This window comes from Ambystoma mexicanum, chromosome 1p (genome assembly GCF_040938575.1).
Source record: "Ambystoma mexicanum isolate Mex_15411 chromosome 1p, UKY_AmexF1_1, whole genome shotgun sequence".
Classification (NCBI taxonomy): Eukaryota; Metazoa; Chordata; class Amphibia; order Caudata; family Ambystomatidae; genus Ambystoma; species Ambystoma mexicanum.
Window position 1 is genome coordinate 1318853868 of NC_090921.1, and position 144179 is coordinate 1318998046.

General features: G+C 45.3%; 1 protein-coding gene across 1 annotated transcript; it reads left to right on the forward strand.

The window, feature by feature from the left end:
• Positions 1 to 21209: 21209 nt before the first annotated feature.
• On the forward strand, positions 21210 to 120085 carry LOC138453557 (toll-like receptor 11). The gene is made up of 3 exons (XM_069606535.1): positions 21210 to 21311; positions 34177 to 34434; positions 116163 to 120085. Exons 2-3 carry the CDS (start codon positions 34396 to 34398, stop codon positions 119028 to 119030), a joined length of 2907 nt encoding a protein of 968 aa, XP_069462636.1. The 5' UTR covers positions 21210 to 21311; positions 34177 to 34395; the 3' UTR covers positions 119031 to 120085.
• Positions 120086 to 144179: the final 24094 nt, after the last annotated feature.

Below are 144179 nucleotides of genomic sequence, written 5' to 3' on the forward strand. Positions count from 1 at the left end.
CCAGAGCAATGCCAGTGGTTCAGATTCATTCAAAACCTTCCACCCATCACTTTTGTGGTCACAGTTTGTCTCACTATGTGAGAGAGGGTATGCCCAGACGTGGGTCCCTTGCTCGCTGCACCATAGGCAACCAGGCTGCACTTCACTGAGGAGGCCCAACAAGGCCGAAACATGTATGGGGTTTCCCGTGTTTCCATGCAGAGGTGACCTGGCCTAGCAGTTTGGGCTGGGTTGCTACCATTGGTGGCAGTACCTGACTGATTTGCATATGGCTGAACCCCTTTTGCAATGGCGCAGACGGGAAAAAAAACGGTGGTGTGGAAGGTTTCCCAGAGCAATGCCAGTGGTTCAGATTCATTCAAACCCTTCCACGGATCACTTTTGTGGTCACGGTCTGGGATAGGTAGGCCATGGTTAGTGGTCAGGATGTCGTTTTCCAACTTTTATCTTCCAGACTTTGTGAGAGTATAGCAGTTAGAAAAGATAGCGGAGATGGTGAGCACCATATGGGCAGCAGAGGATAGGAGGAAGAAATAGGAGGGGCTGCACAGGAGAGTACGAGCACAAACTCACCAGGCGGCATAGTAGCCAAGGGAAACAAGACAACAGATGGACTGGGAATGCATTAGTACCACAGACGGTGGCAGAAATGTTCGAAAATACACCAAGATAGACCTTTTCGCTCATCCATGTCCATTGGCCATGAATGGATATCTCTGACATTGTCCACTGAATGGTGTTATGCTATGTGAGTCAAAATGTGTGTTGACAATGCACTACCTACAAGCATGACACTTTGAGTGTGTTCAATGACATGTGTCTTGCAGGACATTGTCATATATCGGTGTATCGGCGTAGCTAAAGAAATCTGTATCAAGTAATATGTGCTGTAAGATCAGTTGTCAACCGCAAACAGAGTTCAAGCATCCACCTTCTAGGATGTACTACATGTAATGGAAGTGACTATTGATACATTACTGTAGTACTCATGGATGGGTGAGAAGGAGCCCGACCAACTGTGCCACATTTGATAGCATATCATGTGTAGATGAACGCATGCTTAACATTCACACATGGCACTCACCTGATGTGGCTGCATAGTTGTCCATGCTTCCCATGCTGTAATTCCACTGGACGAAATGGTGTTAACAGTAACTGAATTTGGTGGCAGTTCAGTGAGTTTACTGCTGAACTACGCCAAACTCGTAATGAGGGTCTATGTGAGATCCCATTTCTCTCATTTGCTGATGATATCTTTGCACGTCAATATCACTCCAGAATAGGGGTACTAACTGCTATGCCTGACAATCACCTAGCACTGCCACTTTGAGCCCAACCTACTAGCACTCACACCTAAAATGATTTATTGCTCAGTGAGAAAACAATCTTGGCCTGAAATAAATCTTTTTGATTTTAATACTCTTTAACTGTGTGCGATGCATGACTGCTTGTACAGCATCTGGCATGCAAGACTGTGAGATGTATCCATTGGCATTGGAAAGCTGAACATTATCCACATTAGTACCCATCCAGGGTCAATGAGTTTGTAAAATGCAAGCTCATTGGCCCTCCCCCGGGCCTTACCTGCCCAAGAAGGCTCCGAGCCTTTGCGGTGTCCGGAGTGCTTTCCGTGACTGGTTGCCATTTACATGGCAGCCATTTTTTCTTTGTTTACTTTTCTTTGCTTTAGTTTTAATGGCCGCTATGGAATGGGAGAAGGAACTCTGTGTAGATCCTTCTCCCCGATCCACAGGGCAATTCCTTTGACAGGAGCAGAGGGACGTCTTTGCTGCAGATGTGAAAGGGGAGAGAAGGTGCCTGAGGAAATACTGTGAAGCTGCCCAGCACTTCTAGAATTCCTAAACAGTTCCCCCTGCTGCCTTGCTTCCTAAACGAAGGGGAAAGCACAAGTCAGAGAATAATGTTCACTTATTAGGCGGGCTCATAGTACAAGAGCACAAGACTCCCTAACCCACACTACCATGACATAATGCCACAACAACACACCTTCGCTTTTAGCTCTGATTAAAAGCAGTGGCCAGGAGGCATTTGCCTTTACACAGTAACAACCAGACATGTGTTTACCAATGTTATAACTCTAATCCCCTTCTTGTATCCCCTCCTCACCTGGATCCGATGAGGGGCCTTCTGAGGTATCCTCTCGGGTCTTCTTCTTTCCTTTCCCAGCAGTTTTCTTCTTCTTCCCTTTCCGGTCATGAAGGTGTAGACGGGCTCCCCCGGAGGCCACTTTGCCCTAGTGAATACAACACTGAAGACAAAGGGGAAACTCCGGGGAGCCAACCCTCTTGTAGTCAGGGAAAAAAGCCTTGTGGGCAAAAAAACACTGTACCCGCTTCGGAGCTTTGTGTGCTGCTGTAAGTCCTTGGGATGAGGAGGACGTAGTACCGAAAGTTGAGCGCTTGCAGAATGAGGCAATTCACCGGCAGAGATGCAAAGAGGAGGGAAAGGTCCGAAGCGGTAGCGATGATGGCGAAAAGCAGATAGCCGAGGAGGCAGCAGCAGAACAATACAAAGAGGGAGGGGGAGCGGGGAACCAAGCAAGAGCAAGAGGGTGAACGAGAGGAGGAATACCTGAAAGGTAAGAGGAGGAATTCACACTAGAGATAGTTCTGGCAGGGTGCACGGTTGCAACGCTCCGATCCTTCTGCAGAAGATGTTTTCATTTGGCAGCGGCCATCTTGGAAATCAACTAGACCGTAACTATCAACGTTACAGCACTTTCAATGGCGGTGCCACCTAGTCCATAGGCCCCACGGACGAATCCTGACACCCAACAGGATAGCTGTTTGGGTCCGCGAGACAAAAGAAATTATGATGGATGATGAGGAGATATTAAAATGTCTCCTCACATAAGAAAAGATAACAAGAGCAATCATCAGAATTTATCAACCATAAAGAAGCAGTATGTTTTCTTAGCACATACAGCCTGCTGCTCTAAATCATCAGCGGCCGAGAAGAGAAAGATGTTGCTGCTAAGGAAATGTCACAAAGACTGCATCTTGGTCGGGCAGAAATTATGTGACTGGGCCTGGGTTGCTAAGGAGTGAGGCCTAAAATGAAATGGCAGGCATAGCAAAGGCTGGTAAAAGCTGGCCTCTTTCATCTTCTGCTTAGCAGTGTCACGACAGATAGAGCACAAATCAAGCACTTTCGCCAAAGCATTGCTTTTTTAAAATAAATATTATTATGTTGCTACTCACCACAAAACAGCCCGAGGATGGTGGCACTCAGCAGCGCAGAACAGCCTTCAAGCTCTGCTGCCAGCTGCAGTTGCCAAAAGCTGGCCAATGCTCAGTGTCCCGGTGTGGGTGCCCTGCTTACAGAATATGGAGGAAACATAGCGGAGACGAGGTCGGACTCAACAAAGTTCATGGTTGCCAGGCAAGCATGACCTCGTGTGCCAGCCTCCAGACCTAGAGGAAACGCGCCCGTCCCCAGGCAGGCATCATGGAGCCTGCCCTGCAAGACGCTGCGTGCGCGATTCAGCCCGCCAGTGACTTGCCTCATAATTCTTTTTAAAATAATCAGAGGTCGAAGGCACTGGCAGGATGACTAGCATGCACGGTAATCCGCAAGTCAAGCACCTTGACCTCTGCAATCTTTTCTCGACCTCTGATTATTTAAAAAAGAATTATGCAGCAAGGCCTTAATAAGAGGTCGTAAAAAGATCATAGAGGTCGCAAGGGAATCGCCAGAGGTCGCAGTTGCGAGCTCTGGCGACCCACAAATGACGTCCCTGCCCTGAGTTTCAGCTGTGGATCCAAACTTATAACTGAATATGTATTACATGCTATATTGTTGTACTTACCTGTAGCCCTGTAGCTCTGTGATTATGTAACCTTGTAACTATGTATGTAAGCTTAAAGTATTCTCGTAAAGTGACTATTTAACCTTGTAACTATGTAAGTAAGCTTGTTTTTGCGTCCCGATACCTTCGGATCAGGTGCGCGCTACAAATAAATAAACAAACAAACAAACAAACTTTCCAGGAACTTATTAACTTCCTCCAGAATTTCAGTTCCATTTGGCACTTGAAAGACGAGGTCATCATATGGGTGAAGTATTAAGGTACATTACTTTAATTATCTGTTTATTTATATATTTATTAATGTGCTCATCTGTTTACATGTTTATTTAGTAAAGAGCTTACTAGATCAGGCGTTTAGCATTGTGCAATAGTGTTGTCACCAACAAAACGTTTTAAAAATACTTAGGCCCGCAAAGTTGGTACAAAGGTGTTGTGTGTTGGCAGACTTTCAGGGCTGGATCAAAAATAATTAACATCTTGACAATTTATAAATCTAGATATGCTAACGGAGTGAAAAATCGGATTTCAAACAATGCTTTGGCATTTGGAAGTACATCTAAGACAATCAAGTTGCTCCAAACCCGCGATGTATCTATTGATGCAAGCCCGGGTTCGGTGTAATCGGAGTGCTCTCTGCACCCACTCTCCACCTGGCGCTGCTGCTTCCCCCCACCCCTGCCTCCCACCCCTAAATCCAGCCCCTCAATACCCCCGCCCCCATCTACTTACCTCAAAGGGGCTCCTCTTCCCGGGTTGAAAAGTCCACTTCGATTCCTGTTCAAAGCCATGGAAATGGAAGAGGGTCCCAGAGTGGAGCCCCGCCTTCATTTCCATGGCAACCCTACCAGACTCTCCCCGACCGCTTCTGTGAATAAGCAGCGCAGCCAGGTTTTTTTGTTGTTGTTGCTATTAGCACCTAAAGAGTTTGCCTTTGGGTGTTATAGCATTAATCCCGCTTTCTGTGGGCTACAATGGCCCGGTAATGGCACTGGGGCCCAGCATTAGAGACCTCACTTTGCTGAGGCCTGTACCTTGGGCCCCAGGCTGTTACCAGCGGGAGTATCCTGCAGGACTACCTTTTGACCCCAATTATTCCAACCCCTCTGAAAAAAACAGAAGCACCTCGTGTAGCGGGAGCCCCCGTGACCCCGCGTTGTGGGGAAATCCACCACACCAGGTCTGGGGGGGTCCCCATCGCATGCCACGTTCAGTTCCAACCCCTTCTCCCATAGCTTCCTTGCAGCTCACATACAGGAACCAGGGAACTCTTGCAGCTTCCTGGTTCTTGTTTGTGAGCAGCACAGAGGAGCCAAGAGTGGCCTGGAAGGATGGAACGAAAGCAGCAAGAAAAAGGTAAGAATGTTTTCTTTTTAAATATGGTCTGTATTTTGTAATGCATGTGTGACGTACATGTCAGATGTATGTATGTGAATGGTGGGTAAATGAGAAGTAATGTGATGTGATGTGTGTTTTTGAATGTTCTGGGTGGGTGGGTGTGTGCCAGTGTAGAGAATGCAATCAGTGGATGTAAGAGAAGGTGTGAGTGACTGGTGGGTGAATGAGGATGAATGTGATAGTGTGTTTTTAAATGTTCTGGGTAGGTGTGTGCCTGTGTATAGAAAGCAATGAGTGGATGTAAGAGAAGGTGTGAGTGACTGCTGGGTGAATGAGAATGAATGGGATTTTGTGTTTTTGATTGTTCTGGGTGGGTGGATGTGTGCATGTGTAGAGATTGCAATGACTGGATGCAAGAGAAGGAGTGACACTGGTGCAGCTCCCTATAGCAAGAGGTGAGCCATCCAAGTATATTCTCTACACCCATTTTGTACTTATATGTATTGGTTCCAGCTCCCTGGAACAAGAGGCGAGCTTACACTAGTATATTCGCTGACATAACATGTACTGGATATTTATGACCTAACATGTACTGGATATAGCTCCCCATAACAAGAGGCATGCCTTCCCTAGTATACCTATATTTGCATTCTGTATGACCTCATATATACCTGTTGTAGTTATTTGTACAATACGCTAAGCCTTTTCCATGCATGAATTCTCATGCACTACCAGGCCCAATGTACGCCTGTCATATAATTACTGTGCTGCACTTTTTGTAAACATATGCCTTAGTTAAGCACCTAGATGCCCGAGGGCTTTGAGCGCTATACAAAATAAAAACCAAACCAAACTGGTGGGTGAATGAGTAGGATTGAGATGTTGTTTTATTTAATGTTCTGTCTGTGTGTGTGTCTGTGTGTGTGTGTGCCTGTGTAAAGAATGCAATGGGTGGAGGTAAGAAAAGGGGAATGAGTGACTAACTGGTGGGTGAATGAGTAAGAATGTGATGGTGTGTTTTTGAATGTTCTGGGTCGGTGGGTGTGTTCCTGTCGAGAGAACGCAATGAGTGGATGTAAGAAAAGGTGTGAGTGAGTGGTGGGTGAATCAGTATGAATGTGGTAGTGTGTGTTTGAATGCTGTAGAAGGGTGGGTGTGTGCCCATGTGGTTAATGCCGTGTGAATGAATGTGAGAGGGGATGTATGGGTGAGTGATGAGTGGGTGAATGGGATGCATGTGTGTGTAAGGCTCTGGGAGACTGGGGATCACTACAGCATTTTTTACACATCCTTTATTGACTTTGAATGTTTTAATGGTATTTCTGGGCAAAGGTGAGTTCAAATGTGTCATTACCTGGCTAGACTGGCATGTTGGTGCAGTTAGTCTTGCCATTGCTTACTGTGGGATGATGTGTATTACTTGGCATCTTTAAAAAAAACAAGCATGATACCTGGCTAGACTGATGTTTTGGTGTAGCAGCCTGTATATTTTGTACTTTAGCATGACTTTTTATTAACTGAGCAGATATAATGAATCAAGCAGGACAAGTGTTCTTATGGGTCTAGACTGGTTTATATTGGAACCAGTTTGGGCAGGTTTTCATACTGTGACATATCACTTTCAATGGCCAAACCAACATGAATACTGGCATATATTGGCAGTGCCAGTTTTGTTCCCAGTGCCAGTAATCATACTATAAAAAAAATCTTAAAGCGAACATGATTTTGGGATTATATTGGAATACTAGCATATGTTGGTTGAGCCAGCATAGAAATGTATGGACACAGCCAGCAAGACAATATATTTTATACTGGCATATATTGCAGGGAGTGATATGATAATGCATTTGTACATGACCTGTGCACTTTTGGGGACTTGCATCTATTGTACTTTTTTCATGATTTACCCTACTCTCTACAAAACAGATTTTTGGTCTTTACCCAAATTGCTGACCTTTAACCCAAATGTTCACAGAAAGTGTTTTGTGTAATGCACAATGTTAAGCCATTATTCAAAACATTTTTGAAACATATGCTTGGTCGGAATCTCATACTCTCATACCGTTGCTGATGGCTGCTATATATGTGGACCAGGCACTGCCTCCTTCTTTCTACACTATGTGAAACATTTAAGCTGTGTTATGTTATGTTACTTTGCATTTATATAGCGCCTTATGTACCATTGATATGTTCTCAAGACGCTGGTAGGTTGAACGCCCTCTGGAACCGAGGTTCAAGTCAGTAGAGAGAGAGTCTTAAGGTGCGTGTGAGCACCGGATATGTGTGCAGCAGGGTTGGCATTTGTGTGATGGCTGCTTCTAGCGCTAGGCGTGGTGGTTGGGAGATCAGGAATATGTGTTTGTTCTGGCAGGGTGATACCCGACTGATTCTGGCTGAGTTAGGCCTGAGGAGAACGCCTAGGCTGACGGGTGTGCAGACAGCTGTGTTTAGTTAAGATGATGGGGAGTATGAGGCAGGTGTTGGTATGAGAACAGCTATACTGAATGTGTCATAGTATTGCTGTGTTTTAGTTGAGTGGTGGTGTATAGAAGAGAGTAAGCATGGTGGTGTAATATGGTTGTTCTCAGTAGGTGTTTGAGATCGAGCGCCTTCATGCTCCATGCATTGCATGCACTCCAACCATTCCATGCACTGTAACCATTCCATGTGCTCCAACCGTTCCATGCGCTCCAGCCACTCCATGCGCTCCAGCCGCTCCATGCACTCCAGCCGCTCCATGCACTCTAACCACTCCATGCACTCCAACCGCTCCATGCACTCCGACCGCTCCATGCACTCCAGCCGCTCCATGCACTCCAGCCGTTCCATGCACTCCAGCCATTGCATGCACTCCTATCCATCCTTGCACAATGTCCATTCCATGCCTTCTATCTGTTCCATGCATTCCATCCGTCGCATGTACTCACTCAGTTCAATGCACTCCATCTGTTCAATCAGTTCGATGCATTTGTTCTGATCCATGCGCTTCGTCCAATCCATACATTCCATCCGTTCCACTTACTTCATCTGTTACACCTTCTTCGTTCACTCCACACACTTCATCCATTCCGCACACGTCGTCTGCTCCGCACTCTTCATCCGCCCTGCACTCTTTGCCCGCTCCTCACTCTTCGCCCGCTCCACCCACTTCATCCGTTCCACCCACTTCATCTGTTCCACCCACTACATCCGTCGCGCGCACTCCATCTGTCGCACGCACTCCATCCGTCCATGTACTCCATCCGTCCCAGGCACTTCATCTGTCCCAGGCACTCCATCGGTCCCAAGCACTCCATCTGACCCATGCACTCCATCTGTCCCATGCACTCCATCCGTCCCATGCACTCCATCCGTCCCATACACTCCATCCGTCCCATGCAGTCCATCCGTTCCATGCACTCCATCTGTTCCATGCTTTAAAACATATTTTTCCATGCTTTAATTCCATGGTTTAAAAACATATTTACTTCTTTCACTGCGGCATAATCATCATGGACAATGTGCACACATGGTTGTCCGGGCCGGCCCATGGGGTGGCATGCCATGTGCTTTGTTAAGAAGCTGGGGGGGGCACAGCATGGCTCACAGGGCAGCCCCCAAATTTTGTGCTATGCCATTGTCTGCCAAAGAGGTAGTGTGCAGTGCGTGCCTTGAAGTCTGCCAGTGAGTCCCCGGATGACAAGCAACTTGTGAGTGTTTTCAATTTAAAATAACTGTGTGGGGCCACAGATGTATGTGTGCAGCAGTGATATAACATTATATTAAATGATGGGGGATTTTTAAGTCCTCTGGCACCCAGTATTATGCTTAGATAATATAAACTATGGGAGTTCTTGGGTATATTGAAAAAACCTTTGCAAGGTATTATTCGCCAGCAAACATAACATTATCAGGTACACTCCGCTGTGTGCACGCAGACCGGTGGTCGAAGTGTACCAAAAGAAGTAGTGTAACTGTGATCCCGGTGGGGGACAGAGTAGGCAGAAAGGGAGCAACATGCTAAATAGTTTTCATTGGTTGCAAACTTGCTGGTTGAATTGAAATAGATTTTAGTTTAGCTGTAATGGCTATTGGGCGGTAAAGTAGAGAAGTGGCATTACACTTCACAAAGAAATGTTTCCGCAATGGTGAAAATTGTTACAAAAGTAATGGAACTGTTAACAGTAAAAATATAAAAGTAGGGGAATGCCGCACCCAACTATTCCCGCTCACTTTGACCGCTGATGCAAACCAGTCTAATACGTTTTTTTATGGTAGCGGTAGCTAACCCATAGATACATTTATAACCAGGGAATTTTGTTGATACTAAATCCTGGCAAATGATTTAATTTTCAGGCAATGCTCATGTTTAACACAGCAACGCCACGGATAACGAGTACTTCTGTCTCCATTAATCTATAGATGTTTCATACACTTAGCCTGCGTTAGAGATTTTGGTTACTGTGTTACAAGTACTGCATTATGTATGTATTACATATACACCCCATGTTGAATCTGGCAAAGGACATTCCCAAAATGTGTGATCATGGACAAAACAAGCCTCTCTCTATGCCTCGGTTCTTATAACTGGCTGAAATGAGAGCGCCTGAAAACACGGGTGCTAGACGCATCTGAAAAATCTGAAGGTCATTTGCCATCACTTACCATGATGTCACTTGGGGGTGGAGGGTCAAACGACATAACTTCCTGTGATGTCATCAGGGGTCATGTGATATCACTTCCACTACATCAGGCATTTGGGTGAAATGGCATCCCTGTTTAAATGGGGGTCATGTGGATTTGTGAAAAAAGATTTCATTCAGTTTCAGATAGCTTTCAAAGAGGCAGTAATGCTTGGGATATTTAGCAAAGTGTAGGGAAATTTAGAAAAGTTTTAGGAAGAGGGATAGAGACACCGTCAGTTAGTGACATTTTAAGCAGCACTGCATGACACTTTCACTGAACTGTAGTTGGTGAAACACTTACGAACCATCTCCAGAGATTTGGGGAGATCTGTAACACACTAGTTAGTGTCTTTCTCCTCCCGATAGTGGGCAAGACACATGACATCAGAAGACACCTGGATGGAGGAATGTGAACATCTTGGAAGACCTGGGATCGGCTTGTAGGAGAGTCACCGGATTTACCTGACAGGGAGAACCAGAGATATAGGGAGGAAGGTGACGCACCAGAAAATATCCCTCTTGACGCAAGTGAGCAAGACATTTACCAATGAGGGACGAGGAGTGGGAGAAGCTAGGTATTCCTGAGGGAAGCTTGTGGAAGAGACACATTGGCCGTAATGTTCTGGGAGGATGCAGCAGAGATTCAGAGATGCTAGTGACAAACCATTCAGTATCCATTTCTTCTCTCAAGTGAGCGAGACACGTGGCATCGGGTGACACCCAGTAGGAAGAGTGGGTAAAGCTAAGAATCTCTGAGGTAACTTGTGGGAGACTCATTCTCACCTGATATTCGTTGGGGGGAGGAGCAGAGATACACTGAAGCATCTGACACACAGTTGAACACATTTAGAAGCAAGAGGTGGGGGGGGAGAGGTGCTGCTCATGGTCTTTTCACTCCCAAATTGCTGTGTGCACAGGAGAGGCCAGAATTGCATGTGGTCAAAGGGGCAATTATCCATTTCACTATCCCCTCATCTGTGACAAGTCACACATGTGCCACATATGTGCCACTGAAAGGACATACACAGGTACTGCACCATGACAATGAACACCCTGGGAGACCGACTGAGAAAGGTGCATTTTCAGTTTCTTTCAACAACGCTGGGGAAGTCAGGGGAGGTGTACAGATCTTATCTAATGAAGGTCAGAGAAGAATGGCAGATAGAGTAATTGAATAGTAGCAAGAGGTTGAAATTCCAGTCTCTTTCTTCCCTGCCCCCATGCACTGGGTCAGACAATCAAGATGATGAGATTGATGTTTATAATCTAGACACAATATATGCTCCATCAGAGCCCGGGTGGACCAAGCAGTGCTGTTGCAAAGCAGTGATAATGAGGTCACAGCAGAGAATGACACCGCCACAGATGCAGAGGCTGTAGCATTCTTTGAAGTGCATCCCCTATTGGTAAACAGCCTCTTTGCAAGCAATCCTCCCATTCTAGACCAGAAAGCATTTCACATCATTAAGTGGAATACATAACTCCACCACAATCACCACCTCCAGCACCACATATGAATCTAGCCTGTGTGCTGCTAGTCCACTATTCAAGTCATACCTTTACCAGTTCACACCATTACTCTTGAAAATTCTTCAGCTGCACCGGTGCTTGGAACTGGGAGAAGCACGCTAAGCCATACCCCCTGCATCCGAGTAGAGCATAGCAGTGATCCCCCTCATGTCAAGGCTGTGCAATGCAAGCGTTTAGGTGTGGTCATAAATATCACAAGTGTCATGACAGACAGCCCCTGCTCAAGGGTAACCTGGCTATAATGCTGAAAACAGATCTCTTGCCATCACATTTGTGGAAAACACTGCATTCGGGTGAATTATGGGAAAAATAGATCACCGCTGGTATATTCCCAAACAATGTTTTTGTTTCACAAAGCAGCACCAGAACGGTATGATGAAGTTATGGCTACATTAGAGCAGACACTACAGCATCCCATGGGGCAAAACATCCACATCATCATAGATATGTGGACAAGTGTTCAGAGCATTGACTACAAGGTCATCATTGAACAATGGGTTCTTCCTTCCTCCAATAGTGAAGAGCAGAACCAGAATAGTTCAAGGAGGAGCAGGTGTGTACAATTCAGCAGCAGGCAACCTTGAGCATGCAAGAGCTTTCGGGCAGAAGCCACACATGTGTTAACATTTGAAAGAAGGTTGAAGCGCAGTCTCTACATCCTCGGAGTTTGCATTTGGGCTTTGTGTCGGCAGACAAAAAATCAAATGTCCTTGCTACCTTTTCGAATGGGCAACACAACGCAGGTCCACATCTTTGCATACAATATGATATGATAATTCATTTATAAAGGGCCTGTACACAAGTGTTTCTAGGTGTGACACGACAAGGATGGAGGGATAGGGGGAGGACAAAACAACAATCTTACTAGGCCTTGTTTTTGTCATTCTTATCGCGCAAGTGCGGAGAGGAGGGGAGGGGGATTCCAGGGGGGAATGGAAAAGAGCAGGTAACTCAGTAAGTACTGCCAGAAGTTGGCTCATAAGTGCAGAGAGAGACAGGGGACTGTAGGGTTGCAGGTACAGACCCTTAGGTGCTGGGGGAACCCAGATTCAGTGCAAGGGCAACTGGACACGCAGGAGCATGGGCCCAAGTTTCAGTGGGAGGCCAGGTGACCTGTGTAAGAGCAGTCAGGGACATCAGCAAGGGAGTGGAAGAGAGAAAGCAGAGGCGAAAAGGAAAGTTTTGAGTTGCTTCCAGAAACCGGTGGTGGTTCTGCTCAAGTTTGAGAGAGGCAGGGAGGCTTTTCCAGAGGGAGGCCTCAGCACAGGAAAGAGATCTAACCCCCACTCTCTTCTTAGAGAAGCATCTGAGAGTTTTGGAGGTGGATGACTGCAGGGCTCGAGAAAGAAGATGTTTAGCAAGAGAAAGTTGGAGGTAGCACGGTCCCAGGCCCCCGAAAGCCTTGTGGATGATGCAAAGGGTCTTGAACTTGATCCTTACAGCCACAGAGAGCCAGTGGAGAGATTTCAGAGCTGGAGAGATATGATCCCTGTACTTGAGGCCAAGGATAAGACTTGCAGTCCTGTTCTGGATAAGTTGTAACAGTCAAAGAGTAGAGACAGGCAGATTTAGAAAGAGGCTGTTGCAGTAGTGCAGCCTAGAGGGGACCAAGGCGCTGGAGAGAGTGAGCTTCTGGGGGAAAGTCAGAATACCTCTGAGGAGGTGCAGCTGGTACTGCAACTTCTTAGAGACATCAGAGATGTGACGAGAGAAGGAGAGGGTGGAGTCAGAGATGACACCAAGATTCTTAGGCTCACAGGAAGAAGCAGGAAGAGGGCCCAGGGTAGGCGGCCAGAGAGAGGAAAGGAGGGAGACGGTGCCCCAATGAGAAGAATTTTAGTCTTACTGGCATTACGGCAGAGTTAATTGGCGGCACACCATTCCTGAATAGTGGCCAGACAGTCTGCTATGAGAGAAGGAGCAGTAGTGGCTGAGGGGAGCCAGAAGGAGAACTGGGTGTCATCCTCATAACACTGAAAGTTAGAGCAGAATGTACCGATGCGCTGGACAAAAGGTGGCAGGTAGTGGTTGAAAAACCAGGAGAAAAGGTTAGACCCCTGTGGAACACCACATATGAGAGAGAGAGAGAAGAAAGAGAGGAAAGACCCAAGTTGGACTTGGGAGGGTCGGTCAATGAGAAAGGAGGTCAACCAGGCCAGAGCCTGACCGGAGATACCCAGGTTGTCACAGAAGCAGGATGGCGTGGTTGACCGTGTTGAAAGCAGAGAATAGATTAAGGAGAATGAGAACAGAGGGAAGGTTAGAGTCATGATGGGAGAACAAGTCTTCAGGGGTGTTCAGGAGAGCAGTTTCCATGCTTCAGGCTGCTCTGAAGCCAGACTGGTGGTCATGGAGACAACCAACAGATTCTGTATGCAGAAAAATCTGGGAGATATACAGCTTTTCCAGGATTTTGCCCAGCAAAGGAGTGATGGAGATCGGGTGATAGTTTGCCAGAGGGGAAGGATCAGCAGAGTGCTTCTTTAGAAGGGGGTGTAAGAGCAAGTGTTTAAGAGGAGAAGGGAAGGTTGCAGTGGCAAAGAGTGATTGCAGAAATCGGCCAAGGCTGGAGCAAGGGTGTTGATCTAGTCCTTGATGGTTCTGGATGAGCAGGGGAGAACCTGCTTTGACAAGACATTCATAGATCAGACTTGTCCAGAAACATCGACGGGGTGAACAGGGGAAAGGAGGAGAAAGGAGGAGGAGAGACAGCCGAATAGGGGACAGAGGTGATAGAGGAGAAGGAAGAGGAGGTAGAGGATGGTAAAGTGTACAGGATGTCTGTAGTTTTTGTGGTGTAAGAATAAGCCAGAGCTATGAACAGGGCCTGGGAGGGAACAGGAGAGATAGAGACTGCAACAGGGTTGGCCAGCTCCTTGTATATTTTAAAAGGTTTGGGCGAGTTGTTAGAGGACCCAGAGACATGGGATTAGATGTATGCTCTCTTCTTAGAGTGGACAGAGAGTCTGTACTGCCTTTGGAGAAGGTGGCAGGCCAGTCTGTTAGAGGGTATGCTTGATGCCCTCCAGTTCCTCTCAGGCACCCTACACTTGTGTTTAAGGGTGGTGAGGTCAGAATCATACCAAGAGTTGCACTTGGATGTGGGCTTCAAACAGATCATCTTGACAAGGGCAAGGATGTCAAGAGTATTAGAGCTAGAGAGATGAAGGTTAGAGAGGGCTGTGTCAGAGTGAGTCAGCCAAAGGTGCAGGAGGAGGAGAGAAAGTAGCAGTGAAAGTCTCAACTCACACTGGCTTCATGAGCCGGATGACCAAGAAGGTGGGCGGCAGTGCTGGGGTCGGCTTAGCCTGAGGGGTAGAGAGAGAAAGGTGGGAGGAAAGAAGAACGTGTTCCCTCCAAGAGAGAGGAGTGGTGAGAGGGTTGGAGAGGGGGAGGTCTGAAGAGATCAGAACATCCAGTGTGTATCCTGCAGAATGAGTCGAGCCAGAGGGAAGAATAGAGAGAGAGAGAGAGAGTCGCAGAGGTTGCGAAAGAGCCCCGAAGAGAGGCTAGTAACATCCAGGTAGATGTTCATGTCTCCCAGGAGGAGAAGTTGAGAGGTAGAGGCAAGAAGGGAGGAGGAGAGGTCAGCCCACTCAGAGAGGAAGAGGGAAACCTGGCCAGGCGGCCTGCATATAGTGGCCATAGTGAGATAGAGACCCTGCAGACCAGGCATTCAAATGAGCAGTAATCCTGTGTTGGAATGACAGAAGCAGGATCTGCTCCGAGAAAATCAGGCCTACACCCAGGCCGGGATGGTTGGCTCTGGGTTCGGAGAGGATCTTGTGGCCATGAGGGCAGAGTGTGTCAAAACTTGTTACAGAACTGGCCGTGAACCAAGTCTTGGTGAGACCAAGTACATCCAAATCAAGCTCTTTTAGGAGACGACAGATGTGTGAGGAGCATTTGATACCGGAGCCAGAGTTCAGAGTGGTGATGTGGAACAGGTTGCCACCTTGCCAGGACTTCTGTGGTGGGGTACAGGCCAGAGGTACGCTCTGTGAAAGTGTTGGAGCTGCCCGAGAATGGGCAGAGGAGGAAGAAAGCGATGGCATGGTAGGTTGATAGGGGGAAGACGGTGTCGGAGAGGTGGCTGAGGGAGGATACAACAATTTAAGTAGGCACTAATGAGTAGTTGAAGGGAGCCAGGAGGGCCTCTCACTGGGTGACACTATTAATTGGAGATGAGAAAAAAGGAGAGCGAACAGAGACCATATGGGGGTCCATAGACCTGGAGAGGGAACGACAAAGAGGATGTGGGTAAGGGTCTGTCTAGAGGAAGCGCTGGTGTAGGTATCTTCGATAGGGAGGCCTGGGTGAGCTTCTTCCTGCCGCAGTTAGTGAGGGGGATATGATAGTCGATAGAGTAGCAGTTAGAGAAGGTAGGTGAGATAGAGAGCACCAAAGAGGGCGCAGGGCGGAATGAGGGGGGTTCCAAGCAGGATAGGGGAGGGATTCTGAGGGCAGACAGGAGGGAGACACAAAGGGGGACACAACAGAGAGTAGAGCACAACACAAAACAAGAAACACCTTGTTGGAGCTACAATATCATGGTGCAATACAGAAACCAACAGCAAAGCTCAATGCACAACCAAGGAACCTAGAGGTAAAGAATGCAGGCAATAAATATCACTGCTGTTCTGCTGAATGATTTATGGTAAACCGGAATGTCATAATCGGCCTCTATTTACTTTGCTGAAAAAGAGCAGGGAGCTGCAGGTAAGAAGAGTAATGTTAGGAAATGGATCTGTTTTAAATAAATAACATGTATATCTAGCCAAGTACAAAGAGGATCACTATGACAGCACTAGTTAATATTGACGGACAGCGTTGGCAGTCAGATTGGAAATATGAATGCTGATGCAAGGTGACTAAAAGGAGTAGAGGATTATCCCAGGACCCATATGGAACACATAAATAAGATGGAGTGGAATTTGAAAATCAAGTGAATGGATGGTGAGTACTAAATGACTCTAATAAGAGGAAACATAGCACCTAAGTAAAGAGGCCATGAGAAGGGGAAAGGAAAGTGAAAGCAGAAATATTTAAGGAAATGTAACAAAAAAGTTCAACTTGTTTTGTTAAAGGTAAAGGTTACACAAGGTAAACACTGGATGGATGAATGCAGTTTTCGAAGTAAGGCATGTCTAATACAGGAAGTACAGGGGTAACACTATACTTGGGTGGAATGAGTAAATAAGAGTAGAGGAATGGAATGTCGCGCCATGAAACACTTCTGTATAGGCACGTAATGAATGCCATATCATATCAAAGGTAACAGATGTGTTCCCAGCTGATTTATGAATGCCAATGCAGACATTAAATAATAATGAGTGTGTGGCATATGAATAAGGCAATGCAACTAATGAGTCAATGTTATTATCTTCTCCCCATCCTAACCAACCCTCCCCATTTCCAACCCTTATTTTCTGTCTAGCACTAAAATACAATGTACATTGTACAATATTATTTGTATGTTAATATTATCATTTGTTCTTTATGCATTATTTCATTGGAACAGCCCGGTTTTGAGGAAGGCCTGAGAGCCGAAACACGAGTCAACCTAGAAAGGCTGAAATAAAATGAACAAAATAAAATAAGGAAAATAATAAATCTCTAGATTGTCTGGCGTATCCTTAGGAGTACATGAAATTAATTTTTGAGCAACCGAGTGGGTTTATCCGTTTAACTCTGAGAAAGCGACAGACCTTCCAGGATTTTGCGGCATGAAATGGCAAATTTTGCGGCATGAAATGGCAAATTTTGCATCACAAACCTTTATTTATTGCGGCATTTTTGCGGGACATTTTGTATTAACTGGAGGGTGTAAGATTGCCACATTGCAGGAAATAGGCAGAGTGCAAGGCTACAAGAGAGCCAGGGTATCATTATTATGTATCTTTTGTATTAATTGAATAGGAAGAGTCCCAGATGTCTCTGGCTTGGCAGAACAGTGTTTGATTTGGCTACATTTCTGGTTTAATGTTCAAGCCTATTTAATAGCATTTCAAAAAAGGTAGCAGGCACTCCTCTCCAGAAAGAACATGGCATGATTACCTGTTCTGAGATGAGAGTTTGCAGCACATGCTTTTTGCTCACTGTACCTTTCACAGATGGGAAATGTCCATTTGCATATCAGTCTTTGTCCCGCCCACATGGACAGTCCAGCACCGAAACGCTATGGCAATTCCTCTCGGAACAGGAGTACCAAAAGCAACCCCATACACGTGTTTTCATGCCATGTTCTTTCTGGAGAGGAGCGCCTGCTACCTTCTTTGAACTATTTAATAATATTAACTAAATTGATCATTATAAATTGTAATGCTGAAAATATTCCCCTTCTATGTTCTCCAATCCCCCAAACACCCACACACCTCTCTCACCAACACACATCTCACCAACTCTCCATCCCAACTTACATTCCTTAACCTCTCACTCTGTCATACAAATACTCACGTGCTATGTCACACTGTCAAATCACAATTTGCACTGCCCAGCCCCTGCCACACTCCAAATCATACTCCCAACTCACACCTTACACTCTACAATTCCTCCCGCAATATACAGTTTCATTCTTTTGTGCTGCTTCTGCATCTTGCATCCTTTCTCCCATTCTATCACACTTTTCCCTCAAACTTTTTCCCAATCTGCAGCTCACTGCCTCTTTCTGGCCAACCGCTTCCTCTCTGCTTTCTGGCTCACTGACCTCACGCTCCCTCTACTTTCTGTACCTCTGCTCGCTCTTAGATTTCTGGCCCACCGCATCACTGCTTCCTCTGCTCTCTTGTGCTGCGCTTCCTCCTCTGACCCACTGCTCTCCCTTTGCTTTCTTGCCTATCCCTTCACATCTCACCCATCACTCTCCCTCTTTCATAGTGTAACCATTTTTTTTTTTTAAAATGTAGATTTTGACCCAGTTCCTCAAATAGTGGGGCATTTAAAAAAAGAACTGAGGATATGCTATTTTTAGACAACCCATTTTTGGAAATGAGCAGGTCACCTTATTCTCAAAGGTGACCGGCGCATTTCCACAGGCTTGAGCTGTAGCGCAAATTGTGCGCTGGCCAGCTGCCTTGAATGGTGTTCTGGGTTGTTTGACCGAAGTGTAATTATTTGCGGCAGAATTGACCGTAGTCAATTTCGCTGCGAATTGATTTGCACTTTAGTCAAACAACCCAAAATGTACCTTTCACCATCATCCCATCCCCTCCCCTACTTAATTGCTTGGTTGCTGCCACTTCCCCTGCAACCCTGCGGTGCCAGATCCGTCCCTCTAACGTGGGTCGGATCCGACTCCGCAGGGTCCCTTTTTTGTTATTTTTTGTTATTTTCTTTTTTTTTTTGTCCCCGGCTCCAATTTTGAGGAAAAAGGGGAAAACACTTATGCAACCACCCTAGACCAAAAATGCGGAACATGGGGAGCGGGTGACACCCACGCAACACATGTTCAGTATTTATAAAAATTGATCGAATAGTACTGGACGAAATAGGTCAAATTGTAACATTCGATAGATTTTTGTCATCAAAATGGGCAGTACTTTGAATAGAATCGCTCTCCCGACAGTGTTCTGCAAGCTCCTAGCGCCTTTCACAGGGACAGGCCCTCCAGGTGCCTGCCGCTGTAAAATGCGACCCAAAAAATGCATTTTTAGCCTGTTTGAGAAACAGAAATGCAAGCGGCACAGCAGCGGTTCATACCTTAAAAGAAATGCATGACAGGGTCAGGAAAGACCCTGCCATGCAGTGGCAGCCCCACATCCCGTGCGCGTAGGGTTGCCTACAATTTCTGCACATTTAAAAGTGCATCTTGCTTGGAAATGAGAGATGCGCTTTTAAATTGACAAAACGCCACTTTATTTGATCAAGGAGGTGAAAAAGGCCATCTGAATGGGCGCGCATATAGAATGTGCCCATTCATGTGTCCCTTGTGAATTGGGCTGCACTTTTTTGGTGAGCAAGTGATGAGATGTGTTAGCGCATTTCATTACTTGTGTAAAAAAAAGTTGAGAACCTGTCACCCTGAGTATTATTTTTTTAAAACAGTAATTTTTGCAGATTACTTAAAAAAAAAGTAAACATTTTTTTTTTTTTAAGATGCAATTTTTGCACAAAACGGCCGTTTTTGCGGCATTTTGCACAAAACGGCCGTTTTCGCGGCATTTTGCACAAAACGGCCGTTTTCGCAGCATTTTGCGGGATCGCAAAATCGCTATAAACTGGAGGGTCTGTAGCAAATGATATTTCAAGGCACAATGATGCTATTAGACCTGTCTGCCGCTTTTGGCCTAGTTGATCACACCATCTTGGTTGACAGATTATTACACTCTGCCAACTTTTCACCCTCATTGGCCAAATGGGTGAAATCCTTCTTGACCGATCGTTCAGCTAGGGTGTTTAATGGGACGGAAGCATCGAATGCTGTCAATGTGCCTTGTGGGGTGCCTCTGGGGTCGTGTTTATCACCAACTTTATAAAACATCTTCACTAAGCCGTTGTTTGAATAGTTAGATTATGAGGGCATTATTTACAACAATTATGCAGACTACACTCAATGCGTGGGATCATAAGAAGTATTCTGAAGTAATCAATAAATGTTACTCCCTTATCGAGCACTGGAGGGCTCAGAACATACTGGCTCCAAATGACTCTAAGAAATGGCTAATGTTAGCTGGCACAGCCAGTAGAATCAGGAAACTGGGCTCTGAGCACAACAACTTTATTAAAGCAGGTTGTACCATTGCTATTGCAAAGAAAGTAAAAACCCTAGGTATTTTCATAGACCTGGAAATGTCCATGAAAGCTCATGTAATTATATCGTATCTACGTCAGCATGCTATCTTAAATTATTGAGTATAATCAGATCCTTTCTTTCGAAGGAGAACTGTGTTATCTTAGCATAAGCAATCATTGGAGAAAAACGGGACTACTGTGGTAGTCTGTTGGATGGAGTAAGGGCAGCCTGGATAAACTACATGCTATATTGAATAGTGTTGTGCTAGTGGTCTAAGGTCTAGGCAGAAGAGATCATGCCTCCCAGGCCAGGCACCCAGTTTATTGGTTGGCAGTGGAAGCGCAGATACCTTTACGACTTCTAACCATCACATATAAATGCTTATATGGCAACAGCCCCAGCTACTAATCAGAAAGGATTTCATGGATACCTGTACGTAGAACATTATTAAGACCGAACCATATCAATTTATTGACCGTGTCGAGAAGAAATCTGGCATCAGGTGGACAATGTGCTTTTGACTTGTGGTTCCTAAGCTCTAGAATACACTACCACCTGGTTTGCAGGGTTGTCATCTAAATTCCTTTAAGCAAGCTCTAAAAACCTACCTTTTAGCCTGATTAGCTTCGGTTAACTAATTTCACCCATTAAACCATCCTCAATATGTTTGGTTGGTAATGTCCCTCTTCTTCGCTGTCTATGTGGTGTATACTTGTTTATGTTTGTGAGTTCCCTGGTTCCTCTGGGCTTGTTTTGGGTGCTATACAAATAATAAATAAATAAAGCACTGTAATAAACCCTGAAGTAGAACCTTCTCATGCCCAAACTAATATGTTCAAACTCGTTTGGCCCAACCTCCCCTTAATTTGTCCTTAGGAGTTTCATGTTGAGTTTTTATATAGGTGAAACAATGTTAACATTTACAGAAGAGTCCAGCCCACAGCCATTTTCATCTAATAGTATCAGAATTTGAAAACGCTGCTCAAACATCTTCATCATTGCTAACCACAGCATGTTGCAATACCCTTCACGCCAAAAAGGAAATGATACGAAGCTGGTGTCTAAAGTCATTATTTCCCAACATACAAAATCTCAACTTCCTAGTTCTTATTTGAGGCTTCAGCATGCAACATGAGCTTCTCCCCTCTAGGCTTTAAAATATGAAAACAATCTTCACGCAGAATCATGGATGATATTGCAAAGTTTATGGGATGATTTAAAGGTAATTGCTTCCATTTGTATTGTTTTTCTCTTTAATTGTCTTTCTATAATTCTTTAAGAATGTCTGTATATTTGGAAACGGGTCTGGCGCAAAATGTCATCATTATTCTGAAACCCAGACCCTCCTCTTCTGCAATTTTGCAGAAATGAGAAAGAGGACTGCCAGGCCTCAAACTAGTGACAGATGTCACAGCAACTTTATCCTCTCATCCAAATCCTGAGGCTTTCCAGATTATAATATATGGTTCATGGTTGCAAACACTTTATTAGTTGGTCGGGTATTGTGAGAAATGAAAAGAACACTAAGAGCAGAGTGCATTAAACACTTATTGATTCAAGCACACAACTATTTTTAACAGACATATTAGTCACATAGTTTTTAAAAAATAATTATAATTGGTTATTTATAATGTGCTTAATACCTGAGAGGTTTCTAAGCACGGATCCTGGATTCAAATCTGTGTTGCTCTGCATCGTCTTGCTTTGGTGATGAGCGCGTTGCCACTGAGCTATACTAACCGTGTCGTATAAAGCTTTGTGGTGACTCTTATCTACCTAAAATGCTGTTTGGTGTTATGCAAATCAGCCGGGAACCCTCATTCAGTGATATCTATTCCCACCCCCTTTCAAAAAGTAATATCTTGAAATAGTATGGTGGACGTGTACCAAAACGTCCATACTAGAATGTTAATCATCTATCAAAAATAATGTATATGGTTATTCAAATATTTGATCATGTGCTTTGTTCAGCAAGACACATATATGTTGCTGGAGCTGGCTGGAGAGATAGAGATGTTGATTATGCAGACTGCTGCAGAAAGACCCAGCACATCTAGAGCTGCTGCCCCATCTGCATATGCCTTCATCTTGAGGTCTGCACAGCTGGAATAGGGATAGATGTAATCACTCTGCACTGCCTGAAACAGGCTTGGGCTTTTCCCAACAGGTCAGATTCCTCAGCATCGTGAAGTAGTTATGAAGTCGTTGTTGGTTACATGTTGTGTCACCTAGTTTGGCAGTGATGTGGTAGCTGGCAATCGCTCTGTAGTCAAGGGGTTGCTTTTTGAAGAGAGTTTTCCTGTTAGAGTTCTTTGAAATGCAGCTGCGGTGTGTGTGAGAAATGTCCTGAATATGGCTTGAGGAGCATATCCATTACGAAAGGTCATTTTCCTTCTTGCAGTAAAGAGAGCCTGGGAGTCCTAAGGAATAAGTAGTTTCAGATAAGTTAGTCGTTTAGGTGTAACTGGGTAGGTGGGGCAAGGGATCTGTAGACAAAAAGGGGGAGAAGAAGCGCATTGCACTGTGATGCTAAACCATGGCAGACTAAGGGCCTCATTACACGGTAGGCGGAGGACCAAGGTGCTGTTAGCACCTTGGTCGATGCCGGTAAAATACCGGCACCGCCTTGGTGGAAAGGGGAATTACCACCCTATTCCAAGGTTGGCGGGGCAGTAATTCCCCTTTCCCCCATTGCCCTTCCCCATTCCCATTTTTGCCCCATAGGGCTCTATGGGAATGGGGAAGGCGCTAATTGCGGTGCCGCAAATTGCGGTACCGTAATTAGTACCCTAGTCCCTTTGCGGGTTGGTTTTTAACGCCTGCAAAAAGCAGGTGGTAAAGTCTCTAACCCACAAAGGGACCTCGTAGTAAAGCGGTAAGGGTTAACGTTCACCGGTACCATTAACGGTGACCGTTAACCCTTACCGCCGTCCGTGTAATGAGGCCCCAAGGCTTTTTTGTGGCAATGTTACGTTAGAGTGAAAGTGAGAATGGAACACAGGAGTTCCTTGCAAGGGAGTTGTAAAACACGAAGATGAGGTTGAAGTCCTTTATAATTGGACAATGACTGAAGCCATTCCTGTCACGTTATTCGTGTTTCCAATATTTACTGTGTAGTGTCTGAGCTGTGAATAATTTCTCAGTTTGTTGGTGGTGAGGGTTTGAGAGAAACGGCAAAGAGGGCTTCTGGTATGCCATTTCCACTGAAGGGTGTGACTTAAGTTTTTGCTGGTGGAAGTAGTGGGTGAACCGTCTATCCTGCTGATCGTGAGGGAGGTTCAGACAGCTTTAATTATATTTTTTCTTTTGCAACATGCTTAATATCATCTAAGCATGGGATTGGGATTGGAACCTGTGTTGCGCTGCAGTTTCTTGCTTCCAAGACAAACGTGTTGCCCCTGTGCTATCTTTCCTCCGCGAGGTTGGGAGAGAGAATATATGGCGTGGTGTGGACATGCCAAACCCAGAAGATGAAGATTCACTACCTACAGGTGCAGTGCTGCCACACAGTGAGCAGGAGAAGGGTAGGGAGAGTCATCTGGTTCGGCAAGAACTAATAGACAATGTTTTCTGATGACATTGATAATCACATGCTACGCACCTCTGTATGTAGCCACGTAATTAATTAAACACTCACACACAAATAGGAATTACCTATCATTGCTTCAGGTGAATTAGAAATGAATATTATTGTATTCAAAAAAGCATCCCCAACACACCCTCTCCACCCATATCCCCCCTCCCCAACACACCATTCGCAACACACACTCCCTCCCAACCTTCCTTGTGACTATGTACAAAAAGTTCCATGTAATGTTAGTTTGTCGCCTCTCGCTCTTGCCAGACTGCTCCAGCACAATTGGCGTCAGGTGGCACAAGGAGCAGCACCTTGGGCTGCTGTGCACAGATCCCTCCATGGGGTGACAAATTTGGAGGGCTCAGACTCTTTGCCACAATGTGCTGCAGTATAAACTGCATAGAGGAGTTGAGGGACTCGGAAAAGGCCGACATGCCCTCAGTGTGTTCATTCATCCTATGCCCTACTGTGGTGGAGGCAGCAGTGGACTGGAGAGGGACCGGAAAATCCTCCTGCAAGATCCCTGGAGGCAGTCTCTCATTGCCTGCAGATGCTGCACCTGCTGGCCTGCCAGTTGTTCCATGGACACCTGCTGCTGCTCCATGGCATCGGGCCTCCCCCATATTGCAGCCATAGTGTGCTGTGGCCCTGGTGGTAGGCTCCAGTGACAGATGGGACTGAAGCAGGGCAAGCAGAAGCCTGTGTCTTCCTTTTCTGCCTCCTCATGTAGAGAGCCAGCACTGCCTGTGTCTGCCCCAGACTGGAACATGGGATGCACATCCCTCACAGGTGACGAGGGGGGGTGTCAGGGGCCAGGTGGGTGGGGGCTGGCGTGTGGAATCTCCAAAGGGATGGGTTGTGGTGTGGCTGTGGCTATGCCTGCATCAGCATGTGCCATGACATCTGCATGGCTGGCGGAGGGGCTACTGGGTGCTGATGTGGGGGTGGTGGGTGTCTAAATGCCTGGCACAGCTGACACAGTGGTGGTCTCCTGTGCCTCTTCAGCGTCAGTCGACTGTGTACCTGTTGGGTGGATAATGACACACTGTCAGTCCTCTTCCATTCATGTGCGTGGGCTAGCAAGACACTCATGCAACATGAGGTTTCTTCTGCCTACACACATTTTGTATGATGGGCATGGGTGGTTTCACGCCAATGAGTACTGCTACTGCTAGGTGGGAGTAGTGCTTTTGAGAATGTACATGGTGCTTGCATGTGCACGTTGCCTGTTGAGCTACCAATATTGCTTTTTGTGGCAGTGCAGGGGGTTCACTTGGCAACATGGACTGTCACAGCACACATGGGTGCATCTCATGGTAGCATGGTTCCACATACAGTTCATGTGCATTATTACATTGCCCCACTTTCCCTTCTACATGCGTGTAGCCACTGTGCCTTTGTACTGATTGCCATGTGTTTGCCCATTCCCCTGTCCATTGTGTTCATCTATGCTGCGGGATACATGCTTTTGGCCAGTGCATTCACATGGGTCTGGGGACTAAGAGACTTACCATCAGGGGGATATTCCGTTCCCGCCAATAGTGTGTGCAAGCTCCAGCCAAATTGTGATATGGCAGTGATTCCGCTGGACACCACGTGGTAACAGTAATTTCATATTGCCGAATTAATTGCTAAACTCATGATGAGGCTATGTGTTGTACTGAGGTAGGAGACCCGAGAGGGAGCTTGATTCCAAAGGTTATACTTCTAGTGAATCACTGAGGGTGCAAAAGATCAAGACGATTTTACCAGGGATGTGAGAAAGTATGAGGATTTTTCAATTAGTATAACGTGGCCAATGTTAATTCAATTCTCATTCTCCAGTAGTTTTAATGTGAATTCAGGCACCTTAATTCACAGGTCTATGGAGCGCTCGCATGCCTTCAAGAAACTCACAGATTCCTTTGGTATTACCCATTACACGAGATGTTACACTTAAGTAGGGATTCTTAAATATGTCTATACTATTTTACTTAGTAAGTATTATTTACATGAAACTCCATGATTAATGGAAATAGAATATTAATTAACATTGATCATATTTAATTATTTGAAAAATCCTCACACAAAGAGAGATATTTTAAAAAATAAGTCAAGAATGAAATGATCACTAATTTGAAATGCCAATATGCCTCATGTTGTTATATATTATATCTGACAGAAGAGCAGAACATACTGTTGTTTTATATTATTCTATCCTGACAAATCACATTAAATTAAATGGAACTACTTAGGTCCTCAGGAAGCTCACTTCTAAATCGAACATTTAGCTGCCAGATCTCGTCCGATTGCTCATTAAAAAGAACTTTATATATTGTTTCAAATTTTTGTATCATACATTTTTTTTCACACAGGCTATGGACTGACTTTATTTCTTTTAAGAATTAGGGCCAGGTTACAAGTTTGGAGGTATTACACCCGGTAATACCTCCAAACTTGTTTACTGTTTCAACATTCAATAATTAACGGGTGGCCCGGTGGTCAGCGTGATTGCAAGTCATGTGGTCCATACCATTATTCCCCATTTGGTAGTCCGACAGGGCTCCATGTGGATCCATAGGGATTGCACAAAAAGATTGTTTCTAAAATGCTGAATTAATGTTTAGAGCGCATTCGGCATAGTAGATAAGATCTAAGCCCCCACACTCCAGTTCAGTGTTTTGGGCTGTAGGAGTAGCATGTGTTTCCCCCGCATACATTATGGGCAGTGCAGGGGACAAATGGCCGGAATCCCAAAAGACTGAATTACAAAATGCTGGCTAGTGGTCTCTGTGATTTTCTAATCCAGTCTTTCGGGATAAGATATTATAACATACATCTGGATCCATTAATTCATTAATTTATTTATTTATTTCTACCGCGCCAGAGCCTGCAGGCATCAGGGCACCACATGTACATGCAGAGTCACATTATACAAACGAGTCATGGGACAACATGAATCTTATTTGTGGTGGAAGGTTGTTCCATAAGGTCGCAGCTTTTGACATATGCAGTAATACAGCAGCAGGTAATTACTTCATGCAGCTTGTGTGGCAGTAACATCTGTCACTCAAAACGAGCTGAAAAAATGAGCTTTGGTAACGAAAACCACAATTAGGCAGAGTGGTCCAACACCTGGTCATGGTAATTACTGTGTGTGTTTTTGCACTACCGCGAAACTTTTAATCATGTCAATCATTATTGATTGAAGATTTTCCAAATATATGGATGAAGTGTGGCAGAAGAGAATATGGGCATATTCAGAAATTAATTGGCTTCGTAATGCTAGCATATTATTAGAACCAACAAATGTCAACCCTACTCAGAGTCCAACAGCAGAAGACCTAGATGCTAATCGTTCTACACAACTTGCAGAAATCAGCTCCAGAGACAGATCTAAAGTGTGTCATTAATTCCCTCCTCTTACTATCAATTGCTCACCATGATGTGTACACATTGAAATTACAACTTTATGTCTATTCAGTTTTATCTTCACAATATGCGTTTTTTTTATGTTGTTAAACACCTTTGTTGAGTTCTATGATGTTTATCATATATAAAATAAAACTTTTTAAACAGAAACAAAAAAGAAAAAAGGGATTATGACAATTTAGTCGAGAATCCATTGCAATGAATCAATCTTCCTCCTCTGAATATTGGCTGCTGATCATATCCTTAGTATACTGTGCCACAGAATATTACTCCAAGATAAGATTCAGTAAAGTATAGTACTCATTGGCCCTCATTACAACACCGGCGGTAACCAATGGCGCTATTAGCACCATGATTGCTGCTGGTATTGTAACGAGTCCGCCAATGGTAAATGGGGAAATACCGCCCCATTCCAAGGTTGGCAGGGCGGTAATTCCCCATTTACCATTGGCCCTTCCCCATTCCCATTTTTGCCCCATAGGGCTCAATGGGACTGGGGAAGGCGGTAATTATGGTACCGCAAATTGCAGTACTGTAATTACCTTGGAAGTCCCTTTGCGGGTCCCTACTTTAACAGCTGGTCCAGACCAGCCGTTAAGGTCGGGAGCCGGAAACTTACCTCGTAATCAGGCGTTAGGGGTTTAACGGCGCCGTTAAACCCTTAACGCCAGGGTCGTAATGACCCCCATTGTATGTTCTGCTAATAACTACAAGCTTAAAAAGAGAATAAAATAACAATGGATAAACCTTTTATTTTTTTTTTTCATTTTGATAATTTTTTTTTTATTAAGGTATGTAGTATACAATCATAAAGTCATAACTTCATAAACATAATGCAGTGAAACCTTTACAATAGTATAGGTTAAACAATGGTAAAAGAAAGTGTTCCGAGAAAGCAGTTAATTGAGTACTCTGTGTATAATTAGGAGTTAAGCATTTGAAGAACAAATTTTCAATACAATTGTAAACATACGCGAAACAACCATAGCACCGTGTTGTGCTAAACTTAGTTTAGAACGATTTCTGCATTATGATGTCTTAAGTGGGGGAAGACAAACACAAGACTGACATTTGACAAACACGAGATGTGAGGGAGGGGGGAAAAAGAGGGGGGGTAGATATTAATGAAGAAAGGCACATTGGCATATATTACAGTAAATATTCAGTTGAGTGATGGGATCAATATTCACATGTAAAGATCTTGGGAGCATCAAAGGAGTATGAGATATTTGAGGATGTCACATTCCGTGCGTAGTTACATTAAAGTGATTCAGATAGCGAATGAAAAATGACCATTTAGCATTAAACTTGGGTATAGAATTAAGATTGTTTGCCATGCACATTTCCATCTTTTGCGTGAGACATATATTGTTCCACCAGCTTCTTATACACAGGGAACGAGAATCTTTCCAATTGGCAGTTATACTCTTCATAGCCAAACAAATAAAGAGATCATAGAGCCTGGAAGCATCATATGGCAAGTGGGTGGTAACTGCCAGGCTACCTAAAACAATATTCATAAATGAAAGTGGTATATCGGTGAAGAAAATAGAGTTAAGGTATTTCCATACTTGTTGCCAAAACTTAAGGGTATAGGGGCATGAGAAGAACATGTGCTCATACGATGCAGGGGTAGCTCCACAAGTCCAACAATTGTCATTGTCATTAATATTGGATAGAAATAATTTGGCTGGTGTAATGAAAGCTCTATGTATAAAGAAGAAAAAATGTTGGGAGTTATTTGCTGATGTTGAAATATATTTGATTCTAGAGAAGAGCTTGGACCATGTGTAATCGTCTAAAACATAGCCAAAGTCATCTTCCCATTTGTGGCGTATCGAGCACAACTTCAGAGATGATATTAGGATGTTGTAGAATTTTGAAGCCTTTGTGTCAGTGGGCATAGTAAGATGTAGCAATCTTGAGGCATCAGGAGTCAGAATATCATTGGAGGAGCTGTGGAGAGCGTCAAAGCAAGAATTAACTAATTCATTATAGAAGTTGTAATCTGTGTTGGGGATTGAGAATTGATTTTTAAGCTGCTGAAAGGAAAGGATAGATGATTTATTTATGATTTGTTGTATAAATCTAATACCCTTTTTCTTCCAGGATTTTCTATTTAGGGTTTTATTCTTAATCAGTATCTTATTGTTATGCCATAGGTAAGGAGAAAGGCATTTTTTTGGGGAGTCTGTCTGTGTGAATAAAAAGAGTTGGAGGGCTGATATTGTGGCTCTAATGGGTTCTGATATAGCCAGCGAGGAGTGCTTAAATATATAAATGAGATTGGTGATTTCTACAGGATACATTAACTGCTTCTCTATGGTACACCATGTGGCAATGTCTGACGTTATGGGGCAGGCAAACCAATATCTAGCTTGCTTCAAAAGAAAGGCAGTGTGGTATGCTTTGAAATCAGGAAACCTGACACCTCCTTTGTCATATGGTGCCTTCAATTTGATTAAGGCTATTCTTTTGCTTTTGCCCTCCCCCCATAGGAAATTTAGTAGGATAGAGTAAATTGATTTATAAAAGGAAGGAGATATCGGAACACATAAGAGTTGTAGATAATATAAAATTATTGGTGATAACATCATCTTGATCGTATCTAGTCGGCCCCACCAAGATAGATATAGGGGGGACCATCTGGATGTTAATTCCTTAAGTCTATCTAGTAATGATTGTGTGTTCTGTTTAATGGTGTCTTGGATGGTAGGAGCAAATCTAAGGCCTAGGTATTTAATAGAGGAACTGCACCATTTAAAACCAAAGGGGTCTATGTCATATTTAAAGCAGTAGGGATTGAGGGGCATAATTTCTGACTTATCTTTGTTAAGTTTGTACCCTGAAACTGAGCTAAATTGGGATAGTACTTCAAGTAAATATGGGAGGTGTGTTTTGGGGTTTTTGATGAGAATAAGGATGTCATCAGCGTAAGCAGCTATTTTAATATGGGATGTGCCACTTGCTATACCTGGAATATTGTTATTGGATCTGATTAGTTCTATTAATGGTTCTAAGGAGAGGATATATAGAATAGGTGAGAGGGGGCAACCTTGTCTAGTACCTCTGCTGAGGGAAAAAAATGGGGAGGTAAGACCATTAATACATATTGAAGATTTTGGGGATGAGTAAAGTAAACTGACTAGAGAAATGAACTTGTCACTGCAACCGTGCCAGCGGAGGGATTGGAACATGAAGTCCCAGCTGACTCGGTCAAAGGCTTTTTCAGCATCTAGTGCTATAACCGCTGCGCCCTGTTTATCTTTTTTATTTTTATTAGATAGATGGATAGCATTTAGAAGGAGTCTGGCATTGGAAGAGATGTTGCGCCCTTTAACATAGCCGACTTGTTCAGGTTTGACAAGAGAAGGAAGGGAGGATTCGATCCTGTTGGCTAAGATTTTTGCAAAGATTTTACTTTCTACGTTTATTAGAGAGATGGGCCGATAATTACCTGGTAATGACGGGTCCTTATCGGGTTTGGGGAATAGAATAAGCAAGGCTTCTGAGAAGGAACCTGAGGATGCTTCTTGGGATATAAAGTAGGAAAATAGATTTTGAAGCTTGGGTATGAGAGTTTGAGCTAACCTGTCATAGAATTCTGTGGAAAGGCCATCTGGACCTGGAGCCTTGCTTTTACCCAATCCTTTGATTGCTTTGGAAATCTCTGGAAGAGTAATTACAGAGTCTAAAGAGGATAAATCAGCTTGGGGGTAGGAGGATCTATTAATATTATCAAAAAAGGACGTGATGTTATTATGGGGAATGGAGTTCTCGGGAGTATATAGTTTGGTGTAGAAGTCTCTAAAACAATTTAGTATATCTTTGGGATGGTGATGCACATTGCCTGAAGAGTCTTTGATGTGGGATATGAAAAATTGTTCCTTTTTGGTTTTTAAGTAAGAGGCCAGTGTTTTTCCAGCTTTGTTGGATGTTTGATATATTTTCGTTTTGTATTTAAGAATTGTCCCTGCAGCAAGATTTGTGATCTCTTTATTAATTGAGAAGCGTAAAGTCAATACTTTGTGGAGATTGGTAGGGTTGGAAACACTATAGTAGTGTTGTTCGGCTGTAGTTAGCTGAGAATAAAGGTCATCTAAGTGTTTTTTGCGTAGAGCTTTCATTTTTCCAGAGTAAGCCATGATGTGACCTCTCAAGGCAGCTTTAAAGGCATCCCAATTATTCACTACTGAAGTGTCTCTGTCTTGATTATCTGCATAGAATTGTTGAACAAAAGACTCTACGGATAGGATGAATTGAGGGTCTTGTAAAAGAAAATTGTTAAGCTTCCACCGAGATGACGGTTTCCGAACATCAGAAAGACTGAAAGAGGTACAAACAGGGGCATGATCAGAAATAATTATATTTTCTATTTTGGAATCTATAATGGTACCTGTAAGGTTTTTAGTGGAAAAAATATAGTCAAGACGAGAGAGAGTATTATGTGGGGAAGAGTGGAAAGTATAGTCAAGTTGAGTAGGGTGAGATATTCTCCATGTATCAATAAGACCAGTTTCGGCTAAGCATCCTGAGAAGGATTTGTGTGTTTTATTATTTTTGAACAAGCAGCTAGATTTTCTATCCAGAAAAGGATCAAGGACTTGATTCATATCCCCACACATAATTAAATTGGTAAAGTTTTTTTGAAGTATCATATGTTTGATGGTGGTCCAAAACTTGGGATCTGGGTTGGTGGGGCCATAAATATTCAGAATGGTAACATCAGTAGAATCTATATTTAGTTTAGCCCAAACCCATCTGCCATCTGTGTCCGCACCTTGGTCGAGAACTTTATATGATAGTTTCTTGCTGATTAAAATAGCTACCCCATTTTTTTTAGCAACAGCAGGACTAGAAATGATTTCTTTGATCCAACGGGACTTCAGTTTCTGTGTTTCTCTAACAGATAAATGCGTTTCTTGTATACAAGCTATGGAGGGGTTTAGTTTGTTGAGATGCGAGATAACCTTACACCTTTTGATGGGATTATTGCAGCCTTTAATGTTCCATGTGACACATTTAAAAATCATAATAACAGTTTAGATGTTATGATAGCATAGCGATAATATAAGACCATATACATGCAAATGTTAGGTGCTCTAGAACAGTGTCTGAAATAGCATTTGTGAACCATATAGATGCAAACAATGAGTGCCCAAGAACAATATTTTGAATACCAATTAATGAGAAAAGGACACATTAGGAAGACACATGAGGTAATAGGATGAGGGTTGGGGTGTCTGATCATAAACGGTTGCCTAATGGCTTGGAGATATGGAATAGAACACTGATCAGACTGGAAAAAAAAAAGGATGCTAGGGGAGATTCAATTTGTAGGGAAGGGTGACACCCGCTGAGTCGTCAAAAGGGAAGTAGAGCGACTCAGGATGGAAGATGGACGTCACGAGGCCACCCGTCCCACGTCATATATATAGGAGATAATCATGGCATTAAATTTGTAATAGTAAGGAGAGAAAGGGAGTAAAACGTTCATGTAACGAAAGAGGTGGAGGTACTTGCAGGCGAGGTAGTGTCCATGTTATCGGTTTTGATGGATCGTATAAATGCTTTTAGGTCTGCTGGTTCTTCAAACATTCTGGTACGGCCTTCATGTGTGATTTTGAAAGAACAAGGGTGGTATAGCCCATAACGTATGTTGAGCTGTTTCAAGGCTGGGCGAAAGGATAAGAATACTTTCCTGCGCTGGGCCGTGCTTTTAGCGACATCCTGTGAGATGAAAATCTTAGAGCCATTCCATATAAGGGATTTACGTTCCTTTGCTGCAGATATAATGAGCTGAAGTTGGGAGTATTCCAGAAGATAAAAGATCATTGTTCTGGACGAAAGTCGAGGAGAGGTGGAAGTAGATAGTTGGCCGACTCTATGAGCACGTTGAATATTAAGTGTTAGATTAGGGGGTAAGTGAAGCAGCTTTGCTAAAAATGTTTGCAAAAAGACAATGGTATTAGTTCCCTCTGATCCCTCTGGCAGCCCTGAGATGCGGAGGTTATTACGTCTGCTGCGATTTTCCAAATCTTCATTGTGTTTTTGAAGTTCTTTTATTGCCTTTTCCAGTTGTGTTACTTTAGATGTAGTTTCTTCCACTAGACCCACTCTCTTCTCCACCTCTTCCATTCTATTCTCAAAACCTCTCCATCTGTCGTCCAACTGTTGTAATTTTAAATTTGTAGTCTCTATGAAGGGTTTGAGTGATCTAATCTCTGCCAAAATGGTCTCCAAAGCAGGGTCCGAAATGCCCAACGGAGGAGGTGAGTCACTTTTGGGTCTCTTGAGGTTGGCGGTTAGAGTATTAGGTTCTTTGGTGGTTGAGGTATTATTTTTTTTGTTGGCCGCCATGATATTGGCTGCAAAATATGGATATATGAGCAATTGAAAAGAGCTTGGTTAGCAATATTAATGATGCAAGATTAAGAGTTGCAGAAAGTTGTAGCATGTACAGCAATAGTAGGTTCCGTTGCAAATAGAAACTATTTTGAGAAGAGCTTGTGATGGTAAGCACATATGTATAGAGTCCTTAAATAGAACTTCGTGGGGTTCTATGTACCAAAGTTTACAATTATTACGTCCATATTATTTAGGTAGTACTACTCCTGATAGAGGAGGTTAATAGAAGCACTGTTGAATAATAAGGCGTAAACTTAGGTGTGAGTTGAGAGTGCTACAAGCCTTGTAGTGGTAGGATGCTTCCTGTTAATATGGGTATCCAATTATAGTTAGGTTCAATTTACGGTTGAAGTTATACCCAGTTCCATGCTTATTCCATCATGTTAAATGCGTGGTTCATTCATAGTTCAGGAGACCAAATATGTGCTCGCTATCAGAGCCAGAGGCGAGCGAGAATAGGGTTGTGTCTCATAAGTGGCAATGTGTGGTAGATATTCTGTGAAGTATAACAGTATTCCTTTCTATGTCCCTTTCGTTTTTTTTTTTTTTTTTTCTGAGTCTTAGAAATTACGTAGATGCGATGTTCTATATTTTTTGCATGGAGGGGTTTAACCAAAATATGGTTTCTTATGAAGCCACGAAGGGCTTATTAATCCTTTCTTTTTTTTTTTTTTTTTTCTTTCTTTTCAAGAATGTGATGCTGTTGCACGCTGGCACCAGAGGCGGCCGCTTTGAGGCAGAGAGGGTGGACCAGGCCGCAGCCGGCGCGTCACGTTACACGTGACGCGGACACTTACTTCAGAGTGGGCGGATGCCTGAAGGCGGCTGCGGCGGTCCCCGGAGCTGGAATGCCGGAGCTAGTGAGGCGGCGCGGCCGAGCATGGAGCAGCGCTGAATTTCGCTCGACGGTATGTGGAGGAGGTCCGGAGCTCGGGGCAGGAAGATAAAGGTAAGTTATGAGGGTAAAGAATATGGGGAAATGCCTTTTTTTTTAAACTGTGGGACGGAGCTGCCAGGTCACGCCGCCATCTTCGTTGGCGTCAGGCCACGCCCCTTCGGATAAACCTTTTAGATGAAAGCCTCCATAATGAAACGGAAGACTTAAATATTTGTTAGGAGGTTTCCAAAATAATCTTTCGATAACCTTCTTATTCATTTTTTCTATTTAGGTTCAGTTCGAATTGTCAGTCTCTGCAAGGAAATGTTCTGTGAGCACATGGTGTGATTGTTCTCTTTTTCCTGTAATTAAATAAAAGCAGTCTTCAGAAAAAAGCAGATATCTATGTAATCTGTTCTTGATGTGTTTCTCACTTTGAGTGAAAATATGTGCCCAACAAGGCACCTTTCCTGAACGGCAGCTCTCGGGATTAGTCCATTAGCAAATTTGCTCATGACTCCTAGAAATGGTGGCGGCAGCGGTCTGACAAGGTATGGAGTGGGTCAGGGGGTGAGGTTGTGGGTGGAGGGAAAGAATGGCACAGAGGGCGGCGGCTGGTGACCTTTTTTATTGGAGGGGTGTAAATATTTCACCCTAAATGTGTAAACGACCAAGCTTAGCGAGGAGGCCCGTACTACCCAGGGTGTTTATCCCAAGAAAACAATTGTGGGTTAAAAAGATGCATTTTGCAACATACATTCTGTGCAAGATTGGGTCAAAAACTACACCATTTACATTTTGAATTTAGGATAAAAACTGAAACAATCAAATAGATGCAGCTCACTAACATCGAACACAGCATTATCAACTAATTTTCATTACGAATTTGCCCACAATATATGACAGAAAAAAACAATGTTCATGCTGGCTGTGTGCCCATACATGTCCATGCTACATGTCCATGCAGGTTGTACCAATCCATGCACAAAATATCATAAAATAACTTGCTCCAGAGTTAGAACTATACCCAGACTAGCTGCACAAATTTAGTATAGTCTAGACAGGTAATAACACTCATCATGTTTAGTTTACCCTTGATGGCCAGTAAAAATGCCATGCCACAGGAAGACAAATCAACCAAACTGACTGAAGCAATGTAGGACCATTTAGCCACATAACTTGAATTATTTATACTTTAATCATGATGCCAAGAAAAAAATGCAATTCCAGTGCCACAGTAAGAAAACATAACCAGACTGGCTGCAGCCAGTCTAGCCATGTAACAGCACTTATAACGTTTGCCTTAATCATACCCAGCAAACAGAGACATACATTGTAACAAGACTGGCTATAGAAATGCAGTCCAGTCTAGCCGTGCAATAGCACATCATGAAAACATAAGTGTTGTTACAGGGGTAGACTGGACTGATCCCATAAAGTGTAATCAGACTGGCTGCAGCAATGGGGTCCAGTCTAGCCATGGATATTTGTTGTTACACGGCTAGACTGGACTGCATTGCTGCAGCCAGTCTGATGATACGTTAGGCCTATGGTATGACATTTTTCTCTTAGGCATCATGATTAAAGCAAACATGATACCATGACTGCTGTAACACTGATGCCCATGGAAAAATACACCACCTGCCTGTGCATCGCCAAATCAGCAGTCTGCTCAGCCAACAGTGAATGCCGCTCAGGGTGCTGGTGAGCAGCATCGGATTCATTCCCAAATCAAAGGCCTACTGACCAACACAGTGAGTGGTGCTAACCGTGCTTGTGAGTGGGCCTCTGCTCTGACTTATACCCAAACCAAAGTCCTGCTCACCAGCATTGTGAACAACACTCACTGTGTTGGTGATCTAGTGTCTGATTTGGCTGCACCCACTCCACCATACCCTCAAATTAGAGGCCCGCTCACCAGCATGTTGAGCAGGCATCTGATTTGGGTGCCCAGGTGGGGGGTTGCATTTTTCTTTCACAATTTCATACACATTCACTTTATCATTTTGTGGAAGGGAAACTGCTGCCTCCTATTCAGAAGTTGACACCTTCAGCCATCAAGAACTGGTTGAGGAGGGTAAAACGTTTAAGAAGTGTTGGGAGGCAGATGACTATGTCATTCACAGCTTCTGCCCTCCCCTACACAAATACCGCAAAGGTGTGAGACGTTACTCACTGAGGCAGCCGTTCTGCCTTTATCCCCCATAGGTACAGCAGGGCTTGGGGACAATGTGAGCTGAAGATGACACAAGCATTCAAACTTACATTTTAACAATAAAAGCACATGCATTAGACACAAAGCAAACATACACTCCACAAGAAGAACACATACAATAGGACATTTATGAATTTAGACATGAAGAATACTAACATAGGATCCACAGATATGCAGAACACTAACATGATAAATGTGTAAGGTGATCGCAACATGAAAGGCATGCAAATATAGCTCGCTACCATAGAGGAAAGAGTGAAGTGTGGCAGCCATTTTATTTAAAATGGAAGCTGCAGCACGTCTCTAAATGAGCAAAGGCCTCAAAGCCTCAGATAAATTCAAAAGGCTGAACCCACAGAAATACATATCCATGCAGAGGTCAGACAGTAACTGGCAACTAGTGCCAATGGTGGAGTGAAATTAGGGAGAATTGGTATGACTGAACGAAGGCACGAGATAGCAATTCCCAAGACGCAAGCAGTGTGCTCCAGATTAATTAAAGTTGTATAAGAGCAAAACTAGCATTTGTTAGCCAGTACAACAGTAAGACAAAGGATTCTAAGAAGAGTAACTAAAGGGTGTCCCCAGTGGCAACAGAAAACATGACACACACATTAATATTATCTGAAATCTTAATTAATAGAAGGTAAATCTATTCCAGACATGGTCTCATAGCACATGACCCATAATTGGAGAACACTGGCAATTCATTAAAATCGTACATAGATAGGACACCTGCCGTACTCCCTAAACGCACACTTAGATACGACACACCACATAAGGCCAAGTACAAAGGGATTGTCCGGTCTCATGGCCTGAGAATGGGGGATTGTAACTTTTAATTGAAGGAAGAATGTTCCATGGGCCTTTCTCCTCCTTACTTTATGTCTGGCTCATATCGTGACAGCCTATCAAGTGTTCAAGGTTGGTTAGCAAGGTGCCAACATATCAAAATCCTTAAAGACATGCTGCCCAACAAGTAGGATACAACCTTGCCATGAGGATGATGTAGTTTAACATTTTATCAATATAGGGGTGGTCCCATCAGATCCTTGTAGCCAAATGAACTGTTTTACATGTAGAGAATCTATATGTTGCCAAACCCACTAACCTATCCCCATTCCCCGTAGGTTTCGTAAATAGAGATTATGTAATGACATCAATGATGATGAGTTTGTAGTTCTTAAACTATTGGTTCTAATTAGTATGTTGAGAGTGACGAGATTTCAATGCTTGTATGCTGTCCCGGCTTTGTTTCGATTTGAATAAAGTTGGGCTTTGCCGTGCACTTTGTCTACTCCGTCATTGAGTCTGGATTAGACTGACTTCGATTCCTCTGGCACTATCTGGGATTTGCGACAACCTTAACAGAAGGAAGCCTTTTCAGGGGCATGTGGCCAAGGCAATCTAGGATGTTGCAGCAAACGGGGTGAGAACATGTAGATCACAGCCACCGTAACAGTTCTGCCTGAAGGTCTGTCTTAGCGCATCATGATTTTCAAGATGGGGTGATGTTCATGAAGCCTGGTGAGGAGAAGTAGAACCATGATTTGGTAACCAAAATCAAGTCATCATTTTCGATATAGGATTGTGCATAGATGTCTGTGGCGATTTCCCAAAATGGGGACAATAAACAATAAATTAGAGTAAAAATATCATTTTATAGTTACACAGACTGCCAAGTGGTCCAGAACCCTAACATGTCTCTCATGTGTTGCCAAAGTGTTGCCACAAGTTAGCATGTGATCCTGGGGTGAGGGTGCGGGCCAATCAGGTCAAGGCTAGTGAATTAGGAAGACCGCAAGGGTATAAGGTGAACGCAATGCACACCTAACAAGAATGTGAGGAGTTATCCTATTGATGGGTCAGACTTGGAATTTAACTTTGCTTTGCCTGGGATGTCCTGCTCAATTGCAGATCCCCTTAAGGAAGGGTGTCACTTTAGAGAGATGCATGCTAGCACCCGTGCCATTGCTGTCACTTCTGTTTCTCCCGCCTCAGGAATGGGGGATGCTGGGATGCAAACATGTTGATCATTGACACTAGTCACTAATCAACTATTTACTGGCCGCTGCATGTAGCTGATTGGGTCTGTTTCAAATGAATACCTCTTTGGGCATTATTTTTCTGCCACTGGAAAAGGTCGACCAATGCAGCTTCAATGGTGCAGGCTTTTTCCCAATGATTTCCATCATTCACCACTTGGCTAGTACTGCTGTGTGCAGAAAACGTGCTGTGTTCTGTCCCATGTACGCAATGTGCAGAGTGGAGATCAATACCGGAGACAGCGATCCTTCCATATTCTTCATGCTCTTTGCAGGTGCAAAAGAGAGTGCAGAGTCCACTGGGTTTCTCGGCTTCCCTGCTCTTGTCAACATTGCAATGCAGGAGCGGGGAAACTAGAAAATGGCATACGTACTCTAAAACCTATTGAAAGTTTGTTTCGATGGATTTCTCTGTCATGTTCAAACCCGAAGGAACTCAGAGACTAGGGTTATCATTTTTAAGCCTGTGTGGAACGTTTTGGAAAGAGCCAGAAAACTACCACGTCCTTATTGCAGGGTTCTTCTGATTGTTTCCTTTCATTAACTGTATGATGCAGTCCTGCGTAGGTGAATCTGGGTGCAGTGCACCCTGGATTCCTGTGCCTAACACTGCATAATGCAATCAATTCCAGCTGCCTCAGACGTGCGCAGGTGTGCACAGCGGAGATTGGTATGGCGGCCTCCATGAAAAGACATGGACAAAATATCAGAGTTCAGAGGCCCCTTCCTCTCCACCGACATCAAAGTTGTGATATTGGTTGAGAGATGAGTGCATGTGTGGGAACAAATGCAGCAGATATCCTGCCCTGCATCCAGATTTTCGAAGTAATGGAGATGGAAATGGCAAAGATGCCAGAAACATCACCAAAAGCTTGAATCAGCGAGTATCACCCTTGTTCATGACATTTTCCATGTCAACAAAAATAGAGAGGTTTCATATGAGTGTATTTATTTTGTATTTATTGGAAATGTATAATGCACACATACACCAAGGTGTTTCAAGGTGCAACAAGACCAGGGGGGGTCATGGATGAAGAAAAACAAATGGTCCTACTAGACCGTGTGTCATTCGGATTGTGCAGGTGCAGTAACAAGAAGTGCAGGGGAGAGAGGAGTGGGGAAGTGGCGGTAATCATGGAAAGGGCCCATGGGTTATGCGAGTGCCAAGGGGAGGCCAGGTGGACAACTGCCAGGGGAAAGCAGAGAGTGTACAGAAAAGAAGGTCCACATGGTAAGTGTGAGTGCAGGGGCTCGAAGGGCCCAATGGGGTGTATGCCCAGTCACGCTAGTGCAGGGGGAGGGAGCCCAGGAGGGCAAGTGCCCATTTTTAGGGAGTCCGGGGTCAGGGGAGACCAAGTGCAGGGTTAGACTGGTCGAGGAGGGTCCGGTGTCCTGTAAGAATCTGAAGGAACCAGGCAGCCAATCAATAGAGGCAGAGGAGGGTATAAGCAGGGGAGGAGGGGAGGGAAGGAGGAAGAGAAAAGGAGGGTCTTGAGGAGCTTCCAGAATTTAAAGATATCTGGCTCAAGTCTGAGAGGAGCAGGGAGACCATTCCAGAGGGAGGCGCCTACTCAGGAGATACATCAAGGCCTCTCTCTGCTGGGCGAGCGTCTGATCTGCAGCGAGGTGGAGCTAGAAGACCGAAGGGTCCCCGGGCCTCAGACAGCCTTGTGGATTATGCAAAGGGTCTTGAACTTGATCCTCGCAGCAAACATGATCCAGTGGAGATATTTTAGGGCTGGAGAGACGAGGTCTCTGGGCTTGAGGCCAAGTATACATCTTTCAGTCCTATTCTGGATTAGTTGAAGGGGGCAAAGGGAGGAGTTAGGCAGATTAAGGAGCAGGCTGTTGAAATAGTCCAACCTGGAAATGTATGCATTTGTTTGGGTTAGTGTACAAACACTACTCTGTGTAGCGGTGCATGCATGACCAATATGCATGTAGATGGATGCTTCTGTGGTTCTGTGTGCACTTTATTTTGTGTCTGTGTGTGTGCAAGTGTTGAATTCATTAGTGCATATAGTGGTAGAACTTGGCCATATGAAGGCAATACATGGTATGTCAGTGGGCCTTGGGGCTACCGGGACATATTGTGAGAATACCAGACGGCAAAAAATGACATATCAGGAAAGTACAAGGGTTTCTGAAGGTATAACGCCAGGTCTACGGTAGCATTATCTTTAATAGCTTCCTCGACCGTGTCATATGATTTTAATGCTTGCTTGATAGCGTGAGTTATTGGGATGTGTATATATGATCACGCTAATTCCCAGAATAGAATGGGTAGAATACAATGAATACATGGAGAAAAGCTTGTTGTTTAACTAAAGCGGAAGACAGGTATATCACATGCACAGAAAGGAAGAAATACTTCAGGATAACAAGAGAACACAGAAAAACATTACGGACGTGCCAAGGATTGTGGACTGCATCCAGATAATTTTCTTCAAATATATAGTTCTTTGCTCAGATGTAGAAATCTTTTGAACAAGGTGTGCTAAGGTAATTAGAAAAATGAAATCAATATCACAGCCCACAGTGCTGTAATCGAGCCCAACAAGAAAAGACAAGCTCTGAAGCATCTAGCATCTGGAAAAGAAATTATAATCAGAATTTCAGACAATGGCGGGGGGGGGGGGATTGAAAATGTGGCCAGATCATTGTCTCAACACGAGATCGCAAGCCAACTAAACAACCAGATAAAGAGTTGCGAAGTTGCGACCCACGTAGCAGTGTGGTTCAAGAGCCAGAGGGAAGAATTCAACAATTGAAAGATAAGGTCATATATGCCTCCCCTTTGCGCTTCTCCGGGAATCCATGTGGGCTCATTTGCCAGATTCTAATGAATCGGTGGCAGCAGGGCAAAGAATTGTGATGTCTGAATTTTTATTGCAGGTTTGTAGGAGATCGGAAAGCTTGTACACAGATTCAAGCATCACGCAAGGTTTCAGCTGAAAGAGTCACAGTGATGTTGAATTTCGTTATTCTCGTGTCGATTTGGGTGAGTTTGTAGGCAGAACATGAGAACAGAAGCATGTATAAAGAACCAGCAACTTATTGTTGTGCGTTGAGTTTGGCTGCAGGAAAGCAAGGCAGAGATGATCCTGTGCAGAGGTTGGAGAAAGAGAGAGACTTTTCAGGGATTATGCAGGATCTATTTTTTCTTTGATGACTGTTTGTATTTGGGATTCGAAAAAGTTTCAGCTGGGAATTATTTTTTTCATGTTCTCACTTTGTGAGCCAGGCACGCAGACAGGCTCTTATGGAAGCCATTTTTTGTTTGTATGGGAATTACTTTCCTTTCTTTTGTGATTCGAATTTGAAAAATTAGTTAGGATGGGAAAACCCTTATTTTCTTGCTCTTAATTTTGAAGCTAGTTTATTCGGGAAGCCATTTTTGTGACAGGAAAACGTTGATTTTTTATTTTTTTTGAATAAAATACATTCCTTTATATTTTTCTATGCTGATGGAGATGAAGTTGGTGAGAGAGAGTGTGATGCATAGGGTCTGGAGAAGCCTGAGCTGAACACAAAGCCATCAATGCTTGGGTCAGGAGGAGAGCGAGTACCACGTAGGCCAGAAAGAGACACAAAGACCAGTGAGTGCTCAAGGAAGGCCCAGAGATTTCTCAGTAAGAACAAGAGTAGCTGAACGACAGGCCCTTCATCATCCTATTTGGCCTAGGATTACTTTAAAGGGCCTGATTGTGTTTCAGCAGGAGAGGCTGCATCCATTGAGCATGCCTTGTGCCTGGGTTCAAAGAGAATTGGGAGGGGGCAAGATCTCTGTTGCACTTTCACTAGGTACCACTGCCCCCCTAAACCAATGGCAGTGCTGGCACTGGAATATGAACCACAAGTTCAACCCACCCCAAATCCATAAACACGATGACAATGAGACTGCAATAGGGACCAACAGCGACACTGTCGCCAGTTGCACAGTCTTTTCCATCCAGTGCCAGGATCATGCCAATCTCAGGTGCTATTTCAGGGTGTGTCGGTGACAGGATCAATATCCTGGAGAGGAGTACTATGGACAATATTGCCCGGTGAGCCAGGACATTGGGCCTACTACGTGGGCACATCTGCAGCTGGGGAGAAGTGGTGCATGTGGCTGTAATTGTCAGTGCTTAACATAATTTGAGAAACACCACCCAAGCACATTTACAAATGCGGACAAGCTCATGTTCAATGGGGAGTCACATACATTTAATACGTAAAAGTCTTGTGTAAACCTTTTATGCATTATATTCATGTTTGACATAATGTATGGTTTAGTGCAGGAACCTACCATATGTTACAATTCTCACTTCACCCTTTGTCTCCATCAAATATTCCAGTATTGATGCCAGCAATACATTTTCATGCTAGAGTAAATGCTGTGGATTCCTATGGAATCCTCCTGGTTTTTTTTCTTCTGGGATTTCAATGTAAATGCTGCCTGCCAACAAGTAAACGGCATTGTTACTCATTTTGCACAGCACAGTTCAAAAGGGCAGCATGCAGCGAGTGTACCATCATTGTACACTCTGATTTGGTACTCCACTGTTCAAAAGATGAAAATTATGTGGAGGGGTTTTATGTATGCCAAAGTGTAATCGTAAAAGGTCCCCTCGGCGTAAAGTATGCGTCCTTCAAAAATGAGCTCCTGAGAATTTTGCTTTGGCGATGTGGCACGGGTGAACTCTGTATATCCTATCTGTTTTGTAATGGGAGGGTGGCTATTAATAATGTTTTCATTTTCTTCTTCCAGCCCTTCAAAAAAGTAACACACAAATGACAAGAGATCAGAATTAAAAAAAACAAAAAATATATGACAAAAGATCAGAATTAAAAAACAAAATTCTAAAAAACAAAAAATATAAAGTTAAAAACTTTGTTCAATTTTGTGGGTGTAATGTTTTGGGTGTTGAAGAATAAACATTCCGGTGAGGGTAGAAATTGGAATAATAGGGGTCCTCTTTCATGATACAGGATGGAATTCCTATTAGGTATGATTGGAGTCATATGGCACTCACTGAGATTTTGGATAGTGTCTCTGTCCTCTTTTAGAGAAGTGGTGCAGCATTCACTTGTCGAGGGGACAGGACAATAGGCACAGCTATCTTTCCTAACACAACAAACACTAAATGTAAGGAGGCATGCAAGCATACCCTCTGGCAGCCCTTGTAATGATATTTCATGATGAGCCTAACCATGTGAAGGCACTCAGTTCACAGGGGAAAGTGGTTAATTGGGCAACTCCTCTCTATTCAGGCTCATGTCTCCTGGGAGAGACATAAAAATTCAGTCTGCGCGCCCACTCCCTCAAGAAAGGAGAAATGTAAACAGTGTGCAGCCTCACCCCTGCGAGAAAGGTGAGTCATACAAATGAAGTGTGTGCCCTCACCCCCACAAGGCAGGAGTGGTATAAGAATTGAGTATGTGCCCTCACCACTGCAAGACAGGACAGACATAAGAATTGAGTTTGCCCCCACTCGAGCGAGCAAGGTCAGACAAGACAATTGAGGGTTTATTCTCCCCATGTAAAAAGGGAGGGATGTGAAAATGTAGTCTGTGCCCTTTTCATGCGAGAGAGGACAAATGTAAAAATAGAGTCTGGGCACCCACTCACGTGTGCAAGGGAAGAGGTAAAAATTCAGTATGTGGTGCGACTCCTGCGAGAGAAGAGAGAGATCAAAATTGAGTGTGTGCTCTCACCAGTACAAGACAGGAGAGATGTAAAAATGCAGTCGCTACCCTCAGCCCTGTGAGAGAGGGGAGATACAAAAATTGAGACTGGGCCTTCACCTCTGTGAGAGAGGAGAGCAGTAACAATTAATTGTGAAAATTATTCTATTAAATTCTTGGAATGTGTAGGGTATATTGACCTCTCACACCTGTGTAACGCCCTGATAGTAAACTCACAAAATGCAGCACATTCGGCACTTCACACTCTGGGTGGAAGTGTTATCAAAATTGATGTGTATCATCATATCAGTCACCATCCATCATCACTACCACAAAAAACAGTCTATGTTAGTAGTATCAATGGAAACAACAGTAGCTGCCCCCCACACCCCTCCGCCCAGAATCAGAATTCCACAGCCTAGGCTGCCCTGTCCACTGAAACACAGGCCATCCCCTGCCTCAACTATGATCTGCCTCTGACTTGAGAGGATCCTGCCACTGCGCTTGGGAAAGGAGCAGAATATTGCCAAAATGGACTGAGATATGGTAATCATTTATTTGCGTATTTGTATTTATTTATTTATTTATTTATTTATTTATTTATTAGTGTATTCATATGTGATTTCCAAAGAGTATTTATCTTAATCAATATCTAATATACAGTGCAACTTAATGAGCGCAAACATGAAAGTTGCAGCAATATCTACTAATGTACAAAGCAGGAGGATAAGTATTTTATTTTTATTTATTGAGCATTTGTTAGGTGCTTATACAACCGAGTAGCGTTTCAAAGCGGCAAGTAGACTCAAGCAAATACTCCTTTGAGTATTTCTTAAAGAGAAATAAGTGAAGAACAGAGATTTAAGTCAAGAGTGGGGGCATTCCAAATGAAACAAGCAATTAGCTGAAAAGAACAAAAGCAGGATGCAGCACAGGGTTGTTTGGGTACAGAAAATATACATTGAAAAGAAGAGGAAATCAACCAAGGAGGAGAGCAAAAAGAGATATGCTCAGGTAGATAGAACAGAGCAATGCCATGGGCACATGTGTACACAACAGATAATACATGAGATTGCCATATTACGTGAAAGGGGAAACAACAACGATGAAACAGATATGGAGAAAGGTGAGTGGAATAGTTACATTTACATAGAATCCCAACTGCAGAATAAAGAATCGATGTAAACAGTGGGAGAATATACACCAGGAGAGGAGAGTAATGTGAAGTGAACAGTAATTAAGATGAATAGAACTCAATCAATTAATCAAAATGCTTTTATTCGGAATTCACCATAAAGCACATTCACATTACACATTTATAGAGTCAAAAATTAATCAATCTATCAATCAATATAACTAATGCTTGAATATTAAACTTAATGGCTGAAAACATGTACTAATGAGATATTTTCTTTATATTAAATAACTGAAACTGAAAAGATTGGCAAAAAGAAATAATTTATTTTTGAACTGTGCAGAAGTGTTCAAAAATGAAGCCCGGGCAATAGCAAAGTCTGATAAAGGAAGTGACAGAGGAGGAAAGAAAATTGAAGTGGGTGGAGAAAAGTAGGGTGAAGCTGGAGAGAATTGTATTTCTATCTTATTGGAATTCAGATGAAAGGGTCGATAGAGGGAAGTCATTGGAATGAAGGGTGTTGATGATCACTGACAAATGAGGAAAAGCAGGTAACACCTTGGCATACAATTAATTTCTGTAAACCATAAGACCGAATTAAAGATGCAAGAGGTATAGTATATAAAGAGAAGACAATGGGACTGAAAGCAGATCCTTGTGGAGCAGCACTGTCATACATTCAACAACATCCCGGCCAAGGAGTCGGATTACCCCTTGCCATCCGGCTCATCGCCGACTCTGCCTGCATCCTGATCCAGCTGCTCCCTCCGCTCCTGTCTTCTATCATGGTGGACGTGCTGATCCGTCAAGGAAACCATTCCGCTTGTGGTTCAAGCCACGTTCCCGTTGGCGGTTGCCTTGGTGACTGCACGACGTGCAGGGAACGTTCGCCCCTGCTCACGTGATGCAGAGGAAGTCACGTGTTTAATCACCAAGGAAACGACTATAAACAAACACACGGCGTGACGGTCGCAGCTTCTCAGCTGTGTCTCTGGCTGGCATTTGGCGTTCCTTGCTACTTACTTCTGGATTTGGACTTTTGTTTACCTGACCCCTGGCTACTCTCTCCTGCATTGCTTTGGTGGTTCCTCCTGGCCTTGTTTACCTCAGATTGTTCTTCATTCTGGATTGCTTCTGTGCCTGCCCTTAGATTGCTTACTATACCTCCATTGTACCTCACATTTGAACTTCCTCTCTGCCTTGTTTTCCTGGATTTTCTGGACTCATTCTTCGCTCCGCTGGTGGGTCGCTCCTTGCATACAGTACCCCAGGGGTTCCCCACTGGCCGCTGGAACGAGCTTGTTACCTGCACCGCACCACCCCATGTGGGGAAGCACCTCCTGTTCATCGGGAGCCTGTCATCCTTCTCCATTTTGGCGTCTTTCCACAGTCTCCCTGTAGGTAGGTGAAAGAGGTGGTTTTGCATGGTATCAGCTAATAACACATACTGTATAGTTTCTTACCTGTTCTCTTTCCTTTGCAGATACCTGGAGGCACGGTGCTGTTGTTCCAGCCACCTGTGGCCCCAATAACCGGCCAGCGAGTAATCATATTGCCTCCCTGGCTGGTGCTTGGGGACAGATGTACTTTAGTCCACGCAGTAACTCACGTCTTGACAAGCACCAAACAAGCCTTTCCAAAGACCTTAGAAGAACAGGTATGCGGTTAGGCAGAAAACAACAACATTTTAGAACCTGTAACGCCAATGGAGGAAAGAGAGGACAGAAGGATGGGATGATCCCGATATAAAATGTGTCTGAAAGATCTAGCTGTATCAGTGGGGGAAGAATTTCTGCAATGCTGATCGTGCAAGGTTCCAGAAACAGAAAGCAGTGCAGTTTTAGTTGAGTGACCCTGTCCGGCGCCTAACTGAAACAGTGAACACAAGTAAGGAGAGTAAGAAAATGTCTGAGGCATGAGAGTACCAATATTTTGAACGTTTAAGGACTATGAGGAAGTGAAGAGATTTGCTGAAAATGGCAGGATTGGAAGGCTCTTGGTTGCCTTTATTTAAGATTAAAATCACAGTAGTCTGTTTAAAGGTACTGGGAAAAAATGCCAGATGCCAAGGAAGAGTTGTACAGTGTCACTGCATAAAATAATAAGGAAGAATAAACAGATTTACTTGTGGAAGAAGGCAATGGGTCAGAAGGATCAGACTTTGGATGATTAAGAACAATTAATGTGCACAGAGTCAGAAGAGAATGTGAATGAGTAATAGAACATGATTTCCTGATGTCCCCGATGAGAGGTGCAGAAATGAGCAAAATTATCTGAGGTGAGAGATGAGGAAAAAGAATGAAGGGGTGTTGTTAAAAGTCTTTAAAGAGTGGAAGAAAGATGCCTGGGGGAAGAGGCCGGTGAAAGAATAAGAGAATGATAGTAAGCACTTTTAGCTTTTTGACAAGCTAAATAGAGGGAAGAAAAACTGTGGGATAAACATTCCTGAGATTTTGAGTTTATACGTATATCATAGGTAAAAAGCCTGGCGTACTCCAGTGCTGAACTGCCTAAGGGAATTAGAGAACCAGGTGTCACAATTTGCTCCCGTTGCTCTTGTTCCCAGGACCTGGGGGCCTGATTTCAGGGTTATTCCCCATTGGGCTTTCCTTCTGAACCTTATCAGACTTTGCTGTGGGGATTTAGGAGCACCAAATCCTTATTTTCCATGTCACTCCCCTTCTGGATCCATTCCAGGTGTTTGGCTGCCAGTATTCTGCTTTAATCAAAAGACTATGCTTCCCAGAATGCATAGCCCACTGTTTCAGCTCGCCCTTGCAGGACAAGGTTGGGTCGAGGATAACCAGCATTTGTGGCTGGCACGTGCTAGGAAGCAGTACACCTTAGGTGTGTGCTCGTTAACCAGCTTTAAAAGCCTCTGTTTGTTTCAGTCCAGCACTGGTCATTGATGCAGTCTTTCTGTTGGTGACCTGTCCCTTGTTCCTGGTTCTTGGCTTAGTCTTGTTCCTAGTTCCTTATAGTCTCCTATTACTTAATCCCTGTTATCAAATTTAGTGTGGTTATTAGCAGTTTTCTGCTTCCTGTATTACCTTTCTGTTTTCATGTTTTGCAGTCAGCACTTTCCAGTGTTTTAGCTTCCCTGTGCAGCCCTGTTTATCTGTGTAATTTATTCCCTTGACTTTTCCCTATTCTGGATTGTAACCTTGATCCTTTAGATGGCCTTCATTTTCCAGATTTACTTTTGTGTCCCATTTTTCTTTCCTTCGCTGGGTGGAGAGTGGGGAGGGTTTGCATTTGTAATTCTGTTTTCCCTGCTCCTGATCCTTTATTTTCTCTTGGAATTTGCTCCTGCTTTCCTCTTGCACTTCTCCCTTTGTTCCGTATTGATTGTTAGGTGTACTGTGCTATTTTTCCAGCTTCCATGTGAATGCCAATGTTTTCCTCGCTGTTCTGTGAGCAATATTCCTACTTGACCCTTGTCACAAGTTGTTTGTATTAAGTTATCCTCCCATTGCTGTCATAGCCTTTCTGGGAGTCTGCTGGATCAACAGCGTTTGTGTCCTTCGCTGACATTTCAGGCAGTATTTCTCATCCTCGTGAAAATTGTCTTTGAGTTACCTTATACTATACCATTCAAGGGTGTTACCTCACAGATACTGTTGTTGCTTGTCTTGTATGTGGGTTTAGCGCTAACAGCCCTTGTAACAGCAATTGTGGACGAGGAGATTTTTTGATGCCAAGCTATTCACTCGGTAGCCTTGTGCACGTTTCCCTTTACATATTCACTGCCATTATCCTCTCATGACACCAGAAGCTTGGAGCACAATTTTGGGGTCTAAAAGAAGTAGCAGGATAGAAGGTCTATTGATGTGGAAACGTTTCAGAATTAAGATTAGGATTAGAAAATGTGAACAATTCAGATGACTAAGAATTAGACAAAATAACATCAGTCAATATAGTATGTGAAAGATGATCAACATTACATCTAAGGACTGTCCCAAGAAGGTGATCAGGAGAAAGATTAGAAGTCCAAAAATAAAGCATGGAAAAAATCTACTAATTTATTTTAATGAACATGAGTTGCTCTATGTGAGCTGCAGAGAGGCTTAGCCTATGGTCAGAGACAGAAGCACCGGATGCACTAAAAATGTAGTTTAACTGACTGTTCATGAGCGGTGGGGCAGCCTAGGGTGTAAATGGCTACATGGGCAAGTGCTGCCGGACACGCAGAGTGCTTGAAAAATCAAACTGCAAAGGATCATCTTCCTTGCCAAGTTGGCATATGTCACCGAAATACGCATCCACCATCTCTGTAAATATAGGCCCACTACCACTATCTGTTGCTCTCCAAGGTCCGGAAACCTTGAAGAATGCAGAATCTGGATTTGAGTGCCACTGGAATGTATGTGTGAAAGTTGCACACCCTACATGGGGTGACAACACACCTGAATCAGTTTCTTTGTAGAGGGCACTACCAGATGAGAACAGACTTCTTATTGGCTGCTAGCGATACTCAGTTGTTTTTGCCTGTCCTTCAATTCTCTGTTCCGCAAACTAGTGATCTTGCAAATGCCACTTGAGTGCAGTCTTGCACATCCCAACTATGGCTTCTGTATATATGTCCAAACGCCTCATCAAAATGGGGGTCAACAAATGCCACCAAAAGATACTTATTGTTTCTATTCATGCACTTTATACATGGGTGTTTCTGAAAGATTGTCAGACTTTCTCTCACCAGCTGCACAATGTCTGACTCACCCTTGTCATCATCTTCTGTTGCTCTTTTGGATAGGTTCATTTCGAACAGGTAGATCAATGGAAGTACCTTACTAAACAGATAGACGACACACAGTGTTTGCTTACGCACTGTGTGGCTTCTTTAAAGATGTATGTAACTTCAATCCAGCAATCCAACTAAGTCAATGCTTAGGATGGGATGCCCAATGGAAGCCCTTATTTATATATTTTATGTCAAAGTTCTTTAAATCTGGATGATGAACCCTTATATAACGCCTCTCTCTTTGAATTCCCCTGACCTCACTGAGCCAAGAAGTAGGTTTGTTTTGCAAATTAAAAGGTTTATTTGAAGAATTAAATAATATATATATATATCACACTTTTATGAACAAAATAATATCTGAATAGCACACTTATGAATATGGACGGTAATCAACAAGGGGTAATATTACAAAATTGACAATCTCTTTAATCACTTAGGAGTAGGAATATGAAGGATACTGTAGCAGAGAATACCTTATATGATTCAAGGAAATGCAATAATCGGTAAGAATGCAACACAGAAATAAACTTGAGATGATTTCAATCAAAAGATAATATGGTCACTTTTTCCCCTATGACTACTCACTCCCCCCCTATGCAATATGAAGAGATGGAAATAAGGGTACACAGGTTTCAGGAATACAATCAAGAATGCAGTTCAATTCCAGTTCCCCCCAGCAAGCTTAGAGAAAACAGGTATGATTTTAACACACAGGTTAAAACGCTTTTTGAAAGTGATTGCAATGGATGGGAAAATCTGATAAATTGATTTTAATTCACTAAAAGAGATTCAGGATGAGTGATAGTTACTTTATTGGTTCAGGTCAACACTAGCAAATTGAAAACGAAATTCAGCAGTGGAAAACAAGAAACAGCTATTTTTACAAGTGGTGAAATGGAGCTAAATTGCAATTCGCGGCAATTCTTCCGCGTGCGTAAATCGCAAGTACAGAAAAACTATATGTCGTTTTGGGTTTATTGGAAAGCTTAGGACCTTAGCTACAAAATGACAGTTACATTTCGGTTCTAGGACGTGCGGTTCAAATGTTACGGAGTTTTTTTGTGAAGGTAGATTTTCCAGAAAGAAAGTCAAGATTTGCTGGGCTTCCTGAATCCACAATGGTTTTTTCCCCGCCCCCAGAGCTGGTTGACTCAGAGGGTCACGTGTCTTGTTTCTCCCAGAGCAGTTGTTGACCAGTCACACCCAAATCAGCATATTCTATTAATCCCAAAGCTCCCATTGTCTTGACTGAGAGCAACATGCCAGGGTGCCTTGGCTAGTTCCTGTTCACACCAGTCTGTCAAACTCTTGGCCAAGGGCAGAAGGAAGCTTCTTTGTCTAGGGATAAGGTGTGAAGGGTTCCCATGAACAGAAGGCCTCTTGAAGTTTTAACTAATTCAGATTACCTACTAGTCAATTGCAACATAGTTCCTTGTAAAAAAATACATTTATAAACTCACAATAAGCAACATATCTTTAAATCAAGTCTTTTTCAACAATGAAATCACTGTGTGGCACTCTATATGGCATTTTGATGGAATTCTCTTCTTTGGCATATTTAACTTCTGAAACACAGCTCTCCTGTCAGAATTATAAATCGCCAGCACCTAAAAGAGGCGAGTAACAGTACTACACCCATTTTGACAGCTGTCTTTCCATCAGTATCTTTAAAATAGGATTTTGTTCTGAGAACATATGATTTTTGCTGACATTGTATTGATGTGGATTCTTGCAGTAGAGTAATGTGGAACACCCAACAAAGAGGTTGGATCTTTTAGGTGCTTTGGAGCCATGATTTTAGCACATTTTTGACAATCAAGAAAACGGACTCCCAAACAGCTCTGTGTTTCTTTTGGCAATCAACATTGCTATTTCCAAGTGGTTTCAGGCTACTTTGTGGGTAGCCCAATGGTGGTTTTTGGCCAGTGATCTCCTGTGCTCACTAAGATAGGCAAAAGTGGATGGCGGCCTACCTTTCAGATTTCTACTGCACATTTTTGGATGATTTTGAGTGAGCAGCATGCTTTCCAGTGGCCATTCTGATGTTTCTGCTGGCAGCAATGCACAGTGCTGATGCAGGGCTCGGAATAGTGGGTTGGTCCATCCCACAAGCCCCCCTCTTGTGATGGCCGTTGATCTTTCATAAATGGAACTTCGCAAGACTGGGAGGTCAGCCTCATCTCTCCGGATTCCACAGATGGCAAAGTTCAGCATCTTTTCCTCCATCAGGGGTGGATCGATCGGTTCTCCTCGCCAGTCCTGATGGGAGTATTGAGCGATACCCCGGGCCCCTCGGATCTTTGCTGCCAGTCCCCAGGTCGTCCTCCTTGGTCAGTCTCCATGGTTTCTCTCTCCTAGGATGACAAAGCAAAAAGGCAACAACATATTCGTAGACATTTCCCCACCACTATAAATATAGTGGGGCGGGCATATACATTTTGTAAATCAGGAGACATTTGCATTCTTATTATTGTATTTTATAGACTATATGTGGAATATTTTAGGGTTGGAATTTTATTGATCTGGAGTGGCCCCCTCTGGGGTTCCAGAGGACTCCTCCAGTTGCTGCAGAGTGTGCCTGGGATGGCAACACTTTAGCTGATTAATATGGACCCACTTCTCTTCCCCCTCTGCCAAACTGCCTTTGGGGATGCGGATCTTGTAGGTGACTGGTGAGACTGGTGTCTACAAATTCAAAAGGTCCCTTCCAGGTAGGCAGAAATTTCCGCTTTTTGGCCTGGTTCCTTTGGAAATTGTATAGATAGACCCGGTCTCCTACATTGTATTCTTTCCTGGTAGTCTTCAAGTCGTAGTGGGTCTTCATGCTATGAGCTGATCTTTCTAGATTTCGCTGAGCATAGGCAAAAGCATGTTGAAGGTGTTTTCTTAAATTTTCAACATACTCATGAGTTGTGGAGGCATTGATCAATGTCTGCTCTTGGGTCCTGTAAAGCAGATGCTGGGGAAGCACCATCCTGCGTCCAGTCATCAGCTAAAACAGTGACATTTTAGTTGCAGATGAAGGGGTAGATCTGATGGCCATTAGGACAAGAGGTAATCGGATATCCCAACTTGGCCCAGAATCTGCCACAAACCTTTTTAAGATGCTCACAATGGCTTTGTTGTAATGTTCTACTGCCCCACTAGAGGCTGGGCGGTAAGCAATATGTAGCTTCCTTTTAACCCCCAGTATCTCCCACATCTTTGTCATTACTCTGCTGGTGAGATGGCTACCTCTGTCTGACTCAATCCTTTGGGGTAGTCCAAAACGCGAAAAGATGTGATTGATCATCAGGGCAGCTCCTGGGAGACATTCCACCCATTTAGTAAATAAGCATGTCACGGTCAACATGTACTTATTACCCCTAGAGGAGCGAATCACGCGCCCGATAAAGTCGACTTGTAAATCTGACCATGGCAGTGTCATCGCCCTCTTTTGGAGAGGCGCACGGTGTGTGAGGGATGTTGGCTGAAATGGTGCACACACAAGACACCCCTTCAAGTATTGGTCGAGGTCCTGCCAGTATGCAACCTCTCTTAATATCTCAAGTGTTGTATGAAACCCCCTATGACCGGCTGTGGCCGCATCATGGGCGTGACTTAACATAAGGCTTCGAAATGAGGTAGGAACCACCCACTGATCATGGCCAGCTAGGGATTTCCTTACCAACAAACCGTCTTGGATTCAGAACATTTTTGGACATTTCATCAACACTCTGAGGTCCTCTTTCCCAATGTAATCGGTATCCGTCAGTGGAAAGTTCTTAGGATCCTCAATGTGTTGGTAAAACTTACCAATTATTGGATCCCCTTTATGAGCCGTAAACAAATCAGCATCTGGGGACTCCTTACTCCATTGTGCAGTTGAAAGATCATTGTGAGCATTTGTCTGGGACCTAGTGATAGCAGTGATCTGGATTTACCCCAGCAGGGACTCAATCTCAATTAGATCCCCTTGGATGGCCCCGGATTTGGCCAGCTGTTCAGCTAAGCCATTTCCAGTTTTGTCTGGTCCCTCTACTTTGGAATGACAATTGATCTTTTTCCAATAGATGGTCATCACATTTGAGGTGACCAGATCATCAATATTTTGAATTAATTTCCCATGTTTCAAGAGTTTGTTATAAGCACATAACATGCCTCTGGTTTTCCAATTAACCAGGTGCTCCACTAACCAGTTCGGTACATAATCTGAATCAATGATTATGACCAGTTCGTGGAGTTGATGTTGGACAGCAGTGAGGATGGCTTGATGCATAGCCATCAACTCTGCCACCTGACTACTTCGGGGACCAATCTTGTACTCAGCCAAGGGTTCTGGGGACTCATTCACCCATGCATTCCCTACGCCGGCCACAAGTTCTTTTTCCCCGTTGTTGTCAACATGGTAAGAGCATCCATCCACATAGACAGTGGGCGTTCCCTCACACTTGTCTTCTTCAAAGACTTTGTGTGGGGAATTGAGGTATGCCTCCATGTTGTCCTTGATTTGTAGACTTTCGTCCTCGAGACAGTTTTCTCTGGCACAATCATGCAAGTAAGCCAGTCCTTGCGCGAGGGGACTCTTCTTGTTTTGGCCATATCTGACCTCCACAGGAAAGACTTGCATTGACAGAATCCAGGAAGTAATTCGGGAATTACTCACATTTCCGGCCCGGATTCTGTCACTTTGGAGATATTGCAGAGGCTGGTGTGGAGTCTCCACTTTGATGTGTTCCCCCTGGATAAATGGGCGGTAGTTCTTCAATGCCCACACCATTGCCAGGAGTGCCTTCTCACAATCGTTGAATTTTTCCTCCACAGAGGATAAAGTTTTGCTCGCATAGGAGATTACTTTATTGACCTTGTCATGCTTTTGGTATAATACTGCAGTCAAGCATGTAGTAGAGAACCCTGTCTCCAAGAAAAACTCCTTGTTTCTGACAGGGTAGGCTAGGCAAGGCGCTTGTGAGAGGCTTCTTTTGAGCTGTCTTACTGCGTTGGATTGTTCTGGTCCCCATTCCCACTTGACCCCCCCCCTTCAAGAGATGAAACAGGGGTCTGGTGATCTCTGCGTAGCCCTCAATGAACTTTCTGCTGTAATTAGTCAGTCCAAGGAGGCTCCTTAGTTCCCGCAGAGTTGTGGGGTCTTTCAGTTTCTGAAGTGCTTCCACTTTCTTTTCCTGGGGACAGAGACCCTGAGGCGTAATCTCATGCCCCAAGAAATTAACACAGGTTCTACACCACTGTGCTTTTTGGAAGGAAAGTTTTGCTCCGGCGGCCCTCAACTGTGTCAGAACATAACGGATCTCCGCTATGCGAACAGTTGAGCTCTTGATGAGGACATCATCTACATAAGCCAGATTACCCCTTGCACCCAGGTCGGGCATGGCCTTATGTAGGAAAATGTTGAACTCATTACCGGAGTTGAGGTATCCGAAAGGAGTCCAGGTCCATGTGTACTGCTGGCCCCCAAAGGTAAAAGCCAGCTTGCATTGGTCCTCCCTACTGACAGGCACAGTCCAGTATCCATTGGTCAGGTCTATTGCAGTGAATACCTGTGACCCCTGGATGTCGGCCAGTCCTTGGTCAATGTAGGGAAGAGTCCATCAGGAAGTATGGACCCATTTGTTGAGCTCCCTAAGGTCGGCGCAGAGTCTCCACTGGCCGTTTGGCTTCAATATCCCCAGAACCGGATTATTGAAGGTGCTGTGGACTGGACGGATTATCCCACGGGACTCAAGGTTCTTAAAGATTTCAGTCAGGGACTCCATTGATGCGAGAGGCTAGCAATATTGCCTCACAAACACTGGCGTCATGCCAGGGTCCGTAGGAATTGTTGTTGTGTGGATGTCGGTGCGACCAGTCATATGAGTCCACTGCAAAGAGATCTTGAAAATCCAAGAAAACTTGTTTGAACTTTTGCTTCTGCTCCAGAGTCACACAGGCATCAGCTAGGTTGACTCTCTCTTCAACCATCTGCCTGAACCCTGGAAAGGCTTCTGGTTTCTGTCATGTCTTCGGGTAGTTCCTACGGCCATGTCCCGACACCCAGTCCAGTGACCTACCCCTCCCATTCACCTGTCTCCCGGGGCTCACGCAGGCAACCCAGTTTGGCTCGCGCGCTAGCCAAACAAACGCCATACACCCTACAGTCACGATTGCGGCCGTTTCTCCATTGGCAGTTGCCATGGAGATTAGGCCACCGCACGAGCAGCAACACACTCGCTCGTACCGTTGTGGCCCGATCACGTGACCCGAGGAAACGGTCACATGCCCCGGTTTCGCGGTCACGTGACTCCGTTTAACATCATGTGACCAGGAAGTGGACGATACTTAAGCAGTGCAGTGCCGGTATCCTACGCTTCACAGCTGGTTTACCAAGATAACTCTGTTTGGCTTTCTTACCTTTGTTGCTTACCTGGCTTCCTTGGACTTGGCTTTCGTTTTCTGGACTTCTTGTGGATCACGCTTGGATTTGGCTGCATCGGCTTTTCTGCTCATCACGGCTCCTGACCCCGGACTGAACTACGGACTTTCTCTGGATCACGTTTTTGTTTTTTCCCTTTGGTTCGGACGGCTCTTCCTGGTTTCAGACCCTCTTCTGCAACAGATCTCTTTTGGGCCTCCCTGATTGCACCTCTGCACGGGTAATCTCACTCTCCAGTTGGTGGCTGCCATCTGATTACCTGGGGCCCATCTACAATACACTCTCCAGGTGGAGACTGGCGAAGAACATCTAGATCTATCCCGCAGGGTGGGTCCTTTGCCTACGTGAGTCCCGGAACCATCCTCCCGTTCAGGTTCACCATCCCTTTCATCAGATCCCCAGTAAGACTCTGATTGTCTTCGGATTATTGTATGTAGTATCCTGTCTGCTTGGTATCTAACCATTGCCTTTTTTCACAGCTGCCTTGGGGTTCCTAGTACTTCGGTTCCGGCTTCGGATTATCTCCACCTGTGGCCTCAAAGGTTGCACAGGGAGTGATTAAGTGATTCTCCCTGTGCGGCACTTGGGGACGGAGGTCTTCTATATCTTCACGACTCTCAACACAAGACAGACTGTGAAGCCTTGTCGTGCAAGATATGGAGGGTGCCGCCGAAGACCCCCTGGCCACTGTCATCCAAGCAATCACGTTACTACGGGCCGACATGGTGGCTGCTAATACCCCGGTCCATCAGCGTCTTGACCTGTTACAAAGCACCCAACATCCCTTACCCGTGGACCCGGAGCTCGGAGACGCCCCTCCAGCACCGATACCCCTTGCACACCCAATCCCGATTCCCTCGGCTCCCGTTCCGGTGGTTTTGCCTTCTCCCTTTCCTTTGGCTGCCCCAGAAAAGTTCCATGGGGACCCGAGAAGGTTTAGGACTTTCCTTAACGAGTGTAAGTTGCACTTCTTGTGTCGACCTCTTGTTTTTCCGGATCCTACCACCAAGGCGGCATTTACTCTCTCTCACCTAGCTGGCACGGCTGCTGCTTGGGCAAACCCGCTGTTAGAAACCAACCATCCTGCCCTCTATGATTTCGATCAGCTAGTATTAGAAATGTCCCGAGTGTTCGACACCAGGTATAAAGCTCAATCCCATGATCTAGAACTGCTGGACCTGTCCCAGGGGAAGGGCTCTCTCATTGAGTACATCACAAGATTCAACCAACTGGCAGCAGAGACCTCCTGGCCTGAAAGTAAGAGATCGGTTGTATTCTATAGAGGGCTAAGCACCCCTATGAAAGACGCCTTGGCTATGGTACCGTCTCTACCAGTCCAGTTCCCGGCCCTGGTGGACCTGGCTCTCCAAGTAGACGCACGACGCTCTGAACGCAGGGCTGAGGCCGGGTTTTCCCAAACGGCCAGCTCTGCTATCCCGTCGTCTTCCTCTGAAGCCACCGGTGAGCCTATGCAAATAGGGGGTGTTAGGAGTCCCATCACCTCGAGAGAGAGGGAGCGCAGAAGGGCTGAGATTGCCTGCTTTTATTGCGGCTTAGGGGGGCATTTCGTGAAGGAGTGTCCCCGGAGACCCCGACCCAAGAAGCAGGTTTTTCATCCAGCTCGATCCTAGATACGGGGGTAGGATCGAGTTCTCCATGCCCTTCCCCGAAAATCATTCCATCGTTTGGTCAGATCAGGCCCATTCAGGTAGAAGCCACCATACAGCCTGCCCCTGGGATTATCCACCCCGTGCGGATCGTTATCGATTCCGGGGCCTCCGGGAACTATATTGATATCGCTCTGGCTCGGACATTAAACCTACCCCTGATCAATAAACCCCGACCCGAACCGGTTCAAGCAGTTGATGGGACGGAACTCGCTTCTGGTCCCATTAAGCAACAGACCACCCCCCTCGTCCTAACTATCCTGTCAGTCCATAGGGAAACCCTCCATTTTGATCTGATATCCACGCCTCAGTTCGGCGTCATAGTAGGTATACCCTAGTTATGAGAACACAACCCGCATATAGATTGGGGAACGGGACACGTCCATTTCGAATCTGAGCTCTGTCAGAACTACTGCCTCCCCGTGGACAGATAAACAGACACACCAGCATTAGCACTTGGTGCTGTCGCTCAACTCACGATACTGGGCGACGACATTCCCCCTGCCTCACACATAGTGGGTTTAGTCACCGCTCCCATCCCTGTGGCTTATCAGGATTACACATTGCTATTCGATCAGGGCTCCTCTGAAGTACTCCCTCCTCACCGCTCCTATGACTGTCCTATTGACCTTGTGCCTGGGGCCTTGGTACCTTCGGGCCGCATCTATTCTTTGTCCCTATCGGAAGACCTGACTCTTAAGGAGTACATCGATAAGGCACTGCGTCTGGGTCACATTCGTCCATCCAAGTCGGCTGCAGCCAGTCCCATATTCTTCGTGCCCAAAAAAGAGGGCGACCTTCATCCCTGTGTGGATTATCGTCGGCTTAACGCCGTCACGGTGAAGAACCGCTATCCGATTCCGCTCATCTCTCCCCTCCTGGACCGGTTAACCCACGCCTCCATTTATACCAAGTTGGATTTGCGGGGGGCATATAACCTCGTCCGCATCTGAAAGGGTGACGAATGGAAGACCGCCTTCTGTACGCAGTATGGCCTTTTTGAGTATACGGTCATGCCCTTCGGCCTGTGCAACGCCCCTGCCACCTTCCAGCATTTCATGAACGACATCTTCTCGGACGTATTAGACACGTTTGTGGTGGTGTATCTCGATGATATACTCGTCTTCTCTCACACTCTGGAAGAACACATACAACACGTACGAGAAGTATTGTCCCGACTGCAAGAACACTCGTTGTTTATCAAACCCGAAAAATGTCTGTTCCATGTGTCTAACGTGGAATTTCTAGGGTTTAACATCACACCTGGCAGTCTGGCCATGAATCATGCCAAGGTTCGAGCGATTCTCGAATGGCCAACACCAAAGACCCTAAAGACATTGCAATCTTTCTTGGGTTTCGCCAATTTCTATCGGCGCTTTATCTCTGGGTTCTCTTCTCTCGTGTCGCCTCTCACGTCCCTTACCAGTCCTCTTGTTCCTTTTGAATGGCAGGAGATACACCAGCAGGCCTTCGAGGCGTTGAAGAACGCTTTTACCACTGCCCCTGTGCTCCAACACCCCGACCCCGACCAACCATACGTCGTTGAGGCCGATGCCTCTTCTTTCGCGTTGGGGGCGATTCTGTCACAGGTCTGTCCCGCTACAGGGCAGTTGCATACTGTGGCCTTCCATTCACGTAAGTTCAGCCCCGCAGAATCCCACTATACCGTAACCAAAAAAGAGCTACTGGCGGTGATGGACGCCTTTCCGAACTTGGCGTCACCACCTGTTGGGGGCCAAACACAAGGTTACGGTATACACAGATCACAGGAACCTGCAAGACCTGGCAGCCTTGAAGTGCGTAAACAGTAGACAGGTCAGGTGGCATCTGTTCTTCGCCACTTTCGACTTCCAGATTAAACACCGCTCTGGTACAGAGCATAGCAAGGCTGACGCTTTGTCTCGCTCCCCTGGGGGGGTATCGTTACCAGTGTTTCCTGATACACTCTTACCCCGGGGAATTGTTGTCTGCACATGTACACCCCCTCTGGCACTACTAGAAGAGATTCGTTCTTGGGTTCAAAAGCACCCCGATCAGTTGTCAGAATGGGATCCCACTTATCACAACGGTCTGCCATATGTACAGGATCGCCTAATACTCCCTTCCACTGACACCAGAAACCTAGCCCTGGAGTGGTCCCATGACGCCCCGATCAATGGTCACCCAGGCCAGGCCCGCACCTTGGACCTCTTGAAACGATGGTGTTGGTGGCCATCCATGAGACACGACGTGGGCTGTTACGTAAACTCATGCTCAGTCTGTGCTCAGGGCAAACATCGTAGGGGTCGTCCATTGGGGCTACTGCGACCCTTACCCGTGCCACCAAAACCCTGGCACACCCTGAGCATGGATTTCGTAACCGATTTACCCAAGATCCAGGGTTACGACACCGTATGGGTAGTGGTCGATGTCTTCACCAAGATGGCTCATTTCATCCCTTGTCATGGTATCCCGTCTGCCCCTGCCTTGGCCAAGATGTTCTTTGACACCGTTTTCTGTCTCTACGGCCTTCCCTCTGTCCTGGTGTCCGATCGAGGCTCTCAGTTCACATCCCGTTTCTGGCGTGCATTGACCGCTCTGCTAGGTATCGATACCTGGTTCTCCTCCGCTTATCACCCGGAAACCGATGGCCAGACCGAGAGAACAAATCAGTCCATGGAACAGTATCTGCGTTGTTTGATGCTACAACAACATTCAACCTGGTTACAGAATATACATTACGCTGAGTTCGCCTACAACAACGCTACTCACTCCTCCACGGGTCTCTCTCCATTTTACGCCATGTATGGCCAACACCCCAGGGTCCTCCCTATCCCCGACATTTCTCCCACCGAGAACCCTGCAGCAGTAGCCTGCGTTCGGGATATGTCAGCCCTCCATACCCAGGTCCTCGTTCATCTGCAGGAAGCACAGGCATCCATGAAGGCCTCCGCAGACGCTAGGCGTACCATGGCCCCGTTGTATCCCATTGGGTCCCGGGTTTGGCTGTCCTCCCGTCATCTCCACTTGAAGGGCTGCCGCAAACTCATGCCCCGTTTTGTGGGTCCTTATGTTGTTTCCCATGTCATCAACCCGGCGGCCTATCGCCTGGTTCTCCCCTCCTCTTGGCGGGTGCATCCTGTGTTTCACACCTCCCTCCTCAAGCCCTGCCCATCCTCGACGCGTCTTCGCCCTTCTCCTGCCCCCGTGTCCCTGGATGCGCCTGATGTATTTGAGGTCTCGGGCATATTGGGGTCCCATTTCCTTCGGGGTCGCCTGCAGTACCTGGTCGATTGGTTGGGTTTTGGTCCGGAGGAGCGCACCTGGGTCTCGGCCTCGGATGTCCATGCCCCTCGATTGGTTTCCCGGTTTCATCGGGAGCAACCTTCCTGCCCACGGGGTCGTGGGCCTTTGGGGGGGGCTCGGTCATGTCTTCGGGTAGTTCCTACAGCCATGTCCCGACACCCAGTCCAGTGACCTACCCCTCCCATTCACCTGTCTCCCGGGGCTCACGCAGGCAACCCAGTTTGGCCCGCGCGCTAGCCAAACAAACTCCATACACCCTACAGTCACGATTGCGGCCGTTTCTCCATTGGCAGTTGCCATGGAGATTAGGCCACCGCACGAGCAGCAACACACTCGCTCGTACCGTTGTGGCCCGATCACGTGACCCGAGGAAACGGTCACGTGCCCCGGTTTCGCGGTCACGTGACTCCGTTTAACATCATGTGACCAGGAAGTGGACGATACTTAAGCAGTGCAGTGCCGGTATCCTACGCTTCACAGCTGGTTTACCAGGATAACTCTGTTTGGCTTTCTTACCTTTGTTGCTTACCTGGCTTCCTTGGACTTGGCTTTCGTTTTCTGGACTTCTTGTGGATCACGCTTGGATTTGGCTGCATCGGCTTTTCTGCTCATCACGGCTCCTGACCCCGGACTGAACTACGGACTTCCTCTGGATCACGTTTTTGTTTTTTCCCTTTGGTTCGGACGGCTCTTCCTGGTTTCAGACCCTCTTCTGCAACAGATCTCTTTTGGGCCTCCCTGATTGCACCTCTGCACGTGTAATCTCACTCTCCAGTTGGTGGCTGCCATCTGATTACCTGGAGCCCATCTACAATACACTCTCCAGGTGGAGACTGGCGAAGAACATCTAGATCTATCCCGCAGGGTGGGTCCTTTGCCTACGTGAGTCCCGGAACCATCCTCCCGTTCAGGTTCACCATCCCTTTCATCAGATCCCCGGTAAGACTCTGATTGTCTTCGGATTATTTTATGTAGTATCCTGTCTGCTTGGTATCTAACCATTGCCTTTTTTCACAGCTGCCTTGGGGTTCCTAGTACTTCGGTTCTGGCTTCGGATTATCTCCACCTGTGGCCTCAAAGGTTGCACAGGGAGTGATTAAGTGATTCTCCCTGTGCGGCACTTGGGGACGGAGGTCTTCTATATCTTCACGACTCTCAACACAAGACAGTTTCACTATCTCAGCGGCCTCCTCCAGCTGGGTGGAGAAGTCCGTGGTCAGAGTGCTGATTTGGACTGGTGGCTTCAGGTGGGAAAGGCAGACCTCATGGACCTGGAAAATCACCTCATCCCTCCTGAAGTCACAAGTCACATCTTCCTTACCATAAGGGCAGGAAGTGTACACCAGGAAGTTCCCCCCATGCCGGGTAAAGATCCTGTCTGGTGTTGTATTGTCATCACTGTCACTGTCAAAACAGTCCTTGGGGATCGGTCCTAACAAATCATTCCCTAAAACAATGGAAAAATATCGGTCATCAACCGCCATTCCAATAATGGTGCCTGCGGCTAGAGTCTTTAAGTCACTGTTATCCACCTCTATTGGAATGGTGTCATGTTCTATATTGACTAATGGTGTTGTGTTTACCCCCAACCCTTGCTGTTGGAGAGAAGCATTTAGATGAATATAGGCATCAGGTTTTTTTAATTTCTATCCTCTTTTAACTTTCACTTCCAGGGAGAATTGTCGGGTCCTTTCTGGGATGGTGACTCCCTCTCCAATCTGAATTTCAACTGCATAAGGTAGCAATTGAGCTGACCTAAATGCTTTCTCTGGATCATCAAAGCCCATGGGATTATCCACTAATCGGTACCAAGCTTTGAAGTTTATTAAGTCCAAACTAATGGCAAAGCAATTGAGAATGTCACTGCCAAAGTAAAAGGCGGCAGTGACGTCTCGCACGACCAAACAATTATGAACTATGCTCTTGTTGCCTATGATGATTTTGAGCATACACCTGCTTGGCAGGAGATGTTTGGATTTGGGTGCTTCCAGATCCATTTCCCATTTGTCTATCAGTTTGAATGTGGGATTGGCTGGATCTTTTGGGAGTTGGCGGAACATGGCTTTGCTGATGAAGCTCTTACCGTTTTTCACATACACTCGGGCAAGAACAGAGTCCTTACCATCATTTAACTGAACAGGGATGAACAACTGCTCTCCAATTTGCCGAACATCAGCCAGGCTCTGAGCTGATTTCACATCTTTCTGGACTATTGGAGAGGGAATGTCTGATTGTGGATTGGTAAAGAATTTCAGAGTGTTTCCTTCCAGTGTGGAATACCACCTTAAACTGGAAGGAAGGTTGATTTTCAGAAATAAAGAGGACCCCCCCATCACCAGTCTGTTGTCCTACTGCTATTACTGTCACGCCTGGAATATGGTTGTTCTGGAAGTGCTATTCTACTTGGTCAGATTTTTGTTCAATCATGTGGCATGTGCCGTTTAGACTAACATGGTTGACACTCTGTTTCAATTTCATGGGTCGGCTAGTCTGGGTCCAGAGGACCTTGTTTACGCAATCTATTAGGGGTGACAACCTTCTCAGGAGGTCATTCCCTAGTAAACAAGGGATGCCCTCTGGAGTCACTACTATGACCGGGTGTTTCACCTTGTGTCACCCAATTTTAATGTCCAAATCCGCAGGCCCCTCAACGGAAATTTCCTTCTCGTCAAAGTTCTGAAGTTGCCCAGGAAGAGAGGTGAGAGGGATTTGGTAATTCTCCCCCCTTCCTGAATTTAGTTCATCAAATGCATTTTTGGACAGAAGAGTAGCTTGGGATCCAGTGTCCACCAGTGCCAAAATTGTCCCTTGCCCCTGTACTGGTACCGGGGCATGGTATCTTCCCTCCTTCTCTGCAAGGGGGCACAGATAATACACATTTTTGGACAGCTGGTGGGCTAATTTTCTGGTTTTGGACATTGAGAGGGAAGAGATTTGGGCAGAGTTATGTGGAGAGTCTTGGGAATCAGAAAGAAAAAGTTGGCAACTGGAGATAGGAGAAGCTTTGGGTTCCCTGGTTCCGGTTTGGGCCGGCCCCCCCTTTTTGGAGGCAGTCACCAGGATGGGTTTGAACCAGGGGATTTTGATGTTGTTGGTTCTGGGATGAGATGATGGGCGGCGCTAGCTCAGTCCCCACATCTACCCAGTCTGGATTTGAATCCCTTGGGACCCATTTTTCTTTGGGAGGAGTTCCCCCATCTCTGAAGGAGAAGATCTGTTTGGGTCCTTTGTTTCTCCTACCCCCTCTCTGCTCCTTGGGTGGCAGACTTTCAGGGGTAGGAGATTTTGTTTCCGGTTCCTGGGTTTCCAGGGGCTGTTTACAAGTGGAGAAGGAAGCTTCCCCCAAAGCTTTACACCCCCCTTCCCCTTGTGCCTCCTCCCTGGGAACCAGTGGGTTGTCGGGGTGCTGCCCCCGTCATTGTTCTGTAGCACCAGGTCCAGAGTTTGGGGCATTTTGCACCGGCATGCCCATCTGAGGGTTCTGCTGAGCCCTCAGCATGCGACCCAGATGCTGTGCCATATTTTGGACCTGGCGCTCGAGCTGTGAAAACCGCACAGGCTGATACGGTGTTCTGTTTTCTCCCCTGGGCTGATCCCGGGAAGGGTAGCTATCCCTTCTCTGGTAGTACCCCGGGTTGGGAAGATTTGGGTACCCCGCCATCCTTGACCTCCCCTCTCCCAGATTAGTGGTCTGGGCTCAGGGAAGTGGGGAAAGAAGAATGGATGATTTTGGGGTTGGAAATTTTGTGGATACCTGCGGAAAAAGTTCTGCCCAGGATTTGGTAAATTTCTGCTCTCCTGGGGGAAGTTAGGAGGGAAGTTCCCTGGGTTAGGTGCTTGGTTGGATCCCCCCCCTTGGGCTGGAGGAGTCCACACATAAACCAGTATTGGTTGGATTCCCTTGTAGCAGGGACTTACATAGTCAGGGGAGTGAGGAACCCCATTTGTGGGACTACCTCCTTGACTCGCTGTCTGTGACTGGGCCGAGGGCCTTTTGGGCTTGTAATTATTTTGTGCAGGAAAGTTTTTAGGCCCCAATCTCCAAATCCAACATGGGGGCAACCTTTAACTCTGCCACCTTGGCAGCAGCAGGGGTGCTGGTCGGTTTGGGGGTTTTCTGAGCATTATTTTTATTTTCTATGGGCTTCTGCACCTCATAGATTTGGGTGGCCTGTTCAATGACCCAGTCTAGTGACCTTTTCTCATGAAAATCTCTCACTAGCTGGGTCATGATGTATTTGGGTAAGGCATGGAAAAACATATTAACAAATTCTTTGCTATCCGTACACACCCTTTTGGTAGTCTGCGCAAAGGCACGCTTCAACTCCTGCACAAATTCTTGTGGGGCCTGATCCTCCTCACATTGTAAATTGTAGGCTGCCTTGCAAGCCTCTTGGAGATTTCTATGAACAGAGAAGTGCTTTAAGATGGCCGCCCTGTAGGTGGACCATCTTGAATGATTTTGATCCTCCAGCCCCGCAAAGAAACTGGAGTATTCTGGGGAGAATGTCCATTTTACGTACTGAATGCAGCTACTGCTGTCTTTCAAATGGAAAGTCTCCATCATTTTCTCAAAGAGCTCCAAGTGTTCCCAAACAGAATACTTGGAGTTCTTATGGTAAGGAGTGATGACGCTCCTTATTGCTTTGATCTGTTTTAAGGGGTCCTTCAGCAAGACCCTTTTTGCCTTATTGGCCATCTTTGTTCGAGTAATCTGGTCCATTCATCCTCTGACTCAGAGGCACTGCCCCAGAGGTGCCTGTCTGATCTTCCAGGTTTTCCCAGATTCTGTGAGCCTGGGAATGGCTGGCAGAAGGTGGGGACCTAGTCTCTTGTGTCCTGGGACGCTCAGAGGAGTCTTCCGATTCCTCCTTGCTGCCAGGATTTGATGGGTACCCCCCACTAACCTAACTGGGCAGAGGTTTTCAGGATGCCCTTACTGGGTCTACTCTCATGGGGTTCCCCACTAAACTGCACTCTACTTGGGTGCCCATCCTCAGTTGCCTGCCCATCCATTCCTGGGAGGTACTAGCCTATGAGCCCCCTACTTCTGCCTGAATAGTAATCTGCCATCCCCGTGGCCCTGGGCTCATGTGCGCCAGGGGACATGGGGGTGGCAGAGTCCAGGGACCTGGAGAGATGAAGGCCTCTGGTGCTAGGGCTCCTGAGGTTATGCTCAGGTGTTTCCCTTTCCCAGTGAACCTCATCTCTATCAGCCCCTGCTCCCTGTTGCCATGCAAGAGCCTGTGCTTTCAGTTCCTCAATCAAGGCCTTACTAGACTCTATCAGTCTCTCCTTCATGGCTACCTGTTGCTGGAGCCTATCATTTTGCTGACAGAGAGCCTCATTTTGCCTCTGTGCTTCCTGGTTGGTCCTGGAGTACTGGGCCAGTCTTTGCTGCAGGAGGGTTACCTCTTGAGTCCCGTCCCTACTGGCCTGCTCCTTTCTTGCCAGAGCATCTTACACCCTCCTGGTGTGCTCTAACAAGTCTTGATGCTCTTTTTGGAGATCACCCAGTCCTTGAAGGGCCAGGTGATTTTCCTCCAGCTTCCCTTTTAAGTGACAGACTTCCTGGGCTAAGGTATCCCTTTCCTGAGTAAGAACCTGCCTCTGTGCCACCAGGTCATCCCTCTGACTTTGAAGGGCACCAGCTTTCTGGCGCTCTTCATCAAACTCTGCCTGGGTGTCCAGGTCTTTCAAAATCAGCTTATTGCTCTCTGCCTTCACTCTATCTAGATGGCTTTGCAGGGTGGCTACCTGCTCTGTGCATGCCCTATTGAAATCCAGTTGTTGCTCCAGCTTTTTCTGCAGTAGGGAGTCCAAACCTTCTTGATACCCCTTCTGCAAGGCCAAAATTCTGGTATCCTGGTCTGCCCTTTCCTGTTGCAGGATACCCATGTCCTCTTTGATTTTAATGATATACTGCCTACTGTCGTTTTCCGACTACTGGCTCCTCTGCAGCCTCTGCTCAGAAGAGTCCAGGTCAGATTGGGCCTTCTCTAATGCCATCAGTTGTCTACTTGCCAGATCTTGGCCTTCAGCACATTTGTCCTGTATGGCTCCCATATATAAATATAAATATGCCTCTATCCTGACAATCTTGTCGTGCTCATCCTTGGCCTTAGGGGCCATATATAGTTCACTAAGGGCCATGTGTAAGGGACCCTGATCCTTCCAGTTATCTAACCCAGTTGCAGTGACCTGTTGTGTGATCGCCTGCAACCACACATTCTGGTCCTGCTCAGTCCACTCACCTCTCACAAATAGCTTATGTAAGAGGTGCTCTCTAGCTATCTTGATATCTACCAATGTCGCCATTATGGAAATTGATTTCATTCCTGACTTACAGAAGGTTGTTATTTTATTTTGCAAAACAGACCGTTTCCTTAGAGCGTTCCCTTTTGAGGGGTGCTTTTACAGTGTAACACAGCGTAATAGCCCAAAAGGATTTATGTATCCTGACAGTTAGCACACTGTATTGAGCTGCACAAGTTGTAGCTCTAATCCAGAAGTCCCGCAACGAGCCCCCAATCTGTAAGTGACTTCAATCAAGCAATCCAACTAAGTCAATGATTAGGATGGGATGCCCAATGGAAGCCCTTATTTATATATTTTTATGTCAACGTTCTTTAAATCTGGATGATGAACCCTTATATAACGCCCTTCTCTTTGAATTCCCCTGACCTCACTGAGCCAACAAGTAGGTTTGCTTTGCAAATTAAAAGGTTTATTTGAAGAATTAAACAATATATATATATATCACACTTTTATGAACAAAAGAATATCTGAATAGCACACTTATGAATATGGACGGTAATCAACAAGGGGTAATATTACAAAATTGACAATCTCTTTAATCACTTAGGAGTATGAATATGAAGGATACTGTAGCAGAGAATACCTTATATGATTCAAGGAAATGCAATAATGGGAAAGAATGCAACACAGAAATAAACTTGAGATGATTTCAATCAAAAGATAATATGGTCACTTTCTCCCCTGTGACTACTCACTCCCCCCCATGCAATATGAAGAGATGGAAATGAGAGCACACAGGTTTCAGGAATACAATCAAGAATGCAGTTCAATTCCAGTTCCCCCCACCAATCTTAGAGAAAACAGGTATGATTTTAAAACACAGGTCAAAACGCTTTTGAAAGTGATTGCAATGGATGGGAAAATCTGCTAAATTGATTTTCATTCACTAAAAGAGATTCAGGATGAGTGATAGTTACTTTAGATTGGTTCAGGCCAACACTAGCAATGATTCAGGAATGATTATCAGATTGAAAACGAAATTCAGCAGTGGAAAACAAGAAACAGCTATTTTTACAAGTGGTAAAATGGAGCTAAATTGCAATTGGCAGCAATGTTTCTGCGTGAGTAAATCGCGATTACGGAAAAACTATAATGAATTTGAATGTCGTTTGGGGTTTGTTGGAAAGCTAGGACTTTAGCTATAAATTACAGTTAAATTCTGGTTCTAGGACATACGGTTCAAAGGTTACTGAGGTTTTTGTGAAGGTAGATTTTTCAGAAAGAAACTCAAGATTTCAAACTGACTCATCGCTCTTACAGATTTGAAATCAACAGGATGGACACAAGATTCAATAATGCAGTTCTGGACAGGTTCAAATGGATGGTAGAGGATTACTTTAAACTAAGAGATTGGTTAAGGACAGTTCTAGACTAGATACTCACTGCTAGGCTTGGGAATGGAATGGGCCTTGTCAAAGATCTGGTCAAGGTGTTTGGCTTCGCTCATGCCACCGGACGGTCTCAGGCCCTCGGGGTTCTGCAGTCAGCACTGCACGGAAGGCTGTGGCCTCTTGAACTGGATCCGACGGGTCTTGGATTACAGCACTGCTTTCTGGGTCTGGACCTTGGTTCTAGCACAGGGTTCTTGGCTAGAATAGAACAGCTCAGCCCAGCTGTTGAATGTGAGAATCAGGTTTGCAAAAGATTCTGAAGCCTGCTGAAAAGGATTCAGCTTTTGGTTTAGGCCTCTCTGCTTCAAGGTTCTAGAGTTTGGGTTCTAGTGTTCTGGCCTCTGGATCTAGATCTGGAGTCTGGAGTCTCTGTCTGGATATTGTCTGGATCTGGTCTGGCAGAGTGCTTCGCAGGAATCAGTGAGTAGTGGAAAAAGAGTCTTTTATCTGGGTCTCAGCAGTCCCTTTTTATGTGTTTTCAAAGTGGGTGGGAAGGCTAATTCTACATGCCCAACCCTCTAAGGATTTGATAGGTTAAAGGATTTCCTGTCCCCTGACTGGAGAAAGGATCAGCCTGTCATAATGTGTCAACATGATGCTATGTTTATAGTCCAAAATATATCCCTCCCTTTTACTTTTACAGAGAAAATCTCTTTTTCATAACAAACATATTTCCAAGGTGCACAACTTGTTCATAATACATATACACATCACAGATTACTTAAGGTACATTCTTGTCCAACTCTGATCTTCCTAAGAGCTTTAGTTCCGAAAATTACAACTTATTTGCTCTTTTGGTGAGTTTCCCAATATTGGTTCTGCACCAAATTTGATACATGCATGCAGCTCCTCTCTGGGCATATTACTGTATGTTCTTATGTTCATAGCAACAACACTGCAGCTGTGATATTAATAATTCCAGGGTTTGGTCTCAGAACATTACACAGCGTTCAACTTAGTCTTAAATTGTGAGTGAATTTTTCATTTTAAGAATCCCAAAGTTTCACATTTTTGTCAGCTTGGTAGAATTTGTTAAACACAATTTTATAAAACATATATTTGCTGGGCTACCTGAATCCATAATGGTTTGTCCCGCCCCCAGAGCTGGCTGACTCAGAGGGTCACATGTCTTGTTTCTCCCAGAGCAGTTGTTGACCAGTCACACCCAAATCAGCATATTCTATTCATCCCAAAGCCCCCATTGTCTTGACTGAGAGAAACATGCCAGGGTGCCTTGGCTAGTTCCTGTTCACACCAGTCTGTCAATCTCTTGGCCAAGGGCAGAAGGAAGCTTCTTTGTCTAGGGATAGGTGTGAAGAGTTACCTTGAACAGAAGGCCTCTTGAAGTGTTAACTAAATCAGATTACCTTCTAGTCAATTGCAACATAGTTCCTTGTAAAAAAAATACATTTATAAACTCACAATAAGCAACATATCTTTAAATCAAGTCTTTTTCAACAATGAAATCACTGTGTGGCACTTTATATGGCATTTTGATGGAATTCTCTTCTTTGGCATATTTAACTTCTGAAACACAACTCTGCTGTTAGAATTATAAATCGCCAGCACCTGACAGAGGCGAGTAACGGTACTACACCCATTTTGACAGCTGTCTTTCCATCAGTATCTTTAAAATAGGATTTTGTTCAGAGAACATATGATTTTTGCTGACATTGAATTGATGTGGATTCTTGCAGTAGAGTAATGTGGAACACCCAACAAAGAGGTTGGATCTTTTAGGTGCTTTGTGAGCCATGATTCAGCATTGTTATTTCCAAGTGGTTTCAGGCTACTTTGTGGGTAGCCCAATGGTGGTTTTTGGCCAGTGATCTCCTGTGCTCACTAAGCTAGGCAAAAGTGGATGGCGGCCTATCTTTCAGATTTTTACTGCACATTTTTGTATGATTTTGAGCGAGCATCATGCTTTCCAGTGGCCATTCTGATGTTTCTGCTGCCAGCAATGCACAGTAATGTTGCAGGGCTCAGATTAGTGGGTTGATCCATCCCACAAAGGGCAGTAACAAAGGGCAGAGATTGAACATGCCCTGTCACTGAGTTGGCATGAAGAAGGCACCATTCATTGCTCGCCTATGACTGTGGCTGTAGCCACTTACAGCATTGCTTTGCTCACACAGCTGGTCAATCAAATGCCATTGTTGAATTCCAGCTGGGGTTTGATAGGGCCTCTCAGTTACTGCGCCTCAGGATTTTTTTTTTTCTTTAAGTAAGTTTAGTGATGCTATTGCTGCCTGCGTCTACTAGATATTTGCACCAATGTCCACTTAAGAAAGCAAAGATGAGTGATCATAAACCGCTAAGCGCTACAACAAAACTAAATAAATCTTGTATAATTCTGTTGTGTGTCTTCAAATCCAAAATGGATCAGACATATCATTAGTCAGAGATTATGACTTGTTAATTGTCATTTATTGCAAATTATCTACCAAATTCTCTGTCAGCACGTGTTTCGACGCTGGGTCTTTTTCAAAGCATACAATATCCTTCATCTTATATGAAGTACATTAGAAAACAGAAGAAAAAAGGAAAAAAAGGTTTTGGGAGAGAGAGGAGAAAAGACAACTATATCATTTTACAACAATTATTCTTTTGTACAAAAACAAAACATATAGTATTGAAGCTTGACAAAGGCACTCCAGACTTGAGCTGTGCAGTGAAGTCATGAAGTGTGTGCTTTCGGTTCACCTATAACTAACATCCGTTGTCTGGACCCCTGACCTGCTGATCTGACTCTGACTTTTATGTCAGCATTTTCATCACTGAAATAAAGTGAGTTCCCTAGACGGGGAACTCCTGTCCCCTGCACACTATCTTGCACTAGTCGCCAAAAGGTTTTGACTGTACCTTTTCAAATTTAAATTCAAGGATTTTAGATATATTCAACATACAATGTTTGGGAATCATTTTCAATCATCAGAAGTAAAGTTAATGCTTATATACATTTCTCAACATCCATTTGTACTAAGTGTTTTCTTCATCAAGAAAATGTTAATAAGAAAACATAAAAGGAAAGTGTCCCAACACGTTTCAAGAGGATTTCTCTTAATCAGGGGAATTGGTTCATTTTTCCAGCATTGATAATGGACTAGATTGTGCACCCCGAGGGGGTAGAAGTCATCCGTGCATGAATATAAATTTCAGTTATACACCACCATTTTGATGTGACACTAACAAGAATGTTTTTGTAACACATGTATTTTACCTTGGGTAATTTAACGCATAACCGTACAGACAAGGTGTATTCAATATTTAAAACAAGGCATAGATTCACATCCTAATACCATTTGAAATGTATATCGTAATAGCTATTGCCCTATTCCCTGTTAGGGATCACTGCAAAAAGCATAGTGGAAGACATAGGGATGCTAAGAATACATCACTGGTGTTGAGCCATCCTAACACCTTTTGAAATTGACACTGTAATAGCTAGTTCCCTATTCACAGTTAGGGATTACTTCAAAAAGCACAGTAGAAGACATAGGAGGCCAATAATACATTGCTTATGTTGAACGATCAGTCACAATAACAGAAAAAAGCACTGGTTACATATGTGACATCATCAGCGGCTTGCCTTGATGTTTACAGAGAGAAAATGTGCCTTCATCACCTCCAGAATATGTTTGTTTATGCCACCTCATCTTTCCTACAAGAGGTCAAAAAAGTGTCAGCGACCATGAACTGTCCTTTCTATCAGAGGTTTCCTCTTAAGGAAAAGGAAGGTCTGGTCAAGATCTTCTTTCGAGAGATTTTCAAGTTACATGGACTCCCAGACTGTATACTATCTGATTGAGGTTCACATTATACCTTCATTTTATGGAGCACGTTGTGCAGACTACTGGGGATTGACAGGGCTCTTTCTTTGGGGTATCATCACCAGACTAATGGTCAAACTGAAAGACTAAACTAAACCATTGAACAGTATCTCAGGTGTTTTACCAACCTCCAGCAAGATAATTGGGTGGATCTGTTGCCTACAGCGTATTTGCATACAAAAATGCGGTACATTCGGCTACGGGGTTAAGTCCTTTCTACTGCACTTATGGCATCCATCCTTGTTCCCTACCAGCCTCAACCTATCCTGCTTCATCTGTTCGGTCAGTGATTAACCTGCTGGATGATATTTCCCTAGTCCACAAAAAGGCCCATGAAAACCTGGAAGTCAGCAAGCAAAGAAACAAATAATAGGAGGACAAGCATCAAAGGGGGGTGCCCTGTTGGCAAGTGGGAAACAAGGTCTGGTTGTCAAAGAATGTCTACCTTGTTCGGTTCACCCATCTAAGCTTTCTCCCAGGTAGATTGGTCCTATGAGATAGTGGCTAAGGTAAACCCTGTGGTTTTCAGACTTAAGTTGCCCAAACATCTTAGTCGCCTGCATCTAGTTTTTCATTCATCTCTCCTCCGATCTTTAAAGCTGGATGATCAATCCCGCTCAAGGCTACCTCAGTTCATGATTTCGTCCAATACCGGGGAATTTGAGGTGTCTCATATCTGTGAGTCCAGGTACTACAAGGGCATTCTGCAATATCTGGTTAGCTGTAAGGGATATTAATCTACCAAGGACTTGTGGCAACCAAGCTCCCATATCAGGGCCCCTCGCTTGCATCAGAAGTTCCATTGTCTCCATCCTGTCAAGCCAGGCGGTGCCGGGTTTAAGAAGGGGCAAACTGTCACAGCTTGCCCTTCCTGCCGCTTATGAAGCAGGTAGGTGCGCCACCGCCATTAACCACCATGTTTCTCACCTTTATTTTCAGCTGTCTAGTCTTTTTCATCATGGTCCTCCACAGCAGTTCTAATACCTGACTGCAACTGCCGCTTTGCTGCCACGTTGCAACCCTGTTTTCTTCCTCTTTGGGCTAAACACTGCTAGTTTTCCTGTCGAGAGCGCACCCCTCTACTTTCTCCTTTCCTCCTTTCTTGCTTCTGTTCCCTTGGCTCCCTAGCACTTTCCTCCTTACCTTGCCGTATTTTTTAGTGTGCTTGCAATCTCTTCTCTTGCCTGTTTTTCCTTTGGAAGTTCTCTTCTTCCTGTTCTCTTACCCTTTGCTTCTCTTTCTGGCAGCAGTTGTTCACCCTACAAGTGCTCCTTGAGGAATTATTCCGGCTCTTCTGGATTGCTTTGGACTGCTGCTGCTCTCGGATCCTCTGGATTTCACCCATCTATACCAGCACTCTGAGGCTCCTACAGACAACTGACGTACTGCTTAAACATCAAGTTTGTTTTTGCCCATTGTGGGTTTTTCCCCTATCCTTGGCTGTTCCGGTACATGATCATTTGGCTGGGCAGTAATTGGGCAGGCAGAGTGGCTTCCTTCATGACAGGCCATTCCTCCACAAGGAGAGACATATTTCTACAAAGAAGAAGAAGAAGACCCAGAAGACACGTCAACAGGCTTCCCAATTGCTGTCACCAGTGGAAGATTCAGGTGAGGAGGAAGAAGGGAGGCTAGGGTTTGACACAGTCCCTCATTATCCCCACACCTCCACTCCTTTTCACAGTCCTTCCTTACCTTTACCCCAGTATCTCTCTACCTCATAATAGATCCTCATGACCCTCTAGCCCCCATATTGATCAAAGTCCTTAATTACCATCATTATCACAGTACCTCTTTACCAACACAACCCTCATCCTAATCACAGTCCCTTACTTCTGCATCCCTACTCATCAACACAGTCTCTGTTTCCTGCTGCCCTGTCATCCCCCATCCTCGTCACAGTCCATCATTAACCACAGTATCCCTCACCCTTGTCAAAGTCCTTCATTATCATTTGCCCGGCATGCCTCATTATTATTAGTGCCCCTCATTACCCTTAACACGACATCCCTCATCCTCTTCACAGTCCTCATCATAGTGACCCTTTACCCCATATCCCTCATCCTTTTCACATTCACTCATTATTACTGCATCCATTATAATCATCATAATCCCTCACCACCCCTGAAAACGTCATCCTTGTCACAGTCCCTCATTACACTTGCAACCTTCTCCTTTGTTACAGTTCCTCATTACTCCTGACACTCTCCTCCTCCTTGAAATGCCTTGTTAGCACTGCATCCCTCATCCTCAAGACATTCCCTCAGTAACACCACATCCCTTATCCTTGTCATTTCGTCTTTACCACCACAATCTTCATCCTCATTGCAGTTCCTCAGAACACTTGCAGCCCTCATTTTATCAGTCACTCATTACCTCTTTACCTACATTCCTGCCAGAGTCACTCATTAACCCTGCAATTCTCATCCTCTCCACTGTCCCACATGACCACAGCATCCCTCATCCTCACCACAGTACCTCATTACCAATGCTTCTCTTAGCCTTGCCACAGACAATTATTTGCAATGCATCCCTCATCCTCATAACAGACCTCAATTACCACATTTCTAATCCTTGTCATACTCTTACCACCACATCCCTATCCTTCCCACATCCCCTCACTATACCAGCCCATCTTTACCCTTACCCCAGCATCTGTCTTCCTCGTCACATCACCTTTTCAACCGTCATTCTTTTCACAGCCCTCGTCACAGTCCATTGTTAACCCTTATCCCTCATCCTCAGTCCTTTATTATCCATGAAAACCTCACCTTCATCACAGTCCCTCATTAACCTGGATCTTTCATCTTCCCCACTGTCCCTCATCATTCTCTCAACCCTTGGACTTGACAAAGTCCCTTATCAGTTCCACATCCATCATTCCCATCACAGCCCCTCATTACATCAGAATACTAATCTTCATCACGTCCCTCATTACCCCCACAACCCACAACTTTGTAACACATCACAGCCCCTCAATACCCCATTAACCATCATCCTCATTCCATTCCCGCATTACCTCTGCACCCCTCACACTCATCTAAGTCGCATATTGCCTCTGCATCCCTTTTTCTTGTGATTCCCTCATTACCACCACATCCCTCATCCTCAGCCCCACATTACACTTGCAACCATTTTCCTTGTCACTTTCCCTCATTATCACAGTCTCGCTCCTCCTCATTAAACTCCCTATTACTACCACATTTGCCATCCCCATCTTCACCATAGTGCCTCATTATCCACCGTATCCTTATAATAGTCCCTCAGTTCCACTACATCCCACACTACCAGTCCTTCATTAGCACTGTATTCCATAATCCTCATCATGGTGCCTCATTACTACCCATCACCATCCTCATCCTGGTCCCTCATTACCCCCACAGGCCCTCTTCCTCACAGGCCCTCACTGCATCCCTCATCCTTGACACAGTCACTCACCACCACTGCATCTCTGGTCTATATCATGCTCACATTACCACCACATCCCTCATCCTCGTCACAGTCCTTCATTGCCACTAATTCCCTCATTCTCATAATAGTCCTTAATTGCAACTGCATCCCCATACTCATCCCAATCCCTCATTACCCCACAGACTCCTCTTGCCCACAGGCCTTTACTGCATCCCTCCTCCGTGCCACAGTTCGTATTGCCATTTCTTTCCTAATCCATAGCATCCCTATTTCACCACCACATCGCTCAACCTCGTCAAAGTCCGTCATTACCACAACATCCCTCATCCTCATCATAGTCCTTAATTTCCACTGCATTCCTCAACATCGGTCACTCATTACCAGTGCATCCATTGTTCTTGTCATAGGCTCTCAATACCACATGCATCCTCATCTCTGTCCCTCATTATTGCACCCATCCTCACCCAGCCCCACGTGCTTCCTCATTCTGGCCCAATGATAGATAGTCCCAAAGCTAAATAGGCCGCAATAGAGATATTCCCTAACATAGACAGGCTCATATATATATATATATATATATATATAGAGAGAGAGAGAGAGAGAGAGAGCTAGATTAGATTAGAATTGTGGCACTCTTTCACAATTTACTATGAAGTTGTTTATGCTTTTAATGTGTACTACCTAACATTATGAACTGGCATCAGCATGTGAATGGACAGAAGACTCGAAATGTATAATATTAAGAACACACGCAAGAAGGACACTCGAAATGTATAATATGACAACCAAAAAAATGGAAACACCATTGAAAAACAAAAAACAGTTATGTTAACTGCTTACAAAAAGTGAATACTTAAAAACATTAGAAATACCATCATTAAGCTTCTCACAAGACAAGACATATAACAGTAAACCAACAAAAAATAAAATGTGACTTTAAATTCACCAATGATGTGACCTTAATTCACCCTGCAAAAGTACCGCAAAATTCAGAAAAGAAAAACCTTTCCCCATAAGTTCAATAAATCTGTTACATTTTGCTATCACTCACATTAAAATGATCCTCATTACAAATAAAATGCATTTAAAATCTGCAATAAATCACACGGGAGATGCACTACTATAAAAATAGAAACCCTACCATCACACCATTCAAATATGCAAAAACATGTTGGATTCACCACTAATTACCATAGTCTACAACCAGTATGAAAAGAAAATGTCAAAAACACACCATTCCACTTGCCTTACATATGAAACAACCTTTGGGGAGGTGTAGGGTTGTGAGGATGGGGTGAAATATGTGTAATAATTGGCAACAATATGCTGTTTGTTTTGAATGTTCGCAAACACTTAAATGTTTGAGAACTTGCAACTAAGTTCACGGACACCGGAATAAACAGATTCTTGCAAAATATAACATTACAATTATTCTACATATGAAACACTTTCTGGAAGGTTGCGGGGTTTTGAAGATGGGGAGGAATAGGTGTAGCAAAGGGCAAAGCATGGTGTTGTTGTTTCCTGTAAAATGTAACATTACACGTTTCCCTCTTCCTATTGATGCAGTGGATATTATTATTATCACGGCCATAAAAAAGTGGGTCTGGGGCTTTGGTGACTTGAAAAACACAAAATAGCACTTTTTCCTGGAGCTGTTCATGCAGTGGGTTTTGTTATCATCAGGGCCTGGGAAAAGTGGGCATGGGCCCGGTACAAGATAGGAATGCGTCAACTCCTCATTGGGAAGATCATGGACTGATTGGTATGTTGTGTAGCTCTAGGCTCAGTGTTACCTGAAACTGATAAGGAGCACATGCATGGAGTTCCTGGTTGGAGTACTCACTCATCCAGCTTCAAGTTGCAGGTGGCACTGGTTTAGCACAATGCTGAATTATATTGAGGCTTTTTACAGTATGTAAATAAAATAAAAGATAACTAGTTGTAAAATATGATTTGAAAAATATAACAAACATTTTATTGTATTGTTTTACCCCGAAAGACATTACCATGTATTGTACAACATTTATCTGTAGTACATTGTAGCTGTCTTAACATATTTATAATTATTGAGTCTCATGGATACAATAGTCCAACACAGATAACAAAACAAAAAAAATCATACGTTAGTTTGTGAGGGAATATATTCTTTTTTAAATTGGTAGCTGTGCATTTTATGGTGTAGCTTGTTTTGAAAAGTAGTTAGATACTGGATGGCATATTCTGACTAATTTATTTAAAACATAACATTTATAACTATGGGTTCATATTTTTTAGTTCATTCAATAATTTTGGTAGCTTATTCATTTGTGTACTTTATTTTGTATAGTAGTTAGATACCTGTTTGGTTATTCTAACTGTGATTGTACATTGAATATACTCTATAGGTATAATTTTAATAAGTGCATTTTGGTTCAAGGAATATTAAGTAGGCATTTTGTAAGTCTGCAGATAATTGCTATTTATCAGTAATATAATTGTTGTTTCATTCAAACCAACCACTTGTGTGTTTTACATATGCAGTATAACGGCCCGAAGTTAATTTGAAACATGTATGGTATACTATGTCTACTATAGTAAATATATTTTGTACCAAAAATTAAGTTGGTTAGTTTACAGTTGTTTTTGTTCCATCTGCTCTGTATCGAAAAGCATCAGTATGACATATTCACAAAGTGTGTCTATTTTCATGGTGGAAACAATGTTTAAATTGCAAAATGGACACAGCATGCCATGATTTGCATTATTCAGAAGTTGCTGAAATGGAATACTATCACCATTAGGTATAGATGTATATACAAAAGTTTTTTTGGAACATTATCAAGTGAAACATGGTTGCAGAGAGTGCATTTATGCTACCCTAAAAACATAGAAGTGTATCTATTCTTTAAGATGTCATTTTCAGGTTCTCTCTCTAGACACTATGGAAAGAACATGAGGAATTCTTGAGGATCCTCTTGGGTGTTTATTGTGAGTTTAACAACCCATGCACTTTGATCAGCTATCTGTCTTATTCTTGATACAATGTAGATTGTGTCAGACTTGTTTGTAGTAATTATGTGAGAAGGGCATCCAAGGGCAGTTGTGACAGTGCAGACTGCATGTGTGCTTTGCTGTGCATTTTGAAGAAGTGAAACTTCTGACAAAGCTGCGTTTTAGAAAAGCACTTCCCTTTGGGAGAACTTCTGATAGTCCTACTACTATCTTCATACCATGCTGTGCCGGCGAGGAGGTGGCGATCCGAATTTACCAATAAAACATTACTTAATGCATGAAGGGCATCCAAAGGCAGTTGTTACAGTTGAGGCCGTTGAAGCCTTGCTTCCTGATGCCACGGTTCACCGATTGGTATCTGGAAGGTACCTTAATTTGACAAAGGACTGAATTAATGGCCTACTTGGAACAGCTTTGACTGAGTGAGTGGCTTACGGACATTTTTGCAGCCCTAAACATGAAACCCACTAGCAAGGTTAATACGGCCCTCAGAACAAGTAAGCGCACAAATAAAACTTTCAAAAGTGCCACCACAAGTAAAATAAATACTGTTGCACCTACATCATAGGTCAACCGACTCAATTGATCCAGTAGGATGCCAAGTGAACCCGTTAATAACTTACAATAAAAAAGAATAGGTTTTCTTTCGATCAATTCAGAGATTCCTCAATCAACATCTATTGTGGGAGCTTTCCTAACATGATCACCAGGGCATGTAAAGGAATTGTCATCAAAAGTACACAGTTCACTGCTCATTGACAACAACCATTCGTTGTTGAATATATGCCTTAATCTCCGAAGAGACTCGATGGGAGTTACAAACTCTGCTCCGGAGATATGTGCGTTTCCTCAGGTCTTTCATAATATAATAGGCACAAACTTGTCAGCTTCTCCTGAAGCTCCATTCTGCTATCTCTGATACTCTTGATGTTCTTGCCCCTGTCATGTGGATCTTTTTTAAGCCCAAAGCCAAGTGCAACTCTTTTTATGACTCTGACCTTGTCACCCTTAAATGCAAGCGCAGGGTTGCTGAGCGGAAATGGCAGGCATCTTGTGCATTCTCTGACAATCTGGCCTGCCGCCTGCTCCAAAGGCAATACTACCGGTTGTCTGTCCGCACTAAGAAGAGAGTCTACATTCAAGGCCATGTCTCTGCGGTGTCTAACAACTCAGCCAAACTCTTTAAAACTTGTGAGGAACTGGCCAATCCAGCTGCAGCCTTTGCTTCTCCTGTCCCTTCCTAGGCCCTCTACATGGCCCTTTGCTTCTCATTTAATCTAAAAACCCCAGGATATCCTGGCCACCCTCTCATCCTCTCTTCCTCTTCCTGCTTCTCTCTCCACTACCTACGGCCCCCCTGCAGCTTCCTCTCCCCCCTCTTTCTCTTCCTTTCCTCGGTTATACCCTGACAAGACTTTAAGGCAAGTCTGATCTTTGAAAGTCTCGTCAAAACAGGTTCTTCCCTGTTCGTCCAAAACAATCAAGGACTATATCAACACCCTCGCCCCTGCCCTGGCAGACATTTTCAACCACACCTTTGTCACCGGAGCCTTCCCCTCCCCTCTGAAGCACTCTCATGTGCCCGCTCTTCTCAAGAAACCCAGAGCCGACCCCTCATGCCCGGCTTACTATCGCCCGATCTCTATCACTCCTTTCCTGTGCAAACACATGGAAAAGCTGGCCATCTTCCAGCTTAATCTCCACTCCGACACTGTTGGTTGTCTCCATCACCATCAGTCTGGCTTCAGAGCAGCCAGAAGCATGGAAACTGCTCTCCTGAACATCCACGAAGACCTGCTCTCCAACCTGGATTCTAATCTCACCTCTGTCCTCATCATACTCGATCTCTCTTCTGCCTTTGACATGGTCAACCATGCCATCCTGCTCAACCCCCTCCGTGATAACCTGGTTATCACTGATCAGGCCCTTGCCTGGCTGACCTCCTTCCTCACCAACTGACCCTCCCAGGTCCATCTTGGGTCCTTCATTTCCTCTATCTCACTCTCCACTTGTGGTGTTCCCCAGGGTCTAACCTATCTCCCTGGCTTTTCAACCAATACCTGGCACCCCTCGCCCATGGCATTGCTGCTCTCTACTCCAACTTTCAGTGCTATGCGGATTACACTCAGCTCATTTTCAGGCCCCCTCTGCCACCTCTTCTCCCTCTCTCATCTCTGACTGTCTGTCTGTAATGCAGGAGTTGTGTGCCACCAATGACTTCTGTCTTAATGCAAGTAAGACTGTGATCCTCCTCATCGGCACTCCTGCTCCATCTTTTCTCATCACTCTCTGGCCGGCCTCCCTTGGCCTGCTCCCTGCTCCCACCTGTGAGGTTAAGAACCTCATGGTCATCTTCGACTCCACACTTTCCTTTTCTCCACACGTTTCTGCCATCTCTAAGAAGTCAAACTACCAACTGCACCTCCTCAAAGTTATTCTTCCTTTCCTCACCTTCCCCCAGAAGCTCACTGTCTCCTGAGCTCTGGTTCTCTCCAGGCTGGAGCACTGCGACAGTCTCTTCTAAATCTGCCTGCTACTACTCTCTGCACTTTGCAACACATCCAGAACAGGACTGCGAGACTTGTCCTTGGCCTCAAGCCCAGGGATCGTATCTCTCCATCCCTGAAATCTCTTAATTGGCTCTCCATGGCTGCAAGGGTTAAGTTCAAGACCCTCTGCAATGTCCATAAGGCCTTCTGAGGCCTGGGTCCGCAGTACCTGCTACTCTTCCTTCAGAAATGCCTTCCTACTCGAGCTCTTCGCTCCTCCACCTCCAACTCCCTCAGGGTGAGTCGCTTCTCAAAGCAATGAGTTGGTGGTAGATCTCTTTCTTCGGCTGGGCTGCCTGCTGGAACAGCCTCCTGGACTCTCTGAAACTTGAGCACAATCACCTTCAGTTCCGGAAGCACCTCAAGACCCTCTTCTTTGTCTCTGCCTTCTCTCTTCACCTCCCCTGCTGATCTGTCAGTTTCTGTACTGGGCACCTGGCTACACTCTGAGTTTGGACCCAGATCCCTGCCCACCAGCTGCTCACCCACACTGCCTCCTGGCATCCCTTGCACTTGAACCTGTCCCTGCAAACCTTCAGTCACCTTACCTGCGCTTATTAACACTTGTTGTCTGCGCTTAATTCTTGCACTTGACACCTGTTGGCCACACTTCCTGTTGTTGTTTTTGATCACTTGTTCAACACTTTCCACTCCTCTCCTGCCCCATACTCTTCCCTGCACGTGTGCATTCTCAATGTCACTGGGCCTAGTAAGACCATTGTTCTGTCCTCCATTGTACCCCTCCCTTGCCTCGTTGCACCCTGACAAACCTGTGTATTGGCGCAATATAAATAAACTATCATATCATATCATATCATCAGGAAATGGGTACAATTTATAGAAATGAGGCCACTGATTGAATAGAGGTTTTCTGCTTTAACAAATTCCTTCTTTAAATTCAAATACTACAACAGATATTGGACTTGTGGAACTTCCAGAAGCAGATAGCCTGGAAAATTGGCCACTGGTGGTGTTTGTGTCTCCTTTGGTTGTGGCACATTTATGTACACATTTTGAAATCATACGCAGCATGGGGGTTCATTGTCATAATTAGTCGTAAAAATATGATGGCCTCTCAACCTACTCAAATCCTTTAACCTAAACCCACTATGGACCTGGACACAAATGTTGGTCATGGAACTGAAATATCTAGTCTCCTGTCATGTCTGCTGAAGCCCACAGTCACCAATTTGGGACTGCACTTGATAGAGTGTCGTGTACCAGAAGTATTGGTGGAGATTTTACCATGAAATGTGTTTACAAACAAATGCAAAATACTTTCATGGAATTCCAGGGGATTTCACTATTTCCTGTGCACCCAAGTTGAATTGAGGGAATAAAGTAGTAACCATATTTTTGCTCTACAGGAACCTTTCCCACTTCATGATTATATGCTAGATGGTTATACTATCTTACATCAGTGTGCTATCTCTCGGGGTAAAGGAAGACCTATAACTGTCCTGTGTAGTGGAGCTAGAACTACTCTTGGCTTAACCAAATTTGAAGCAGGGTAACACTGTCCTTTTGTAATTAGTTTGGTTGTAGGAGGTCTGCCTTCTCCTTTAAAGGCGATATTAATCATCAATCTGTATGACCCACCTGGGAAAATGCACACTCAGGAGATTCAGTGCACAATTAAGGCCATAATAAATAAATGGTATGGACTTAGGAATAAAAAGAACATCATCATCATGGGGTATTTTAATGACCGTAACATTATTTCCCAAGTTCGAGCAACTGAACTACATGAAATGGATTCTCCCACTTCCTCCAAGAGTTGCCATCGGGCAGCATTGCTGGCAGGAAACTGTGGGAAAACTAGAGAATAGGTAGAATCCATGGCTGAGTGGGATTTGGGATATATAGAAATGGCCAACCAGAAGGGGTGCTACAAGCTCTATACCTGGACCAATGACAGTGTCATTTCCCACCTAGATTATGTTTTTGCCAATCCTCAAATAAGAAACGTATCATCCATCATAGGAACAAATCATAATGGGTTAGTGACCATGCCATACCTTCGTGGATGCTTAATCAGCAACCTGTAAGAGCCACATGAAAATTGTGTACTAACATTACAACTAATAGCAATGGTAATAGACTGATTTGGGGCACACCTAACATTAATAAATTCAATATTGAATTGAAGAAACTCTCTCTTCCTATGGTAGGGTCAACTGGACATTATAACCAGAATCTTGGCAAATTGATTATAGGAACTATTGCCCGGATATGGGTTAGCAACATTAGAACTCGAAAAGGGGAACTAGGCCTAGGCCTATATAATAGGCAAATTGCCCTAACAAAGAGGGAACTTTGAAAAAGTATAAAGACCACTAATAGAAATTCTTAGATGTGTCCCAGAGACAAATTCCATCAGTTAAGTAACCTAAGGACCACATTTAAGAACTAGTTGTGCCACCAAAAAACCTCTATAACAAATGCCAACTGGTCATTCCTCTTTAAATTATTAAAGACCCATTACAGTCGAAAATTATGGCATGAATACACCACATTTCTGGCTGGGAATACCCCCTTGATTTTAAATCCAATCTCCGAGGCCTCCTGGGTCAATTTTATCACAAGCCATCCACTGACAAATGCAGAAAGAGGCTGGATGGATAATTACCATTACCAGGAGGAATTACAACTGAGGGATTTGAAGAATTAGGTATCCTCAAAGGAATCCACAAACTGCAGGGATCTTGGGCGCCAGGCCCTGACCAGATAGCAAATGTGATCATCAGAATTAGCCTTGAATATTGTGTCCAGTTGTTGTCAGTGTTATTTGCTAATATCTTAGAAACAGGAAAAATCCCTAATAGCTTTAGACATTCCAACATTATCCCAGTTTTTAGGAAGGGATGCAGGACCTGCTGCTTACCTCTGTCTAACAATGATGGATTCCTGTTGCAAGATATTCACAAATGTATTCTTGGTAAAGTTGCAAGCCTGGGTCAAGAGGTTTGATCTCCTACTTGCCTTTCAAACAGGTTTTGGTTGTGGTTGCAACCACTCATAACATCTGGACATTAAATTATATTATGGCTGAAACCTTGTGCCCTTTTGGTAGGACACTCTATCTGTGCTTTATAAACTATTCTTGCAAATTTGATAGGGTTTCCAGGGCCATTCCCTAGGACACATTCAGACCTGTATCAGTCAGACTAGACTTTGAAGGCTCTCTCACATTCACCATTGAGATGAATTTAGGACTAAAACAAGGATGTGTCCTTTCACCTTTACTATTTAACCTCTATACAGCTGACCTAGATAAATCTTTAAGTAAAGCATGCAACTTTCCCCCTCGTGGTGGTAAAGAATTGGTACCATGGCTTGCATATGCAGATGATACCATTTTACTGGACCACAATCCTACAGGTCTTCAACATTCCATTGAAGCACTTGCCGGGTATGCTACCAATAACAATTTGAAGATAAACATCACCAAAACTTAGATCATGGTTTTTAGTAAGGATCCTCAATGCAGTATATATAGATGGACATTACAGAGAGAGAGAAGTGCATTCTTCAAGAGTTACCTCTAACTTGGCATACCCACAACATCTACATTTAATTCCTTCAGTGTGGGTAATTATGGTAGCCAGAAAGTAGTACAAATAGGGGGTGCTATTAAAAGCTACAATTACCAGAAAGGGCTGCCATAACATTGTGGAATATATTGAACTCATTAAGTCTGGTCTAGTCCTGTGTGTTTATATATGGCATGGAATCCCTTTCACAAGATATTTTGTCCTGGCTGGACATAATTGAAGGTAGATTGTTGAGGTCTATCTTGGAGTCCAATCTGCTGTCCCTGCAGAAGTGTTATGCTGCTATCGTTGCATGCTGGCTGGATGATGTACAGAACTGAATTCTATGTCAAGCTTTGCAGGGCGGGAAAGAGCTGCATTGCACTTTTAAATATATTCACTGGATCTTCCAATCAGCAAACTCTTAACTCTCTATATCAGGACTTGGAGGACTCGGTTAGGAATTTTTTGGATTCCATTCATGTGGCCCTCCCAGATGACAGCACCTACCCGCTGTTTGGCAGGGAAATGAGAAAGAAAACTTTGGAATGGGATCAGGCTTTTAATTTGAGTAGACTGAAATCCAAGGATATATACAGAGAATATTCCACTCAGGGATTTCTTCCAGGAGCACGTTTGTACCATTTTAACTAAGCCCTGTACTGATGAGGAAAGATGGTTTATTAGATGGATGCGCTCCAATAGTCTTCCAACTTTCGACTTCACTGGTAGATGGAAGGGCATGAGAAAAGAGGATAGACTCTGCCGGATCAGTGGCGTGGCCATAGAAACTAGCAGACACATCCCCACTCAATGTAGCCCTCTATTGGAGAATTATAGACAGAGTTATGGCAGATTTAGACCCCATGACAGGGATTTTGACTCATACCAGTTTGGGAGCTCTATCCAGGGAGCACAGTCGATATTCTTCATGATTGCGCCCTTGCATATTTGGAATAAGTCCATGAAAATCGTTACGACACTGGAGGCTGGGACATAGACAAGTCCTGAATAGGCATGGGAGGACTGTATTTTAACATATTGAATTCATATTTTAGTGGAAAATAATGACCGAATTTTAAAAATATGAATGTAATGGTTTTTGGACAATGGTATGCTATGTGTGTTTTTACCTTTTGTAATGAATTGCATGATTAGTTTATTAATTATTAATGTTTATATTTGTATGTATATTTGTATGTAATATAGTTTTAGAGATTGGACAATGTGCAAACCAATAGAACACTTTAATGACATTTTTTAAAAGTATTTATGTGCAAGAGAAGGAGCTGTAAACATGGTTGTTCTGAATCATGCCAGTAAATATTGCTCACACGTGGTGGCAATTGAAAAAGCAGATTGATTGAAATATTTGCATAGCAATTGACTCCGGTGATGTTCTTATATTTAAAGGGACCGGCTACTGTGAAATGTGATGCACTTACGGCTTGTGTGATTGTTATTTTTCACAGGGATTACAGGGAGGTCCGATGGGGTTTGATTTTGCAGTAGTTCTGTTTTTGTAGATTTCCTTTATTCTGTCAGGATACACCTTCAAGTGTTAGGGTGTGTAATGTAATTAGTCTATTATATTCGAAAATGCAAGGGGAATCTGCTTTTAATTTGGTCTATCAAAGTCAAGTAAAAATAGATATGTGAGTGTGTGCGAGCACGTAAGAGCGCTACGTAACTCATATCTTCTTGAAACACTTTATTGCAAATGTCAATAAGTGCATGGCTGCAAGATAGACCTCGTGTGCTTGTGAATTGTTACAATATATTCAAGACACAGAGTTGTTCTATTCTTAGAAACAAATCACTAACATTATGAAAAGCTGCTGATGTGTGGATATTTCAAGTTTGTCAAATTTGACAATGACAAACTGGGTATAACTTTTATTAAGATATGAAGAATAAGATATTAAGATATGGTCGTAAACCAACACCGGCACCCACTGATCCAAGGTCTAAACCTTGGTCTACATCAGGTTTGTGACTTTACTCTGCATTTGATGTAGACAGTCAATGCTTTTCTAATCCAGCTGTTTTGATGCAGATTTCCCCAGGTTGATCTGCTGACTTGTTGAAACAATTTTTCTCTGCAGTTGGTATGGACTATGGGTTGCTTTTCATTTTGAAGCATTGTCTCTTTATATTGGGCACTGTCTGCAAGAGTTGTTATGTATTTTAGCCAGGCTTATGGCATGATGACTGATCGATATCTCAATCCATGTAATCAGAAGGCATGATGGCGTGTACATAGTAAATTGCATTGAAATATATCCGTGTGGGAAAGGAGCCTGCCTCTCTCCTCCTGTTCTCCGGTGCTCGCCAGCCACCGGCATCAGGAACAACATAAAGAGAGCTTCTCTCTCTCTCATGGGATGCTTCTCTGGTTACCACTTCCTGCTGCGCGACTTCTGCAATTCAGGTTCTCTGCAGTGAAGACCCTCTCTGGAACAAACTCTGCATTAACAGAAGCACTAATTCTGGCGTCTTCTATCGTCTGCTTCTGCAACTGTAACTTCGTCTGGCAATTCCTCCACCCTGCTGTTCTAATGACCTGCACCGGACCAGGCTTTATGTATTCAAAAGTCCTGCTCGGGTCTGGTTCATTAGAAACTCAAGACTGCACTTTGCAGTTTTTGGCATCTGAGCTCCTCCTCTTCATCCTAGAACCTAGGGCATTATGGGACTTGAAGTCCCTAATGTTTATATCATGAATACAACCTTCAACTTTACTTAATTCACTCTGTGTATTAAATATACCTTGATTAGTATAGTTTTTATTACTAACAAAGTGGGTAGGTTTAGAAAGAGAGAGCTTACGTTTGACAACAAGTCATTGAATATTCTGGCATCATGGAAAGTTTATCTTCAGAAGAAGATTAATACTGTGTCCCTTCTAGCAGAACCCTACCAACCCCTTGGGCCCATTTCATCCCAGGTGATACTCCCGGCTAATACCAAACCCAGGATTAGTATCAGGTAGCAGCTGCCTTTCCCTGGCCACCTGGGAGGAGACTTCAGGTAGGGTTCTTTGTGAGGATTCTGAGGGATTCTTCAGAGTGCCATGTCTTAATTTACAGCTATTGACAACAATTCACTATTGAATCTGTGCTAATTGCAACAAAACAAAGTAAACAGATTAGCCTCGGCAAAAACAAGATCACCAATGGAGACATTAATCGCACATGAGGAGAGGGCCAAATGTTTGGTGCTGGGCCTGCATGTTAATGCAAGCCTAACGACTACAACTGTTCTTTTTGAAATTGTTATTTATTTATTATTTTTGTCACATAGTATGAGGACAAATCGCTATACAATTAGGCCATTGCACAGTTCCGCAACCCCACATATTACAGTTCCCATCCCCTGACGTCAATTTAGATCTGCCCTCCATCCCCAACCAAATTCCGGTCTGCACTGGTTCCACCTCATACAATCCACCATTTACGAGTTGCCTATAGCAGGGGTTCCAACAAAGCAAGTGGGGGACATTACAACATTGGAGGTAGCCATGCCGCTATTTGCAGCATGGCTACCCCCATTCCGGGTACCGGGTCCGGGTTCCTGGAATGGGGAAATACCGGGCCATTCCCACCTTGGAGGGCCCGGTATTTCCCCATTCCGGGAACCCATTTCCATTCCCATTCGAGCCCCCATAGGGCTCAATAGGAATGGGGAGCATTCTAACAACGGGCCTGTTAGTAACGGGCCCGTTGTTAGCATGCTGGACCGCTCACGGGGCCCGCTAAGGACGCCCGGTTTTACCAGGCGTCCTTAGCAGATCCTGTGAGCAGAACTCGTAATGAGGCGGTAGGGGGTTAACAGGGCCGGCTCCTCTACCGGCCCCGTTCGCCCTATACCACCAGGGTCGTAATGACCCTATGCATCTTAAAATTAGTAGTATACTTTAGTTTAGGTTTCACCATTTACAAAGAGAAATATATTTAATACAGATTACAGAAATAAAACCTTTTTTAAGAACATAGTTGCTAAAAATATAAATTTGTGTACATTTATAGCAATCTAGAATGTCAAAATATAATTAAAATGTGCTTTCCAAATGCTTAAGATTGGCGACAATGTACTCACATAAATCATTAACAAAACGTGTATCATCGCAAGACAAAACAAAATGAATTGCCACAAAAACAGTTCTAATATTATTACTGACAAAATGTCTTTTAAGCCATATTTTCGTCACATAGTGAGAGGACAAACCACTATACAATTAGACCATTCCACAGGTCCCCATCCCCCATTGTCAATTTAGACCTGCCTTCCCCACCCCAACTTTAACTCCCACCCCAACCAAATTCCGGTCTGCACTGGTTCCCCCTCATACAGTCCACCATTTACGAGTTGCCTATAGCAGGAGTTCCAACAAGGACTGTATCTTCCAAGGCTGTAATCCAGGCCAGTCCAACCAGTGTCGGCATGTAGCCTTCCCACCCCGACTGCCGTCCTTTCACAACCAACCTCCTTTCACCACAACCCTACCCTTCAGGGATGCTTGTCATCCGAACGGCAGCACAGCGACTGGGTGACAATGCTCCAAGCCAACAACGTGTCATCTATGCCTTGTACCTCTCCACACCTAGCTTTTATATAAACCACTGATTTAGCAAGTGACTACTGTCTGAGGTCCGCCTGCCACCTCTCAACATTGTGGCCCGCCCTGTCATTCCAGGCTAAAGCAATCCTCCCCTTAGCCACCTCAAATTCCAAATCTAAAAATGCAAGCGCATGTCACAAAACCTTTGACGCTCACCTAGGGTATATCCCAAGTAAGCAGACCTGAGGCACACACGCATAGTTCCCAATCTTTAGCTCACTCAGTTTATCATACACCCTAGGCCAAAACATTTGCCCAAGGGGCAGCTCCAAAATATATATAGCCTCCTGGCATTCTCCAGGATGCATCTATAACAGCATGATGAATGGTTCATGAACATTCAGGCTAATGTCATCGGGGCTAAATACACTCTGTGCACTACATTATATTTACGGTTTCCTGTTTTAGGGGTTTCTTTTTTTTTACTTCCGGGGGTGTGTTTCCAGTGTTTTCAAAAAATTTCAGAATCTGTGTTTATCAGTGTTTTCCCGTTTGCCCCTTTCAAAAAATCGCAAACAACTGTTTTTCCTGGTGTAAACACAGAAATGTTATTTTATTGCTTCATTGCGTGCATATGTAGGGTAATCTCTCAATGCGAGATGTTCTAAACAATTTCATGTTAATCCAGTAATCTGTTGCATTCCTACAAGTCAAAATTATTGTAATAAATCATGCAATACTTCTTCAAGGACTCTTTGCCCATCCATGCCCTTTCTTTTCTTCCCATAAAGACTTTTATTTGGGAAAAGACCTGAAGACCTTTCCACAATGGCACTGGACACGGGCTTCGGCGCAGGATATAATTGGGCGTGCCCATTTTGGCGCGCCCAGTTCGGCGCTGCGACGTTTGGACGCAGGGATCTTTTGGTGCGGGTTAGTGTCATTACTGTTTTTTTGCTTATGTTTCTCCAGAGGTGTCCTTACTGTTTTTTGCCCGAGGAAAGAGGTGGCATTATTTATCTTTTATTCTTTTTTTTCAAAGTCTCATTTGGGACGGTTCAGTCTTTTTTATTGTGAAATGCTCTAATGCTCTTTTTTTTAATTAGACTGTTGTATCATGGCAGTTAAATATGTAATTTTGCTGCTCCAGGCACAAGGGCACTTTGGTCTTATGGTTAAGTTCCAAGCCTCACAATTTTGCGGGCCATGGTTCGTGGCTGAGCTAAAGCTTTTTATTTTATTGTATTTGCAAAATATCCCATGGCCTGCAAGACTGTGGGTTAGAGAACTTAACACAAGGCCAATATCTCCATCGAATTTACAAATACGACACTCATATAAGAATGCGAGTGCCTGGATGGTGTAAGCCCTGGGATGGGGAAAGAGGTGGTAGTGGGCAGGTGGTGGGAGGAAAGAGGTGGTAGTGGGAAGGGGGTTAGAGGTGGTAGTGGCCAGGTGGTGGGAGGAGAGAGGTGGTAGTGGGCAGAGGGTGGAGGAGAGAGGTTGCATCTTGCAGGGGGTGGAGGAGAGAGGTGGTAACTGGCAGGGGTTAGAGGTGGTAGTGGGCAGAGGGTGGGAGGAGAGAGGTGGTAGCTGGCAGGGGGTGGAGAAGAGAAGTGGTAGCTGGGAGGGGAGGGAGGAGAGGTGGTAGCTGGCAGGGGGTGGAGCAGAGAAGTGGTAGCTGGGAGGGGAGGGAGGAGAGGTGGTAGCTGGCAGGGGGTGGAGCAGAGAAGTGGTAGCTGGGAGGGGAGGGAGGAGAGGTGGTAGCTGGCAGGGGGTGGAGCAGAGAAGTGGTAGCTGGGAAGGGGTTAGAGGTGGTAGTGGGCAGGTGGTGGGAGCAGAGAGGTGTTAGTGGGCAGGGGGTGGAGGAGAGAGGTGGCATCTTGCAGGGGGTGGAGGAGAGAGGTGGTAGCTGGCAGGGGGTTAGAGGTGATAGTGGGCAGGGGTGGAGGAGAGAAGTGGTAGCAGGCAGAGGGTGGAGGAGACAGGTGTCAACTTGCAGGGGGTGGGAGGATAGAGGTGTTAGCTGTGAGGGGTGGGAGGAGAGGTGGAGAAGAGAGAAGAGAAGTGGTAGCTGGCGAGAGCTTCGACCGCTTTGGCACGGCGGCCAGTTCGGTGCGCCCCTTTTCTCCCATTTATTTATTTCGGTGCATCCATTTTCTCTTCCTTTTTTTTTTTATCAGCCTGTTGCATCATGACGGTTAAATATGTAATTTTGCTGCCCCAAACACAAAGGCACTTTGGTCTTGTGGTTAAGTTCCAAGCCTCACAATCTTGCAGGCCATGGTTCGTGGCTGAGGTAAACCTTTCTTTTTTTCTACTAAAATAAAAATGATGGGATATTTTGAAACTAAAATATAATAAAAAGCTTTACCTCAGCCACGAACCATGGCCTGCAAGATTGTGAGGCTTGAAACTTAACCACAATACTAACCACAATACTAAAGTGCCCTTGTGCCTGAGGCAGCAAAATTACTTATTTAACCATCATGATGCAACAGCTTGATAAAAATATATATATATAAAACAGAAATATGAGCAGAAAGAGTGGTACACCCTCTTTTGCTGTTGCTGATTACATCAACCCAAAGCCACAATTCATTTCACATGCAACACGATAACATTTCCTGCCAACGTGCTGCATTTGAAAATAATTATTCTTTGGAATTTGACGTGAGGGAATTTAGACGTGGCTGCAATGTCAGCCACGTCCACACGTCCCTTGCGCCAAATCGGCAGTGCCAGAAAGTCTCCCGTGCCAAAATGGACGCGCCGAACTGACCGCTGCGGCCAACTGGCCGCGCCAAACCAGCCGCGCCAAAAGGGGGTGTACCGCTCTGGTGCCACCTTGCAGGGGACACCAGAGGCAGTAAAAGTCCTGCTCCTCTGACACAGCCTTATTTATTTATTTGGACAATGTTTGTCGGGTCCGTGGACCAGATTAATTAATTTATTTCCGCAATGTTGGGACCAACATTGCAGAAATAAATAAATTAATCGGGTCCACGGACCAGACAAACATTGTCCAAATAAATAAATAAAGCAGGCCGTGGCTGAGGCCTGTAACTGCCTCTCAGTAACAGACCTGCACATGTCCTGCTCCTCTTCCACGGCCTTGTTTATTTATTTATTTGGGCAATGTTTTTCGGGTCCGTGGATCTGATTAATTTATTTATTTCTGCGATGTTGGTCGGACCAACATTGAAGAAATAAATAAATTAATCAGGTCCGCAGACCCGACAAACATTGTCCAAATAAATAAATAAACCAGGCCGTGGTAACAGTCCTGCCCCTGTCCTGCTCCTCTGCCACAGCCTTGTTTATTTATTTATTTGGACAATGTTTTTCTGGTCCGTGGACCCGATTTATATATTTATTTCTGCAATGTTGGTCAGGGCCAACATTGTGGAAATAAATAAATTAATCGGGTCCACGGACCCGAAAAACATTGTCCAAATAAATAAAAAAAACAAGGCCATGGCTGAGGCCTGTAGCTGCCTCTGGCAGAGGTAGTAACCGCCCTCCCTACGTCCGGCTCCTTTGCTGGTGCGGAAGCTACTCAGGGACAAGGGCATGACTTACTTCAGAAACTGAAGGCAGGTTGTGGTCAGGCTGCAGGCTGGTTCCTCCCACTGACGGCAACAGAAAACAAAGATGAAACTGGATCACTGGAGACTCTGGCTGTTGTCAGTGCTCTGGGGACAATGGGCGTTTTTAAGCACTTTTATGGTGCCATAGTGCTGCTTGCATGAATGTAAGTCAGAGAGTGTTAAGTGATGCCACTTACACACCTGCAGAGAGCAAAGCTGCCTACAATGAACGCCTACTCCCCACACCCCACTGCACCTTCCCTCCCATTACAATGCTGGCACCAAACCATTCAGTGACTAATGGCCCATTATTAGCAGGTTCCTGCCAGCATTGGGATGGGAGGGGCTGGTATTAGCTGCAGGGGATACAAAAGTGCCCTTATTGTTGTGCTTATGTAGAAATAAGCACAACAATAAGGGACTAATTGACAGAGAAAAAAAAGCAATTTGCAAAATGCATTCAATTCACCATTCAGCCACAAGGTGGCAATGGTGCATAATCATGCAAAGCACTAAATACAAGTTGCTCATAGAGCTACCAGGTTAGCTCACTGGCAACGCTTCAGTCTTGAATACAAGACATCACAGCTTCAAGTCCCCTCCATGCATATGATTTACAGGGTTTATCGGAGTCCCCCAAGTAATAAATAAATACTGATCCCCCATAAATAAATATTGATGGAGTCTAGATATCAGAAACCGAAATCCCTAATTATATTGCACCAGTTTGTGTTTAGCATTGCTCATGTGTCAGGGCCAAGTTGAAACCTTCCATAGATGCATGGACTGCTAGCTCAATTGTACTGCAAATTGTTAGATAGTGGGACTGGGTGCCGTTATCTCCTTAGCGCATTCTGAGGTCCCTTAGCAGGTCCCACTAAGGCCGGCTTGGCTCCCACAGAGGTGTTGATCTGAACTGGACAGCTGCGGTCTCCACCAAAGTGACGCGTAGGGCCGAGATGACGGACTGGACTGGTCCACTGCTTGGCCCGTAAGAATATTCTTCTGTAAATGGAGAAAGGGAATTAACCACCCGTGGGGTTGAGCGTAAATCCCCCCACCCCCGCTGTTCTCCCCACAGATCACCTTTGCTGTCCCCTCTTATAGTCTCACCTGATGGTTTGAAAAGATGAGCTCTCCATCCTGCATTGAGCGCAGCGACACGTTGATAACCAGTTGCTTCACTGGCTCGAAGGAATTGGTGAGTTCCAGAACAATATTGACTCCGAAAAGTATGTAGTTCGTAAGAGTTCACATGTCTGACTTTCACTTTTGTCCGATTCCTTGCAGTTTGCAGCTTGACCCCAGCGAAGAGTTCCTCGTGGTAGCTGACGAAGTTCAGGTAAGGATTTGGCTTATCCTACACAGTTCAATAAAATAAGGCCAGAATGTAACCTGTGGCTTACTCCCTTATTCAGGTGTGGTGAGAAAATATGAAGTTCGGGAAATAATGCCTCCGGCGGTAAAATTAGGTAAGTCTATTGTGGTGAGAAGAGTTCCCCTTGTTTATCCCTTCGTCTCACCTTGTTGTCCTTTCGTTCCCCTTAGGGGCCAGGGTACGGCGAGGATGCAATGGAGACTGCGCCGACCCGTGAAGAGGAATAGTACCCCCGACGGTAATCAGGTAAGTCTATGGAGGTAGTTACTATTGCCTCTGTTTATTCCCTTGGCTCACCTTTGCTGTTCTTGTGTTCCCCTTAGGTGCCAGAGTGCGGCAGGAACGTGCAGAAGGATGCAGTGGATCGTGAGGAAGTTGCGAAGGCCGGTGAGTTCAGCGCGGCGCTGCAGCAGGCGAGGTGGCGCGCGTAAAATGCTTCTTTCTTCCAGCTCGAAGACGCGGTGGATCCGGAATTCAGGTAAGGATCGAAGGTTTTGCTCTTATTCTAACCTCTTCTCCTTCTGTTCCTCCCTTTTTTCTAGGAGCTGCAGACACGAGGCGGGCGTGGCAGAAGACTGGATGCTGTTTTGCAGACATGGTGAGCGTTACGCTGCTGGATGCAGAATAACGCGAAGCGTGTGCTGCTCTTCGGGCGTGGTTTAAATAGCCTCCAAAGTAGTCCCAGGTAAGTATTCCTCCCCAGCCCCAGCCGAGTAAAAAATAGTCCCTAGGTAAAATAGTCCCTTCCAAGCCTCATTTGGCTTGGAGCTCTGCAGCATGGTCTGCATCAGGTAAGCTTGCAGCATGGTCTGCATCAGGTAAGTTCTACTCTATGGCACCAGGACTGACTCTCCATATGAGCTTGGCACCATAGGCGCCAGGACTGCAGCCAAACAGCCCCTAGTAGGGGTTTTTAGGCTTGCTCAATATAACTTGATGCCTGCTTCCGGGGTTGCTGGACCTGGTCTGGTTCCCCGGGGGTAGGCATCATGACAACGACTTTGGAGGCAGCCATGGTGCAAATACCACCATGGCTGCCTCCAAACTCGGAATGACCCCCAGTGTCTTACACAAGTTTCCCCAGTGTATTCAGCAACATCATATAAAGCAGCCAGCAACCCATCAGGGTCCCGTTCCTGCCGTAGTAATGGCCACCACTTCCAAGCCAGGTTGGTTGTGGCTGCATATGTTAAAAACTGCCCCTGAGGGAGGGCATATCTATTTCACAGTTCACTAAATGAAAATAACCACCCCTCCTCGAAGACCTCTCCCCATACAGCCAGGCCTGAAATCCTCTCAGTTTATTGATCTGGGTCTCATATGAGCATCCATCCTTGCAGTGTATTGTGATAGCGGGAATCAGGGTGAGTCCAGATTCTTCAGACCTATGCTTCTTAGCACACTTCTCCAAACAGCTCTCCCCAGCTTCAGTAACAGAGGATAGCTCCCCTCAGTCTTAAGCTCCACCCAGAGGACTTCCATCAGAGCATATGGTTTCAGTAATTAGGCCAGCAGAGTTATCTCAGGGTTCACTTAATCTGCCAGCCACTGAGCCACAAGTTGCAATTAAGCCGCACAATATTAGCCTTCAAATTCTGGAAGTTTCAGGCCCTCTCTTTCATAGGGTTTATGCAGCGTCTTCAATGCTATTGACTGCCTGGGTCCTGCCCTTTTTGTGCGGCTATGTGAAATGCCCCCTAGATAACTCATATGCTACATTTGTGCAGTAATACAGCATTCTGGGCAACAGAACCATCTTCACTAATGCAATTCTGCCCATCAGGGAGAGCAGTAGCCTCTTCCATAAGCCCAGCAATGCATCCATTTTATGTAGAGTTCTATCCGTGTCATGCATTTAAGTCTCGAATGCATCATGGTAAAGGTTTACCCCAATGTACTTAACAGAGACATCTGCCCAGGCCAGAGCCACCCCCAAACCTGTCTGCCTCACCTGGGTTCTCAGCCCAGCCCAGCCAAAGTATGTCTACTGTAATGCACGGTTTGGAAACCAGCCTGGGAAACCACGAGACTTGAATGCCAAATTGAAGGAATGCTATGGAAGAGGGAGAGGGGGATGTCACAGAGTATCCTGATAGAAGCCGTAAGGCTGGAGTTGGGACTGATGTCATTACGCACCAACGTGTTGCTAAACAGAGGGATATTATACATCAAGGCAATGTCGAACCCCACATGCCCCTTCTTAGCATTACTATGGAAAGTATCTCAAAGCGATGGCTACACACAGGGCATGGCATCCCGTAAAAATTATGAGGCCTACTTTCAGGAAATAGTATGGTCCCTAAATGGGACAGTGGCTTTTTTACTCTGAAAAACGAATATGTGCTTAAAGCCAAAGTATATGATTGTTGCTCACGCCAACAAATAGCCACATTTGATAGTTACATTATGTTATGACAGCTGCAATTATAGTGGGAAATGAGTTGGAGGATAAACCTGAATATTAATGCTTTATACCCTGTATATTATAATAATACTAATGTATTGGACTTAATGTTTTACAGTTTCTTGTAAATTGTGAAAGTTTTATATAAACTGTATCACACTAAATACAATGAAAAAATAACAAAGTTGAACGGTCAGCTCCTGCCTTTTTTCTGACCTCCTTGTTTTGGTTGAGAGCCATGTTCTGGTAGCATGTGGGCGTTTATCCGATCAGCCATGTGTCTATGTCTTCTATGACATCAACTGGTAGTGTAACCAAAATATCACTGTTCATAGATGCTAGCAAGGGAGCATGCCCCATGCAGATCCCATCTTAATTATTGTAGTCTTTGCATTCTGCACTTAGCCACAAGATGCATGTATTTATTTATTTATTTATTTATTTATTTATTTATTTTTGTAACACCCAGATTCTGGGGTCTCACAGCGTTTGTTACATAGTAAAAATGACAGGTATGGTGTATACACACATTCAGTCCAACTAAGTGCAGATCACTCGTATTTGTCATAGAGCTAGGTTTTTTGTCGTTTTTTTAAGGATGCATAGGCAGGGGTTCATTTCTAATATGACTCGGCAGGGAGTTCCAGAGGGCAGAAGCCGTGATGCAGAAGCTAACCCCTCCGGCTCTCTTGTTTTTGAACAGTGGTGCAGCCAGAGTGATGCTGGTGCTGGATCCTAAGGAGCAGACTGGTAGGATCTGGACAGCACTGTTATTGAGGTAGAGGGGGGCTTCTTTATGCATTTAATGGTGGACAAAGGATAGGGATTTAAAGTCGATGCAGGCTTTGATCGGCAGCTAGTGGGCCTCCCGTCTAGATGATGAAATGTGGTCTGACCGAGTTAGGCCAAGTGCTGCTCGTAGGGCTTTGTTCACTAGGAGGTGGAGTCTGGCGAGATTGGTGGCAGTGGTACCCATGAATAGAACGTTGCAGTAGTCCAATCTGCTGATGGTGAGAGCTCTTGCCAGTGTGATGCAGTTGTTAGAGGAGAGGAATTGTGAGGGAAAGGATCTATCTCATGATTCCTTGAGATAAATTATCAAAATCAGCTAAAGAAGATTTGATTAGTGTAAGGGAGATAGTCTGCTTAGTGACTTTCCCTGAAATTCTACAGTAAAGTCTGACCAAAGACTTTACAACTAAATGTAAAACCTTTAAGGGTGATGGTGCTGGTGTAGAAACCAGGTCAGAAACAATAGGCGTACATGAGTTATTGGAAAAAATGAAAGACTCAAAAGTGTTAAACCAATTCCGTTTCCTGCATGAAACTCCGCTCTACCATTGCTCTGGAAAAAAGTCTCCCTTCTCCTGCTGTGTCAATCTCTTTATTAATCTCCTCGGCGCTTCCAAAGTTAAACAATGTCTGCAGAAGGAATGATCTGATTCTGTCTCCAGGGCAGGTTGCACACTAGTTTCATTTTGATTTTGCTGTGGGCTTTCCAGCACTGCATGTAACTCTGCACTAGGCACTAGGAATCAGGAACTCCGGGGTGTTTTATAAACTCAGAGGTTGACACTAAGGACTGGTAGAGTCACCTTCAGGCTGAAAAGGCTGCAGCTCAGCACTTACTCATTTTGTAAGGTTTACATTTTGTCGGCCTTCTCTGGGGACCCTGCAACGTGAAAAAAATAAGTCATCTTACGTTGCCTGTTTTCTGTCACAGTTAGCTCTACCTGTTCTTTGACTCTCACGTGGGGTCTCATTAGGAGTTTGCCCGTCAGGAAACAAGGGTGCCGGTAAGCTCACTGGCACACTTGTTTATGGATCAGCAAACTTTGAGTCTTACTGCCTTGGCCTCTGTGTCCGACCGGTCTGACCCTGCTGGGCGCAGTGGCCACGGTAGGCAGACCCGTAACGGAAGCACCGGTACCATTATCAACAGTGCCGGTACTACTGTGTCCCCACTCCCATAGTGTCCTATTGGACTCTATGGGAATGGGGACTTACAATTTACCGACGCCTGCCTCCCTGCGCCACCAGACTCGAAATTAGCTGGTGGCACCGGAAATTCAGATTCCGGTAAATATTGCGGGTCCGGCAGCAACCCGCCGGTAGCACGGCAGGGTTACCACCGGACCGGTAATGAGGCCCATAGTTTTGCTGAGCACCCTTAACCTTTGCGTTGTTCATATTATACGTCAAGTCTGACCTCACATCAGACTGAGCACAAACATTTACCATCAGGTCCGAGGTCACATCCGAGACCACCTCTGGCTTAGAACAAACATGTGTATCAATATAAGAACTCCCCTTCATAGATGATGTCTCAGATTGTAAGACATAACAGAGAGTGATTAGTTCTCGTAATGTCAGTATGCACCAGCACTCTTATGCATCTGTGGTTCCCCCCACTAATGTTATCACATGTAAAACAAATGGCTTACACCCACGTGGATACAAAATCATTAAAAACATCCTAAAACCACTCTGTAACTTTCACCCAAGGTTTACAAATAGGCCTACAGAGGAATTAGAAGACCAAATGGAGGCTTCTTGATTAATAATCAGTAGCTGAACTGAACAACAGTCTCTAATAGGTTCACCATACCAGTGTTTGAGTCATGGATGGGCTCACAAAGAGAACTCCAGCGATGCAAACAGGAGCTGGTGCCAGAATGTGCACAATAACCATTCAATGGTGATCACCTGACTTACTCCAAGCTGCAAATTGTCCAGATTGTCACCACACTCTAGCATTGCTAGGACAGGACCAATAAGTGGAAATAGCCATGTGCTGTTCCATTCTGCTCCCGCAGATCAAAGTTAATAAAAGGTTGGTTAAAATCAAGTGCAGTGTTTGATACCGCAATGACACAGGACCACTGCTCCAGCACTAAAGGACAAGCAGTCCAAACAGCCAGCGATGCAACTCTGATTCACCGCTAAAGCAGGAAGTCAGGAAAGAAGTCCACAGACAGACATGTTGTGCACGTCAAGTCGCTTCATGAGGGAAATAGTACGAGTTTGCTATAAAGAGCATCCCCAGAAGTGTCAACATAGTTTACGGGTTAATACATTCTCCGCCCCCTCAGTGATAGCATAACTAGTAGAAAAGGGGTTGCCCGCCTTCTGTCTACTCTACTTTGCAGATGGAGTGTATATTTTGACTAAATCAAAAATGTGCAGAAAAACGGTTTAGCTAACACCATGTAAAAAAAAAAAGGAATTGGCAGAGCCAGGGTGAATGTTTTTGCATTAGCAGCATGATCAGAACCGAAACATGTAACATGTTAAGTTGGGATAGATAACCATATTGTCTTAATTTTGTGATAAAGAGTGGTGTGATAGACATTTTGTGGATTTGGATACGATGTGACTGAAGTATATGAGAAATTGATATGATAAGATTGATATGTAAATAATTGGATGGCATGAAAGGAGTATGGGAGTGCCCCATGTATTAGGTATTACTGAGGCACATAAATTGTTGTTTTGGGGATGTATGGATTTGGATTTAAAAAAAAATCATGTTCGAGAACAAATTCAAGAAATGTATATTTAAATATAATGGATTGTCTTTTTTGCATTATCATTATGGATGAAATAAATATAAACACACTAAGGGCCTCATTACACGGACGGTGGTAACCATGGCGCTATTAGCGCCATGGATGCTGCCGGTATTTTACCGATTCCGCCATGGTGAATGGGGGAATTATACCACCCCATTCCAAGGTTGACGGGGCGGTAGTTCCCCATTCACCAAGGCCCTTCCCCATTCCCATTGAGCCCCGATAGGGCTCAATGGGAATGGGGAAGGAGCAAATAACGGTACCACTATTAGCGGTACCGTTATTTGCCCTGAAGTCCCTCAGCGGGTCCCGTCGTTAACTTGTGGTCTGACCACACGTTAAGGACGGGACCCGCTGAGGAACCTCGTAGTTTGGCGCTAAGGAATTACCGGCACCGGTGCCCTTACCGGTGCCGGTAATCCCTTAGCGCCATCCGTGTAATGAGGCCCTAAATGTTTCTTTCTGAGAGTTCAAAATATCGATTTTGTATGTTTCATAAGTGTGTTGGTAGTCCAAGGTAGTATGCAATATGTGGAGTAGACACAAGGGGTCGGAGTCAGTTAGTTTAGATATCAATGATTGTGAAAGTGGCCCAAGATGGGACAAGTAGTCCATCCGGCAACGTGGCCTGGGAGAGGACCAGGAAAACCGCAGGTTTGGATTCCAACTGTTCTAGAAGAAACCAGGGCAAGGACAAAAGAACCAAGAACCGAGTCCCAGCAGCGGTAGTCCGTCTCCGCAGTAGTCATCTAGAGATTCAGATGAGAACCTAAGGAATTGACATGGACTGCTACTGAGGGACTGCTACAGATAACACATTCACTCAGGTGCTAGCTCAAGACCTCCAATCACACACCGAGCCGACATGCAAAGGTCTCGGTGCCCAGTCAGTAAGTAGGTCTCTAAAAAAGACCATATAAACAGGTCCAATCACACTGGATGTGTTAAGGTCTGTCTGGGGCAGAAAACCAACGTAACCCCATCTAAATCACCTTAGAGGGTGCCTGGGTGGACTGAAGGTGAACACGCATCAGCACAACTGCCATATTAGGCCTCCTTGTTGTCCTCACAGACAAATGGATTCCCCAAAACACAGGTGGCAGAAATGGGGCTCAGAAAATACTCCAGCACCCCAATGGCTACCACATTGGTGCATTGGGCTATGAATGCAGTAGAAATGACTAAAACCATTGAAGCCATACGTCAATGCTGCTGCCACCAGCCTATTCCACAGCACACTTTGGTACATATAAAGCACGCCTGCCCTGGTCACTATATGGGCTACCATGGCACCATGTCACAAAAAAATGTTTGTGCCTAAAGTAGAAGCCCCTATTACCATTAAATAAAGCAAAAAAGCAGTGGAAGCCAAAACAATGAATGCAACAAGTTTAGGGGACTCAGAGAGTGGGCCCAGAGAATGACAAAAACACAATTCTACCGTAAAAGTGAACAATTTGCATCTAAGAGCAAAAATACCATTGTGTTTGATATTGCCTGAACTTGTTGAGAAGAAGAGAGAAACACAAAGGGCCTCATTACGAGGTGGGCGGTAAGGGCCAACGGGCACCGGTAAGGAGACCGGTGCCGGTAATTCCTTACTGCCCTATTCCATGGTCCCTTGGCGGGGAGCGTAAGGAACGTGTGGTCTGACCACACGTCCCTTACGGGTCCCGCTAAGGGACCAGGGCACTAATAACGGGATTGCAAGTCGTGAGCCCGTTATTAGTGCCCTCCCCATTCCCCTTGAGCCCTATGGGGGCTCAAATGGGAATGGGGAATGGTTTGTTCAATGGGGACTTATCGGTCCCGCCAGGGTTGGACTACACCGGTAAGTCCCCATTGAACAAGACCGGACTCAGTCACGGTATGGGAGACAGCCATGTTGCTAATAGCACCATGGCTACCGCCCATCTAGTAATGGGGCCCAAGGGCTTGTTTTATTTAATGAGAAGTCCAAGTAGCATGCTGGGCATTTATAAAAAGAACACGTGCACGGTGTTGCATGGAAATTCATGTGAGCGTCTTATCTCATCAGCTGGCTGTTCTGGTGTTGAAGGAAAGCTATGTAATAGGCCCGTTGGAAGGCTGTGCAGTGAGAGCTCAAGAACACCTGCTGCAGCAGGTGGCGGTGAATGCAGGATCTGAGTTATCAATGTCATGGGTTGCTATGCAACTGTGGAAGAAAAAGTTCCATGTGATCGAATGACTATGCAGTCGAAAAACATGCAGCTCGCCAGGTGGAACATTGCTTATTTGGCTTTCTGCATTGCACCACGGGCTCGAATAAACGAACACGAGCTAATCATTTTTGTAAATGTTGTTTTCTCCAATGTTGTTATGTACTGAGCAATTATAGAGTTTGCTTATATAATATCTGACATCTATGTTCACAGTGTTTGCTACATAGGGACTCTTTATGAGTGTGGCAAACATGGAATTTCCACCTCTTTTAACGCTTTTCCGCATTACAGGTAACAGGAAGTGGGCGCTTATTCCCCCAGTGCTAATTTCGCCAGATGAGTTGCCAATATGAACCAGTGCTAATTCCCCCGGGCACCAATTCCGCTGGTGGAATTAGCTACCAGAAAAAAACAATTCCACTATATTACAAAGTGAAATACCACCAAAAACAGGCAGTAATTCGTCCAAAAACACAGTGCAGCAACACCCACCAAAGAGGTGGAGCTAAATGTATGTATTTGTATTTGTTTACTGGTTATTTGTAATGCGCACCATGCAGCAAACATTGCTTCAAGGAACATCAAGACAAGGATGGGGAAAGGGGAAGAGGAAAAGGTATAAAACAAACAAAAACGTTCTTAAAAGGTCTTGAAACATTTGGAACGTGCAAGTGCTGTAGAATGCGAACAGGGGAGAGTGAGAGGAAGTAAGTGCAGGAGGGGGAGGAAGGGTGGAAAAACAATAAAAAGTGTTCCTACTAGGCCATGAGGCGATTTGGATCCTGCAAATAAAGAGACCTGAAAAAAGGTGGGGAAGTGAAGGAGGGGAGGAAGGAGAGAGGAACACTGTACTGTACCCCGAAACAACAGCATTCCCTAAACGTACAGTTGACCTGCGGTGCTAGCATGAGCCGCTGGTGTGCCCTTTCCCCATTCCACACAGGGTCCTGTGGAATGGTACACTGCCTACATACATGAAGACCTACAGAATACAATGGTTATCGATCCGGTGTAAATAAAAACACCATCAAATCAATCATACATGTTCACAAGTTGGAAGGGAAAGAATGACTGGGTGTGGTGGGCACTTACTGAATGCAAATGTTATGTATGATCATTCAAAGTCATTTGAGGGACAAACCTGCCCTTGCAACACCACATAAGAGGTTCCACACTACCTGCCATGCCCCTGCATGCCAACAAGCATGCATGAAAGAAATGCATAATCCCACATGTGCAAAGATTGGGCAACAGGTACCACAATGGCGATGGTACAGATCTCAAGCGGAACATGACCTTGCAGCACAGAAAGGTAGAATTGTAATGAAGGCAGCACCACATGAATGGCAACTTCGAACTGCATGTACGTTATCACAAATACTAAATGAAGATGAAAAATGTGAGAGAGTGCATGGATGGGGGGCAAGTACTTACTATTCACTGAGAACATCGCCATCAGCACTCCACTATCAGCGTATAGTAGCTATGTACTGTGAGTCACTGATGATGGAAATGGGGGGGTTCCCTAATGACATATAGCATGTAGCCCAGTATTTCTTGCGGCACAGCACAACTCAGGGACACAGATGCCAATGGTGGAATTTGCAATGTCATACGTAAACTGGCTGACAAGTAGGTCACCATGCCATAGCTGCGGATCACTCTAACTGAATGTGCTGCATACTACAGCCATCCCCGTTTCTTTTGCAGATGACTCAGGAGATTATCAGGTCTTGTGGCAAATGCCACATGTCCAGAACCTTCAAACAGCGCAGGGAGTGGCATGTTATAAGGCACACATCAGGATCAGTCTTTTATCAAGTATCATTTTAGCCTGCTGAAGGGAAGCTTATTTTGCCTCCAGCAGACAGGAGGTGCCCTAATGTAGAGACTGGACACATCTGGGAAAATGGTTGTAGTGTGTGCTTAAAGCACAACATGGACATCAGATGGCATGGCACACCCAGAGGAGTAATAGAACATGCCTGCTGGGAACAACATGCGGCCATGCAGTGCCTTTGTAGAAGGCATGGATGGAACTCTCATGCCTCAGGAACTCATAGATACAGTTTTACATTGGTTTTACCTACTTCACATGATTGTATATAGTCACATAGTAAATATTTCATACCAACTCAAAGATGACTTTTACTGTCTTTTCTTTTTTTTTTCTTTTTTTTATATGGTTTGTTACAAACCTTTAAAATGCAACACATTCATATACATTTATATTCGACATTACTGGAAAGAAACTCTTCAAATTGCACAAATGTTATTTTGAGACTAATCTTTCAAAAGGTTGTGGACGAGAACAAGGAAGAGACTGCAATAAAAAGGGAAGAGAGAAAAAGAAAAAAAGAAACAAAAATAATGATAATTTACAGCTCCTCATTTAAAATTAAAAAACGAGACAACATTTCTCCCAAAATGTCTTTTACACCTCCATTGGGTCATGGCGTGCACCGCTATGCCAATGTGGGAGAACTGCTGCTGTCACTCTCATCACCCTCTGCTGCTGCATCAGGAGGTGGTGGTGCTATGGGAGGCAGCCCACGCAAAGCCCTGGTATGGTCCTCCATGGCAGAAAGCATGCGGGTGTGGAAGGTCTCGTTCTGGAGGATTATAGTGCGGAGATCCCCATGCAGCACATGACGTGATGCCCGGATCTCCTCCCGAGTTTCCTGCATCTCAGCTGAGAGCGAACGTGTGAGAGCTCCAGCTGATGTTCTGTCCTCAAGTTAGTAGAAGCCTCAAGGTCAACACGAGTCTCCCTGAGGTGATGGAGTTCTACCCTCAGGACTTCCCTGCGGGCCTGGGACTCTATTGATATCGATTGGCGTAGAGTCTCCAGTGCCGCCCGTCGGTCCCTGTTGGACGCCAACATGTCTTCCCTGTGTGATTGGCAAATGGTGTCTGTTGCCTGCTGTAGTTGTTCCATCTGCCTTTCAGGGGGGACAATGGAAGTGGCCACCCTCTCCATTGCTTGAGCCATCATCTCAACTGATGCTGCCTGTTGGGTTACCATACCGTACATGGATTGTTCCCATACGGTATTGCCTGGTGGCGTACGGCCACCGCGTCGGCAGGCACCACACAAGTTTGGGGCAAGGCGATATGCGCCTTACTGTGCTGGCACTGCCTGAGGCTGCAGGACTGCATTCCCCCTCTGATCTGCTGGCCCAGGAACAGGATCAGATGTTGTGGATTGTGACCCTGCATCCGTAACCGCCAAAGGCGGACTTACCATCACTGACATCCCCATAGAGGGTTCTACCCCTGGTGCAGGTGGGTTGGACAGAACAGAATCACTGCCAGAAACACTTACCTGCGACGGCCCATAGGTCTCATCATCCGAATCAGCACCTGAATAGAGGTCTGGGGAGGTGCACCCAGAGACACCCCTGGACAGAATGGTCTGCAGAAAGATTGGGTTCTCACCCACCACCACACCACGTCCCCCACTGGTGCCCGGTCGAGCCTGAGATTCCTCCTGGGTCTGCACCATCTCCTCAACCTCAACAGCATCAAGTGCGTCATCACCTGCAAAAACATCAAAGACAAAAAATTGAAACAGGCATTAGCACCATAGCACACAAATAGGCCTGACAAGCTACAGAACCAGTACATGATTTACACATGTCCCACATGACTATAACCCTCCCATGCATGCACTGTCACTGAGTTGGAAGAGGAGGCAAAAGGCAGACACTGATGACACCAAGATGGAAGAGCAACACATTTGCTGCATGCTGGGTAGCACTGCCATCACACATTGGCCTGTAAGTGGCATGTCCAATACACATACATGACACATGCCATCACACAGATGGCATGTACCATAGCCATGGTACATTCCACAAGTACATCCATATGTCAGTGAATGAGTACTGTCAGCCATCCATGTGAGATGGACATGATGAGATGAAAAATGCTACATAGTGTGACAAAATACGCATGTGCCACACACTGAACACATCCAGTGTACAAAAATACAGTGATTGCAGGCCGATGTACACATCAATGGTTGTGCACTTCAACATGACAGGAAACAACTATCATGTTTCACATTCAAACAGGCCCCAAAAATGTATGTGATCAGGCCAATACTCAATCAGCCTGAATGGTCAAATCATTCACCTAACAAATGTGGGCCAATGTGGGGTTCATCAATGACAGAAGCATGTCACAAATGTGACAATAGGGCTGAGGAATGCGTAGCAAAAGTGGGAGAATTGAAACAATCAGCCTGAACGAACACTGAAAAATACAAACAATGTTGTTGCAAGATGCCACTTCAAGGGCAACTGCCCTAATGTTGCGCTAAATTACTACTGTGGGCAGAAGGGATACGGTCACACCCAAATCCATGGCCGCTGAATGTTTTGGATGAAGCACATGGGTGACCCATACAACTCAGGCACACACACCCTCACCTGGCACTCAATCAGAACCTGTCACCCAAACAACATACACATGCATTACACACACATGCATGGGCACTCACCGGACAATGCATCATAATCAGGTAGTTCTCCCACACCTTGGATCTGTTCCTCTGTGACGAAGGCCCCAGCAACAGACTCATGTTCAGTGAGTTCGTTGTCCTCTTGTGGAGACCCACCGCCAGTCACCAGAGTAGCGGCATGATTTGAGGCCAGCTTCTTCTTTGCTCTGCGTTTCAGGTCATTCCACCGCTTGTGGCAATCATAAGCTGTGCGCCTCACAAATCCAAGGGCACTTATGCGATCGGTGATGGTCTGCCAGTGTGCCCTACGTTGACCAGGTGTGGTCTTGCATCCTGCAGTCACCAACATTTCGCGGCTATGTGCCGACACATAGGACACAAGTGCATCAAGTTCTGCATCATTAAAGCAAGGCTTCCTTGACGTGCCGGAGTGTGAAGCCGTGTCTGGGGTCTCAGCCTGTCGTGCCAGAGCACCCTTCTTCCTCTTCTTTAAAGGTGGAGCAGAGCCAGAGTCGCTTACGCCGCTCTGGTCAGTAGGGGCAGAATCACTGGTGGACTGGGTAGTAGGAGTGTGGGAATGCACAATGACCATAGGTCTTGATGCAGGCATTGGTTGCAGGGTAATTTTGGCAGGGGGCACGTCAGTTTTATGGACCTGGACTGACACTGTCCTGGGTGGGAGAGTCAGAGCTGGGGCGGATGGAGCTGCAGCTGCCCCTTCAGCCTCCCTACCCTGCATACTTGGGGCAGGAGATGACATAGCTGCCCCAGATCCACGTGGCTTGGTAACAACAACTTGCACCGCCACACGTGGCCTAGATTTGCTGACCTGGAAGTCAGTCTGGGCGTCATCCTGTGCCAGGTCAGGTGCCACAATGGGCTGATCCAACAGGGGCTGAGCTGGGATGGTGTCAGCCACATTTCCCTCAACCATGGGGGGGCATGGGTGTCCCTGATTGTTCCTCCACACATGGGGGTATAGGGGCACCCTGCAAATCCCAGCCACGTCCCCTACCGTGCCCACCACGCCCACCTTTTGAAGGTCGGCCACCTTTGCCTCCCTTACCGCTTGGTCGCCTCCCAACCATGGCACTGATGTTGTTTTGCGTATGGGAGTTGCAGTAAACTATTGTCCTGGGCAATTGGGGGTCAAAGGGGTAGGAAACTAGATGGAATTCGTACCCTAGTGCTCTAACAAGGCTGTCTGTGACCCCTGGGGGAAGATGACGGGTCACGAAACGCACAGGCAGCCCAAAATCAAAAATGAACGTGCACTCAACCCCTCGTAGACCAGGTGCGTGAAAAAATGAACCCGCACTACGCTGTGGCACCCAGAAACACAAGAATAAGTGTACGGGTAATTCACGCAGCCTACAATGACCGTCTGAAGGGGAACGTGACACACGGGGCAAGCACAGTTGCTAAGTACGTGCGGAACTCACCGTCTGCCTGGAAAAAGAACGTGAAAAATACGCACGTGTGCGCTTTGGCAACACCCCTGCCAAAAGAAGAATTGTACGCTGTCTGAGGAGACAGGACAAAAGGAGAAGTGAACTTTATTTGAGGAAACAGGCCCAACAAAAAATCAGAAAAGAGCTGTCAGAGGTAACAGGGAGTACGAACTAGAAACGCTGTGAAGTAATCGCGTGTGAACCGACAAGAAGTATAGATTTCACCCACTCGCTCTCCAGGAAAAGCATGTACAAGGAAATGGAGTCCTACATGTAGCTTTGAAACCAGCCCACACGCACACGTCAGATATACGTGTACGCGGGCCCTTTCCTCCAATTACACGCGATGACATTCGGACGTGCAGTTTTTCCACGTGTGCTCTGTCATCACGTGCTATGAGGGAAATGGCCGTGTGCGTAATGTAACTCACGCGCTTAAGCGCTAAGGGTCTTTGGTACAATGAAATTGCGTGCGTGTGCTGACGCGCTTACGCGCTAAGGCCCTTTCCTCGAATTACACGTTGACGTGCAATTTTTTACGTGCCAAATCACTCCGTATCAAGCTGGCCATGTGAAAACACACGGAAGACCACGCTCCTGCCCAGAAGGCCGAATTACTGCCCCCCCCAGAGCCTCGAGCACGCTCCCACCTGCCATCTGCTGCTGCCTGACTGCCTGCTGCCCACGTGCCCTGCCATTTGCTGCCTGCACGTCAGCCAGGGGTGTAGTTGCTGTGACCACCCCTGCTGGAATCGAAGACTCCCGACTGGGATTCCATCGCTCCACAGCCCAGCCCCAGGACCCAGTTGCCCACCCACTCCTGCCTCTGGGGTTGCCATGTCCAGCACAACACCATCTGGCAGCACTGGCAACCCCCAGCCAGAGAGGCAGAGGGCCACCAGCTTCACTGCCACCGAAGTTGGTGTCCTGGTGGAGCAAGTCCTGGGGCAGTATGATGCCCTCTTTGGAAGTTTGCGCGCGGACAATGAAGGACGGACCAGGATCTGGATGGACATCGTAACTGCCATCAACGCGGAGGGGGTGGCAGTCCGCGACTTACATCATGTCAAGAAGCGCTGGGAGGACTTCAGGTCCAGGACTCTCAACAAGGCCCAGCCCCTCGCTAAGGCAGCGGATGCCAAGGGGCGCTGGGGCCAGCTGTCAAACCATCAAATGAGGGTCCTGGAACGCATATGCCCAGCGCTCTACATCCAGATCCTTGAGAGGCAGACCCGTCTGGAGCCGAGCGGTAAGTGTACATGCATGTTGATAGTACGCTGTGCATGTCGTGGTGTGCCAGTAGTGTGCAGGTTGCACATGTGTTTATGTAGGGCCATGTAGGGATGTGTATGAACATGGGCGTGAGGCTGCCACATGTGAGTCCTCTCAGTTGTGAGACACATTGATGGTGTATGTGTTGGTAAGCATGCTGGGCAAATGCAGGTGTGGGAGCACACATGTTTGAATTTCTGTGTATGTACGTTGGCATGGTTGCGGCATGGATGGTGGTTAATAATGCATGTATCTGCACTGTGTACATGTGCATGTATGTGTATCTGACAAGTGTGCAACTGTGATGCAACATGGATGCACGTGACACTGATATGTAGAAGGATGAATGGCAGATCTGACATGTATGGCAATCTCATCACTGCAACAGTTGGAGGAGATGTAGACATGCATGTAAGTGTGGTGGCGTGTGTGCATGTCTAGTGCACTCATTGTGGTTCATGTGATGTCAGGCTCACCTTTGGCTGTTCATGCTGTTGTATGTGTATGGATGGTGCTACCTGGTGCAATATTGCTGTTGAAATGTTCATGTGTGTGAGTTAAAATGACATGTGTGTCGTGGAGTGTGATGCCGTGTCTGTAGTTAAACAATGCCACTCATGTGCAACTGTCATGTGTGTATCAGTCCATTGTACAGTGCCCTGATGCCTGTGTTTTATTTCTCCCTTTCTGCAGCGTCAACTGAAGAAGAGGGCGGAGAGGGTGCTGTGGAGCACAGCGGCAGGGATCATCCCGCCAGCCGGAGACGCAAGGCCCGGCTCCCCTCCCAGGTTGTCATCTTGTCGGGGAGTGAGGAGTCCGGTGCCGCGTCCCAGGCCGCAGCTGCCGAGGGAAGGTCCAAGAGGCAGAGGTCGGAGTTGGACTCCTCGGCAGCAGAAGGGGCAGCTGAGATCCCAGAGGGTCCGACAGAGGAAGATGGCACGGAGTCATCCAGGTTGGTGGGGGGTTTGGTGGAGGAGGAGGCCGTGCAAGGGACAGACACGGGGTCTGGAGGTGGGGATTCCACTGGTGCTAGTGGTGCAGTGCAGGGGCAGGGACAGGAGGCAGCAGAGGCCACCGCGGAGGTGCCTGTGTGTACTCCTGTCCCCGATCCTGTGACTGCATCATCCCACACCAGCATGGATGGCTACGTCCAGACCCGTTTTCAGGGAGGGGATCCACTTACAACTGGCCTTCCTCTCCCTGCGGATGTGGCTATTCGGGACCGGGTTGAGCCTGTCCTGGGTGGGGTGGCGTTGCGTCAACGGGCCATGTGAGGTGACCTGCAGTCTTTTCATGAGGAGACTGCACGTCATCTCGAATGGCTTGTTGACCGCGTTGACCTACTGGGACAGCTCACCAGGGCCGGATTCCTCCGTTTTCTGGACCTTGTTCCGGCCCCCTCCTCAACTGAACCCCCTATGCGCCAGTCGTACTCCATGCCATCGTCCCACCCATGTATCACCTGAGTATCCTGTGGAGCTGCCTCTGATCCTGCGGCCAGGCTGGTGGAGGACACATCCCTGCCACAGTTGGGAGTCGGACGTCCAGCAGGGGTGGCCACATCAACAACTGCACCCCAGCCGGAGGAGGATGTGCAGGCAGCAAGAGCCAGGGCACAAGCAGAGGCACAGCAGCAGCAGCAACAAGGTGGGAGCCATGATGGCTCGGGGCCTTCGTCATCGGAGGGGCAGGCATCGGACAGAGGGCAGGAAGACCCAGGACTGGAAGTGTCTTCCGTGTGGCAGCGGTTAAGCCATGCTATAGATGCGGAGCGGCAGCGGGCAGAAGAGGCACGGCTCACGATGGTCAGGGCGGAGAACTCCATGCGGAGGGCCCTGACGCGGGCCGAGTGCCTTGATGCAAATCACAGGGAGTTGGAGGAGAACATGTTGTCGTCCCTGCGAACCCTCGGGCCATGGAAGAGGACCGCCTCCAGGACATTGAGCAGGAATTCGATGATGCCCGGGACATCCAACAGTGAGTCGTCGGACTAGCCCGCTGCCATTGTAAATAGTTTTTAGAGTTAGGTTTCCTTTTCGTTTTCCTTTTATTTGTGGTCAATGGACAATACCACACACATTTGAATGTAGTTATATTTTTTAGGTAGGTTTCATTTGTTTAGTTGGGCTCATGGACCCTTTACATCGTTGGGCAATGGATTGATTTATTTTTGGGATTTTTGCACATGGATTAATGGATTTTTATTTTGGACAATGGATTGTATATAGTTACATCATGGATTCATTTTGATTTTATTTTTCATTATGGACATGGAGTAATTTTTTTTTTTCAGGACAATGTATTGTAAATAGTTGGACTATGGATTGATTTTGCATTATTATTTATCATTATGAACATGAAACAATGGATATCTTTTTTTACCTTTTTTTGGATTTGCATTGGTGGAGGGAGAGTTTGGACTGTTTTTCTTTCAATTTTTTTTGCATTGCTTATCATTTTCATTCACTCATCTTTTTCACATGCTTTTCATTTCATGTTTGATATTTTGGTATGCTTTCATTTCATTTATTTATTTATGTACATAATACATTTTCATATTTTAGTTCCATGTGTGGGATTTGCTCATTGGGTTGATGCATGTGAAATTGTGGGTTTACACAAGCAATGCCAACCAGTGTATGTGTGTGAGGGACATGTGTTGATGTACATAGTTCAGTTTTGGTTTGTGTCTTGAGATAGGCATGTCAGTGTGGGGTGGATTGGGAAATCATTGCGTCTCAAGAATGGGGTGGTGTGATGTGGTATTTTTTGGTGTAGAAGTGGGCCATGACTGTGCATCTTTATTTCGTGTAGGCGGGGGACATGAGTGGGACATGAGTGGGGGCCTGCTGGCAGGTGCCCCTGACTGCTGGGGGTGGAGGTGCAGGGGGACATGAGTGGGGGCCTGCTGGCAGGTGCCCCTGACTGCTGGGGGGGGTGGGGGTGCAAAGGGACATGAGTGGGGGCCTGCTGGCAGGTGCACCTGACTGCTAGGGGGTGGCGGTGCAGGGGGACATGAGTGGGACATGAGTGGGGGCCTGCTGGCAGGTGACCTGCACTAATGGGGGGTGGGGGTGCAGGGGGACTTGAGTGGGACATGAGTGGGGGCCTGCTGGCAGGTGCCCTGCACTGCTGGGGGTGGGAGTGCAGGGGGACATGAGTGGGGGCCTGCTGGCAGATGCCCCTGACTGCTGGGGGTTGGGGGTGCAAAGGGACATGGTTGGGGGCCTGCTGGCAGGTGCCCCTGACTGCTGGGGGTGGGGGTACAGGGGGACATGAGTGGGACATGAGTGGGGGCCTGATGAAAGATGTCCCTGACTGCTGGGGGGTGGGGGTGCAAAGGGACATGAGTGGGACATGAGTGGGGGCCTGCTGGCAGGTGCCCATGACTACAGGGGGGTAGAGGTGCAGGGGGACATGAGTGGGGGCCTGCTGGAAGGTGCCTCTGACCGCTGGGGGTGGGGGTGCAAAGGGACATGAGTGGGGGCCTGCTGGCAGGTGCCCCTGACTGCTGGGGGGTGGGGGTGCAAAGGGACATGAGTGGGGGCCTGCTGGCAGGTGCCCCTGACTGCTGGGGGGTAGGGGTGCAAAGGTACATGAGTGGGGGCCTGCTGGCAGGTGCCCTGCACTGCTGGGGGGTGTGGGTGCAGGGGGACATGAGTGGGACATGAGTGGGGGCCTGCTGGCAGGTGCCCTGCACTGCTGGGGGGTGGGGGTGCAGGGGTACATGAGTGGGGGCCTGCCGGCAGGTGCCCTTGACTGCTGGGGGGTGGGGGTGCAAAGGGACATGAGTGGGGGCCTGCTGGCAGGTGCCCCTGACTGCTGGGGGGTGGGGGTGCAGGGGGACATGAGTGGGGGCCTGCTGGCAGGTGCCCTGCACTGCTGTGGGGTGGGGACCCAGCTTCCCGTGCACCCCAGTAATACACATACCCTGCTCGCACAGGGCCAATCACGTGTGAAACTTCCCGCGAACCCCAGTAATACACATACCCCACTCGCACAGGCCCTTTCGCGCGTGAAACTTCACGCGAACCCCAGTAATACGCGTACCCCACTCGCACAGGCTCTTTCACATGTGAAACTTCCCGCGAACCCCAGTAATACACGTACCCCACTCGCACAGGCCCTTCCGCGTGTGAAACTTCACACGAACCCGAGTAATACACGTACCCCACTCGCACAGGCCCTTTCACGTGTGAAACTTCACGCGAACCCCAGTAATACACGTACCCCACTCGCACAGGGCCAATCACATGTGAAACTTCCCGCGAACCCCAGTTATACATGTACCCCACTCGCACAGGCCCTTTCGCGTGTGAAACTTCCCGCGAACCTCCATAATACACGTACCCTGCTCCAATCGCGTGTGGAACTTCCCGCGAACCCCAGTTATACACGTACCCCACTCGCACAGGCCCTTTCGCGTGTGAAACTTCCCGCGCACCCCCGAAATACATGTACCTGGATCCAATCGTGTGTGAGACTTCACGTGAACCCCAGTTATGCACGTACCCCGCTCACACAGGGCCTATCGCGTGTGAAACTTCACGCGAACCCCAGTAATACACGTTCTCCGCTTGCCGTTTGCTGTATGGCAGCCTGTAAACTGGTCCAGGGTTAGCGCAGCCCTTTGCGCTGGATTGGGGATTTTGATGGCTTTTACTTGCGCGAGGGCGTTCTTGGGGGCGTAACTGGCGCTGCTGCAGGGTCGCTGCGCCACTCTGCTCCACAGCTGGTTTTGGAGGCTAAAATCCATGAATATGCTGTGCGCGGAAATCGATTTTAGCGCACGCGGCTGGCATAGACATTCACACGCGCACACTGTGCGCCAGCCGCGTGCGCCACTTGTGCGCGAAATTCTATGAATTACCCCGAATCTATCTGATGTTTCATTGCATAGTATACACTAGACTCTCATTAGTTAATTATTGCATTTGAACTTATTCCTTTGCTGTGGTAATCACTAACATATTTGACCCCATGATTCTCTTTTGCCTGCCTTCTGACCAACCCTACTCCATCCACTCGACCATTGGCATGTTATTTATTTTTTAGCTTCATTTTTTGTTTCATTATTTGTTCATTTGCTTTTACAATGGTTTAAATGTATGTGTTCACATTTGTTATGTGTATTGATCATTGCACAATTGCATGAAGACAGCCTTGAGGACGACCATTTTGGTCTAAACACATGTCGGCTGTACAGATATTGATTAAATCAATCTTTGTGTTCATACTAGATTTGTACTTTGTTGTACTTTGTTAATACATTTACATGTCGCTTTTGAAGCAATCTTATACTATTCTGGCTCTGCGTGTTTTGATACATACCCACACCAATTGTTACTAAACTTGACTGTTGCCTGTTGCCTAAGTTATCTGTGTTTTTATAGTAAAGCTGCACTTTTCAGCCTCTAGCACCAAGTTGCCTCTGAACTGCACACATGGATAAAATAGAAATTGGAAATAATCAAGTTTGGCCGATTTTATTTTCAAAGTATTTTATGCTTTGTATAAAATTGACATTTTGGGTCACAAATAGATATAGTTAAATACATCAGTGGACCATTGAGACACCTTGGGGTGATAGCCAAAAAAGATCTTTTGATTTCAGCAAGCAGGATGACCAAGACATATTATTGTTAAAAGTTTATTCCAGGAGGTTTTTAAAGATATGCCATGTTTCCTTCATACCCTCATCTTTCTATTTTTCCTTTTCTGTTTTTTTTAGGAAATAAAGATGCTGATGTTTGCCAAACTAAGCAGAATGGAAGAAGTCTTTGTGCGAGCCTGCATTGGTTTCTTCTTCTGTTTTTCCCTGAGCTCTTGCTTCATTCAAGCCTGGACCAGCAGGAAATGTGTGCTTGCTCAGGGTCCCTTCACCCTGTACAACTTGCCTTATTGCAATTTAGTGAGGACGTTTGAAGACAAAGAAGCCCGTTGTGGCAATGTCTCCAACTTCGACAATGACTTTTCAGACCTCCCAGGAGATGTTTTGGCCCTGTGTGTAACAGGAAGTGTGCAGACCATTCCCAAGAATGCACTTTACAGATTTCAGAAGTTGTTGTATTTGTCGTTGGCGATTCCAGTTAAAACTGTACAATCGGGAGCTTTCCGAGGCCTGCAAAACCTGCAGAACCTTTCTATCTCTTTTTATCCGCTCACTTACAAATGCAATAACAAATCTTTGGCACAAGATGTATTTCTTGGTTTGACCTCCCTAAAAACTCTGATAATTGCTAATGTCTGTGTCAAATATATAAAGCAGATTTTCCTGTCACCTTCTTCTCAACTCCAAAAACTTTCACTAGAAGAAGATAACATAGATGACATTTCGACAGTGTTCAGAATCTTTAGAGGAATGAAGTCTGTACAAAGATTAAGTGTCCGCTTCAATGATATTACGATTGTCCAGTTGGAATTGGACTTGGACCAATGGCATGCCATGCCAACCGTCTTTGAACTGGATCTGTCAGGAAACTCGGTCACAAATGTGAGCCCAGGCACATTCAATAGAATGGGTCTCCACTCGCTCATATTGAGCCCTTGCCCCGCGGCTTTAAGTGACCTTTTATATTCTGGAGCAGTTACATTGGATCACTTGCTTATTGGGTCTGTACACAAAGGGACAACCAAAGTCCTAAAATCATGTTGCTCTATAGCATCCAAATTTAATCTCACTTCCTTTAGTTTAATATACAGTCACATTGGTAATATTTCAGGGGATGCCCTATCTATGTGCTGGTCTTTAGAAAAGTTCGATCTCAGCAACAATAATCTACAGTACCTCGAAAGCGACCTTCTACACCGAATTCCGCATCTGGCATTTCTCGATCTCTCAAGTAACTATGAACTAAAATTGGATCTGTGCCCTTCGCTATATAAACAAATACATTTTCATTCAGGACTACGCGTTTTGCGCTTTTCTTACAACAATACCACGATGGTCAAAAACAAACAATTTTCGTGCATGCCCTACTTAGAGGAGCTGGATCTGTCAGGAAATCATATTGAAAGAATTGACCCTTTGGGATTTTGGGGGCTGCTCCAACTTAAGTACCTAGTCTTGAGGGCCAACAAACTCAAGGAAATCACTAGCCGCATGTTGTCACATGTGCCCAAATTGTTGTCCTTAGACATCAACACAAATGAGTTCCGAGTATTTAAAGGGGGGGAGATTGGAGGGTTGAACTGCCTTCAGGAACTCACACTTGGATCAGAAAGAATGTTTTTTATCCCAGAGAACCTCCCACAGTTGAACATTTTAACATTTAACTCAGGCTCAGATATACGTATAATAAGTGACAGTGGCATAGCCATGTCTTCTGTGAAAATAATGACTCTAGATGCCTTCAGTATTTTTATCAAAGCACTTAATATTTCCCTTTTTCACAACATCAGAGAATTGAACATACACTTCAATGGAGATATTGTCTTTAATGATCTGCCAGTCTCTTTTTACCAGCTGTGCCCCCGGTTAGAAAAACTGTTTTACAGCCATTTTCTTGCTGGGCAACATTACAGTGCACTAAATTTTTCCGGTTTATCCTATTTGAACACTTTAGAAGTATGGAACTTGTTTTCTGCCTTGGAAGAGCCCACTGCCAATCCTGAATTTATATTCCAAAATTTGCCAAGTCTTAAATTTCTAAAACTGCAAAATTCTGGGCTAAAATATCTCACTCGTGGCATGTTCAGAAGCATGGTTTCCCTGCAGGTTTTTGTACTTTGCAATGATGCCATTGCAACCCTGGAGAATGGCATCCAGGGACCTTTTCATAACCTTCAATCCTTATATTTAGACGAAGTGACCTTCCCCTGTGACTGTGTCAATGAATGGTTTTATTCTTGGGCTGTCAGCACGCAACAAACTTTTGTTACCAATCTAAACAATGTGATCTGCCTCCAACAGCGCACAAAACACAACTTTTTAGATTTTTTAAAAAAAGGTTGCAAGCAAAGTATTGAGTTTGTTTTATTCCTCTTGACATCACTTTTTCTGATGGCCTTCCTATCTGTCACTTTGTTGTACCATACTTGTGGCTCTTTTCCCCTTAATGTAAAGTACATCTTCCATGCCTGGTTGAACAGGCTGAGAGGCAGAAGACGTGGAGCGGTCCGCTATGAATATGATGTGTTTGTGTCTTATAGCAGTTGGGACCAGGACTGGATCCTACAGCATCTGATCCCAAACTTGGAGGAGAAAGGGCCACCGTTCCTAAAGCTGTGCCTGCATAACCGGGACTTTGAAGTAGGGAAAGACATTGTGGACAATATAGGGGACAGCATTTACAGGAGCAGGAAGACCATCTGCGTGATCAGCCACAATTATCTAAGGAGCGACTGGTGCTCCCTGGAGATGCGGATGGCCACTTACAGGCTGATAGCCGAGCAGGAGGACGTCCTCATCCTGTTGTTCTTAGAGAACATCTCCAAGTACCAGTTGTCTGCCTATCACAGACTCGCCAAGATGGTGAAGAAGAAAACCTACATAGACTGGCCTGATGACAGCATTGAGGAGCAGATGGCATTCTGGGAAAGATTGAGGAAAGCCATTGGCAAGGATGATAATGAAGAAGATACTGTTAGAAACATATAGTGACAGTCACAGGCCCTTATAAAAGTTACAGTTCTGAAATACTTTCTGTGCATCAGATGTCAATGGTTGGAGATCCAGGAGGCAGGTACACCTACTACCCGTCTCTGAGATGCAATGAACTTAATTTATGGGCAAAGATAAACACAGAATGCCAGTCAAAATGGACCTTTCAATATCTCCTCTTCAGGGTCGTCAATTCACCAAAATACCAGTGCTAGCCGTACTGTCACCATGTGCCCGATGACGCCATTGCAGGACACCATATGACGTCTTGACCCCAATGGTGTCAAAACAAGTGATGTCACTAAACCGTTGACCCTGGTGTCATCATATCATGTGACACCATTAATGTAAAAAGAAAAATCAATTCATATCAATCCTATACAATAACAAGTTACTTTGGTAGGAAATATCAACTATATATTAATTGGGGTGCTGCCATGTTATCCCAGGACCACACGCAGAAGGCCCATCATGTTCTAATGGCACTGCACTCAAACGTCAGTACAGCCCAATGTATCTAGTTATGGTTATCCTATATCCCTTGTGGCAGAGTCTGCTTCCCTCAAGCAGAGAACATGCTAGAATACACAGCACCCGCGGTAACATTATCTCAGCCGGGGTCACAGCCATGCAGCATGCCCTAATAATGGGCGACCAGAGGGCAAACATCCCTCGCATAAAAGAGACATAGCATGGGTTCTCGCAGAGAATGGAAGATCCCCTCAAACAAAGAACAGGCCATCATGGTTTGCAATAGTGCGCACTTGCCGCACAAGGATCGTTTCCTTATACATGACAGAAACATCACTCAACTACTATGAAACATATGCTACCTCTCACAAGAACGTCGATTTTGCAAACCACGCATGGAAAGTGTACTCTGGAAATAAACATGTCAGTGGTTAGTTTGTCGTTGTTGGAAATACAATCTTAAAGACATTTAATACATGTCAGTTTTGCAACTAGCTTTGTTTGTGAAGTAACATTGCGACAGACGATTGTTCTTGTGTACTCTCCTCATGCTATGCAATAAATAAACACCCTTGAATGAATTAATATATTTTCTTGTGAGCTAACGATATTGAAAATTCAGGGGCTGGCAGTTCAGAATGGAGGAGCCTGAAAAGCTAGCCCCCCCCCCCTTAAATGATTCACGGCAGTTGGTATTCTGCTTAAGGACCCGCTTTGTTCACTCTGGACTGGCTTTTGTGGGCCAACGGGCATTTTGACATCAGAGTCCAGCTCCACAAAGAATGTACATTAGAGTACCTATGGCATGTTCTTATTACAGGTGTGTAGGGTGTCTTGAGACCACCACATACATGACAGTAATCCCTGATCCATTCGGGAGAAGCAAGTCCAGTCCTGTTTCCTTCTTTGCAGTCTTAGACTTGCAGGCCTGGATTCATGAGCAATTCTAGGACAATTAGTCTCAGAATGAAAAAGAAAGGAAAAACGGGACTGGGCGAAGCGCTCCCAAATGGAATGGGGCAGGCTGGCATGTATGCTGCTAAGGAAATGTGGTCCATGTTTTTGATATAGCTATCCCAGCACATCATGCTCCCTGTACAAATACATGAAGGTATATGGTAGGCTCCACTGGTGAAACCCTAATACCTAGTAAAAGCCCATGAAAGTAAATAAATTCGCATATATTGCCTTTTAGCTGGATATGATTCCGGTTCATGGTTTTTCATGGTTGTGGAGTTCCAGGCTGATTATTCTTGATTTGTCGTTGGCTCACCCAACTTTGCTGTTTTGTGGGGACAATGTGGATCTGCTAGTGGTGGACTGGGGACTATGGCGCTACTGATATTGTGAAACAAACCCTGAGTCCCCAGACTCAGTCTCTGCTCCTCCAAAAAACTATGGATTGTAGAAGGCTGCCTTCCCAGTGGCCTTTTGGCCCTTTCTGTCCTGACAAACTCTCCTTGATGAATGCCTGGCCTTTCAGTGTGAGTTGTGGCAAGACAGGCCTAACCTGTGGGTGGTCAAGTATACAGGGTCCTGCGGCACTTGTAGTCGCCTATGTGAGCGTGGCTGGACAGGACCCAGTCTGTCATTGACAGTCACTTCTACAGGAGGCACTTTTTAGTTTGGGCTTTAGGTGTCGCTTGCGACACCTATAAGCCAAAACTATTGCATTAGAGTATAACTGGGGAGAAATGGAATATGAGCATGGACTCAAAGCTTGTGGGTGTTGCTTGGTTATTCGCCCACCCATTGACTGCCCATGGCCATGCTAATCCCTATGCTCATTCCCATCCAGTCCCTGCCCCTCCCTGCCCAAAACACTTCCGCATGGGAACTCTTTGAGCTTGCTTTAATCGAGCCTAACCTTCAACTTTGTGTACAAAGTGCATGCAAGTGTTCTTTCTAAAGCAGTCTTCGGAGAGTTAATTACTTAAATGGAGTCATAAACCTGCTACTGTTGTAATAAAAATGTGTTAATCAGGTCTGGCGTCAGCCACTCGATTTATAGGCACTCTGCATGCCCTTTACTGAAGTCCTGTTAAAAGCAAGCATTGGCAAAGACAATAGTTTTGGATTGTGTAGAAGTATTAAGCATTTGCCAAGCACGTCTATAATATGCCCAGGAGCTCGCACGATTTTGCACCTGCCTCCATCTATGGCCAGGATATACCACTACGGAAGTGCCTTTACCATGCCTACACAAAAGCCAAAACCGTTTGCATTCCCAATGCTTGTTTTCGCTTCCTGCTGGATTTCTTCCCGATACACTCCTCCCTTTGCCCCTGCATTTCTCTGCCCCTGATCCTCCTTCGCCTGTGGGCGTCTCTGCTCTCCTCTCCTTTTTCACCCTTCTCTGTCGCCACTCATTTCTTACTTGCACTCGTCAGCACTCTGCTTCCCTATCTCCCTCTTGCATATACTCGTCTTTTCGCCTGCAGCCTTCCCTATCCATGTACCTCTTACTAGTTTCATACCTCCTCCCCATATATCTTTCTCCTTCTGCTTGTCACAACAGAACAAGAGCACCCCGCCCATGGGGTCTTTACTTTTCCCGCACCCCATCATCGCTGTCTTTTCCTACAGCCACCTGTCAATCACCTGCATGCATCCTTTCTTTTTCCTCTTGCACCCCCCTCCGACTGAACCTCCCCTCTGCACTAACATCTCCCCTGCACCCATCTCTTCTGCATGCTCTCATCCCTATTCTTTTTCCACACAATTAACGCTGTTGTTATCTGCCGGTCTATAGCCCTCCTTCTCCAGCCACCCTCACCATTGCTGGAAACCATTAAGCTGCAGTGTTGTGCGCCAGCTAGAAGAGGCCACTAGTCCCTGGGTTGGGTCCCCTCTTCTGACGCTCTTCTTTGGCTGTCACCTAGATGCACTTTCAGGCAATGCAACAGGCTAAGGCAGTGTAGCTTGAGCCGGCCCGCTTCCCGAGCACTCACTTGCCACCAGACATGTATCACAAGCTTCTTCAGAAATGATAGCCTTAGGGGCGTGGCTTGGCACCGATGGGAGCGGACGCCTAATATCAGCGCTCTGCTCCGGTGAGGATTTCCTTCATAAATATTTCAAATTAACGTACCTTAATTATATTGTTCTGGTGCCCCGTCATGCTTTTTGTGTGCTGCTTAAGAGTTCAAAACTTGCTTGTGAAGCCGGAGCTTCCTACACTTCCTCATTGGAATGTCCAGATGGCCGGGCCTAAAGCCGCAGCATCCCGTGATCCTCAAGCCGACGTCTTCTGTCAGCTGGTTGGCGGCTGACAACGCGGGAAACACGATACGTATCGAGAGAGTTGTTTCGTCCATAACAAAGGTTTTCTCTTTCTTTTTTTTTCTTTTTGACATTATTCCAATGGTTTCTGCCCTAATATTAATACTAAATATATATATATATATATGTATATATGGAAAAAATTTACAATTTTTGAGCTTACTTCACGCAAAGAGGAGGTTAAAAAGGAATAAAACATACTCTGCCACTAATATTTTCAACACAGTTTAACCCTAAGGAACATTTTTTTTTTTTTTGGGCACATCTGAATATTTAACAAACTACTTGGACTACTTTCTTGTGTTATTTACATTTCATTTTAAAAGCAAATATTGATTTAAATTACCTTGTGTAGAGTACAATATTCTTTTACCGAGGCGTGTAAGCAACACCCTGCATGGACAGCTTTTCCAGCGATTACATAATACTGCGAGCAATATCACATAATTTATACATATAATCTTCGCCTCACATTTCGCCTCATACTCTGTGTGCTCTCTGGCTGAGATTCTACTACTAACTATTGTGCTTCAATTTGTTAAGACTATCTATCATTACCAGTTCATGGTATTCTGAATGCTACACTCTCTTTTTAACAATTCTGGAGCAGAGAAAGAATAAAAAAAGCGATCTTAGATTTAGCAGTAAGCAAAATCTAAGTGTGTAAAAAATGTTGTATACCAACACTCCTGCATATATACAATATGGCTACTAAAAAGAGTCAAACTAAAGAGGCTTGCGTGTCATCTCCCACTACCCTAAAAAGACAAAAGAGTGAATCTCTGACACCTAAAGAAGATATAGCAGACCCAGTCATGCAGACCATTTTAGCAGAAATTAGAGCTTTAAAGCCCTTCATGGAGGATACTAATGCTAAACTGCAACTACTGGACAACAAATGGTCTGCTTTTGAATCTCGCATGAATGAAGTGGAAAAACGTGTTAGTAATGCTGAAGATATATCTAATAAAGTTACTAACCTAGAAACGCAAGTCACCTCCCTACAACAACTAACTGAGAACCTTGAAAACCGGAATAGAAGAAATAACCTACGTATTGTAGGCCTTCCGGAGGTAATTGAAAAAGAGGATCCTATTGCATTTCTAAATAACTTTCTTCCTCAAATTCTCAGTTTACCGCCCTCTGTGCAACTCAACATCCAGAGAGCTCATCGCATTGGCCCCAATAACTCACCCTCCTTTTCTCGCAGTCCTTCCAGAACTATGATTTTTGCCCTTCTTGACTTCACGCACATTATCCTCATCATGCAAAAGGTCAGACAACTTAAGCAGCTAACATGGGAAGGGAACAAAGTTTTTATTACACAAGATGTGTCCAAGACAATGGCTGAAAGTGTTAAAGATAGCGTCACGAGGGCGCTGCGTACCTGTTCGTCCCATTGAGGGCCTCGGAGATGATGCCAGGCTGTCAGAAGTCCTGTGGAGATGTGGTGGATGACGCGGGGAACCAGCCCAGCTCCCACCCGAATGGGGACCGGGTTGGAGGTGAACCAGCTCCCAACGCCACGGGGGCGCTCTCCCCTGATTTGCGTGGTGTCAGGACAGTGCAAGCACTGACAGGGGGAGCCTCTTTTATAGACATTTCAGAGTCCACTGAAGGTAACTGGATGCGGATGGTAGAAGAACCGTAGATCAGATGACAATGGTAGTTGGGCCCACCAAGGTAAGGTACCAAAGCAGATGGCGGCAGAGCAGGCAAGAAGGCAAGGGTACCAAGATGGAACAGAAGATCCCAAGACCAACTAAGTGGAGAACTAAGGGGAACCACCCCAGAACAGGAATGGGATCCGGTACAGGGTAGCAAGAAGGAGGGGGAACCCCTTCCCCAGGCCAGGGAGGAAGGAGAGAGTCAGGACAGCACAACCAACAGGAGGGTACCAGGGGGGTACCAGAAGGGAATCAGGAACAAGGAAAAAACGGGAATCAGGCAACAGGGTAGGTAAGCACAAGGAACCGGCGTGGACACGATCCAATTCAAACTGCATTGAGACGCGGTTTGAATGAATGGCTGGGTTCCTTATATAGGGCTACCAACACCTGGGAGGCTTGGAACGCAAGCCGTGCTGTCTCCCAGGCTTTGGTATGCCCAAAGGGAGGCTTGGGCCGCAGGTCCATCCAAACCGAGTGCCCTGTGCACCGCGCATGCGTGGAGAGCGGGCCACGGCCACCCGCGCATGCGCAGATCAGCGCGTACAGAGAACATGGAAGCGTCCGAGACCCCCCCAGACGGAAGCGCGGGTACACCCGCCAGGATGGGGCGCACCCCTTCAGTTAAGGGGACCCCAATGCAGGTGGCGTGACACTATGCCCCCTCCCAGGCTTCCAAGGATAACGAAGGAAAAAGTCACGGATAAGACGGGGTGCATGCACATAAAGCGCGGCTCCCAATTGCAATCACAAGCAGGGTATCCCTTCCAATCAACAAGGAATTGGAGCACACCCTGACGAATCCGTGAGTCACATATTTCCTGTACTTCAAACTCAGGGACCCCCCGCACCTGAACAGAGGATGGACGTGGACTGGAGCGCCCAAAGACATCCTTCACAAAGGGTTTCAAAAGGGTGACATGAAACACAGGATTCACTCGGCAAGATTGGGGTAATACTAGCCGAAAAGCCACTGAGGACAAGCGATTGGAAACCTTAAAAGGCCCATAGAATCGGGGTGCTAACTTAGTAGGCAAATTTCGTACTGGCAGGTTCTTGAATGACAACCAAACCAAATCACCCACTTGGAAATCATACTCTGCGGTCTGACACTTATCAACTTGCCATTTCATGTGCTCTCGTGCCTCAGCCAAGGTACCATATCGTGTTGCTTCTGGATGTTGAAGACCAACTGATCTGCAGACGGAACAGCGCTGGGCAGTACAGGACAAAGCGTTGTTATAGGACACTTCAGCCAAATCCAGATACTTCATCCAGTTGGATTGAGTGGCATTGGCATAGCAACGTAGGTACTGCTCCAGGGTTTGATTAGTTCTCTCTGTCTGACGATTAGTGTGTGGGTGATAACCAGAACTCAAAGATCTGCGGATACCAAGATGATTGCACAACTGATGCCAAAATGAAGAGAGAAACTGTGATCCATGATCTGAGATGATCTTCTCCGGCAACCCATGTAACCGGTAGATGTTGGGTAGAAACGTCAGAGCCATCTGGGAGGAGGTAGGGATTTTAAGAAAAGGAATAAAGTGTGCATACTTCGTGAAACAGTCCACTACCACCATAATGCAAGTGTAGCCCTCAGAGGGTGGAAGCTCGACAATAAATTCTGTGGCGATGGTATGCCATGGGTAGGGCAGTGTTTCGGTAGGCCGAAGCAGTCCCAAAGGCTTTCTCTTGGGCGTCTTGGTCTGAGCGCAGATAGGACAACTCTCCACATAATGTTTAACATCCTTGGCCCAACTGGGCCACCAGAATTGTCTAGAAATCAGTTCCTGGGTAGCCTTGATGCCACGATGACCACCAACTTGCGAATCGTGGAATCCATGAAGTATGTCCAACCGAAGGGAACTCGTTGGTATGTACAAACAATTCAAAAGGAACAGGAAACCATTATTATTTTGTGACTTGTGGTCGTTTCAGAAGGTTAACTCGATCTGGGTCAACCAGAGTTTCTTGCAAGATTCTCTGCAGGTGAGGAGAAATCGTCAGTAGAAAATACTTGGGAGAAATCAATGGGGTGTTCAAACCAATATCTTCCTCTTCTTTCTCCAGAGAGTGAGATAAGGCATCAGCCTTCAGGTTCTGAGAGCTGGGAATGTAAGTTATGCTGAAGTCGTAGTGGGAAAAGAAAAAAGACCATCTGGCTTGACGAGTGGTGCGACACTGCAAAGATCGCAAAAACTGCAACTTGCGATGATCTGTACGGACTTCTACAGGAAAACGACTGCCAAGCAAATGGTGCCTCCACTCCTCAAAAGCCGTCTTGATGGCCAGAAGCTCCCTTTCTATGACTGCGTAATTCTGTTCACTCTGAGTGAGTTTTCGTGAGAAATATGCCACAGGGTGTTCCTCGCCAGATATAGGATGCTTCTGTAAGAGAACAGCGCCAACAGCGAAGTTGTAAGCATCAGCTTCAACGATGTAGGGCATCTCATCGTTGGGATGACGTAGAACGGGAGCTGTACTGAACAGCGTTTTCAAACAGTCAAAAGCTGCTGACGCCTCCAGATCCCAAAGGAACGGTATCTTGATACTGGTCAAACGCGTCAATGGGGCCGTGTCACGTGAAAAATGTGGAATGAAGCGCTGATAAAAATTGGCGAATCCCAAGAACCTCTGAAGTGACTTCAAGTCGTGGGGTTGTTTCCAGTTTCGGATTGCTTGTACCTTACCGGAATCCATGTGTATTCCTGCATTGCTGATCACGTATCCCAGGAACTCCATATTATTTCGGTGAAACAAACATTTTTCAGCCTTGGCGAACAATTGGTTTTGTAATAGACGTTGAAGTACTTCTCGGACATGGGAGAAATGTTCCTCCAGATTGTCTGAGAAGACCAGGATATCATCCAGATAAACCCAGACCGAGATGCCAATCAAGTCGCTGAAGATGCAGTCCATAAACCGTTGGAAGACAGCCGGGGTATTACACAACCCGAAGGGCATTACCCTGTATTCGTAATGCCCAAATGGAGTCTTAAAGGCCGTCTTCCACTCATCACCCTCTTTAATTCTGACCAGATGGTAGGCTCCGCGGAGGTCTAATTTGGTGAAGACTTTGGCTGATCGTAAGGACTCCATGATGTTCCGAATCAAAGGTAGTGGGTACCTGTCCTTAAGGGTGATGTCATTAAGTTGGCGATAATCGATACATGGCCGTAAACTGCCTTCCTTCTTTTTCACAAAAAACAGCGGGAATCCCGCGGGGGATTTGGAAGGTATGATGTATCCTTTCTTAACACAATCGTCAAGGTAGTCCCGGAGTACCTGTCTTTCGGACTGAGTCTAGGCATATACCTTCCCATGAGGAATCACCGCACCCGGAATCAGATCAACGGAACAATCAAAAGACCTGTGAGGTGGAAGGGGTTTGTCTCCGGGCTCAGAAAACACAGTCCTCAGGTCAGCATACACATGTGGAATATGGGACTGTCACGGATGGCACTCTGTCAAGAGTGGCACAGGGCACCCAGGTAGGGTTTGGGTAGTTGAGCTTATGTAAGGTGGACAGATAAGTACACACTCAGCGCACCTGAATACAATCTGCCTCCTCCCTCTCTGGTCCTGAGATGGTGGAAGCAGGACTGCTCCCTAGGGCTTCTGGGGATTGTGGTTCCGATGCTGACAAATGGGAATGGCCAGGAATAGATAGTTGTAGCAAAGTGCATTGTGGTACATGTAGTTAGTTGAGTAAAATAAAAAAGCACCAAAGTCACGCAAATGGGAATTAAGGACCAAAATGTGAATAGGGGTTGTTCCAAGAGTATTCTGTAGGTAAATGAATAACAATTAGTCCATGATGGTTGCCAATGTGTGTGCCCATGGCGTAGGCATGACAGGGACAAAGAACACAGAGCAGACGAGTCCCTACCAGAAGTAAGAGGGGTTGAGGTTGGCGACTCCAAAGACGTACCGGAACAGCAACATTCTTGTAGGCAAAGAGCAGAGGTAAACACTAGAGTGCGGGACTCCCAATTGATCGTGGGATTGTGTCGCAGAAGCCAAGGTAGTCCCAACACCACTTGATATGAAGGTGACTTGATGACGTTGAGAGCTATTCTTTCCTCATGTCCCTCGATTCGTAATAGCATGCCGACTGTATGCAATCGAATGGGGCCAGAAGCTAAAGGAGTTCCATCAATAACCTCCACTGGTATTGCAGTTCTTCTGGTAAGCAATGGTATGCCGTTGTTGGTGGCAAATTTCTCATCGATATAATTACCGGAAACCCCACAATCCAATAAACCATGGATATCGACTGCCTTATCAAGCGACTTCAAATTGACATTCAAGATCATCAAGATGGCCGGCTGCATGGGAGGAAGCACAGAACTGGAACAGGAAAGGTCTGAAAGCAAGAAAGGACCTGTCGTAGCCTTTCCAGTAAACAACAGGTCTCCTAATTTCCCCCTTTCTTGATAGGGTGCAGAGGACAGGTACCCGGATAGTGACCAGCAGCTCCACAGTATAAACAGAGTTGCAGACTTCTCCTGCGCTTCTTTTCTTCTTCAGATAACGGTCCTCTTACTGCACCCAATTGCATAGGCTCTGGAGTAAAATCCGAAGGTGCTAGCATATCAGTTAGTAGAGTCGGTGGCCTGGGGTACGCCTTCTCAAACCTGTTATATTTATACACTGTTACCTTAATTACGTTTCCTATATGCCTCTGGAGAAACCCCACAAACAACCTTGCAGACAACAACAAGAAAACTCTTCCTACCTTGTCTCCGAATATAGGAGATTAGGAAAGTTTACCGGAAACCCTCCTGCCACACCTTCAAACACAGGGGCTGGAAGAAGGCTCCCGGGAAACCCTCTTGGGAAGAAAACCCAGCTGTCGAGTGTTGAAGGAGTTTACTGGTCTTACTGCTTCCTCGCGATGAATAACAAAGTCTTGCAGGTAAGTGACGAGGTAAGACGCCTTGAATAGTCTAGTCGTGTAGCCCTTTCTGGAGGGATGGAAAGAAAATAGTTACTCTGTAAATCTTTGTAGGAACTCCTCTAAGTGTCCTGAAATAAATGCAAAGATACCTGAGGAGTGTTCCCGAGGGTTACTGTGAAGAGTATCCAGTAGTTGTAGAAATAGCCCAGTCTTACAAAGATTAAGGAAAAGAAAGAATAAAGGGGTTATTCATTTGAATGACCTAAGGCGTAGAAAGAAGAAGTGGAGGAAAATGAAAGAGGGTCCTACCTGAAAGTGTGCTTGTGTACGCATCTCAGAGACGGGATCTAGGAAAAGTAGTTACTGAACCGGGACGTGACCGGTGAATGCCGTGTACTGATAGGAAATAAAGAAAAGCAATCAATCAAGTGTAGAAGGAAATGCAATCTGGCTACGGACTCAGTGTCAGGTGCAAAGGGTTTGCTTAAAAGAGCTTGAAGAGAATCTGATCCGTGTAGGAGAACCGGTGGCTGATGGCAGGGCGGAAGAAAAGGGACAAAAGGGTGGTGTTTCCCTAAAGAGAAATGTAGGCAAAGGTAAGGAGAGAATAACGAACCAAAAACAGGACATAGTGGATTCGTATTTTAGGTCCGAGAGCTCATGGAGTGGAGCTGCTGAAGACAGTAGCAACGCGCCGCTGTCCAGGCGGCTTGGATTCATATACTGCTTCCGCAGAGAGAGGAGGACCCTCGCTCTCGTCTTCCTTTCGATGAACTATACCGCTCTTTTGCCGTACGGGCGCCATGTTGGAGGTACAGAGTCTCTTTCTTGGCTGCAGCCGCCAACGATGCCAGAACGGACCCCTCTGAAGACCCGCCATAACAAAACCGACATCTCTCACCTCTTCTCTCGGCCAATCTCTGATTGATCCTCAATACTTGTTCAATAAGTTTCTGAAGATTTTCAGGTTCAGGAAAGTGTAAGAACTCGTCCTTGTATTCCTCTCTTAATCCCCGACGAAACAAGGTCTTCTGTGTTATCTCTGGCCATTGGGAATCATTTGCCAGTTGACGAAAGCGACCGATATACGTGATTATATCGGTATTGGCCTGTTGAATAATCATCAATTGGTTCTGCACTGCGGAGGCCAGATTAGGAGACTGGGAAACTTTATGGTTATGGAATGCCTTCTCAAAGGCCACGAAATCACTGAGAATTGGACTATTAGTAACAACCAGGGGTGTAGCCCAAGCAAGAGCATTTCCAGACAAGTTGCCCAGTATGCAGCTGATCTTGGCCTTATCATTGTTGAAATGAGTTGATCGATAGAGGAAATGTATCCGACAATGGTTGCAGAATTCACCCACACGTCTGGGATCACCATCGAACTTGATTGGTGCAGTGTGAGCCATGGTGCTTTCGGACTGTGGAATAGCTCCAATGTTCTGTGTCACCATTTGGCGTAATATTATATTCTCCTGGTGGAGTGCAGTCATCTCAGCACGAAGAGCTTGAACCTCATTACAAAGACCCTGGTCCTCTTCCATCTCAGAGCCTGAAGAATCCGAAGGCAGGTGTCTCAATCTGTTAAAGATAGCGTCACAGGGGCACTGCGTACCTTTTCGTCCGGTTGAGGGCCTCGAAGGTAATGCCAGGCTGTCAGAAGTCCTGTGGAGATGTGGTGGATGATGCGGGGAACCGGGCCTGCTCCCGCCCGAATGGGGACCGGGTTGGAGGTGAACCAGCTCCCAATGCCACGGGGGCGCTCTCCCCTGATTTGCGTGGCGTCAGGACAGTGCAAGCACTGACAGGGGGAGCCTCTTTTATAGACAATTCAGAGTCCACTGAAGGTAACTGGATGCAGATGGTAGAATAACCGTAGATCAGATGGCAATGGTAGTTGGGCCCACCAAGGTAAGGTACCAAGGCAGATGGAGGCAGAGCAGGCAAGAAGGCAAGGGTAGCAAGATGGAAGAGAAGAACCCAAAAGCAACTAAGTGGAGAAATAAGGGGAACCACTCCAGAACAGGAATGGGATCCGGGGCAGGGCAGCAAGAAGGAGGGGGAACCCCTTACCCAGGACAGGGAGGAAGGAGAGAGTCAGGACAGCACAACCAACAGGAGAGTACCAAGGGGGTACCAAAAGGGAATCTGGAACAAGGAAAAAACGGGAATCAGGCAACAGGGTAGGTAAGCACAAGGAACCGGCATGGACGCGATCCAATTCAAACCGCGTTGAGACGCAGTTTGAATGAATGGCCGGGCTCCTTATATAGGGCTACCAACACCTGGGAGGCTTGGAACGCAAGCCGTGCTGTCTCCCAGGCGTTGGTATGCCCGAAGAGAGGCTTGGACCGCAGGTCCGTCCAAACCGAGTGCCCTGTGCACCATGCATGCGCGGAGAGCGGGACACAGCCGCCCGCGCATGCGCAGATCAGCGCACACAGAGAACCCGGCAGCGCCCGAGACCCAAGACAACCCCGGACCCCCCAGACAGAAGCACGGGTACACCCGCCAGGATGGGGCGCACCGCTTCAGGTAAGGGGACCCCAATGCAGGCGGCGTGACAGCAAGAAGAAGAGACCTTCTTTCTTTTTGACCTGCTCTGAGGCAACTAAATGCCAGGCATGGCATTATCCACCCAGCAATACTGAAAGTTACTTTAAATGGGCAAACCTCAACCTTTCAAAACACTACAGAATTAAGACAATCTATGCAATTTCATAAAAGGTCGGATATGGATACTTCTAATCCCATCACATGAATAAATTCTACAACTACCTGCGTTCTTCAGTTTCGAAACTCAATATCCTTCATTGGAGCGCAGTAGGGCTGATAGTCCTTTTCTATCTTCCTCGGCTCTCCTTCCCCCATGTCTTCATTTTTTTCTGGACATGGATCGGTGTCGTTGGTTCCTGCTTGCCACCGTTCTTTTGATCTTTTTGATTACAATTATTTTTTACCAATTTTGATGTGTTTTTTGTTTGTCTTTCCCCTCCATTTCGTCTCACTCCTTTCCTGTTGTCCCTTGTCTTGTTGGGTACTCGTGTATTTCTACATGCTAACAGACTTCTATGCGTTAAGGTTACTGTTATATCTGAATTATGGTCCATATTATTACAAACTTATCCCTTTTCTTGAATGATGCCTCTTAATATTGTATCCTGGAGTGTTAAGGATTTACATAATCCCATCAAAAGACAGAAAGTGCTGTCACACCTCAATAGATTAAAGCCCTCTATAGCCTGTATACAAGAGTCACATCTTTCTGTTAATGAAGCAGCAAAACTCAAGCGACTTTGGGTGGGCCAGGTCTTTTCAAGTGCTGCCAACGGGAAAAGAATGGTGTTATCAAACCTATTAACAAAACCCTTAATTGTAAAATTATATCTATGGAATCTGACTAGTCGGGAAGATGGGTTAGCCTTAACATATCAGTAGAATCTACAATCTATACAATTCTGAATTTTTGTGGACCTACATCTGCAGATCCTTCCTTTTGGAAACAACTTAGAAATCATATACTACACAATAACCCCCTCAATTTGATTGTATGTGGAGACTGTAATCAAGTCATAGATCCTTTTATAGATAGGTAATTTCATGTGCGGTATACTAACGCTACATCCCATACACAATTTATTAGCTTTATTTCTGAAACTGGCCTGAGTGATGCTTGGCGGATCCTACATCCCATGGATTCAGAATTTACATTTTACTCTGCACTCCACAACTCCCTGTCATGGCTTGATTATATTTGTATCCCTAATTCTATGGTTAGTCTTCTTCTTGATGCCCAGATAGAATCCATCACAATATCTGATCATGCTCCAGTGCATATCAGAATTGCTACTCCAATAACCTCCCATAACTCTTGCAGATGGAGATTTAACACTAGTCTATTAAATGATGCATCTTTCACTCAGTTCATCACAGAACAACATAATATTTTTTTCTCTGAAAATAAAGATCAAAATACGTCTATCCCAATTAACTGGGACTGCTAGAAAGCGGTCCTTACAGGTCATATTATCTCCTATGTAGCGAACAAAAAGAAAAACCTTAAAGCGGAATCGGAATCCATTCTCAAACGGCTGAAACCATTAGAAACTCAATTTGCCCGTACTAACTCCTCTGTTATCCTTAGAGAAATGATGAACCTCAGATTCCAATATAATAAGCTTATTACACAATACTCGTGTTCCAATCTGATTAAATACAAAGCCAAAATATACCAATTTTCCAATAAAACCAGTAAAACTTTAGCTTCTTATCTTAAACTTAAGAAGGAGAAATCTAGAATTGTTGTGATTAAAGATCACTTGGGAAATAGGAAAATGTCTGATAAAGAAATTGTGCAAGTCTCCAAGTTATACACTTCTGAAGCCCCCCCCTAAAAATCCTGCTATTCATGATTTCCTATATAATTAACCTCGCCACTCCTATCCTCAAATCGACCTCTCCTACCTTAATGATACCATTACATCTCCTGAAATACACTTAGCTATTAAAAAACTCAAAAAAGGCAAAGCCCCAGGACCAGATTAATTGTTTTGATTGATTGTTTATGTGTATAGCGCCTATACACAATGTGTTTCAAAGCGCTTCAAGGAGGGAGGGAACAAAGGAAAATACAGTTACATTCTTACAGGTCCTTGAAACAAATCAGAATGTGAAAAAAAAACTATCCTATCATAACAGATAGTATAAATGCATGGAACAACAAGGGGGAGGAGGGGAGGGGAAAAAGGAGACAATACTAGCAGTAACATTACTATGCCTGGCGACAATTGTTGCAGTGCAAGAGTGACAATATGAGGGGAAGGAGGGGAGGTGAGGGGGAGGGAGAGAAGAGAAGAGGAGAGGAACAAAACAGGTGACTATCTTAAGGGGTCAAAAGACTAATCAAGGTAGTGCTGGGAGGGAGAGGGAGGGAAAATAACGAGAAAAAAAGGGGGGACAAACAAGCTATTATCAAAGGTCAAGGGACAATGATAATAGTAAGTGCTAAAATAGTAGAGAGGTGAAAAGGGGGAAAGGTGGGGCAAGAGGGCTGAAAATGGACACAAGGGCCAGTGAGGGCATAAAATAGATAGTGGGGCACACAGATGGACAAGGGGGACAGGGGGCACACAGATGCAACCATCTCCATAATTACTGGGGTAAGCCTGGTGTTTTTGGGGAAGCGCACGTGGCGCGGCAAAAATTACCCAAAAAAATGCTGTAAATTGACTTTTTGACATTGCGCACGTTATGGATTAACTTTGATGGAGCTTCTTTATGTGTGCCTCCGTCCTCACTGCATATTTGTGCCTTCTTTTGGCAACCTTGGATCCAGCTTCATTGTTCTATGGCCTTCCAACATGGCCGCATGGAAATCCCATCTTGTCCTGCAACCTTGGGTTGGCCCTGCTCCCCCCCTCCCATTGGTTGCTCTTGGCTCTTAAGCCAATCATTGCATCCGGGAGGCGGGAGCCGGCCTTACACCTTAGGCCAAAACAAAGGCCCTGTCTAACCCTGTCCACCACGGTACACTACCCCTTGTCCATCTGTGTGCCCCCACTGCCCTGTGCCCATCTTTGTGCCCCCACTGGCCCTGTGGCAGTGGGGGCACAAAGGGGGGACAGTGGTGTGTGCCCCCACTGCCCCACAAGTGGGGCAGTGGGGGCTCACAGATGCACACAGGGTGCAGTGGGGGCCCACAGATGGACACGGGGGGCAGTGGGGGAAACACAGATGACATGGGGGCAGTGGGGGAACACAGATGGGCATGGAGCAGTGGGGAAACAAAGATGGGCACGGGGCAGTGGGGGCACACAGATGGACACAGGGGGCAGTGGGGGCACACAGGGGTACACAGGGTGCAATGGGGGCAGACAGATGGACACGGGGGCCGTGGGGGCACACAGATGACACAGGGGCAGTGGGGGCACACAGATGGACACAGGGGGCACAAAGATGGACATGGGAGCAGTGGGGGCACAAAGATGGACACAGAGGCAGTGGGGGGCACACAGATGGACACGAGGGTAGTGGGGGCACACAGATGGGCCCAGGGGGAAGTCGGGGCACACAGATGAACAGGGGGGCAGTGGGGGCACACAGATGGACACAGGGGCACACAGATGGAACACAGGGGGCACAAAGATGGACACGGTGGCACCGGGGGCACAAAGAGGGACACGGGGCAGTGGGGGCACACAGGTGGACATAGGGGCAGTGGGGACACACAGATGGACACGGGGGCACAAAGATGGACAGGGGGCAGTGGGGGCACACAGATGGACACGGGGGGCAGTGGGGGCACACAGATGGACACGGGGCACACAGATGGACACGGGGCAATGGGGGCACAAAGATGGGCACAGGGGCACAAAGATGGGCACGGGGCAGTGGGGGCACACAGATGGACACAGGGGCAGTGGGGGCACACAGGTGGACACGGAGGCAGTGGGGGCACACAGATGGACACGGGGGCACGAAGATGGACACAGGGGCAGTGGGGGCACATAGATGGGCACGGGGTAGTGGGGGCACACAGATGGACACGGGGGCAGTGGGGGCACACAGATGGACAGGGGGCACAAAGATGGACACAGGGGCAGTGGGGGCACACAGATGGACACGGGGCAGTGGGGGCACAGAGATGGGCACAGGGGTAGTGGGGGCACAAGGATGGGCACGGGGGCAGTGAGGGGCACACAGATGGACAAGGGGGAAGTGTACCGTGGTGGACAGGGGTAGACAGTCCTTTGTTGTGGCCTTAGGTGTAAGGCCGGCTCCCGCCTCCCGGATGCAATGATTGGCTTAAGAACCAAGAGCAACCAATGGGAGGGGGGAGCAGGGCCAACCCAAGGCTGCAGAACAAGATTGGATTTCCATGCGGCCATGTTGGAAGGCCATAGAACAATGAAGCTGGATCCAAGGTTGCCGAAAGAAGGCACAAATATGCAATGAGGACGGAGGCACACATAAAGAAGCTCCATCAAAGTTAATCCATAACGTGCGCAATGTCAAAAAGGCATTTTACAGCATTTTCTTCGGTAATTTTTGCCACGCAATGTGCGCTTCCCCAAAAACACCAGGCTTACCCCAGTAATTATGTAGATGGTTACAGGAAGCATGGTGGGGCAGGTGGTGAGCCCCCTACGTTGATGAAAGTTCAACAGAAGTGGAAGGGGAGAGTGGGGGGTCCTCCTTGTGGCCTTAGGTGTAAGGCCGGCTCCCGCCTCCCGGATGCAATGATTGGCTTAAGAGCCAAGAGCAACCAATGGGAGGGGGGAGCAGGGCCAACCCAAGGCTGCAGGACAAGATGGGATTTCCATGCGCCCATGTTGGAAGGCCATAGAACAATGAAGCTGGATCCAAGGTTGCCGAAAGAAGGCACAAATATGCAATGAGGACGGAGGCACACATAAAGAAGCTCCATCAAAGTTAATCCATAACGTGCGCAATGTCAAAAGTCAAATTACAGCATTTTTTTGAGTAATTTTTGCCACGCCACGTGCGCTTCCCCAAAAACACCCGGCATACCCCAGTAATTATGGAGATGGATGCAGGAAGCACGGTGGGCAGGTGGTGAGCCCCCAACGTCGATGGAGTTCAACAGGAGAAGTGGAAGGGGAGAGTGGAGGGTCCTCCTTGTGGCCTTAGGTGTAAGATGGCTTCCCTATTGATTTCTATGCCCACTTCTCCAATCTTTTAGTCCCTAAAATAAGTAATCTTTTCTCTCATTTCATTTGCAATAACATGGCCGAAGGTTCTTTCTTAGGCGCCATGCTAATAGTATTCCCCAAACCTGATAAAGATCCAGAACTCCCCCAAAACTACCACCCAATTTTCCTTATTAATACGGACTGTAAAATCTATGCTAAAATTCTCGCCAATAGAATTGTCCCTTTCCTACCCAATCTCCTGAAGCAAGACCAAGTAGGTTATGTAAAAGGTAGAGTTTCCTCATCCCATTTAAGGCTAATTTTGAATGTTATTAACATTTTAAACAAATCAAATGACCCCTTTGCTGCATTAGCTCTCGACGCTGAAAAAGCTTTCGATAGAGTTGAATGGAACTTTATGTTCCAAGCGTTCAAATGGCATGGTTTTGGCCCCCCTTTTCTTTCTATGATTAAAGTCCTATATTCCAACCCCAAGACTGCTATCTTTGTAAATGGGCAATTATCCTAATTTTTTCCCTCTTCAGAGGAACACGTCAGGGCTGCCCACTATCCCCTGTCCTGTTTATCCTCGCATTAGAACCCTTTCTTGAAGCTATAACACAAAATGACTCTATTTGGGGAATTTCATTTGATAATTTACATATTAAAACTGCGGTTTATGCCGTTGATGTACTTATATTCTTTAAAAAAAACAGTTGGGAGCCCAACATCTACTTAATATTATCTCCAGATTTTCAGATGCGTCAGGATACAAACTTAACACTGATAAATCTGAGATTCTTCCTCTTAACCTGCATTGTACCCCGTTTCACACTAACACTCTAGGCATGAAATGGTGTCCTTTGGGTTTCAAATATCTTGGTATCCACATATCTGCTTCCATCAATGGTATTCGTAAACACAACTCAGATAGCACATTAGCCACAGTCAAAGAGTTAGTATCTTCCTGGTCTCAACTATATCTCTCCTGGTGGAGCAGACTGAATCGATCAAGATGATAATCTCTCCTATAATTCTCTATCTTCTCTACATATTACTTATTCCTCTTTCTCTTTCCTTCTTTAAATCTATTGATTCCTGTCTCATAAAATTCTTATGGGGGAGAAAGAAATATAGAATCTTGCTGAGTAAGCTCAGAAAACCACGCTCTCAAGGAGGGGTTGGTTGCCCCAATTAAAATAAATATCATCTAGCCTTTACTGCAAAACAACACAATGATGGTTTGTGCAGGATATATCATCTCAGGTGCCTAACCGGGTTTGCCCGGAGAGAGCTATGGCTTCCCCAATGTCCCTTACGGACCTTTGCATAATTAAAGGGAAAAACACATTTACAAAATACTCCTGTCTTCGTCAATCCATCCTGTCCCTTAAAACATTATGGGCCTCATTATAACTCAGGCGTTAAGGGTTAACGCAGTCGTTAACCCTTAACGCCTGATTCCGATTTTAACGGCTGCTTTTAGCAGCCGTTAAAATCCATGGCGCTAAACCGCCTTGGTGCTAATTACGCCACCGTAATTTACGGTGGCGTAATTAGCGCCTTCCACACTCCCATTATGCCCTATGGGGCAAAAATGGGAATGGGGAAGGGTAAAATGGGAAATTGGGATTTACCGCCCCACTCACCTTGGAATGGGGTGGTAAATCCGCCATCCACCATGGTGTAAACGTAGTTTACACCATGGTGGTAAAGTTGGCGTACTTACCGCCTGGGTCGTAATGACCCCCTATGTTTCCATCTATAGCTAAGCAATCCTCTTTTATATCCCCTTTCATTTGGCATAACCCCTTGTTTAAAATTAAAGGTAAATCAATTTTCTGGAAGCCGTGACTCTCTAAGGGCATTACATTCTGCAACTAATTATTTAAATGTGGTGTCCCCATCACATTCAATGAATTTATTGTTAATTTTCATATGCCTACCTCTTCTCTGATGCAATTTCTTACAATTATTTCTGCAATAATAGAACATTTAGAGACACTGTTATATAATTCCAATAATCCTGAGGTACTAAGACTCCTTCATATGCTCAACTCTAATACGACAGCCTCTATCTACTACAACATCTTACTAAATTCTGCATCTATCTCGAGGATTGAATGTCTTCATAATGACTGAAGAGAACATTGCGCAATGTTGGATCATGAGTTTTGCCCCCCCCCCCCAATGGCAAAGAATTCATAAAATTACCACCTATGCAAGCCTTATCCAAACAAACCCTTTTCTTTTTCCACCATAGAGCCTTTATCACCCCAGTACCTCTTTTCAAATGTGGTCTATTACATGATGACAATTGCTGGAGTTGCTTACAAGTTCAAGGTTCTTTTAAACATATGTTTATAGACTGCCAATATGTTAAACCATGTTGGATCTCTGTGTGGAACGCCATCAAATGTATTTTTAACCTTACTATGGACTTTTGTTTTCATTTTCTCATCTAAGTAGCTCCATGTGGTTCCATGTGTTAATATCCCCACAAACATATCGCCATACAGAAATATCGCCATATTTGTGCGGCGATATTAAGGCATGGAACCTGTAGGGGACACCCCCACAACCCCTGCATTATTTTTAAAGAAGCGGGGGACACCCCTGTAACCCCCACTCCAAAACACCTCAAAAATGATCCCTCCCAGAAATATCACCTATGGCAGTTCCAGACAACCATATATACGGCGACATTTTTGGTGGGGATAATATGTAGTGATACCCTCCATGCTACAAAATTGCCCAGTCAATAAACATGCTAAATATCTGTTTGATCTATGCCTAATGGTGGCAATCCAGAACATTACTACCAATTGGAAAAACCTAAGCCAAATTCACTATAAATTTTGGTGGAATTCTATATGTAATATCCACAGACTGGAAAGGTGTAATGCTTCGACCCCTGATTTACCAAACAAGTTTCAGTTGAAATGGCTACCAATTCATGACTTTCTATCAGTGTAAATTTGCATTTGTAACCTTTGTATCAACTTCCTGTAAGAATACATGATATATTTGCACCCCACGCTTGATCTCCTTCCCTACTTCCTCCTCCTATTTGTGTTTTGTCCAGTTGGCGTCTTGTCTTGATGTTTGTTATTGTTTGTTTCCCCCCAATCTTTAGCATACGGTTGAAACTATTTGATAGAAGTAAACTTGGCTGCTTTGTATTAATCCTCATTATATCCTCTTTCTCCTGGTTGTACATCCACTGCTATTCTTGGCATATGACGTCTGAATTTTTTTGCCTTGTGTAGCTAATTTTATCCAATAAAATCATTAAAACAGAAAAAAAAGAAATAATAGCCTTGTTCTTCACTGGAAACAGAATGTCTTTCTTCAGGGGACACGCTTGATAGACAGGTGTATTCAGCTCTTTCTTTGAAATTCATGTTTTCAACCTGTTTCCAGAGGGCACGGACAGCCTTAGGTTTGGCAGCACCCTGGGAGAGTCAACAAAATGTGGTGCCCAGCCAGAGGGTGTCACAGGTCCATATTAAGCACTTTTGGGGCCCTCGGCACGGACATCTTTGGGGCCCCCATCCACCAAAACAAGGCAATTAAGGGATCAAGAATACTTGTTGTGCTCCTCTATCCAACCCGTCACGCTCATATCCTATAGGTTGATATGCTGTGTCACAGCATAATAAGCTTGTTTACTCCCTTTAAGTCCCCTTGCCCTCTTCATTATTGCTCTAATCAGAATGATAAACAAGCAGCATTTGAAGACCAACATTAGCAGTCTACTAAGAGGTTACTTTTCTAGTACATACAGGATACGTTTTTTCAATAACATCCCGGAAGGTAGATGTATTATTAATGCAGGAATGTATGTAAAAGGTACTTTTAAACCCATAATAGACAGATAACTCACATTAGCTGCCTCACAGAATGCAAAAGTGTTCATGCATGGATAGAGACCACCAATTGAAAGGAAGGAGAACGCTTCACATACCGTAGCATGGATAGTGGAGGCAGATTAGAAGCTACCAGGAAGGTGTATTTATCCAGACAGAGTGATATCAGAATTGGGATATAGTTTTCAAATAGTGTTGCCATTAGATTCCAAAAGAACAAATGCCTGAGGTGTGCGATATAAATATGCTCACTATTAACACAGTGAAACCATGAATAAGGCATTTATGAAGATCATACCATGAGAAGGAAATCACTCAGAGGGCTGACAATTTTGAAAGGTTTAGGGACTGGCAATATTGAGAGGTTAAGCGATACAAGATTAAATGAGATGCCCAGGATCACACATTGGTTAAGGAGTGAAGCTTGGATTTGTGGCAACTCTGCAATTTCTGCATTTGAACACTTTCTTTTCCTGTTCTTACCATGAACTAAAACAATCTAATTTTATTTTTTAAAAAACAGACTTGGAAAGTACGCAAATCACATTACCAAACATGACCATTTTTAAACAAAATATTATAGAAGGGTGTTATGCAGAATGGGAATGATTCTAGCTTCATTCTCTCCATGATCAAGGGAAGTATATAAGAACCAGCATACCAATCGATGTAATTTAACAAATTGAATCTGGGTTTGTCCTTTTTATGTTAAAGCTTTATATACTTCCAAAACAATGGCTTGTGATATTTTCATTTATAATCGTGCATAAAGACCTTTGACTTTTACCAAAAAGCAAACCGTTTTTTGTGTCAAACAAGAAGACCTTAAAATATGCTTGCCTTAGGCCTGCAACATATGGTCCGCTCTCTTCTGTCTACCAACCCCTCCACCCAAATGGCCTACATAAGAAGAAAGATCAAGTAATGGGCTAAACGATACCAGCAGCATTGAAGAAAGCAAACCTCACAGCACAGTAATGTAAAATATATTATATGATTTGACCAGGATCACTCTATCGTCTACTGGCAAATCGAGGATACAAACATGAACGCTGTCGTTCCATAGTCTTGAATTTAGATACTTATTCACCTTTTGGACTAAGAGTTTATGCCATCTATGGAGGCGATGGCCTAGGTTTTACAACACCCCATCTGAACAAACCAATTTCTAGACCTTCACCATACGGATGATATGTTAGTTTTTATAGCAACCCCTATCTGGTACTTGTACATTGCTGATAATAGCAGATGTTGTTCTGCAAAACCAAGTTCATATGCAGGCAGGTTTATAAACTTCAGACATAGGAAAGGCTCAGCCAGCCATGCTGGAATGTGATATTCTAATTTTGCATATGAACACATATCTCTGCAATGGGTGCTTCACACACTGAGCTAACTTCTGAACCATCGTGGCACTCAATTTATCAATATGCATTGCACCATTGCCTATTGAACATGATCAAGATAATTCCCACAGGAAGGAAAGAATGCTACAGATTTGTGCCATAAGGAACAAAGAAACTGTGCATACCACAGTGAACACAGAAAGCAATACATGAAGAATTGATCAAGGCAGAACACACTTGCCAAAACAGAAAGGCAATTGGTTTAGAGCCTCAGCAGCACCCCATAACATATCCTGACGTGTGCTATTTAAGACTGGTGGACAATGGAATCTTACTTCTTCAGATCAGCTAGCCTTGTGGGGCCCCCTCCAAGGTGGGGCCCCTGGGCAAGTGCCCCTTTTGCCCTCCCATAAAAACGTCTCTGGGGTGGCATGAGTATGCCTAACCATGAACACTGTCTGATAGATGCTCATATCCTGGTGCCAGTCACTGTTGTATGAGGCATTCATCTAGACAATCAGAGTCTGTTGGATCCGACAACGGCATCAGAGCTTCAGTTTATTTGGATCAGGCAGGGGCCCTGATGCATGCTCTGATCCAAGAGACTCCGATCGCATGTGTGAAGAACAGGTCCGAGATGCCCACAGAGTTTCAATTGCTTCCCAATTCTTCCCTGTTTGCAATCATTGGTAGGAGTGCGACAAAGCCTCCTAAATGAGTCATGGTGCTGCTTGATGGCCCCTGCATGAGATTTTAGCGAACTTGTCAATCACTGCATGGGATCATACATGGTGAGTTGGGTGCTGTTATCACATTGCACGTATGTTTCTCTAGAAGGATTGGAGGTTTTATGTCCATTATACAATTAAAAGTGGATGCCCTGCAGGGTTCTACACCATCTTGGGTTGGTGTATAAGCCGGAATATGCCAGAACGCTGGCAAAATAACTACAAAGTTGAAGAAAAGCACCTCGGAAATATTGAGAGTGACCTGGAGTATCCTTCAGAGATTACGTACGACTCAAGACTATTGTGCTGAAAATAACAGACTACTGATCAAAATTCACATTTGAACAGGTGAAAGAATCCAGAATGGGCAAAAAGCATTTTGAATAATGTCCAAACATTTCCAATTGAACACCATGCTGTTTCAAATATGTGTGCCTTATAAGAATGATTTGGGGGAGAATAACTTGCTGTACTTAACCTGTTCTGGTCCTGAAACCCCTATGAACCCCTAAAAGTGTCCAGAAAAACCATGAAAAGCATGGCATTTCCATTGTAAGCATTTAGGTCTAGCTGAGACAAGCATTCACATTTTATTTAATATACTTTCATTCGCCGATTCCTGACTGGAACCAAATGAAACAGGAAAGTTGCTTGCAACACTTCAGAACAACATAATAAATCCATTCTAAGAGTTAAAATCTGTCTGCAAAACGTCACGACGTTATTTTGCACAAAATGAATGTGGAATAATGAGCTGTTGTTGACCTGTTAATGCTAAATTCTAAAGGGCAAAATGTTCCTAGAACCGACCAGAATGGTATGGCAATTGCAAGCAAAGCATTCCAACTTATGTAAGGGTGGCATTTATACTTTGGATTAATATTATGAGACAAACTAGCGCCAAATAATATCTCGTTATTAACCATTTCCTGGCCAAAACCAAGAGGTACGATCATTCCAATTCAGGCATTTGAATCTAATACCATTGGTATTTCTATTTTGGAGAATGTTTTGGAATATGATAGATCTCTTTTTTATCCAAATGCTGGTTAGAAACCATCTAAATGCCTCCCAGAATGGCACATGGGACTTCCAGTTCAAGCATTCGCATCTCTATGATATAGGCAAGTATACTTTAGAAGACCATTCAGGACTAATTGCATGGGATATCATGACCCGATTTAACAGATTCCTACCCAAACCGCTTTATAAACATTTGAAGATA

Excerpts from the sequence above, each read along its gene's own strand:
- LOC138453557 (XM_069606535.1), top strand. The coding sequence starts at position 34,396 with ATGTGGAGGAGGTCCGGAGCTCGGGGCAGGAAGATAAAG. Across the intron at positions 34,435-116,162 it reads CTCGGGGCAGGAAGATAAAG|GAAATAAAGATGCTGATGTT; the intron begins GTAAGTTATGAG and ends TGTTTTTTTTAG.